Source organism: Schistocerca serialis, chromosome 3 (genome assembly GCF_023864345.2).
Source record: "Schistocerca serialis cubense isolate TAMUIC-IGC-003099 chromosome 3, iqSchSeri2.2, whole genome shotgun sequence".
NCBI classification, from domain to species: domain Eukaryota; kingdom Metazoa; phylum Arthropoda; class Insecta; order Orthoptera; family Acrididae; genus Schistocerca; species Schistocerca serialis.
The window spans coordinates 1,079,302,979-1,079,447,157 of record NC_064640.1 but is presented as its reverse complement, the minus strand read 5'-3'; positions in this window follow the sequence as shown (position 1 = coordinate 1,079,447,157).

Genomic DNA, 144,179 nt, shown 5'->3' with positions numbered 1-144,179 from the left:
TACAGTAATCCGTCGCTGGTGCATCGGAATCTAATACTGGTCTCCCAGGAAACGCTCGAAGCACAAACTCTTAGAAGATTTACTCTTGGTGTACTTAAGTCCGCATTGTTCCCTTCGTACTCAATCCCGATTCGATTTCTGTGTTTCTTGGTCAACATGGAGATCCAAGGGATACAGTAAACCTGCACTGGTGCATCGGAATCTAATAGTGGTCTCCCAGGAGACGCTCAGAGCAGAAACTCTTAGAAGATTCACTCTGGTTGTACTTAAGTCGGCATTTTGCCTTATGTATTCATACCCGATGCAATTTCTGTGTTTCATGCTCAATGTGAATGGCCAAGGGATACAGTAAACCTGCACAGGTGCATCGGAATCTAATACTGGTCTCCCATGAGTTGCTCAAAGCACAAACTCTTAGAAGACTCACTCTTCTTGTCCTTAAGTCGGCATTGTCCCTTTTGTATTCAATACCGTTCCGATTTCTGTATTTCTTGGTCAATGTGAAGGTCAAAGGGATACAGAAAACCTGCACTGATGCATCGGAATTTAATACTGGTCTCCGAGGAGCCGCTCAAAGCACAAACTCTTAGAAAATTCAATTATCTTGCACTTAAGTTGGCATTGTGCATTTTGTATTTAATCCCGATGAAATTTCTGTGTTTCATGGTCAATATGAAGGTCCAAGGGATACAGTATACCTTCACTGGTACATCGGAATCTAATACTGGTCTCGCACAAGCTGCTCAAAGGAAAAACCTTTAGAACATTCACTCTTCTTGTACTTATGTCGTTATTGTCCCTTTTGTATTTAATCCCGATGCAATTTCTGTGTTTCATGGTCCATGTGAAGTTCCAAGGGATACAGTACACCTGCACTGGAGCATTGGAATCTACCACTGGTCTCCCACGAGCCGTTCAAACCACAAACTCATAGAAAATTCACTCTTTTGTACTTATGTCGGCATTTTCCCTTATGTTTTCAATCCTGATGCAATTTCTGTGTTTGATGGTCAATATGAAGGTCCAAGCGATAGAGTACACCTGCACTGGTGCAATGGAATCTAATACTGTTCTCCCAGGGGCCGCTCTAACCACAAACTCTTAGAAGATTCACTCTTCTTGTACTTAAGTCGGCAATGTGCCTTATGTATTAATCCCGATGCAATTTCTGTGTTTCATGGTCAATGTGAAGGGCCAAGGAATAAAGTAAACCTGCACTGGTGCATTGGAATCTAATACTGGTCTCCCATGAGCCGCTCAAAAGCACAAACTCTTAGAAGACTCACTCTTCATGTTCTTAAGTCGGCATTCTCCCATTTGTATTCAATCCCGAAGCGATTTCTGTGTTTCGTGGTCAATGTGAAGGTTAAAGGGATACAGTAAACCTTCACTGGTCCAACGGAATTTAATACTGGCCTCCGAGGAGCCGCTCAAAGCACAAACTCTTAGAAAATGCACTCATCTTGCACTTAAGTTGGCATTGTGCATTTTGTATTCAATCCCGATGCAATATCTGTGTTTCATGGTCAATGTGAAGGTCCTAGGGATACAGTGAACCTGCACCGGTGCATCGGAATCTAATACTGGTCTCCCAGGACCCGCTCAAAGCACAAACTCTTACAAGATTCACTCTTCTTATACTTAAGTGGACTTTGTGCCTTTTGTTTTCAATCCCGATCCAATTTCTGTGTTTTATGGTCCATGTGAAGGTCCAAGGGATACAATAAACCAGCATAGGTGCATCGGAATCTAATACTGGTCTCCCAGGAGCCGCTCAAAGCACAATTTCTTAGAAGATTCACTCTTCTTGTAATTAAGTCGGCAGTGTCCCTTTTTTCTCAATCTCGACGCAATATCTGTGTTTCATGGCCAATGTGAAGGACCAAGGGATACAGTAAACCTGCACTGGTGCATCGGAACCTAATACTGGTCTCCCAAGAGTCGCTGAAAGCACAAATCATTGGAAGATTCACTCTTCTTGTACTTATGTCGTTATTGTCCCTTTTGTATTCAATCCCGATGCAATTTCTGTGTTTCATGAGCAATGTGAAGGTCGAAGGGTTACAATAAACCTGCACCTGTGCATCGGAAACTAATATTGGTCTCCGAGGAAGCGCTCTACGCACAAACTCTTAGATGATTAACTCTTCTTGTACCTAAGTCGGCGGTCCCTTTTGTATTCAATCCCTATGCAATATCTGTGTTTCATGGTCAATGTGAAGGTCCTAGGGATACAGTTAACCTGCACTGGTGCATCGGATTCTAATACTGGTCTCGCAGGAGCCGGTCAAAGCACAAACTCTTAGAAGATTCACTCTTCTTGTACTTAAGTCGACATTGTCTCTTTTGTATTCAATCCGGATGTAAATTCTGTTTTTCATGGTCAATGTGAAGGTCAAAGGGATACAGATAATCAGCACTGGTGCATCGGAATCTAATACTGGTCACCCAGGAACCACTCAAAGCACAAACTCTTAGAAGATTCACTCTTCTTGTACTTAAGTCGGCATTGTGCATCTTGTGGTCAATCCCGATCCAATTTCTGCGTTTCATGGTCAGTGTGAAGGTCAAAGGGATACAGTATGCCTGCACTGGTGCATCGGAATCTAATACTGGTCTCCCATGAGTCGCTAAATGCACAAACTCTTAGAAAATTCACTCTTCTTGTTCTTATGTCGGCATTGTCCTTTTTGTGTTCAATCCTGATGCGATTTCTGTGTTTCTTGGACAATGTGAAGGTCAAAGGGATACAGTAAACCTGCACTGGTGCATCGGAATTTAATCCTGGTCTCCCAGGAGCCGCTCAAAGCACAATCTCTTACCAAATTCACTCTTCTTGTACTTAAGTCGGCATTGTCCCTTTTGTATTCAATCCCGATGCAATTTCTGTGTGTCATGGTCAATGTGAAGGTCCAAGGGATACAGTAAACCTGCACTGGTGCATCGGAATCTGCCACTGGTCTCCCAGGAGCCGCTCAAAGCACAAACTCTTACCAAATTCACTCTTCTTGTACTTAAGTCGGCATTGTCCCTTTTGTATTCAATCCCGATGCAATTTCTGTGTTTGATGGTCAATGTGAAGGTCCAACCGATAGAGTAGACCTGCACTGGTGCAATGGATCTAATACTGGTCTCCCAGGAGCCGCTCTAATTACAGACTATTAGAAGATTCACTCTTCTTGTTCTTAAGTTGGCTAAGTGCCTTATGTAATAATCCTGATGCAATTTCTGTGTTTCATGGTCAATGTGAAGGGCCAAGGAATAAAGTAAACCTGGACTGGTGCATCGGAATGTAATACTGGTCTCCCATTAGCCGCTCAAAAGAACAAACTCTTAGAAGACTAACTCTTCTTGTTCTTAAGTCGGCATTCTCCCATTTGTATTCAATCCCGAAGCGATTTCTGTGGTTGTTGGTCAATGTGAAGGTCAAAGGGATACAGTAAACCTTCACTGGTGAAACGGAATTTAATACTGGTCTCCGAGGAGCCGCTCATAGGACAAACTCTTAGAAAATTCACTCTTCTTGTTCTTATGTCGGCATTGTCCTTTTTGTATTCAATCCTGATGCGATTTCTGCGTTTCATGGTCAGTGTGAAGGGCCAAGAGATACAGTAAACCTGCACTTCTGCATCGGAATCTAATACTGGTCTCCCAAGTGCCGCTCAAAGCACAAACACTTAGATGATTAACTCTTCTTGTACTTAAGTCGGCAGTTTCTTTTGTATTCAATCCCGATGCAATTTCTGTGTTGCATGGTCAATCTGAAGGTCCAAGGGATACAGTAAACCTGCACTGGTGCATCGGAATCTAATACTGGTCTCCCTGGACCCGCTCAAAGCACAAACTCTAACAAGATTCACTCTTCTCATACTTATGTGGATATTATGCCTTTTGTTTTCAATCCCGATGTAATTTCTGTGTTTGATGGTCCATGTGAAGGTCCAAGGGATACAATAAACCAGAACAGCTGCATCGGAATCTAATACTGGTCTCCCAGGAGCCGCTCAAAGCACAATTTCTTAGGAGATTCACTCTTCTTGTAATTAAGTCGGCATTGTCCCTTTTGTACTCAATTTCGATTCGGTATCTGTGTTTCATGGTCAATTTGAGGGTCCAAGGTATAGAATAAACCTGCACTGGTGCATGGGAATCTAATACTGGTCTCCCAGGAGCCGCACAAAGAACAATATCTTAGATGATTGACTCTTCTTGTACTTAAGACGGCATTGTGCATCTTGTGTTCAATCCCGATGCAATTTCTGTGTTTCATGGTCAATGTGAAGGGCCAAGGGATAAAGAAAACCTGCACTGGTGCAACGGAATCTAATACTGGTCTCCCATGAGCCACTCAAATCACAAACTCTTAGAAAACTAACCTTACTTGTCCTTAAGTCGGCATTGTCCGTTTTGTATTCAATCCCGATGCGATTTCTGTGTCACTTGGCGAATGTGAAGGTCAAAGGGATACAGTAAACCTTCACTGGTGCATCGGAATGTAATACTGGTCTCCCAGGAGCCGCTCAAATCACAAATTCTTACAAATTTCACTCTTCTTCTATTTGAGTCGGCATTGTCCCTTATGTATTCCATCCCGATGCAATTTCTGTGTTTCATGGTCAATGTGAAGGTCCAAGGGATACGATAAACCTGCTTTGGTGCATTGGAATCTAATACTGGTCTCGGAGGAGACGCTGAAAGCACAAACTCTTAGAAAATTCACTTTACTTGCACCTAAGATGGCATTGTGCATTTTGTATTCAATCGCGATGCAATTTCTGTGTTTCATGGTCAATGTGAAGGTCCAAGGGGTACAGTTAACCTGCACTGGTACATCGGAATCTATTACTGGTCTCCCTGGAGCCGCTCAAAGCACAAACACTTAGAAGATTCACTCGTCTTGTACTTATGTCGTTATTGTCCCTTTTGTATTCAATCCCGATGCAATTTCTGTGTTTCATGGTCAATGTGAAGGTCCAAGGGATACAGTAAACCTGCACAGGTGCATCGGAATATAATACTGGACACCCAGGAGCCACTCAAATCTCAAACTCTTAGAATATTCACTCTTCTTGTACTTAAGTCGGCATTGTCCCTTTTGTATTCAATCCCGATGCAATTTCTGCGTTTAATGGTAAATGTGAAGGTCCGAGGGATACAGTACACCTTCACTGGAGCATCGGAAACTAACACTGGTCTCCCAGGAGCCGCTCAAAGCACAAACTCTTAGATGATTAACTCTTCTTGAACTTAAGTCGGTACAACCTTTTGTATTCAATCCAGATGCAATTCCTGTGTTTCATGGTCAATGTGAAGGTCCAAGGGATACAGTAAACCCGCACTGGTGCACCGGAATCTAATACTGGTCTCCCAGGACCCGCCCAAAGCACAAACTCTTACAACACTCACTCTTCTTGTACTTAAGTCGGCATTGTGCCTTTTGTTCTCAATCCCGATGCAATTTCTGTATTGATGGCCAATGTGAAGGTCCAAGGGATACAATAAACCAGCACAGGGGCATCGGAATCTAATACAGGTCTCCCAGGAGCCGCTCAAAGCACAATTTCTTAGAAGATTCATTCTTCTTGTAATTAAGTCGGCATTGTCCCTCTTGTATTCAATCCCGATGCAATTTCTGTGTTTCATAGTCAATGTGAAGATCCAAATGATACAATAAACCTGCACTGGTGCATCAGAATCTTATACTGGTCTCCCATGATCCACTCAAAGCACAAACTCTTAGAAGACTCACTCTTCTTGTCTTTAAGTCGGCATTGTCTCTTTTGTATCCAATCCCGATGCTATTTCTGTGTTTCTTGGTCAATGTGAAGGTCAAAGGGATACAGTAAACCTTCACTGGCGCATCGGAATTTGATACTGGTCTCCCAGGAACCGCTCAAAGCACAAACTCTTATAAAATTCACTCTTCTTCTACTTGAGTCGGCATTGTCCCTTATGTATTCCATCCCGAATCAGTTTCTGTGCTTCATGGTCAATGTGAAGGTCCAAGGGGATACAGTAAACTTGCACTGGTACATCGGAATCTAATACTGGTCTCTCAGGAGCCGCTCAAAGCACAAACCCTTAGAAGATTCACACTTCATGTACTTATGTCGTTATTGTCCGTTTTGTGTTCAATCCCGATGCAATTTCTGTGTTTCATGGTCAATGTGAAAGTCCAAGGGATAGAGTAAACCTGCACAGGTGCATCGGAATATGATACTGGACACCCAGGAGGCGCTCAAATCTCAAACTCTTAGAAGATTCACTCTCCTTGTACTTAAGTCGGCATTGTCCCTTTTGTATTCACTCCCGATGCAATTTCTGTGTTTCATGCTCAATGTGAAGGTCGAAGGGATACAGTAAACCTGCACCGGTGCATCGGAATCTAATACTGGTCTCCGAGGAGGCGTTCAAAGCACAAACTCTTAGATGATTAACTCTTCTTGTACTTAAGTCGGCAGTCCCTTTTGTATTCAATCTCGATGCAATTTTTGGGTTTGATGGTCAATGTGAAGGTCCAAGTGATACAGTAAACCTGTACTGGTGCATCGGAATCTACCACTGGCCTCCCACTAGCCGCTCAAACCACAAACGCTTAGAAAATTAACTCTTATTGTACTTAAGTCGGCATTGTTCCTTTTGTATTCAATCCCAATGCAATTTCTGTGTCTCACGGTCACTGTGAAAGTCCAAGGGATACAGTAATCCTGCACTGGTGCATCGGTTTCAAATACTGGTCTGCCAGGAGCCGTTCAAAGCACAATCTCTTATAAGATTCACCCTTCTTGTACTTTAGTCGGCATTGTCCCTTTTGTATTCACTCCCGATGCAATTTCTGTGTTTCATGGTCAATGTGATGGTCCAAGGGATACAGTAAACCTGTACTGGCGCATCGGAATCTACCACTGGTCTCCGAGGAGCCGCTCAAACCACAAACACTTAGAAAACTCACTCTCATTGTACTTATGTCGGCATTGTCCCTTTTGTATTCAAACCCGATGCGATTTCAGTGTTTCTTGGTCAATGTGAAGGTCAAAGGGATGCAGTAAACCTTCACTGGTGCATCGGAACTTAATACTGGTCTCCGAGGAGCCGCTCAGAGCACAAACTCTTAGAAAATTCAATTATCTTGCACTTAAGTTGGCATTGTGCATTTTGTATTTAATCCCGATGAAATTTCGGTGTTTCATGGTCAATATGAAGGTCCAAGCGCAAGAGTAAACCTGCACAGGTGCATCGGAATCTAATACTGGTATCCCAGGAGCCGCTCAAAGCACAAACTCTGAAGAGATTCACTTTTCTTGTACTTAAGTTGGCATTGTCCCTTTTTTCTCAATCTCGACGCAATATCTGTGTTTCATGGCCAATGTGAAGGACCAAGGGATACAGTAAACCTGCACTGGTGCATCGGAACCTAATACTGGTCTCCCAAGAGTCGCTGAAAGCACAAATCCTTGTAAGATTCACTTTTCTTGTACTTAAGTCGGCGGTCCCTTTTGTATTCAATCCCGATGCAATATCTCTGTGTCATGGTCAATGTGAAGGTCCAAGGGATACAGTTAACCTGCACTGGTGCATCGGATTTTAATACTGGTATCGCAGGAGCCGGTCAAATGAGAAACTCTTAGAAGATTCACTCTTCTTGTACTTAAGTCGACATTGTCCCTTTTGTATTCAATCCGGATGTAAATTCTGTTTTTCATGGTCAATGTGAAGGTCAAAGGGATACAGATAATCAGCACTGGTGCATCGGAATCTAATACTGGTCACCCAGGAACCGCTCAAAGCACAAACTCTTAGAAGATTCACTCTTCTTGTACTTAAGTCGGCATTGTGCATTTTGTGGTCAATCCCGATTCAAATTTCTGCGTTTCATGGTCAGTGTGAAGGTCAAAGGGATACAGTAAGCCTGCACTGGTGCATCGGAATCTAATACTGGTCTCCCATGAGTCGCTAAATGTACAAACTCTTAGAAAATTCACTCTTCTTGTTCTTATGTCGGCATTGTCCTTTTTGTGTTCAATCCTGATGCGATTTCTGTGTTTCTTGGACAATGTGAAGGTCAAAGGGATACAGTAAACCTGCACTGGTGCATCGGAATTTAATACTGGTCTCCCAGGAGCCGCTCAAAACACAAACTCTTAGAAAATTCACTCTTTTGTACTTATGTCGGCAATTTTCCTGATGTATTCAATCCCGATGCAATTTCTGTGTTTGATGGTCAATGTGAAGGTCCAAGCGATAGAGTAGACCTGCACTGGTGCAATGGATCTAATACTGGTCTCCCAGGAGCCGCTCTAATTACAGACTATTAGAAGATTCACTCTTCTTGTTCTTAAGTCGGCAAAGTGCCTTATGTAATAATCCTGATGCAATTTCTGTGTTTCATGGTTAATGTGAAGGGCCAAGGAATAAAGTAAACCTGGACTGGCGCATCGGAATGTAATACTGGTCTCCCATGAGCCGCTCAAAAGAACAAACTCTTAGAAGACTCACTCTTCTTGTTCTTAAGGCGGCATTCTCCCATTTGTATTCAATCCCGAAGCGATTTCTGTGTTTCTTGGTCAATGTGAAGGTCAAAGGGATACAGTAAACCTTCACTGGTGCAACGGAATTTAATACTGGTCTCCGAGGAGCCGCTCATAAGACAAACTCTTAGAAAATTCACTCTTCTTGTTCTTATGTCGGCATTGTCCTTTTTGTGTTCAATCCTGATGCGATATCTGTGTTTCTTGGTCAATGTGAAGGTCAAAGGGATACAGTAAACCTGCACTGGTGCATCGGAATTTAATACTGGTCTCCCAGGAGCCGCTCAAATCACAAACTCTTAGAAAATTCACTCTTTTGTACTTATGTCGGCATTTTCCCTTATGTATTCAATCCCGATGCAATTTCTGTGTTTGATGGTCAATGTGAAGGTCCAAGCGATAGAGTAAACCTGCACTGGTGCAATGGATCTAATACTGGTCCCCCAGGAGCCGGTCTAACCACAAACTCTTAGAAGATTCACTCTTCTTGTACTTAAGTCGGCAAAGTGCCTTATGTATTAATCCCGATGCAATTTCTGTCTTTCATGGTCAATGTGAAGGGCCAAGGAATAAAGTAAACCTGCACTGGTGCATCGGAATGTAATACTGGTCTCCCAGGAGCCGCTCAAATCACAAACTCTTAGAAGATTCACTCTTCTTGTACCTAAGTCGACATTGTCTCTTTTGTATTCAATCCCGATGTAATTTCTGTGTTTCATGGTCAACGTGAATGGTGCAAGGGATACAGATAATCAGCATTGGTGCATCGGAATCTAATACTGATCACCCAGGAGCCGCTCAAAGCACAAACTCTTAGAAGATTCACTCTTCTTGTACTTAAGTCGGCACTGTGCATTTTGCGTTCAATCCAGATGCAATTTCTGCGTTTCATGGTCAATTTGAAGGCCAAGGGATACAGTAAACCTGCATTGGTGCATCGGAATCTAATACTGGTCTCCCAAGAGCCGCTCAAAGCACAAACTCTTAGATGATTAACTATTCTTGTACTTAAATGGGCACTCCCTTTTGTATTCAATCCCGATGCAATTTCTGTGTTTCATGGTCAATGTGAGGGGCCAAGGGATACAGTAAACCTGCACTGGTGCATCGGAATCTAATACTGGTCTCCCATGAGTTGTTCAAAGCACAAAGTCTTAGAAGACCCACTCTTCTTGTTCTTAAGTCGGCATTGTCCTTTTTGTATTTAATGCCGATGAAATTTCTGTGTTACATGGTCAATGTGAAGGTCAAAGGGATACAGTAAACCTGCACTGGTGCATCGGAATTAAATACTGGTCTCCCAGGAGCCGCTCAAAGAACAAACTCTTACAAAATTCACTCTACATGTACTTGAGTTGGCATTGTCCCTTATGTATTCCATCCCGATTCAATTTCTGTGATTCATGGTCAATGTAAAGGTCCAAGGGATACGGTAAACCTGCACTGGTGCATCGGAATCTAATAATGGTCTCCGAGGAGACGCTCAAAGCACAAACTGTTAGAGAATTCACTCTTCTTGCACTTAAGTTGTCATTGTGCAATTTGTATTCAATCCCGATGCAATTTCTGTGTTTCGTGGTCAATGTGAAGGTCGAAGGGATACAGTAAACCTGCACTGATACATCGGATTCTAATACTGGTCTCCCAAGAGTCGCACAAAGCACAAATCCTTAGAAGATTCACTCTTCTTGTACTTATGTCGTTATTGTCCCTTTTGTATTCAATCCCGATGCAATTTCTGTGTTTCATGGTCAATGTGAAGGTCGAAAGGTTACAATAAACCTGCACTTGTGCATTGGAATCTAATATTGGTCTCCGAGGATGCGCTCAACGCACAAACTCTTAGATGATTAACTCTTCTTGTACTTAAGTCGGCGGTGCCTTTTGTATTCAATCCCGATGCAATTTCTGTGTTTCGTTGTCAATGTGAGTGGCCAAGGGATACAGTAAACCTGCACTGGTGCATCGGAATCTAATACTGGTCTCCCAAGAGCCGCTCAAAGCACAAACTCTTATATGATTTACTCTTCTTGTACTTAAATGGGCTTTCCCTTTCGTATTCAATCCCGATGCAATTTCTGTGTTTTATGGTCAATGTGAAGGTCCAAGGGATACAGTAAACCTGCACTGGTGCATCGGAATCTAATACTGGCCTCCCAGGAGCCGCTGAAAGCACAAACCCTTCGAAGATTAACTCTTCTTGTACTTAAGTTGGCATTGTGTCTCTTATATTCAATCCCCAGCAATTTCTGTGTTTCATGGTCAATGTGAAGGTCCAAGGGATACAGTAAACCTGCAAAGGTGCATCGGAATCTAATACTGGACACCCAGGAAACGCTCAAAGTTCAGACTCCGGAAGATTCACTCTTCTTGTACTTCAGTTGGCATTGTCTCTTATGTATTCCATCCCGATTCAATTTTTGTGTTTCATGGTCAATGTGAAGGTCCAAGCGATACATTAAACCTGCACTGCTGCATCGGAATCAAACACTGGTCTCCGAGGAGCCGCTCAAAGCACAAACTCTTATAAAATTCACTCCTCTTGTACTTAAGCCCTCATTGTGTATTTTGTATTCAATCCCGATGCTATTTCTGCGTTTCATGGCCAAATTGAATGTCCAAGGGATACAGTAAACCTGCACTGGTGTATCGGAATGTACTACTGGTCTCCCAGGAGCTGCTCAGCCCACAAACTCTTAGAAAATTCATTCTTCTTTTACTTTAGTCGGAATTGTCAGTACTGTATACAGTTTCGATGCAATTTCTGTGTTTCCTGGTTATGTGAAGGTCCAAGGGATTCAGTAAACCCGACTGCTGCATCAGTATCTAACACTGTTCTCCCAGGAGCCGCTGAAAGTACAAACTCTTAGAAGATTCGCTCTTCTGGTACTTAAGTCTGCATTGTCCCTCTTGTATTCAATCCCGATGTAATTTCTGTGTTTCAGGGTCAATGTGAAGGTCCAAGGGATACAGTAAACCTGCACTTTTGCATCGGAATGTAAAACTGGCCTCCCAGGAGCTGCTCAAAACACAAACTCTTAGAAGAATCACTCTTCTTGTACTTAAGTTGGCATTGTTCCTTTTGTATTCAATGCCGATGCAATGTCTGTGTTTCATGGGCAATGTGAAGGTCCAAGGGATACAGTAAACCAGCACTGGTGCATCGGAATCTAAAACTGGTCTCGCTGGAGCTGCTCAACAAACAACCTCTTGGAAAATTCACTCTTCATGTACTTAAGTCGGCATTGTCCCGTTTGTATTCAATCTCGATGCAATTTCTGGCTTTCATGGTCAATGTGAACGTCGAAGGGATACAGTTAACCTGCGCTGGTGCATCGGAATCTGATACTGGTCTCCCAGGAGCCGCTCAAAACACAAACTCTTAGAAGATTCACTGTTCTCTGTACTCAAGCAGCAATGTGCGTTTTTATTCAATCCTGATGCGATTTCTGTGTTTCATGGTCAATGTGAAGGTCCAAGGGATACAATAAACCTGCAGTGGTTTATCGGATTCTAATACTGGTCTCCCAGATGCAGCTCAAACCACAAACCCTTAGAAAATTCCCTCATCTTGTACTTATGTCGGCATTCTCCATTTTGTATTCAATCACGATGTAATATCTGTGTTTCATGGTCAATGTGAAGGTCCAAGGGATATAGTAAACCTGCACTGGTGCATCGGAATCTAATACTGGTCTCCCAGGAGCCGCTCAAATCACAAACACTTAAATGATTAACTCAACTTGTACTTATGTCGGCATTCTCCATTTTGTATTCAATCCCGGTGCAATATCTGTGTTTCATGGTCAATGTGAAGGGCCAAGGGATACTGTAAACCTGTACTGGTGCATCGGAATCTAATACTGGTCTCCCAGGAGTCGCTCAAAGCACAAACTCTTAGAAGATTCACTCTTCTTGTACTCATGCCGGCATTGTGCCTTTTTTATTCAATCCCGATGCGATTTCTGTGTTTCATGGTCAATGTGAAGGTCCAAGGGATGCAATAAGCCTGCACTGCTTCATCGGAATCTAATACTGATCTCCCAGGAGCACCTCAAACCACAAACTCTTAGAAAATTCCCTCATCTTGTACTTACGTCGGCATTGTCCATTTTGTATGCAATCCCGATGAAATTTCTGTGTTTCGTGGTCAATGTGAAGGTCCAAGGGATACAGTAAACCAGCACTGGTGCATTGGAATCTAATACTGGTCTACCAGGAGCCGCTCAACGCTCAAACCCTTAGAGGATTCACTCTTCTTTTACTCAAGCCGGCATTGTTCCTTCAGTATTTAATCCCGATGCGATTTCTGTGTTTCATGGTCAATGTGAAAGTCCAAGGGATACAGTTAACCTGCACTGGTGCATCGGAATCTAATACTGGCCTCCCAGGAGCCGCCGAAAGCACGAACCCTTCGAAGATTCACTCTTCTTGTACTTAAGTTGGCATTGTCCCTCTTGCATTCAATCCCGATATAATTTCTGTGTTTCATGGTCAATGTGAAGGTCCAAGGGATACAGTAAACCTGCACTTTTCCATCGGAATCTAAAACTGGTCTCCCAGGAGCTGCTCAAAACACAAACTCTTAGATGAATCACTCTTCTTGTACTTAAGTCGGCATTGTCCCTTTTGTATTCAATCCCGATGCAATGTCTGTGTTTCATGGGCAATGTGAAGGTCCAAGGGATACAGTAAACCAGCACTGGTGCATCGGAATCTAATACTGGTCTCGCTGGGGCTGCTCAACAAACAACCTCTTAGAAAATTCACTCTTCTTGTACTTAAGTCGGCATTGTCCCGTTTGTATTCAATCTCGATGCAATTTCTGGCTTTCATGGTCAATGTGAAGGTCCAAGGGATACAGTAAACCTCCACTGGTGCATCGTAATCTAATACCGGACTCCCAGGAGCCGCTCAAATCACAAAGACTTAGATGATTAACTCTTCTTGTACTTAAGTTGGCAGTCCCTTTTGTAATCAATCCCGATGCAATATCTGTGTTTCATGGTCAATGTGAAGGGCCAAGGGATACAGTAAACCTGTACTGGTGCATCGGAATCTAATACTGGTCTCCCAGGAACCGCTCAAAGCACAAACTCTTAGAAGATTCACTCTTCTTGTACTCATGCCGGCATTGTGCCTTTTTTATTCAATCCCGATGCGATTTTTGTTTTTCATGGTCAATGTGAAGGTCCAAGGGATGCAATTAACATGCACTGCTTCATCGGAATCTAATACTGATCTTCCAGGAGCAGCTCAAACCACAAACTCTTAGAAAATTCTCTCATCCTGTACTTATGTCGGCATTGTACCATTTGTATTCAATCTTGATGCAATTTCTATGTTTCATGATCAATGTGAAAGTCCAATGGCTACAGTAAACCTGCACTTGTGCATCAGAATCTAATACTGGTATCCCAGGAGCCGCTCAAAGCAAAAACCCTTAGAAGATTAACTCTTCTTGTACTTAAGCCGGCATTGTCCCTTTTGTATTCAGTTCCAATGCAATTTCTGTGTTTCATGGTCAATGTGAAGGTCTAAGGGATACAGTACACCTGCACTGGTGCATCGGCATCGAATACTGGTCTCCCAGGAGCCGCTAGAAGCACAAACTCTTAGAAGATAAACTCTTCTTGTATTTAAGTCGGCAGTCCCTTTTGTATTCAATCCCGATGCAATTTCTGAGTTTCATGGTCAATGTGAAGGTCCAAGGGATACAGTAAACCTGCACTGGTGCATCGGAATCTAATACTGGTTTTCCAGGAGCCGCTTAAAAGACAAACCAGGCGAAGATTCACTCTTCTTGTACTTAAGTCGGCATTGTCCCTGTTGTATCCAATCCCGAGCAATTTCTGTGTTTCATGGTCAATGTGTAGGTCCAAGGGATACAGTAAACCTGCACAGGTTCATCGTAATCTAATACTGGATACCCAGGAGCCGCTCAAATCTCAAACTCTTGAAAGATTCACTCTTCTTGTACTTCAGTCGGCATTGTCCCTTATGTATTCCATCCCGATGCAATTTCTGTGTTTCATGGTCAAATTGAAGTTCCAAGGGATACAGTAAACCTGCACTGGTGCATCGGAATCGAACACTGGTCTCCGAGGAGCCGCTCAAAGCACAAACTCTTAAAAAATTCACTCTTCTTGTACTTTAGTCGGAATTGTCCATTTGTATACAATATCGGTGCAATTTCTGTGTTTCCTGGTCAATATGAAGGTCCAAGCGATAGAGTAAACCTGCACTGGTGCAACGGAATCTAATACTGGTCTCCCATGAGTCGCTCAAAGCACAAACTCTTAGAAGACTCACTCTTCTTGTTCTTAAGTCGACATTGTGCCTTATGCATTAATCACGATGCAATTTCTGTGTTTCATGGTCACTGTGAAGGGCCAAGTGATACAGTAAACCCGCACTGGTGCATCGGAATCTAATACTGGTCTCCCAGGAGCCGCTCAAAGCACCATCCATTAGAAGATTCACTCTTCTTGTACTTATGTCGTTATTGTGTCTTTTGTATTCAATCCCGATGCAATATCTGTGTTTCATGGTCAATGTGAAGGTCCAAGGGATACAGTAAACCAGCACAGGTGCATCGGAAACTAATACATGACACCCAGGAGCATCTGAAAGCTCAAAATCTTAGAAGATTCAAACCTCTTGTACTTAAGTCGGCCTTTTCCGTTTTGTATTCAATCCCGATGCAATTTCTGTGTTTCATGGTCAATGTGAAGGTCGAAGGGATACAGTAAACCTGCACTGGTGCATCGGAATCTAATACTGGTCTCCCAGGAGCAGCTCAAACCGAAAAAAACTCCTAGAAAATTCACTCATCTTGTACTTATGACGGCATTGTCCACTTTTGTTCAATCCCGATGAATTTTCTGTGTTTCATGGTCAATGTGAAGGTACAAGGGATACAGTAAACCTGCACTTGTGCATCAGAATCTAATACTAGTCTCCCTGGAGACGCTAAAAGCACAAACTCTTAGAAGATTAACTCATCTTGTACTTAAGTCTGCATTGTCCCTTTTGTATTCAATCCCGATGCAATTTCTGTGTTTCATGGTCAATGTGAAGGTCGAAGGGATACAGTAAACCTGCACTGGTGCAATGGAATCTAATACTGGTCTCCCAGGAGCCGCTCAAAGCAGAAACTCTTAGAAGATTAACTCTTTTTGTACTTAAGTCGGCAGTCCCTTTTGTATTCAATCCCGTTGCAATTTCTGAGTCTCATGGTCAATGTGAAGGTCCAAGGGATTCAGTTAACCTGCACTGGTGCTTCGGAATCTAATACTGGCCTCCCAGGAGCCGCTGAAAGCACAAACCCTTCGAAGATTCACTCTTCTTGTACTTAAGTTGGCATTGTCCCTCTTGTATTCAATCCCCAGCAATTTCTGTGTTTCATGGTCAATATGAAGGTCCAAGGGATACAGTAAACCTGCAAAGTTGCATCGGAATCTAATACTGAACACCCAGGAAACGCTCAAATTTCAGACTCTGCAAGATTCACTCTTCTTGTACTACAGTTGGCAATGTCACTTATGTATTCCATCCCGATGCAATTTTTGTGTTTCATGGTCAATGTGAAGGTCCAAGCGATACATTAAACCTGCACTGGTGCATCGGACTCAAACACTGGTCTCCGAGGAGCCGCTCAAAGCACAAACTCTTATAAAATTCACTCTTTTTGTTCTTAAGCCCTCATTGTGTATTTTGTATTCAATCCCGATGCTATTTCTGCGTTTCATGGTCAAATTGAAGGGCCAAGGGATACAGTAAACCTGCACTGGTGTATCGGAATGTACTACTGGTCTCCCAGGAGCTGCTCAGCCCACAAACTCGTAGAAAATTCATTCTTTTTGTACTTTAGTCGGAATTGTCAGTACTGTATACAGTTTCGATGCAATCTCTGTGTTTCCTGGTTATGTGAAGGTCCAAGGGATACAGTAAACCCGACTGGTGCATTAGTATCTAACACTGTTCTCCCACGGGCCGCTGAAAACACAAACTCTTAGAAGATTTGCCCATCTGGTACATAAGTCGTCATTGTCGCTCTTGTATTCAATACCGATGTAATTTCTGTGTTTCATGGTCAATGTGAAGGTCCAAGGGATACAGTAAACCTACACTTTTGAATCGCAATCTAAAACTGGTCTCCCAGGAGCTGCTCAAAACACAAACTCTTAGAAGAATCACTCTTCTTGTACTTAAGTCGGCATTGTCCCTTTTGTATTCAATCCCGATGCAATGTCTGTGTTTCATGGGCAATGTGAAGGTGCAAGGGATACAGTAAACCAGCACTGGTGCATCGGAATCTAATACTGGTCTCTCAGGAGCCGCTCATAGCACAAACCCTTAGGAGATTCACTCTTCTTGTACTCAAGCCGGCATTGTTGCTTCAGTATTCAATCCCGATGCGATTTCTGTGTTTCATGGTCAATGTGAATGGCCAAGGGATACAATAAACCTGCACTGGTTCATCGGAATCTAATACTGGTCTCCCAGATGCAGCTGAAACCACAAACCCTTAGAAAATTCCCTCATCTTGTAATTATGTCGGCATTCTCCATTTTGTATTCAATCACGATGTAATATCTGTCTTTCATGGTCAATGTGAAGGTCCAACGAATACAGTAAACCTGCACTGGGGCATTGGAATCAAATACTGGTCTCCCAGGAGACGCTAAAAGCAAAAACTCTTAGAAGATTCACTCTTCTTGTACTTACGTCGGCATTGTACCTTTTGTATTCAATCGTGATGCAATTTCTGTGTTTCATGATCAATGTGAAAGTCCAATGGCTACAGTAAACCTGCACTTGTGCATCAGAATCTAATACTGGTCTCCCAGGAGCCGCTCAAAGCACAAACCTTTAGAAGATTAACTCTTCTTGTATTTAAGTCGGCAGTCCCTTTTGTATTCAATCCCGATGCAATTTCTGTGTTTCATGGTCAAATTGAAGTTCCAAGGGATACAGTAAACCTGCACTGGTGCATCGGAATCGAACACTGGTCTCCGAGGAGCCGCTCAAAGCACAAAGTCTTAGAAAATTCACTCTTCTTGCACTTAAGTTGGCATTGTGCATTTTGTATTAAATCCTGATGCAATTTCTGTGTTTCATGGTCAATGTGAAGGTCCAAGGAATACAGTAAACCTGCACTGGTACATCGGAATCCAATACTGGTCTCCCAGGAGCCACTCAAAGCACAATCCCTTAGAAGATTCACTCTTCTTGTACTTATGCCGTTATTGTGCCTTTTGTATTCAATCCCGATGCAATTTCTGTGTTTCATGGTCAATGTGAAGGTCCAAGGGATACAGTAAACCAGCACAGGTACATCGCAAACTAATACATGACACCCAGGAGCCGCTCAAAGCTCAAAATCTTAGAAGATTCAAACCTCTTGTACTTAAGAGTGGCATTCTTCCTTATGTATTCCATTCCGATGCAATTTCTGTGTTTCATGGTCAATGTGAAGGTCCAAGGGATACAGCAAACCTGCACTAGTGCATCGGAATCGAACACTGGCCTCAGAGGAGCCGCTCAAGGCACAAACTCTTAGAAAGATCCCTCTTCTTGTACTTAAGCTGGCATTGTGTATTTTGCATTCAATTCCGAAGCAATTTCTGTGTTTCATCGTAAAATTGATGGTCTAAGGGTTACAGTAAACCTGCACTGGTGCATCGGAATATAATACTCGTCTCCGAGGAACTGCTCAGCCCACAAACTCTTAGAAAATTCACTGTTCTGGTATTTTAGTCGGAATTGTCAAAATTGTATACAATTTCGATCCAATTTCTGTGTTTCCTGGTTATGTGAAGGTCCAAGGGATACAGTAAACCAGCACTGGTGCATCGGAATCTAACACTGTTCTCCCATGAGCCTCTGAAAACACAAAATCTTAGAAGATTTGCCCATCTGGTGCTTAAGTTGTCATTGTCCCTCTTGTATTCAATCCCGATGCAATTTCTGTGTTTCATGGTCAATGTGTAGGTCCAAGGGATACAGTAAACCAGCACAGGTGCATCGGAATCTAATACTGGTCTCCCAGGAGCCGCTCAAAACACAAACTCTTAGAAAATTCTCTCATCTTGTACTTATGTCGGCATTGTCAATTTTGCATTCAATCCCGATGAAATATCTGCGTTTCATGGTACATGTGAAGGTCCAAGGGATTCAGTAAACCTGAACTGGCGCATCGGAATCTATTACTGGTCTCCCAGGAGCCGCTAAGAGCACAAACTCTTAGAAGATCCACTCTTCTTGTACTTACGTCGGTATTGTGCCTTTTGTATTCAATCCCGATGCAATTTCTGTGTTTCATGATCAATGTGAAGATCCAATGGCTACAGTAAACCTGCACTGGTGCATCAGAATCTAATACTTGTCTCCCAGGAGCCGATCAAAGCACAAATCCTTAAAAGTTAAATTCTTCTTGTACTTAAGTCGGCATTCTCCCTTTTGTATTAAATCCCGATGCAATTTCTGTGTTTCATGGTACATGTGAAGGTCCAAGGGATACAGTAAACCAGCACTGGTGCAGCGGAATCTAATACTGGTCTCCCAGGAGCCGCTCAAAGCACTAACACTTAGAAGATTCACTCTTCTTGCACTTAAGTCGACATTGTATCTTTTGTATTGGTCCCCATGCAATTTCTGTGTTTCCTGGTCAATGTGAAGGTCCAAGGGATACAGATAACCTGCACTGGAGCATCGGAATCTAATACTGGTCTCCCAGGAGACGCTCAAAGCACAAACGCTTAGAAGATAAACTCTTCTTGTACTCAAGTCGGCATTGTGCCCTTTGTATTCGATTCCGATGCGATTTCTGTGTTTCATGGTCAATGTGATGGTCCAAGGGATTCAATAATCCTGCACTGGTGCAACGGAATCTAATACTGGTCTCCCAGGAGCCGCTCAGAGCAGAAACTCTTAGAAGATTCACTCTTCTTGTACTTAAGTCGGCAATTTTGCCTTATGTATTCAATCCCGATGCAATTTCTGTGTTTCATGCTCAATGTGAATGGCCAAGGGGCACAGTAAACCTGCACAGGTGCATCGGAATCTAATACTGGTCTCCCATGAGCCGCTCAAAGCACAAACTCTTAGAAAATTTCCTCATCTTATATTTATGTCGCCATTGTCCATTTTGTATTCAATACCGATGAAATTTCTGTGGTTCATGGTCAATGTGAAGGTCCAAGGGAAACAGAAAACCTGCACTGGAGCATCGGAATATAATGCTGGTCTCCAGGAGCCGCTCAAAGCACAAACCCTTTGAAGATTCACTCTTCTTGAACCTTTGTCGTTTTTGTCCCTTTTGTATTCAATCGCGATGCAATTTCTGTATTTCATGGTCAATGTGAAGGTCCAAGGGATACAGAAAACCTGCACTGGTGCATCGCAATCTGATACTGGACACCCAGGAAACGCTCAAAGTTCAGACTCCGGAAGATTCACTCTTCTTGTACTTCAGTTGGCATTGTCTCTTATGTATTCCATCGCGATTCAGTTTTTGTGTTTCATGGTCAATGTGAAGGTCCAAGCGATACATTAAACCTGCACTGCTGCATCGGAATCAAACACTGGTCTCCGAGGAGCCGCTCAAAGCACAAACTCTTATAAAATTCACTCCTCTTGTACTTAAGCCCTCATTGTGTATTTTGTATTCAATCCCGATGCTATTTCTGCGTTTCATGGTCAAATTGAATGTCCAAGGGATACAGTAAACCTGCACTGGTGTATCGGAATGTACTACTGGTCTCCCAGGAGCTGCTCAGCCCACAAACTCTTAGAAAATTCATTCTTCTTTTACTTTAGTCGGAATTGTCAGTACTGTATACAGTTTCGATCCAATTTCTGTGTTTCCTGGTTATGTGAAGGTCCAAGGGATACAGTAAACCCGACTGCTGCATCAGTATCTAACACTGTTCTCCCAGGAGCCGCTGAAAGTACAAACTCTTAGAAGATTCGCTCTTCTGGTACTTAAGTCTGCATTGTCCCCCTTGTATTCAATCCCGATGTAATTTCTGTGTTTCAGGGTCAATGTGAAGGTCCAAGGGATACAGTAAACCTGCACTTTTGCATCGGAATGTAAAACTGGTCTCCCAGGAGCTGCTCAAAACACAAACTCTTAGAAGAATCACTCTTCTACTACTTAAGTTGGCATTGTTCCTTTTGTATTCAATGCCGATGCAATGTCTGTGTTTCATGGGCAATGTGAAGGTCCAAGGGATACAGTAAACCAGCACTGGTGCATCGGAATCTAAAACTGGTCTCGCTGGAGCTGCTCAACAAACAACCTCTTGGAAAATTCACTCTTCATGTAGTTAAGTCGGCATTGTCCCGTTTGTATTCAATCTCGATGCAATTTCTGGCTTTCATGGTCAATGTGAACGTCGAAGGGATACAGTTAACCTGCGCTGGTGCATCGGAATCTGATACTGGTCTCCCAGGAGCCGCTCAAAACACAAACTCTTAGAAGATTCACTGTTCTCTGTACTCAAGCAGCAATGTTCGTTTATATTCAATCCTGATGCGATTTCTGTGTTTCATGGTCAATGTGAAGGTCCAAGGGATACAATAAACCTGCAGTGGTTTATCGGATTCTAATACTGGTCTCCCAGATGCAGCTCAAACCACAAACCCTTAGAAAATTCCCTCATCTTGTTCTTATGAAGGCATTCTCCATTTTGTATTCAATCACGTTGTAATATCTGTGTTTCATGGTCAATGTGAAGGTCCAAGGGATATAGTAAACCTGCACTGGTGCATCGGAATCTAATACTGGTCTCCCAGGAGCCGCTCAAATCACAAACACTTAAATGATTAACTCAACTTGTACTTATGTCGGCATTCTCCATTTTGTATTCAATCCCGGTGCAATATCTGTGTTTCATGGTCAATGTGAAGGGCCAAGGGATACTGTAAACCTGTACTGGTGCATCGGAATCTAATACTGGTCTCCCAGGAGTCGCTCAAAGCACAAACTCTTAGAAGATTCACTGTTCTTGTACTCATGCCGGCATTGTGCCTTTTTTATTCAATCCCGATGCGATTTCTGTGTTTCATGGTCAATGTGAAGGTCCAAGGGATGCAATAAGCCTGCACTGCTTCATCGGAATCTAATACTGATCTCCCAGGAGCAGCTCAAACCACAAACTCTTAGAAAATTCCCTCATCTTGTACTTACGTCGGCATTGTCCATTTTGTATGCAATCCCGATGAAATTTCTGTGTTTCATGGTCAATGTGAAGGTCCAAGGGATACTGTAAACCTGTACTGGTGCATCGGAATCTAATACTGGTCTCCCAGGAGCCGCTCAAAGCACAAACTCTTAGAAGATTCACTCTTCTTGTACTCATGCCGGCATTGTGCCTTTTTTATTCAATCCCGATGCGATTTCTGTGTTTCATGGTCAATGTGAAAGTCCAAGGGATACAGTTAACCTGCACTGGTGCATCGGAATCTAATACTGGCCTCCCAGGAGCCGCCGAAAGCACAAACCCTTCGAAGAATCACTCTTCTTGTACTTAAGTTGGCATTGTCCCTCTTGCATTCAATCCCGATGTAATTTCTGTGTTTCATGGTCAATGTGAAGGTCCAAGGGATACAGTAAACCTGCACTATTCCATCGGAATCTAAAACTGGTCTCCCAGGAGCTGCTCAAAACATAAACTCTTAGAAGAATCACTCTTCTTGTACTTAAGTCGGCATTGTCCCTTTTGTATTCAATCCCGATGCAATGTCTGTGTTTCATGGGCAATGTGAAGGTCCAAGGGATACAGTAAACCTGCACTTTTCCATCGGAATCTAAAACTGGTCTCCCAGGAGCTGCTCAAAACATAAACTCTTAGAAGAATCACTCTTCTTGTACTTAAGTCGGCATTGTCCCTTTTGTATTCAATCCCGATGCAATGTCTGTGTTTCATGGGCAATGTGAAGGTCCAAGGGTTACAGTAAACCAGCACTGGTGCATCGGAATCTAATACTGGTCTCGCTGGGGCTGCTCAACAAACAACCTCCTAGAAAATTCACTCTTCTTGTACTTAAGTCGGCATTGTCCCGTTTGTATTCAATCTCGATGCAATTTCTGGCTTTCATGGCCAATGTGAAGGTCCAAGGGATACAGTAAACCTCCACTGGTGCATCGTAATCTAATACCGGACTCCCAGGAGCCGCTCAAATCACAAAGACTTAGATGATTAACTCTTCTTGTACTTAAGTTGGCAGTCCCTTTTGTAATCAATCCCGATGCAATATCTGTGTTTCATGGTCAATGTGAAGGGCCAAGGGATACTGTAAGCCTGTACTGGTGCATCGGAATCTAATACTGGTCTCCCAGGAGCCGCTCAAAGCACAAACTCTTAGAAGATTCACTCTTCTTGTACTCATGCCGGCATTGTGCCTTTTTTATTCAATCCCGATGCGATTTTTGTTTTTCATGGTCAATGTGAAGGTCCAAGGGATGCAATTAACATGCACTGCTTCATCGGAATCTAATACTGATCTTCCAGGAGCAGCACAAACCACAAACTCTTAGAAAATTCCCTCATCTTGTACTTACGTCGGCATTGTCCAATTTATATTCAATCCCGATGAATTTTCTCTCTTTCATGGTCAATGTGAAGGTCCAACGAATACACTAAACCTGCAGTGGTGCATTGGAATCTAATATTGGTCTCCCAGGAGACGCTAAAAGCGCAAACTCTTAGAAGATTCACTCTTCTTGTACTTACGTCGGCATTGTACCTTTTGTATTCAATCTTGATGCTATTTCTATGTTTCATGATCAATGTGAAAGTCCAATGGCTACAGTAAACCTGCACTTGTGCATCAGAATCTAATACTGGTCTCCCAGGAGCCGCTCATAGCAAAAACCCTTAGAAGATTAACTCTTCTTGTACTTAAGCCGCCATTGTCCCTTTTGTATTCAGTTCCAATGCAATTTCTGTGTTTCATGGTCAATGTGAAGGTCTAAGGGATACAGTAAACCTGCACTGGTGCATCGGCATCGAATACTGGTCTCCCAGGAGCCGCTAGAAGCACAAACTCTTAGAAGATAAACTCTTCTTGTACTTAAGTCGGCAGTCCCTTTTGTATTCAATTCCGAGCAATTTCTGTGTTTCATGGTCAATGTGAAGGTCCAAGGGATACAGTAAACCTGCACAGGTGCATCGGAATCTAATACTGTACACCCAGGAGCCGCTCAAAGCTCAAACTCTTGGAAGACTAAGTCTTCTTGTACTTCAGTCGGCATTCTTCCTTATGTATTCCATCCCGATGCAATTTCTGTGTTTCATGGTCAATGTGAAGGTTCAAGGGATACAGTAAACCTGCACTGGTGCATTGGAATCGAACACTGGCCTCAGAGGAGCCGCACAAAGCACAAACTCTTAGAAAGTTCACTCTTCTTGTATTTAAGCTGGCATTGTGTATTTTACATTCAATCCCGATGCAATTCCTGTGTTTCATGGTCAATGTCAAGGTCCAAGGGATACAGGAAACCAGCACTGGTGCATGGGAACCTAATACTCGTCTCCCACGAGCTGCTCAGCCCACAAACTCTTAGAAAATTCACTGTTCTGGTATTTTAGTTGGAATTGTCAATATTGTATACAATTTCGATGCAATGTCTGTGTTTCCTGGTCATGTGAAGGTCCAAGGGATACAGTAAACAAGCACTGGTGCATCGGAATCTAACACTGTTCTCCCACGAGCCGCTGAAAGCACAAACTCTTAGAAGATTTGCCCATCTGGTACATAAGTCGTCATTGTCCCTCTTGTATTTTATCCCGATGCAATTTCTGTGTTTCATGGTCAATGTGAAGGACCAAGGGACACAGTAAACCAGCACTGGTGCATCGGAATCTAATACTGGTCTCCCAGGAGCCGCTCAAAACACAAACTCTTAGAAGAATCACTATTCTTGTACTTAAGCCGCATTGTCCCTTTTGTATTCAATCCCGATGCAATTTCTGTATCTCATGGGCAATATGAAGGTCCAAGGGATACAGTAAACCAGCACTGGTGCATCGGAATCTAATACTGGTCTCCCTGGAGCTACTCAACAAACAACCTCTTAGAAAATTCACTCTTTTTGTACTTAAGTCGGCATTGTCCCGTTTGTATCAAATGTCGATGCAATTTCTGTGTTTCATCTTCAATGTGAACAGCGAAGGGATACAGTAAACCTGCGCTGGTGCAGCGGAATCTAATACTGGTCTCCCAGGAGCCACTCAAAACACTAACACTTAGAAGATTCACTCTTCTTGCGCTTAAGTCGTCATTGTATCTTTTGTATTGGGCCCCATGCAATTTCTGTGTTTCATGGTCAATGTGAAGGTCCAAGGGATACAGTAAACCTGTACTGGTGCATCGGAAACTAATACTGGTCTCCCAGGAGGCGCTCAAAGCAAAAACTCTTAGAAGATTCACTCTTCTTGTACTCAAGCCGGCATTGCGCCTTTTTTATTCAATCCCGGTGCGATTTCTGCGTTTCATGGTCAATGCGAAGGCCCAAGGGATACAATAAATCTGCACTGGCTCATCGGAATGTAATACTGGTCTCCCAGGAGCAGCTCAAATTACAAACTCTTAGAAAATTCCCTCATCTTGTACTTATGTCGGCATTGTGCCTTTAGTATTCAATCGCGATGCGATTTCGGTGTTTCATGGTCAATGGGAAAGTCCAAGGGATACAATAAACCTGCACTGGTTCATCGGAATCTGATACTGGTCTCCCAGGAGCAGCTCAAGCCACAAACTCCTAGAAAATTCACTCATCTTGTACTTATGGCGGCATTGTCCACTTTTGTTCAATCCCGATGAATTTTCTGTGTTTCATGGTCAATGTGAAGGTACAAGGGATACAGTAAACCTGCACTGGTGCATCAGAATCTAATACTAGTCTCCCTGGAGACGCAAAAAGCACAAACTCTTAGAAGATTAACTCATCTTGTACTTACGTCGGCATTGTCCATTTTGTATGCAATCCCGATGAATATTCTGTGTTTCATGGTCAATGTGAAGGTCCAAGGGATACAGTAAACCAGCACTGGTGCATTGGAATCTAATACTGGTCTCCCAGGAGCCGCTCAACGCTCAAACCCTTAGAGGATTCACTCTTCTTTTACTCAAGCCGGCATTGTTCCTTCAGTATTTAATCCCGATGCGATTTCTGTGTTTCATGGTCAATGTGAAAGTCCAAGGGATACAGTTAACCTGCACTAATCCATCGGAATCTAATACTGGCCTCCCAGGAGCCGCCGAAAGCACAAACCCTTCGAAGAATCACTCTTCTTGTACTTAAGTTGGCATTGTCCCTCTTGCATTCAATCCCGATGTAATTTCTGTGTTTCATGGTCAATGTGAAGGTCCAAGGGATACAGTAAACCTGCACTTTTCCATCGGAATCTAAAACTGGTCTCCCAGGAGCTGCTCAAAACATAAACTCTTAGAAGAATCACTCTTCTTGTACTTAAGTCGGCATTGTCCCTTTTGTATTCAATCCCGATGCAATGTCTGTGTTTCATGGGCAATGTGAAGGTCCAAGGGATACAGTAAACCAGCACTGGTGCATCGGAATCTAATACTGGTCTCGCTGGGGCTGCTCAACAAACAACCTCTTAGAAAATTCACTCTTCTTGTACTTAAGTCGGCATTGTCCCGTTTGTATTCAATCTCGATGCAATTTCTGGCTTTCATGGCCAATGTGAAGGTCCAAGGGATACAGTAAACCTCCACTGCTGCATCGTAATCTAATACCGGACTACCAGGAGCCGCTCAAATCAAAAAGACTTGGATGATTAACTCTTCTTGTACTTAAGTTGGCAGTCCCTTTTGTAATCAATCCCGATGCAATATCTGTGTTTCATGGTCAATGTGAAGGGCCAAGGGATACTGTAAACCTGTACTGGTGCATCGGAATCTAATACTGGTCTCCCAGGAGCCGCTCAAAGCACAAACTCTTAGAAGATTCACTCTTCTTGTACTCATGCCGGCATTGTGCCTTTTTTATTCAATCCCGATGCGATTTTTGTTTTTCATGGTCAATGTGAAGGTCCAAGGGATGCAATTAACAAGCACTGCTTCATCGGAATCTAATACTGATCTTCCAGGAGCAGCACAAACCACAAACTCTTAGAAAATTCCCTCATCTTGTACTTACGTCGGCATTGTCCAATTTATATTCAATCCCGATGAATTTTCTCTCTTTCATGGTCAATGTGTAGGTCCAACGAATACACTAAACCTGCACTGGTGCATTGGAATCTAATATTGGTCTCCCAGGAGACGCTAAAAGCGCAAACTCTTAGAAGATTCACTCTTCTTGTACTTACGTCGGCATTGTATTTTTTGTATTCAATCTTGATGCAATTTCTATGTTTCATGTTCAATGTGAAAGTCCAATGGCTACAGTAAACCTGCACTTGTGCATCAGAATCTTATTCTGGTCTCCCAGGAGCCGCTCAAAGCAAAAACCCTTAGAAGATTAACTCTTCTTGTACTTAAGCCGCCATTGTCCCTTTTGTATTCAGTTCCAATGCAATTTCTGTGTTTCATGGTCAATGTGAAGGTCTAAGGGATACAGTAAACCTGCACTGGTGCATCGGCATCGAATACTGGTCTCCCAGGAGCCGCTAGAAGCACAAACTCTTAGAAGATAAACTCTTCTTGTATTTAAGTCGGCAGTCCCTTTTGTATTCAATCCCGATGCAATTTCTGAGTTTCATGGTCAATGTGAAGGTCCAAGGGATACAGTAAACCTGCACTGGTGCATCGGAATCGAACACTGGTATCCGAGGAGCCGCTCAAAGCACAAACTCTTAAAAAATTCACTCTTCTTGTACTTTAGTCGGAATTGTCCCTTTTGTATACAATATCGATGCAATTTCTGTGTTTCCTGGTCAATATGAAGGTCCAAGCGATAGAGTAAACCTGCACTGGTGCAACGGAATCTAATACTGGTCTCCCATGAGTCGCTCAAAGCACAAACTCTTAGAAGACTCACTCTTCTTGTTCTTAAGTCGACATTGTGCCTTATGCATTAATCACGATGCAATTTCTGTGTTTCATGGTCACTGTGAAGGGCCAAGTGATACAGTAAACCCGCACTGGTGCATCGGAATCTAATACTGGTCTCCCAGGAGCCGCTCAAAGCACCATCCATTAGAAGATTCACTCTTCTTGTACTTATGTCGTTATTGTGTCTTTTGTATTCAATCCCGATGCAATTTCTGTGTTTCATGGTCAATGTGAAGGTCCAAGGGATACAGTAAACCAGCACAGGTGCATCGGAAACTAATACATGACACCCAGGAGCACCTGAAAGCTCAAAATCTTAGAAGATTCAAACCTCTTGTACTTAAGTCGGCCTTGTCCGTTTTGTGTTCAATCCCGATGCAATTTCTGTGTTTCATGGTCAATGTGAAGGTCGAAGGGATACAGTAAACCTGCACTGGTGCATCGGAATCTAATACTGGTCTCCGAGGAGGCGCTCAAAGCACAAACTCATAGATGATTAACTCCTCTTGTACTTAAGTCGGCAGTCCCTTTTGTATTCAATTCCGAGCAATTTCTGTGTTTCATGGTCAATGTGAAGGTCCAAGGGATACAGTAAACCTGCACAGGTGCATCGGAATCTAAAACTGTACACCCAGGAGCCGCTCAAAGCTCAAACTCTTGGAAGACTAAGTCTTCTTGTACTTCAGTCGGCATTCTTCCTTATGTATTCCATCCCGATGCAATTTCTGTGTTTCATGGTCAATGTGAAGGTTCAAGGGATACAGTAAACCTGCACTGGTGCATTGGAATCGAACACTGGCCTCAGAGGAGCCGCACAAAGCACAAACTCTTAGAAAGTTGACTCTTCTTGTATTTAAGCTGGCATTGTGTATTTTATATTCAATCCCGATGCAATTCCTGTGTTTCATGGTCAATGTCAAGGTCCAAGGGATACAGGAAACCAGCACTGGTGCATGGGAACCTAATACTCGTCTCCCACGAGCTGCTCAGCCCACAAACTCTTAGAAAATTCACTGTTCTGGTATTTTAGTTGGAATTGTCAATATTGTATACAATTTCGATGCAATGTCTGTGTTTCCTGGTTATGTGAAGGTCCAAGGGATACAGTAAACAAGCACTGGTGCATCGGAATCTAACACTGTTCTCCCACGAGCCGCTGAAAGCACAAACTCTTAGAAGATTTGCCCATCTGGTACATAAGTCGTCATTGTCCCTCTTGTATTTTATCCCGATGCAATTTCTGTGTTTCATGGTCAATGTGAAGGAGCAAGGGACACAGTAAACCAGCACTGGTGCATCGGAATCTAATACTGGTCTCCCAGGAGCCGCTCAAAACACAAACTCTTAGAAGAATCACTATTCTTGTACTTAAGCCGGCATTGTCCCTTTTGTATTCAATCCCGATGCAATTTCTGTATCTCATGGGCAATATGAAGGTCCAAGGGATACAGTAAACCAGCACTGGTGCATCGGAATCTAATACTGGTCTCCCTGGAGCTACTCAACAAACAACCTCTTAGAAAATTCACTCTTTTTGTACTTAAGTCGGCATTGTCCCGTTTGTATCAAATGTCGATGCAATTTCTGTGTTTCATCTTCAATGTGAACAGCGAAGGGATACAGTAAACCTGCGCTGGTGCAGCGGAATCTAATACTGGTCTCCCAGGAGCCGCTCAAAACACTAACACTTAGAAGATTCACTCTTCTTGCGCTTAAGTCGTCATTGTATCTTTTGTATTGGGCCCCATGCAATTTCTGTGTTTCATGGTCAATGTGAAGGTCCAAGGGATACAGTAAACCTGTACTGGTGCATCGGAATCTAATACTGGTCTCCCAGGAGGCGCTCAAAGCAAAAACTCTTAGAAGATTCACTCTTCTTGTACTCAAGCCGGCATTGCGCCTTTTTTATTCAATCCCGGTGCGATTTCTGCGTTTCATGGTCAATGCGAAGGCCCAAGGGATACAATAAATCTGCACTGGCTCATCGGAATGTAATACTGGTCTCCCAGGAGCAGCTCAAATTACAAACTCTTAGAAAATTCCCTCATCTTGTACTTATGTCGGCATTGTGCCTTTAGTATTCAATCGCGATGCGATTTCGGTGTTTCATGGTCAATGGGAAAGTCCAAGGGATACAATAAAGCTGCACTGGTTCATCGGAATCTAATACTGGTCTCCCAGGAGCAGCTCAAGCCACAAACTCCTAGAAAATTCACTCATCTTGTACTTATGGCGGCATTGTCCACTTTTGTTCAATCCCGATGAATTTTCTGTGTTTCATGGTCAATGTGAAGGTACAAGGGATACAGTAAACCTGCACTGGTGCATCAGAATCTAATACTAGTCTCCCTGGAGACGCAAAAAGCACAAACTCTTAGAAGATTAACTCATCTTGTACTTAAGTCTGCATTGTCCCTTTTGTATTCAATCCCGATGCAATTTCTGTGTTTCATGGTCAATGTGAAGGTCGAAGGGATACATTAAACCTGCACTGGTGCAATGGAATCTAATACTGGTCTCCCAGGAGCCGCTCAAAGCAGAAACTCTTAGAAGATTAACTCTTTTTGTACTTAAGTCGGCAGTCCCTTTTGTATTCAATCCCGTTGCAATTTCTGAGTCTCATGGTCAATGTGAAGGTCCAAGGGATTCAGTTAACCTGCACTGGTGCTTCGGAATCTAATACTGGCCTCCCAGGAGCCGCTGAAAGCACAAACCCTTTGAAGATTCACTCTTCTTGTACTTAAGTTGGCATTGTCCCTCTTGTATTCAATCCCCAGCAATTTCTGTGTTTCATGGTCAATGTGAAGGTCCAAGGGATACAGTAAACCTGCAAAGGTTCATCGGAATCTAATACAGAACACCCAGGAAACGCTCAAATTTCAGACTCTGGAAGATTCACTCTTCTTGTACTACAGTTGGCATTGTCACTTATGTATTCCATCCCGATGCAATTTTTGTGTTTCATGGTCAATGTGAAGGTCCAAGCGATACATTAAACCTGCACTGGTGCATCGGACTCAAACACTGGTCTCCGAGGAGCCGCTCAAAGCACAAACTCTTATAAAATTCACTCTTCTTGTACTTAAGCCCTCATTGTGTATTTTGTATTCAATCCCGATGCTATTTCTGCGTTTCATGGTCAAATTGAAGGTCCAAGGGATACAGTAAACCTGCACTTTTGAATCGCAATCTAAAACTGGTCTCCCAGGAGCTGCTCAAAACACAAACTCTTAGAAGAATCACTCTTCTTGTACTTAAGTCGGCATTGTCCCTTTTGTATTCAATCCCGATGCAATGTCTGTGTTTCATGGGCAATGTGAAGGTGCAAGGGATACAGTAAACCAGCACTGGTGCATCGGAATCTAATACTGGTCTCCCAGGAGCCGCTCAAACCACAAACCCTTAGGAGATTCACTCTTCTTGTACTCAAGCCGGCATTGTTGCTTCAGTATTCAATCCCGATGCGATTTCTGTGTTTCATGGTCAATGTGAATGTCCAAGGGATACAATAAACCTGCACTGGTTCATCGGAATCTAATACTGGTCTCCCAGACGCAGCTGAAACCACAAACCCTTAGAAAATTCCCTCATCTTGTAATTATGTCGGCATTCTCCATTTTGTATTCAATCACGATGTAATATCTGTCTTTCATGGTCAATGTGAAGGTCCAACGAATACAGTAAACCTGCACTGGGGCATTGGAATCCAATACTGGTCTCCCAGGAGACGCTAAAAGCAAAAACTCTTAGAAGATTCACTCTTCTTGTACTTACGTCGGCATTGTACCTTTTGTATTCAATCGTGATGCAATTTCTGTGTATCATGATCAATGTGAAAGTCCAATGGCTACAGTAAACCTGCACTTGTGCATCAGAATCTAATACTGGTCTCCCAGGAGCCGCTCAAAGCACAAACCCTTAGAAGATTAACTCTTCTTGTATTTAAGTCGGCAGTCCCTTTTGTATTCAATCCCGATGCAATTTCTGTGTTTCATGGTCAATGTGTAGGTCCAAGGGATACAGTAAACCTGCACAGGTTCATCGGAATCTAATACTGGACACCCAGGAGCCGCTCAAATCTCAAACTCTTGAAAGATTCACTCTTCTTGTACTTCAGTCGGCATTGTCCCTTATGTATACCATCCCGATGCAATCTCTGTGTTTCATGGTCAAATTGAAGTTCCAAGGGATACAGTAAACCTGCACTGGTGCATCGGAATCGAACACTGGTCTCCGAGGAGCCGCTCAAAGCACAAAGTCTTAGAAAATTCACTCTTCTTGCACTTAAGTTGGCATTGTGCATTTTGTATTAAATACTGATGCAATTCCTGTGTTTCATGTTCAATGTGAAGGTCCAAGGAATACAGTAAACCTGCACTGCTACATCGGAATCCAATACTGGTCTCCCAGGAGCCGCTCAAAGCACAATCCCTTAGAAGATTCACTCTTCTTGTACTTATGCCGTTATTGTGCCTTTTGTATTCAATCCCGATGCAATTTCTGTGTTTCATGGTCAATGTGAAGGTCCAAGGGATACAGTAAACCAGCACAGGTACATCGCAAACTAATACATGACACCCAGGAGCCGCTCAAAGCTCAAAATCTTAGAAGATTCAAACCTCTTGCACTTAAGTCGGCATTCTTCCTTATGTATTCCATTCCGATGCAATTACTGTGTTTCATGGTCAATGTGAAGGTCCAAGGGATACAGTAAACCTGCACTAGTGCATCGGAATCGAACACTGGCCTCAGAGGAGCCGCTCAAGGCACAAACTCTTAGAAAGATCCCTCTTCTTGTACTTAAGCTGGCATTGTGTATTTTGCATTCAATCCCGAAGCAATTTCTGTGTTTCATCGTAAAATTGAAGGTCTAAGGGTTACAGTAAACCTGCACTGGTGCATCGGAATATAATACTCGTCTCCGAGGAACTGCTCACCCCACAAACTCTTAGAAAATTCACTGTTCTGGTATTTTAGTCGGAATTGTCAATATTGTATACAATTTCGATCCAATTTCTTTGTTTCCTGGTTATGTGAAGGTCCAAGGGATACAGTAAACCAGCACTGGTGCATCGGAATCTAACACTGTTCTCCCACGAGCCTCTGAAAACACAAAATCTTAGAAGATTTGCCCATCTGGTACTTAAGTTGTCATTGTCCCTCTTGTATTCAATCCCGATGCAATTTCTGTGTTTCATGGTCAATGTGAAGGTCCAAGGGATACAGTAAACCAGCACAGGTGCATCGGAATCTAATACTGGTCTCCCAGGAGCCGCTCAAAACACAAACTCTTAGAAAATTCTCTCATCTTGTACTTATGTCGGCATTGTCAATTTTGCATTCAATCCCGATGAAATATCTGCGTTTCATGGTACATGTGAAGGTCCAAGGGATTCAGTAAACCTGAACTGGCGCATCGGAATCTATTACTGGCCTCCCAGGAGCCGCTAAGAGCACAAACTCTTAGAAGATTCACTCTTCTTGTACTTACGTCGGTATTGTGCCTTTTGTATTCAATCCCGATGCAATTTCTGTGTTTCATGATCAATGTGAAGATCCAATGGCTACAGTAAACCTGCACTGGTGCATCAGAATCTAATACTTGTCTCCCAGGAGCCGATCAAAGCACAAATCCTTAAAAGTTAAATTCTTCTTGTACTTAAGTCGGCATTCTCCCTTTTGTATTAAATCCCGATGCAATTTCTGTGTTTCATGGTACATGTGAAGGTCCAAGGGATACAGTAAACCAGCACTGGTGCAGCGGAATCTAATACTGGTCTCCCAGGAGCCGCTCAAAGCACTAACACTTAGAAGATTCACTCTTCTTGCACTTAAGTCGACATTGTATCTTTTGTATTGGTCCCCATGCAATTTCTGTGTTTCCTGGTCAATGTGAAGGTCCAAGGGATACAGATAACCTGCACTGGAGCATCGGAATCTAATACTGGTCTCCCAGGAGACGCTCAAAGCACAAACGCTTAGAAGATAAACTCTTCTTGTACTCAAGTCGGCATTGTGCCCATTGTATTCGATTCCGATGCGATTTCTGTGTTTCTGGTCAATGTGATGGTCCAAGGGATTCAATAATCCTGCACTGGTGCAACGGAATCTAATACTGGTCTCCCAGGAGCCGCTCAGAGCAGAAACTCTTAGAAGATTCACTCTTCTTGTATTTAAGTCGGCAATTTTGCCTTATGTATTCAATCCCGATGCAATTTCTGTGTTTCATGCTCAATGTGAATGGCCAAGGGGCACAGTAAACCTGCACAGGTGCATCGGAATCTAATACTGGTCTCCCATGAGCCGCTCAAAGCACAAACTCTTAGAAAATTTCCTCATCTTATATTTATGTCGCCATTGTCCATTTTGTATTCAATACCGATGAAATTTCTGTGGTTCATGGTCAATGTGAAGGTCCAAGGGATACAGAAAACCAGCACCGGTGCATCGGAATCTAGTACTGGTTTCCCTGGAGCTGCTCAACAAACAACCGCTTAGGAAATTCACTCTTGTTTTACGTAAGTCGGCATTGTCCCGTTTGTCTTCAATCTCGATGCAATTTCTGTGTTTCATGGTCAATGTGAACGTCGAAGAGATACAGCAAACCTGCACTGGTGCATCGGAATCTAATACTGGTCTCCAAGGAGCCGCTCAAAAGACTTACTCTTAGAAGATTCACTCTTCTTGTACTTAAGTCGACATTGTATCTTTTGTATTGGTCCCCATGCGTTTTTGGTGTTTCATGGTCAATGTGAAGGGCAAGGGATACAGTATACCTGCACTGTTGCATCGGAATCTAATACTTGTCTGCCAGTACCCGCTCAAAGCACAAACTCTTAGGAGAACTGACTCTTCTTGTACTCATGCCGGTATTGTGCATTTTTAATTCATTCCCGATGCGATTTCTGTGTTTCATGGTCAATGTGAATGTCCAAGGGATACAAAAAACCTGCAATGGTTCATCGGAATCTAATATTGGTCTCCCATGGGCCGCTGAAAGCACAAGCTCTTAAAAGATTCACTCTTCTTGTACGTAAGTCGGCATTGTGCATTATGTATTCAATTCCGATGCAATTTCTACTTTTCATGGTCAATGTGAAGGTCCAAGAGATACTGTAAACCTGCACTGGTGCATCGGAATCTAATACTGGTCTCCCAGGAGCCGCTCAAAGCACAAACTCTTAGATGATAAACTCTTCTTGTACTAAAGTCGGCAGTCCCTTTTGTATTCAATCCCGATGCAATTTCTGAGTTTCATGGTCAATGTGAAGGTCCAAGTGATACAGTAAACCTGCACTGTTGCATCGGAATCTAATACTTGTCTGCCAGGAGCCGCTCAAAGCACAAACTCTTAGAAGATTCATTCTGGTTGTACTCAAGTCGGCATTGTGCGCTTTGTATTCGATCCCGAAGCGATTTCTGTGTTTCATGTTCAATGTGAAAGTTCAAGGGATACAATAAAAATGCACTGGTTCATCGGAATCTAAAACCGGTCTCCCAGGAGCAGCTCAAACCACATACTCTTAGAAAATTCTCTCATCTTGTACTTATGTCGGCATTGTACATTTTGTATTCAATCTCGATGAATTTTCTGTGTTTCATGCTCAATGTGAAGGTCCATGGAATACAGTAAACCTGCACTGGTGAATCGGAATCTAATACTGGTCTCCCAGGAAACGCTAAAAGCACAAACTCTTAGAAGATTCACTCTTCTTGTTTTTACGTCGGCATTGTACGTTTGTATTCAATCCCGATGCAATTTCTGTGTTTCACGATCAATGTGAAGGTCCAATGGCTACAGAAAACCTGCACTGGTGCATCAGAATCTAATACTGGTCTCCCAGGAGCCGCTAAAAGCACAAACCCTTAGAAAATTAACTCTTCTTGTACTTAAGTCAGCATTGTCCCTTTTGTATTCAATTCCAATGCAATTTCTGTGTTTCATGGTCAATGTGAAGGTTGAAGGGATACAGTAAACCAGCACTGGTGCATCGGAATCTAGTACTGGTCTCCCAGGAGCCGCTCAAACACAAACTCTTAGAAGATTAACTCTTCTTGTAGTTAAGTCGGCAGTCCCTTTTGTATTCAATCCCGATGCAATTTCTGAGTTTCATGGTCAATGCGAAGGACCACGGGATACAGTAAATCTGCACTGGTGCATCGGAATCTAATAATGGTCTCCCAGGAGCCTCTCAAAGCACAAACCCGTCGAACATTCACTCTTCTTGTACTTAAGTCGGCATTGTCTCTCTTGTGTCCAATCCCGAGCAATTTCTGTGTTTCATGGTCAATGTGTAGGTCCAAGGGATACAGTAAACATGCACAGGTGCATCGGAATCTAATACTGGACACCCATGAACCGCTCAAAGCTCAAACTCGTGAAAGATTCACTCTTCTTTTACTTCAGTCGGCATTGTCCCTTATATATTGCATCCCGATGCAATTTCTGTGTTTCATGGTCAATGTGAAGGTCCAAGGGATACAGTAAACTTATACTGGTGCATCGGAATCGAACACTGGCCTCTGAGGAGCTGCTCAAAGCACAAACTCTTAGAAAATTTACTCTTCTTGTACTTAAGTTGGCATTGTGTAATTTGTATAGAATTCCGATACAATTTCTGTGTTTTATGGTCAAGTTGAAGGTCCAAGGGATACACTAATCCTGCACTGGTGCATCGGAATCGAACACTGGTCTCAGAGGAGCCGCTCAAAACACAAACTCTTAAAAAATTCACTCTTCTTGTACTTTAGTCGGAATTGTCCCTAATGTATACAATTTCGATGCAATTTCTGTGTTTCCTGGTCAATGTGAAAGTCCAAACGATAGAGTAAACCTGCACTGGTGCAACGGAATCTAATACTGGTCTCCCAGGAGCCGCTCAAAACACAAAATCTTAGAAGAATCACTCTTCTTGTACTTAAGCCGGCATTGTCCCTTTTGTATTCAATCCTGATGCAATTTCTGTGTCTCATGGGCAATGTGAAGGTCCAAGGGATACAGTAAGCCAGCACTGGTGCATCGGAATCTAATGATGGTCTCCCTGGAGCTGCTCAACAAACAGCCTCTTAGAAAATTCACTCTTCTTGTACTTATGTCGGCATTGTCCCGTTTGTACTCAATCACGATGCAATTTCTGTGTTTCATGGTCAATGTGAACGTCGAAGGGATACAGTAAACCTGCGCTGGTGCAACGGAATCTAATACTGGTCTCCCAGGAGCCGCTCAAAACACTGACTCTCAGAATATTCACTCTTCTTGCATTTAGGTCAACATTGTATCCTTTGTATTGGTGCCCATGCAATTTCTGTGTTTCATGGTCAATGTGAAGGTCCAAGGGATACACCAAACCTGTACTGGTGCATTGGAATCTAACACTGGACCCCCAGGAGCCGCTCAAAGCTCAAACTCTTGAAAGATTCATTCTTCTTGTACTTTAGTCGGCATTGTCCCTTATGTATTCCATCCCGATGCAATTTCTGTGTTTCATGGTCAACGTGAAAGTCCACAGGATACAGTAAACTGGCACTGGTGCATCGGAATCAAACACTGGTCTCTGAGGAGCCGCTCAAAGCACAAACTCTTAGAAAATTCAGTCTTCTTGTACTTAAGTTGGCATTGTGTATTTTATATTCAATCCCGAGGCAATTTCTGTGTTTCATGGTCAAATTGAAGGTCCAAGGGATACAGTAAACCTGCACTGGTGCATCGGAATATAAAACTGGTCTCCCAGGAGCTGCTCAACCCACAAATTCTTAGAAAATTCAGTCTTCTTGTACTTTAGTCGGAATTGTCTCTTTTGTATACAATTTCGATGCAATTTCTGTGTTTCCTGGTCAATGTAAAGGTCCAAGGGATATACTAAACCTGCACTGGTGCATCGGAATCTAATACTGGTCTCCCAGGAGCCGCTCAAAACACAAACTCTTAGAAGATTCACCCTTCTTGTACTTAAGTCGGTATTGTCCCTTTTGTATTCAATCCCGATACAATTTCTGTGTTTCATGGGCAATGTGAAGGTCCAAGGGATACAGTAAACCTGCGCTGGTTCATCGGAATCTAATACTGGTCTCCCAGGAGCCGCTCAAAGCACAAAATCTAAGAAGATTTACTCTTCGTGTACTTAAGTCCGCATTGTTCCCTTCGTACTCAATCCCAATTCGATATCTGTGTTTCATGGTCAATGTGGACGTCCAAGGGATACAGTAAACCTGCACTGGTGCATCGGAATTTAATACTGGTCTCCCATGAGCCGCTTAAAGCACAAACTCTTAGAAGACTCACTCTTCTTGTTCTTAGGTCGGCATTGTCCCGTTTGTATTCAATCTCGATGCAATTTCTGTGTTTCTTGGTCAATGTGAAGGTCGAAGGGATACAGTAAACCTGCGCTGGTGCACCGGAATCTAATACTGGTCTCCCGGGAGCCGCTCAAATCACAATTCATTAGAAGATTCACTCTTCTTGTAGTTAAGTCGACATTGTATCTTTTGTAGTGGACCCCATGCAATTTCTGTGTTTCATGGTCAATGTGAAGGTCCAAGGCATACAGTAAACCTGTACTGGTGCATCTGAATCTTATACTGGCCTCCCAGGAGCCGGTCAAAGCAGAAACTCTTAGAAGATTCACTCTTCTGGTACTCAAATCGGCATTGTGCCTTTTGTATTCAATCCCGATGCGATTTCAGTGTTTCATGGTCAATGTGAAGGTCCAAAGGATACAATAAACCGGCAATGGTTCATCGGAATCTAATACTGGTCTCCCAGGAGCAGCTCAAACCACAAACTCTTAGAAAATTCTCTCAACGTGTACTTATGTCGGCGTTGTCCATTTTGTATTCAATTCCGATGAAATTTCTGTGTTTCATAGTCAATGTGAAGGTCCAAGGGATACAGTAAACCTGTAATGGTGCATCGGAATCTAATACTGGTCTCTCAGGAGTCGCTCAAAGCACAAACTCTTACAAGATTCACTCTTCTTGTACTCAAGTCGGCATTTTGCTTCATGTATTCAATCCCGATGCAATTTCTGTGTTTCATGCTCAATGTGAATGGCCAAGGGATACAGTTAACCTACACAGGTGCATCGGAATCTAATACTGGTCTCCCATGAGTTGCTCAAAGCACAAACTCTTAGAAGACTCACTCTTTTTGTTCTTAAGTCGGCATTGTCCCTTTTGTATTCAATACCGATCCGATTTCTGTATTTCTTGGTCAATGTGAAGGTCAAAGGGATACAGTAAACCTGCACTGGTGCATCGGGATTTGATACTGGTCTCTCTGGAGCCGCTCAAAGCACTACCTCTTACAAATTTCACTCTTCTTGTACTTGAGTCAGCTTTGTACCTTATGTATTCCATCCTGATGCAATTTATGTGTTTCATTGTCGATGTGAAAGTCCGAGGGATACGATAAACCTGCACTGGTGCATCGGAATCTAATACTGGTCTCCAAAGAGCCGCTCAAAGCACAAACTCTGAGAAAATTCATTCTTCTTGCACTTAAGTTGGCATTGTGCAGTTTGTATTTAATCCCGATGCAATTTCTGTGTTTCATGGTCAATGTGAAGGTCCAAGGGATACAGAAAACCTGCACTGTAGCACCGGAATCTAATACTGGTCTACCAGGATACGTTCAAACCACAAACCCTTCGAAGATTCACTCTTCTTGTACCTTTGTCGTTATTGTCCTTTTGTATTCAATCCCGATGCAATTTCAGTGTTTCATGGGCAATGTGAAGGTCCAAGTGATAGAGTAAAGCTGCACTGGTGCATCGGAATCTAATACTGGTCTCCCAGGACTCGCGCAAAGCACAAACTCGTCGAGGATTCACTCTTCGTGTACTTAAGTCGGTATTGTCCCTTTTGTATTCAATCCCGATGCGATTTCAGTGTTTCATGGGCAATGTGAAGGTCGAAGGGATACAGTAATCCTGCGCTGGTGCATCGGAATCTAATACTGGTCTCCCAGGAAACGCTCGAAGCACAAACTCTTAGAAGATTTACTCTTCGTGTACTTAAGTCCGCATTGTTCCCTTCGTATTCAATCCCGATTCGATTTCTGTGTTTCTTGGTCAATATGGAGTTCCAAGGGATACAGTAAACCTGCACTGGTGCATCGGAATCTAATACTGGTCTCCCAGGAGACGCTCAGAGCAGAAACTCTTAGAAGATTCACTCTGGTTGTACTTAAGTCGGCATTTTGCCTTATGTATTCATACCCGATGCAATTTTTGTGTTTCATGCTCAATGTGAATGGCCAAGGGATACAGTAAACCTGCACAGGTGCATCGGAATCTAATACTGGTCTCCCATGAGTTGCTCAAAGCACAAACTCTTAGAAGACTCACTCTTCTTGTCCTTAAGTCGGCATTGTCCCTTTTGTATTCAATACCGTTCCGATTTCTGTATTTCTTGGTCAATGTGAAGGTCAAAGGGATACAGAAAACATGCACTGATGCATCGGAATCTAATACTGGTCTCCCAGAAGCCGCTAAAAGCACAAACTCTTAGATGATTAACTCTTTTTGTACCTTTGTCTTTATTGTCCTTTTGTATTCAATCCCGATGCAATTTCTGTGCTTCATGGTCAATGTGAAGGTCCAAGGGATACAGAAAACCTGCACTGGAGAACCGGAATCTAATACTGGTCTACCAGGATCCGTTCAAAGCACAAACCATTCGAAGATTCACTCTTCTTGTACCATTGTCTTTATTGTCCTTTTGTATTCAATCCCGATGCAATTTCTGTGCTTCATGGTCAATGTGAAGGTCCAAGGGATACAGAAAACCTGCACTGATGCATCGGAATCTAATACTGGTCTCCCAGAAGCCGCTCAAAGCACAAACTCTTAGATGATTAACTCTTCTTGTACTTAAGTCGGCAGTCCCTTTTGTATTCAATCCCGATGCAATTTCTGAGTTTCATGGTCAATGTGAAGGTCCAAGTGATACAGTAAACCTGCACTGGTGCATCGGAATCTAGTACTGGTCCCCCAGGAGCCGCTCAAAGCACAAACCCGTCGAAGATTCACTCTTCTTGTACTTAAATCGGCATTGTCCCTTTTGTATTCAATATCGATGCAATTTCTGTGTTCCATGGGCAATGTGAAGGTCCAAGGGATACAGTAAACCAGCACCGGTGCATCGAGATCTAGTACTGGTTTCCCTGGAGCTGCTCAACAAACAACCGCTTAGGAAATTCACTCTTGTTTTACGTAAGTCGGCATTGTCCCGTTTGTCTTCAATCTCGATGCAATTTCTGTGTTTCATGGTCAATGTGAACGTCGAAGAGATACAGTAAACCTGCACTGGTGCATCGGAATCTAATACTGGTCTCCAAGGAGCCGCTCAAAAGACTTACTCTTAGAAGATTCACTCTTCTTGTACTTAAGTCGACATTGTATCTTTTGTATTGGTCCCCATGCGTTTTTGGTGTTTCATGGTCAATGTGAAGGGCAAGGGATACAGTAAACCTGCACTGTTGCATCGGAATCTAATACTTGTCTGCCAGTACCCGCTCAAAGCACAAACTCTTAGGAGACTCACTCTTCTTGTACTCATGCCGGTATTGTGCATTTTTAATTCAATCCCGATGCGATTTTTGTGTTTCATGGTCAATGTGAATGTCCAAGGGATACAAAAAACCTGCAATGGTTCATCGGAATCTAATATTGGTCTCCCATGGGCCGCTGAAAGTACAAGCTCTTAAAAGATTCACTCTTCTTGTACGTAAGTCGGCATTGTGCATTTTGTATTCAATTCCGATGCAATTTCTACTTTTCATGGTCAATGTGAAGGTCCAAGAGATACTGTAAACCTGCACTGGTGCATCGGAATCTAATACTGGTCTTTTAGGAGCCGCTCAAAGCACAAACTCTTAGATGATAAACTCTTCTTGTACTAAAGTCGGCAGTCCCTTTTGTATTCAATCCCGATGCAATTTCTGAGTTTCATGGTCAATGTGAAGGTCCAAGTGATACAGTAAACCTGCACTGTTGCATCGGAATCTAATACTTGTCTGCCAGGAGCCGCTCAAAGCACAAACTCTTAGAAGATTCATTCTGGTTGTACTCAAGTCGGCATTGTGCGCTTTGTATTCGATCCCGAAGCGATTTCTGTGTTTCATGTTCAATGTGAAAGTTCAAGGGATACAATAAAAATGCACTGGTTCATCGGAATCTAAAACCGGTCTCCCAGGAGCAGCTCAAACCACATACTCTTAGAAAATTCTCTCATCTTGTACTTATGTCGGCATTGTACATTTTGTATTCAATCTCGATGAATTTTCTGTGTTTCATGCTCAATGTGAAGGTCCATGGAATACAGTAAACCTGCACTGGTGAATCGGAATCTAATACTGGTCTCCCAGGAAACGCTAAAAGCACAAACTCTTAGAAGATTCACTCTTCTTGTTTTTACGTCGGCATTGTACGTTTGTATTCAATCCCGATGCAATTTCTGTGTTTCACGATCAATGTGAAGGTCCAATGGCTACAGAAAACCTGCACTGGTGCATCAGAATCTAATACTGGTCTCCCAGGAGCCGCTCAAAGCACAAACCCTTAGAAAATTAACTCTTCTTGTACTTAAGTCAGCATTGTCCCTTTTGTATTCAATCCCAATGCAATTTCTGTGTTTCATGGTCAATGTGAAGGTCGAAGGGATACAGTAAACCAGCACTGGTGCATCGGAATCTAATACTGGTCTCCCAGGAGCCGCTCAAACACAAACTCTTAGAAGATTAACTCTTCTTGTACTTAAGTCGGCAGTCCCTTTTGTATTCAATCCCGATGCAATTTCTGAGTTTCATGGTCAATGCGAAGGACCACGGGATACAGTAAATCTGCACTGGTGCATCGGAATCTAATAATGGTCTCCCAGGAGCCTCTCAAAGCACAAACCCGTCGAAGATTCACTCTTCTTGTACTTAAGTCGGCATTGTCTCTCTTGTGTCCAATCCCGAGCAATTTCTGTGTTTCATGGTCAATGTGTAGGTCCAAGGGATACTGTAAACATGCACAGATGCATCGGAATCTAATACTGGACACCCATGAACCGCTCAAAGCTCAAACTCGTGAAAGATTCACTCTTCTTTTACTTCAGTCGGCATTGTCCCTTATATATTGCATCCCGATGCAATTTCTGTGTTTCATGGTCAATGTGAAGGTCCAAGGGATACAGTAAACTTATACTGGTGCATCGGAATCGAACACTGGCCTCTGAGGAGCCGCTCAAACCACAAACTCTTAGAAAATTTACTCTTCTTGTACTTAAGTTGGCATTGTGTAATTTGTATAGAATTCCGATACAATTTCTGTGTTTTATGGTCAAGTTGAAGGTCCAAGGGATACACTAATCCGGCACTGGTGCATCGGAATCGAACACTGGTCTCAGAGGAGCCGCTCAAAACACAAACTCTTAAAAAATTCACTCTTCTTGTACTTTAGTCGGAATTGTCCCTAATGTATACAATTTCGATGCAATTTCTGTGTTTCCTGGTCAATGTGAAGGTCCAAACGATAGATTAAACCTGCACTGGTGCAACGGAATCTAATACTGGTCTCCCAGGAGCCGCTCAAAACACAAAATCTTAGAAGAATCACTCTTCTTGTACTTAAGCCGGCATTGTCCCTTTTGTATTCAATCCTGATGCAATTTCTGTGTCTCATGGGCAATGTGTAGGTCCAAGTGATACAGTAAGCCAGCACTGGTGCATCGGAATCTAATGATGGTCTCCCTTGAGCTGCTCAACAAACAGCCTCTTAGAAAATTCACTCTTCTTGTACTTATGTCGGCATTGTCCCGTTTGTACTCAATCACGATGCAATTTCTGTGTTTCATGGTCAATGTGAACGTCGAAGGGATACAGTAAACCTGCGCTGGTGCAACGGAATCTAATACTGGTCTCCCAGGAGCCGCTCAAAACACTAACTCTCAGAATATTCACTCTTCTTGCATTTAGGTCGACATTGTATCCTTTGTATTGGTGCCCATGCAATTTCTGTGTTTCATGGTCAATGTGAAGGTCCAAGGGATACACCAAACCTGTACTGGTGCATTGGAATCTAACACTGGACACCCAGGAGCCGCTCAAAGTTCAAACTCTTGAAAGATTCATTCTTCTTGTACTTTAGTCGGCATTGTCCCTTATGTATTCCATCCCGATGCAATTTCTGTGTTTCATGGTCAACGTGAAAGTCCACAGGATACAGTAAACCGGCACTGGTGCATCGGAATCAAACACTGGTCTCTGAGGAGCCGCTCAAAGCACAAACTCTTAGAAAATTCAGTCTTCTTGTACTTAAGTTGGCATTGTGTATTTTATATTCAATCCCGAGGCAATTTCTGTGTTTCATGGTCAAATTGAAGGTCCAAGGGATACAGTAAACCTGCACTGGTGCATCGGAATATAAAACTGGTCTCCCAGGAGCTGCTCAACCCACAAACTCTTAGAAAATTCAGTCTTCTTGTACTTTAGTCGGAATTGTCTCTTTTGTATACAATTTCGATGCAATTTCTGTGTTTCCTGGTCAATGTAAAGGTCCAAGGGATATACTAAACCTGCACTGGTGCATCGGAATCTAATACTGGTCTCCCAGGAGCCGCTCAAAACACAAACTCTTAGAAGATTCACCCTTCTTGTACTTAAGTCGGTATTGTCCCTTTTGTATTCAATCCCGATACAATTTCTGTGTTTCATGGGCAATGTGAAGGTCCAAGGGATACAGTTAACCTGCGCTGGTTCATCGGAATCTAATACTGGTCTCCCAGGAGCCGCTCAAAGCACAAAATCTTAGAAGATTTACTCTTCGTGTACTTAAGTCCGCATTGTTCCCTTCGTACTCAATCCCAATTCGATATCTGTGTTTCATGGTCAATGTGGAGGTCCAAGGGATACAGTAAACCAGCACTGGTGCATCGGAATTTGATACAGGTCTCCCATGAGCCGCACAAAGCACAAACTCTTAGAAGACTCACTCTTCTTGTTCTTAGGTCGGCATTGTCCCGTTTGTATTCAATCTCGATGCAATTTCAGTGTTTCTTGGTCAATGTGAAGGTCGAAGGGATACAGTAAACCTGCGCTGGTGCACCGGAATCTAATACTGGTCTCCCGGGAGCCGCTCAAATCACAATTCATTAGAAGATTCACTCTTCTTGTAGTTAAGTCGACATTGTATCTTTTGTAGTGGACCCCATGCAATTTCTGTGTTTCATGGTCAATGTGAAGGTCCAAGGCATACAGTAAACCTGTACTGGTGCATCTGAATCTTATACTGGCCTCCCAGGAGCCGGTCAAAGCAGAAACTCTTAGAAGATTCACTCTTCTGGTACTCAAATCGGCATTGTGCCTTTTGTATTCAATCCCGATGCGATTTCAGTGTTTCATGGTCAATGTGAAGGTCCAAAGGATACAATAAACCGGCAATGGTTCATCGGAATCTAATACTGGTCTCCCAGGGGCAGCTCAAACCACAAACTCTTAGAAAATTCTCTCAACGTGTACTTATGTCGGCGTTGTCCATTTTGTATTCAATTCCGATGAAATTTCTGTGTTTCATGGTCAATGTGAAGGTCCAAGGGATACAGTAAACCTGTAATGGTGCATCGGAATCTAATACTGGTCTCCCAGGAGTCGCTCAAAGCACAAACTCTTACAAGATTCACTCTTCTTGTACTCAAGTCGGCATTTTGCTTTATGTATTCAATCCCGATGCAATTTCTGTGTTTCATGCTCAATGTGAATGGCCAAGGGATACAGTTAACCTACACAGGTGCATCGGAATCTAATACTGGTCTCCCATGAGTTGCTCAAAGCACAAACTCTTAGAAGACTCACTCTTTTTGTTCTTAAGTCGGCATTGTCCCTTTTGTATTCAATACCGATCCGATTTCTGTATTTCTTGGTCAATGTGAAGGTCAAAGGGATAAAGTAAACCTGCACTGGTGCATCGGGATTTGATACTGGTCTCTCTGGAGCCGCTCAAAGCACTACCTCTTACAAATTTCACTCTTCTTGTACTTGAGTCAGCTTTGTACCTTATGTATTCCATCCTGATGCAATTTATGTGTTTCATTGTCGATGTGAAAGTCCGAGGGATACGGTAAACCTGCACTGGTGCATCGGAATCTAATACTGGTCTCCAAAGAGCCGCTCAAAGCACAAACTCTGAGAAAATTCATTCTTCTTGCACTTAAGTTGGCATTGTGCAGTTTGTATTTAATCCCGATGAAATTTCTGTGTTTCATTGTCAATGTGAAGGTCCAAGGGATACAGAAAACCTGCACTGTAGCACCGGAATCTAATACTGGTCTACCAGGATACGTTCAAACCACAAACCCTTCGAAGATTCACTCTTCTTGTACCTTTGTCGTTATTGTCCTTTTGTATTCAATCCCGATGCAATTTCAGTGTTTCATGGGCAATGTGAAGGACCAAGTGATAGAGTAAAGCTGCACTGGTGCATCGGAATCTAATACTGGTCTCCCAGGACTCGCGCAAAGCACAAACTCGTCGAGGATTCACTCTGCTTGTACTTATGTCGGTGTTGTCCCTTTTGTATTCAATCCCGATGCGATTTCAGTGTTTCATGGGCAATGTGAAGGTCGAAGGGATACAGTAATCCTGCGCTGGTGCATCGGAATCTAATACTGGTCTCCCAGGAAACGCTCGAAGCACAAACTCTTAGAAGATTTACTCTTCGTGTACTTAAGTCCGCATTGTTCCCTTCGTATTCAATCCCGATTCGAATTCTGTGTTTCTTGGTCAATATGGAGTTCCAAGGGATACAGTAAACCTGCACTGGTGCATCGGAATCTAATACTGGTCTCCCAGGAGACGCTCAGAGCAGAAACTCTTAGAAGATTCACTCTGGTTGTACTTAAGTCGGCATTTTGCCTTATGTATTCATACCCGATGCAATTTTTGTGTTTCATGCTCAATGTGAATGGCCAAGGGATACAGTAAACCTGCACAGGTGCATCGGAATCTAATACTGGTCTCCCATGAGTTGCTCAAAGCACAAACTCTTAGAAGACTCACTCTGCTTGTCCTTAAGTCGGCATTGTCCCTTTTGTATTCAATACCGTTCCGATTTCTGTATTTCTTGGTCAATGTAAAGGTCAAAGGGATACAGAAAACCTGCACTGATGCATCGGAATCTAATACTGGTCTCCCAGAAACCGCTAAAAGCACAAACTCTTAGATGATTAACTCTTCTTGTACCTTTGTCTTTATTGTCCTATTGTATTCAATCCCGATGCAATTTCTGTGCTTCATGGTCAATGTGAAGGTCCAAGGGATACAGAAAACCTGCACTGGAGAACCGGAATCTAATACTGGTCTACCAGGATCCGTTCAAAGCACAAACCCTTCGAAGATTCACTCTTCTTGTACCTTTGTCTTTATTGTCCTTTTGTATTCAATCCCGATGCAATTTCTGTGCTTCATGGTCAATGTGAAGGTCCAAGGGATACAGAAAACCTGCACTGATGCATCGGAATCTAATACTGGTCTCCCAGAAGCCGCTCAAAGCACAAACTCTTAGATGATTAACTCTTCTTGTACTTAAGTCGGCAGTCCCTTTTGTATTCAATTCCGATGCAAATTCGGAGTTTCATGGTCAATGTGAAGGTCCAAGTGATACAGTAAACCTGCACTGGTGCATCGGAATGTAATACTGGTCCCCCAAAAGGCGCGCAAAGCACAAACCCATCGAAGATTCACTCTTATTGTACTTAAGTCGATTTTGTCCCTTTTGTATTCAATCCCGATGCAATTTCAGTGTTTCATGGGCAATGTGAAGGTCGAAGGGATACAGTAAACCTGCACTGGTGCATCGGAATCTAATACTGGTATCCCAGGAGACGCTCGAAGCACAAACTCTTAGAAGATTTACTCTTCGTGTACTTAAGTCCGCATTGTTCCCTTCGTATTCAATCCCGATTCGATTTCTGTGTTTCATGGTCAATATGGAGGTCCAAGGGATACAGTAAACCTGCACTGGTGCATCGGAATCTTATACTGGTCTCCCAGGAGCCGCTCAAAGCAGAAACTCTTAGAAGATTCACTCTTCTTGTACACAAGTCGGCATTGTGCCCTTTGTATTCGTTCCCGATGCGATTTCTGTGTTTCATGGTTAATGTGAAGGTCCAAGGGATTAAATAATCCTGCACTGGTACAACGGAATATAATACTGGTCTCCCAGGAGCCGCTCAGAGCAGAAACTCTTTGAAGATTCACTCTTCTTGTACTTAAGTCGGCATTTTGCATTATGTATTCAATCCCGATGCAATTTCTGTGTTTCATGCTCAATGTGAATGGCCAAGGGATACAGTAAACCTGCACAGGTGCATCGGAATCTAATACTGGTCCCCCAAGAGCCGCTCAAAGCACAAACTCTTAGAAAATTTCCTCATCTTATACTTATGTCGCCATTGTCCATTTTGTATTCAAACCCGATATAATTTCTGTGCTTCATGGTCAATGTGAAGGTCCAAGGGATACAGTTAACCTGCACTGGTGCATCGGAATCTAATACTGGTCTCCTAGGAGCCGTTCAAAGCACAAACCCTTTTAAGATTCACTCTCCTTGAACCTTTGTCGTTTTTGTCCCTTTTGTATTCAATCGCCATGCAATTTCTGTGTTTCATGGTCAATGTGAAGGTCCAAGGGATACAGAAAACCTGCACTGGTGCATCGGAAACTGATACTGGTCTCCCAGGAGCCGCTCAGAGCACAATCTCTTAGATGATTAACTCTTCTTGTACTAAAGTCGGCAGTCCCTTTTGTATTCAATCCCGATGCAATTTCTGAGTTTCATGGTCAATGTGAAGGTCGAAGTGATACAGTAAACCTGCACCGGTGCATCGGAATCTAGGACTGGTCCCCCAGGAGCCGCTCAACGGACTAACCCGTCGAAGAATCACTCTTCTTGTACTTAAATCGGTATCGTCCCTTTTGTATTCAATATCGATGCAATTTCTGTGTTCCATGGGCAATGTGAAGGTCCAAGGGATACAGTAAACCAGCACCGGTGCATCGGAATCTAATACTGGTCTCCCTGGAGCTGCTCAACAAACAACCTCTTAGAAAATTCACTCTTGTTGTACTTAAGTCGGCATTGTCCCGTTTGTCTTCAATCTCGATGCAATTTCTGTGTTTCATGGTCAATGTGAACGTCGAAGAGATACAGTAAACCTGCACTGGTGCATCGGAATCTAATACTGGTCTCCAAGGAGCCGATCAAAAGACTTACTTTTAGAAGATTCACTCTTCTTGTACTTAAGTCGACATTGTATCTTTTGTATTGGTCCCCATGCATTTTCGGTGATTCATGGTCAATGTGAAGGGCAAGGGATACAGTAAACCTGCACTGCTGCATCGGAATCTAATACTTGTCTGTTAGGAGCCGCTCAAAGCACAAACTCTTAGGAGACTCACTCTTCTTGTACTCATGCCGGTATTGTGCATTATTTATTCAATCCCGAAGCGATTTCTGTGTTTCATGGTCAATGTGAATGTCCAAGGGATACAAAAAACCTGCACTGGTGCATCGGAATCTAATACTGGTCTCCCAGGAGCCGCTCAAAGCACAAACCCTTAAATGATTCACTCTTCTTGTACTTACGTCGGCATTGTGCCTTTTGTATTCAATCCCGATGCAATGTCAGTGTTTCATGGGCAATGTGAAGGACCAAGGGATACAGTAAGCCTGTGCTGGTGCATCGGAATCTAATACTGGTCTCCCAGGAATCGCTCAAAGCACAAACTCTTAGAAGATTTACTCTTCGTGTACCTAAGTCCGCATTGTTCCCTTCGTATTCAATCCCGATTCGATTTCTGTGTTTCAGGGTCAATATGGATGTCCAAGGGATACAGTAAACCTGCACTGGTGCATCGGAATTTGAAACTGGTCTCCCATGAGCTGCTCAAAGCACAAACTCTTAGAAAAATTCCTCATCTTATACTTATGTCGCCATTGTCCATTTTGTATTCAATCCCGATGAAATTTCTGTGTTTCATGGTCAATGTGAAGGTCCAAGGGATTCAATAATCCTGCACTGGTGCAACGGAATCTAATACTTATCTCCCAGGAGCCGCTCAGAGCAGAAATTCTTTTTAAGATTCACTCTTCTTGTACATGAGTCGGCATTGTCCCTTATGTATTCCGTCCTGATGCAATTTCTGTGTTTCATGGTCAATGTGATGGTGCGAGGGATATGGTAAACCTGCACTGGTGCATCGGAATCTAATACTGGTCACCAAAGAGCCGCTCAAAGCACAGACTCTAAGAAAATTCACACTTCTTGTACTTAAGTTGGCATTGTGCATTTTGTATTCAATCCCGATGCAATTTCTGTGTATCATGGTCAATGTGAAGGTCCAAGGGATACAGAAAACCTGCACTGGTGCATCGGAATCTAATACTGGTCTCCCAGGAGCCGCTCAAAGCACAAACACTTCAAAGATTCACTCTTGTTGTACTTACGTTGCATTGTTCCTTTTATATTCAATCCCGATGCAATTTCTGTGTTTCATGATCAATGTGAAGTTCCAAGGGATAAAGTAAACCTGCACTGGTGCATAGGAATCTAATACTGGTCTCCAATGAGCCGCTGAAAGCACAAGTTCTTAAAAGATTCACTGTTCTTGTACATAAGTCGGCATTGTGCATTTTGTATTCTATCTAAATGCAATTTCTGCTTTTCATGGTCAATGTGAAGGTCCAAGAGATACAGTAAACCTGCACTGGTGCATCGGAATTTAATACTGGTCTCCCAGGAGCCGCTTAGAGCAGAAACTCTTAGAAGATTCACTCTTCTTGTACTTAAGTCGGCATTTTGCCTTATGTATTCAATCCTGATGCAATTTCTGTGTTTCATGCTCAATGTGAATGGCCAAGGGATACAGTAAACCTGCACAGGTGCACCGGAATCTAATACTGGTCTCCCATGACCCGCTCAAAGCACAAACTCTTAGAAAATTTCCTCATCTTATACTTATGTCGCCATTGTCCATTTTGTATTCAATCCCGATGAAATTTCTGTGTTTCATGGTCAATGTGAAGGTTTAAGAGATACAGTTAACCTGCACTGGTGCATCGGAATCTAATACTGGTCTCCTAGGAGCCGCTCAAAGAACAAACCCTTTCAAGATTCACTCTTCTTGTACCTTTGTCGTTTTTGTCCTTCTTGTATTGAATCGGGATGCTATTTCTGTGTTTCATGGTCAATGTGAAGGTCCAAGGGATACTGTAAACCTGCACTGGTGCATCGGAATCTAATACTGGTCTCCCAGGAGCCGCTCAAAGCACAAATTCTTAAAAGATTCACTCTTCTTGTACTTACGTCCTCATTTTGCTTTTGTATTCATTCCCGATGCAATTTCAGTGTTTCATGGGCAATGTGAAGGTCGAGGGGATACAGTAAACCTGCGCTGGTGCATCGGAATCTAATACTGGTCTCCCAGGAATCGCTCAAAGCAGAAACTCTTAGAAGATTTACTCTTCGTGTACTTAAGTCCGCATTGTTCCCTTCGTATTCAATCCCGATTCGATTTCTGTGTTTCATGGTCAATATGGAGGTCCAAGGGATACAGTAAACCTGCACTGGTGCATCGGAATTTGAAACTGGTCTCCCATGAGCAGCTCAAAGCACAAACTTTTAGAAGACTCATCCTTCTTCATCTTAAGTCGGCATTGTCCCGTTTGTATTCAATCTCGATGCAATTTCTGTGTTTCATGGTCAATGTGAAGGTCCAAGGGAAACAGAAAACCTGCACTGGAGCATCGGAATCTAATACTGGACTCCCAGGTGCCGCTCAAAGCACAAACGCTTAGAAGATTGAGTCTTCTTGTACTCAAGTCGGCATTGCGCCCTTTGTATTCGATCCCGATGCGATGTCTGTGTTTCATGGGCAATGTGAAGGTCCAAGGGAATCAATAATCCAGCACTGGTGCAACGGATCCTAATACTTATCTCCCAGGAGCCGCTCAGAGCAGAAACTCTTTGAAGATTCACTATTCTTGTACTTAAGTCGGCATTTTGCCTTATGTATTCAATCCCGTTGCAATTTCTGTGTTTCATGCTAAATGTGAATGGCCAAGGGATAAAGTAAACCTGCACAGGGGCATCGGAATCTAATACTGGTCTCCCATGAGCCGCTCAAAGCATAAAGTCTTAGAAAATTTCCTCATCTTATACTTATGTCGCCATTGTCCATTTTGTATTCAATCCCGATGAAATTTCTGTGTTTCATGGTCAATGTGAAGGTACAAGGGATACAGTTAACCTGCACTGGTGCATCGGTATCTAATACTGGTCTCCTAGGAGCCGCTCAAAGCACAAACCCTTTTAAGATTAGCTCTTCTTGTACCTTTGTCGTTTTTGTCCCTTTTGTATTCAATCGCGATGCAATTTCTGTGTTTCATGGTCAATGTGAAGGTCCAAGGGATACAGAAAACCTGCACTGGTGCATCGGAATCTGATACTGGTCTCCCAGGAGCCGCTCAAAGCACAACCTCTTAGATGATTAACTCTTCTTGTACTAAAGTCGGCAGTCCCTTTTGTATTCAATCCCGATGCAATTTCTGAGATTCATGGTCAATGTGAAGGTCCAAGTGATACAGTAAACCTGCACTGGTGCATCGGAATCTAGGACTCGTCCCCCTGGAGCCGCTCAAAGGACAAACCCGTCGAAGATTCACTCTTCTTGTACTTAAATCGGCATTGTCCCTTTTGTATTCAATATCGATGCAATTTCTGCGTTCCATGGGCAATGTGAAGGTCCAAGGGATACAGTAAACCAGCACCGGTGCATCGGAATCTAATACTGGTCTCCCTGGAGCTGCTCAACAAACAACCTCTTAGAAAATTCACTCTTGTTGTACTTAAGTCAGCATTGTCCCATTTGTCTTCAATCTCGATGCAATTTCTGTGTTTCATGGTCAATGTGAACGTCGAAGAGATACAGTAAACCTGCACTGGTGCATCGGAATCTAATACTGGTCTCCAAGGAGCCGCTCAAAACACTTACTCTTAGAAGATTCACTCTTCTTGTACTTAAGTCGACATTGTATCTTCTGTATTGGTCCCCATGCATTTTCGGTGATTCATGGTCAATGTGAAGGGCAAGGGATACAGTAAACCTGCACTGTTGCATCGGAATCTAATACTTGTCTGCCAGGAGCCGCTCAAAGCACAAACTCTTAGGAGACTCACTCTTCTTGTACTCATGCCGGTATTGTGCATTTTTTATTCAATCCCGATGCGATTTCTGTGTTTCATGGTCAATGTGAATGTCCAAGGGATACAAAAAACCTGCAATGGTTCATCGGAATCTAATACTGGTCTCCCATGGGCCGCTGAAAGCACAAGCTCTTAAAAGATTCACTCTTCTTGTACTTACGTCGGCATTGTGCCTTTTGTATTCAATTCCGATGCAATTTCTGTGTTTCATGATAAATGTGAAGTACCAAGGGATAAAGTAAACCTGCACAGATGGATCGGAATCTAATACTGGACTCCCAGGAGCCGCTCAAAGCACAAACCCTTAGAAGCTTCACTCTTCTTGTACATGAGTCGGCATTGTCCCTTATGTATTCCATCCTGTTGCAATTTCTGTGTTTCATGGTCAATGTGATGGTGCGAGGGATATGGTAAACCTGCACTGGTGCATCGGAATTTAATACTGGTCACCAAAGAGCCGCTCAAAGCACAAACTCTAAGAAAATTCACTCTTCTTGCACTTAAGTTGGCATTGTGCATTTTGTATTCAATCCCAATGCAATTTCTGCTTTTCATGGTCAATGTGAAGGTCCAAGAGATACACTAAACCTGCACTGGTGCATCGGAATTTAATACTGATCTCCCAGGAGCCGCTCAGAGCAGAAACTCTTAGAAGATTCACTCTTCTTGTACTTAAGTCGGCATTTTGCCTTATGTATTCAATCCTGATGCAATTTCTGTGTTTCATGCTCGATGTGAATGGCCAAGGGATACAGTAAACCTGCACAGGTGCACCGGAATCTAATACTGGTCTCCCATGAGCCGCTCAAAGCACAAACTCTTAGAAAATTTCCTCATCTTATACTTATGTCGCCATTGTCAATTTTGTATTCAATCCCGATGAAATTTCTGTGTTTCATGGTCAATGTGAAGGTCCAAGAGATACAGTTAACCTGCACTGGTGCATCGGAATCTAATACTGGTCTCCTAGGAGCCGCTCAAAGCACAAACCATTTCAAGATTCACTCTTCTTGTACCTTTGTCGTTTTTGTCCCTTTTGTATTCAATAGCGATGCAATTTCTGTGTTTCATGGTCAATGTGAAGGACCAAGGGATACAGAAAACCAGCACTGGTGCATCGGAATCTGATACTGGTCTCGTAGGAGCCGCTCAAAGCACAAACTCTTAGATGATTAACTCTTCTTGTACTAAAGTCGGCAGTCCCTTTTGCGTTCGGTCCCGATGCAATTTCTGAGTTTCATGGTCAATGTGAAGGTCAAGTGATACAGTAAACCTGCACTGGTGCATCGGAATCTAGTACTGGTCCCCCAGGAGCCGCTCAAAGGACCAACCCGTCGAAGATTCACTCTTCTTGTTCTTAAATCGGCATTGTCCCCTTTGTATTCAATATCGATGCAATTTCTGTGTTCCATGGGCAATGTGAAGGTCCAAGGGATACAGTTAACCAGCACCGGTGCATCGGAATCTAATAAGGGTCTCCCTGGAGCTGCTCAACAAACAACCTCGTAGAAAATTCACTCTTGTTGTACTTAAGTCGGCATTGTCCCGTTTGTCTTCAATCTCGATGCAGTTTCTGTGTTTCATGGTCAATGTGAACGTCGAAGAGATACAGTAAACCTGCACTGGTGCATCGGAATCTAATACTGGTCTCCAACGAGCCGCTCAAAACACTTACTCTTAGAAGATTCACTCTTCTTGTACTTAAGTCGACATTGTATCTCTTGTATTGGTCCCCATGCATTTTCGGTGTTTCATGGTCAATGTGAAGGGCACGGGATACAACAAACCTGCACCGTTGCATCGGAATCTAATACTTGTCTGCCAGGAGCCGCTCAAAGCACAAACTCTTAGGAGACTCACTCTTCTTGTACTCATGCCGGTATTGTGCATTTTATATTCAATCCCGAAGAAATTTCTGTGGTTCATGGTCAATGTGAAGGTCCAAGGGATACAGTTAACCTGCACTGGTGCATCGGAATCTAATACTGGACTCCCAGGAGCCGCTCAAAGCACAAACCCTTAGAAGACTCACTCTTCTTGTACTCAAGTCGGCATTGTTCCTTCAGTATTCAATCCCGATGTGATTTCTGTGTTTCATGGTCAATGTGAAAGTTCAAGGGATACAATAAAAATGCACTGATTCATCGGAATCTAATACTGGTCTCCCAGCAGCAGCTCAAACCACATACTCTTAGAAAATTCTCTAATCTTGTACTTATGTCGGCATTCTACATTTTGTATTCAATCTCGATGAATTTTCTTTGTTTCATGCTCAATGTGAAGGTCCAAGGAATACAGTAAACCTGTACTGGGGCATCGGAATCTAATACTGGTCTCCCAGGAGACGTTAAAGGCACAAACTCTTAGAAGACTCACTCTTCTTGTACTTACGTCGGCATTATCCCTTTTGTATTCAATCCCAATGCAATTTCTGTGTTTCATGGTCAATGTGAAGGTCGAAGGGATACAGTAAATTGGCACTGGTGAATCGGAATCTAATACTGGACACCCATGAACCGCTCAAAGCTCAAACACTTGAAAGATTCACTCTTCTTTTACTTCAGTCGGCATTGTCCCTAATGTATTGCATCCCGAAGCAATTTCTGTGTTTCATGGTCAATGTGAAGGTCCAAGGGATACAGTAAACCTGCACTGGTGCATCGGAATCGAACACTGGCCTCTGAGGAGCCGCTCAAAGCACAAACTCTTACAAAATTCGCTCTTCTTGTACTTGAGTCGGCATTGTCCATTATGAATTCCATTCCGATGCAATTTCTGTGTTTCATGGTCAAATAGAAGGTCCAAGGGATACAGTAAACCTGCACTGGTGCATCGGAATCGAACACTGGTCTCCGAGGAGCCGCTCAAAGCACAAAGTCTTAGTAAATTCACTCTTCTTGCACTTAAGTTGGCATTGTGCATTCTGTAATCAATCCCGATGAATTTTCTGTATTTCATGGTCAATGTGAAGGTCCGAGGGATACAGTAAACCAGCACAGGTGCATCAGAATCTAATACTGGTCTCCCAGGAGCCGCTCAATGCACAAACCCTTAGAAGATTAACTCTTCTTGTACTGAAGTCGGTATTGTCTTTCTTGTAATCAATCTCGAGCAATTTCTGTGTTTCATGGTCAATGTGAAGGTCCAAGGGATACAGTAAACCAGCACAGGTGCATCGGAATCTAATACTGGTCTCCCAGGAGCCGCTCAAAACACAAATTCTTAGAAGAATCACTCTCCTTGGACTTAAGCCGGCATTGTCCCCTTTGTATTCAATCCCGATTCAATTTCTGTGTCTCATGGGCAATGTGAAGGTCCAAGGGATACAGTAAGCCAGCACTGGTGCATCGGAATCTAATGATGGTCTCCCTGGAGCTGCTCAACAAACAACCTCTTAGTAAATTCACTCTTCTTGTACATAAGTCGGCATTGTCCCGTTTGTACTCAATCTCGATGCAACATCTGTGTTTCATGGTCAATGTGAACGTCGGAGGGATACAGTGAACCTGCGCTGGTGCAGCGGAATCTAATACTAGTCTCCCAGGAGCCGCTCAAAACACTAACTCTTAGAAGATTCACTCTTCTTGCACTTAAGTCAACATTGTATCTTTTGTATTGGTCCCCATGCAATTTCTGTGCTTCATGGTCTAACTGAAGGTCCAAGGGATACAGTAAACCTGCACTGGTGCATAGGAATCGAACACTGGTCTCCCAGGAGCCGCTCAAAGCACAAAGTCTTAGAAAATTCACTCTTCCTGCACTTAAGTTGGCATTGTGCATTTTGTAATCAATCCCGATGAATTTTCTGTGTTTCATGGTCAATGCGAAGGTCGAAGGGATACTGTAAACCTGCACTGGTGCATCGGAATCTAATACTGGTCTCCGAGGAACCGCTCAAAACAAAAACCCTTAGAAGATTCTCACTTCTTGTACTTATGTCGATATTATATCTTTTGTATTCAATCTCGATGGAATTTCTGTGTTTCATGATCAATGTGAAGATCCAATGGTCACAGTAAACCTGCACTGGTATATCAAAATCTAATACTGGTCTCCCAGGAGCCGCTCAAAGCAAAATCCCTTAGAAGATTAACTCTTCCTGTACTTGAGTCTGCATTGTCCCTTTTGTATTCAATCCCAATGCAATTTCTGTGTTTCATGGTCAATGCGAAGGTCGAAGGGATACAGTAAACCTGCAATGGTGCATCGGAATCTAATACTGGTTTCCCAGGAGCCGCTCAAAGCACAAACTTTTGATGATTAACTCTTCTTGTACCTAAGTCCGCAGTACCTTTTGTATTCAATCCCGCTGCACTTTCTGAGTATAATGGTCAATGTGAAGGTCCAAGTGATACAGTAAACCTGCACTGGTGCATCGGAATCAAATACTGGTCTCCCAGGAGCCGCTCAAAGCACAAACCCGTCGAAGATTCACTCTTCTTGTGCTTAAGTCGGCATTGTACCTCTTGTATTCAGTCCCAAGCAATTTCCAGTTTCATGGTCAATGCGAAGGTCCAAGGGATACAGTAAACCTGCACAGGTGCATCGGAATCTAATACTGGTCTCCCAGGAGCCGCTCAAAACACAAACTCTTAGAAGAATCTATCTTCTTGTACTTTAGTGGGCATTGTCCCTTTTGTATTCAATCCCGATGCAATTTCAGAGTCTCATGGTCAATGTGAAGGTCCAAGCGATACAGTAAACCTGCACTGGCGCATCGGAATCTAATACTGGTCTCCCAGGAGTCGCTCAAAGCTCAAACTCTTGAAAGATTCACTCTTCTTGTATTTTAGTCGGCATTGTTCCTTATGTATTCCATCCCGATGCAATTTCTGTGTTTCATGGTCAATGTGATGGTCCACGGGATACAGTAAACCTGCACTGGTGCATCGGTATCGAACACTGGTCTCCGAGGAGCCGCTCAAAGCACAAACTCTTAGAAAATTCACACTTCTTGTACTTGAGTTGGCATTTTGTATTTTGTAATCAATCCCGATGCAATTCCTGTGTTTCATGATCAATGTGAAGATCCAATGGTTGCAGTAAACCTGCACTGGTGCATCAGAATCTAATAGTGGTCTCCCAGGAGCCGCTCAAAGCAAAAACCCTTAGAAGATTAACTCTTCCTGTACTTGAGTCTGCATTGTCCCTTTTGTATTCAATCCCAATGCAATTTCTGTGTTTCATGGTCAATGTGAAGGTCCAAGGGATACAGTAAACCTGCACTGGTGCATCGGAATCTAATACTGGTCTCCCAGGAGCCGCTCAAAACACAAACTTTTAGAAGATTCACTCTTCTTGTACTTAAGTCGGTATTGTCCCTTTTGTATTTAATCCCGATACAATTTTTGTGTTTCATGGGCAATGTGAAGGTCCAAGGGATACTGTAAACCAGCACTGGTGCACCGGAATCTATTACTGGTCTCCCTGGAGCTGCTCAACCCACAACCTCTTAGAAAAATCACTCTTCTTTATCTTAAGTCGGCAGTGTCCCGTTTGTATTCAATCTCGATGCAATTTCTGTGTTTCCCGGTCATTGTGAAGGTCGGAGGGATACAGCAAACCTGCGCTGTTGCATCGGAATCTAATACTGGTCTCGCAGGAGCCGCTCAAAGCACAAACTCTTTTAAGATTTACTCTTCGTGTACTTAAGTCCGCTTTGTTCCTACGTATTAAATCCCGATTCGATTTCTGTGTTTCATGGTCGATGTGGAGGTCCAAGGGATACAGTATACCTGCACTGGTGCATTGGAATTTAATACTGGTCTCCCATGAGCCGTCAAAGCACAAACTCTTAGAAGTCTCACTCTTCTTGTACTTAAGTCGGCATTGTCCCGTTTGTATTCAATCTCGATGCAATTTCTGTGTATCATGGTCAATGTGAAGGTCGAAGGGATAGAGTAAACCTGCGCTGTTGCATCGTAATCTAATACTGGTCTCCCAGGAGCCGCTCAAATCACAAACTTTTAGAAGATTCACTCTTCTTGTACTTAAGTCGTTATTGTCCCTTTTGTATTTAATTCCGATACAATTTTTGTGTTTCATGGGCAATGTGAAGGTCCAAGGGATACTGTAAACCAGCACTGGTGCACCGGAATCTATTACTGGTCTCCCTGGAGCTGCTCAACCCACAACCTCTTAGAAAATTCACTCTTCTTTTACTTAAGTCGGCATTGTCCCGTTTGTATTCTATCCCGATCCATTTTCTGTGTTTCATGCTCAATGTGAAGGTCCAAGGGATACAGAAAACCTGCACTGGAGCATCGGAATCCAATACTGGTCTCCCAGGAGCCGCTCAAAGCACAAACCCTTCAAAGATTCACTCTTCTTGTACCTTTGTCGTTATTGTCCCTTTTGTATTCAATCCCGATGCAATTTCTGTGCTTCATGCTCAATGTGAAGGTCCAAGTTACACAGAAAACCTGCACTGGTGCATCGGAATCTAATACTGGTCTCCCAGGAGCCGCTCATAGCACAAACTCCTAGATGATTAACTCTTCCTGTACATAAGTCGGCAGTCCCTTTTGTATTCAAACCCGATGCAATTTCTGAGTTTCATGGTCAATGTGAAGGTCCAAGTGATACAGTAAACCTGCACTGGTGCATCGGAATCTAATACTGGTCCCCCAGGAGCCGCTCAAAGCACAAATCCGTCGAAAATTCACTCTTCTTGTTCTTAAGTCGGCATTGTCCCTTTTGTATTCAATATCGATGCAATTTCTGTGTTTCATGTGCAATGTGAAGGTCCAAGGGATACAGTAAACCAGCACTGGTGCATCGGAATCTAATACTGGTCTCCCTGGAGCTTCTCAACAAACAACCTCTTAGAAAATTCACTCTTCTTGTACTTAAGTCGGCATTGTCCAGTTTGTCTTCAATCTCGATGCAATTTCTGTGTTTCATGGTCAATGAGAAGGTCCAAGGGATGCAATAAACCTGCACTGGTTCATCACAATCTAATTCTGGTCTCCCAGGAGCAGCTTAAACCACAAACCCTTAGAAAATTCCCTCATCTTGTACTTATGTCGGCATTGTCCATTTTATATTCAATCCCGATGAAATTTCTGTGGTTCATGGTCAATGTGAAGGTCCAAGGGATAAAGTTAACCTGCACTGGTGCATCGGAATCTAATACTGGTCTCCCAGGGGCCGCTCAAAGCGCAAACCCTTAGAAGATTCACTCTTCTTGTACTCAAGTCGGCATTGTTCCTTCAGTATACAATCCCAATGCGATTTCTGTGTTTCATGGTCAATGTGAAAGTCAAAGGGATCCAATAAAAATGAACTGGTTCATCGGAATCTAATATTGGTCTCCCAGGAGCAGATCAAACCACATACTCTAAGAAAATTCTCTCATCTTGTACTTAGGGCCGCATTGTCCATTTTTTATTCAATCTCGATGAATTTTCTGTGTTTCATGCTCAATGTGAAGGTCCAAGGAATGCAGTAAACCTGCACTGGTGCATCGGAATCTAATACTGGTCTCCCAGGAGACGCTAAAAGCACTTACTCTTAGAAGATTCACTCTTCTTGTACTTACGTCGGCATTGTACCTTTTGTATTCAATACCGATGCAATTTCTGTGTATCATGATCAATGTGAAGGTGCAATGGCTACAGAAAACCTGCACTGGTGCATCATAATCTAATTCTGGTCTCCCAGGAGCCGCTCAAAGCACAAACTTTTGATGATTAACTCTTCTTGTACTTAAGTCCGCAGTACCTTTTGTATTCAATCCCGATGCACTTTCTGTTTTTCCTGGTCAATGTGAAGGTCCCAGGGATACAATAAACCTGCACTGGTGCATCCGAATCTAATACTGTTCTCCCAGGAGCCGCTCAAATCACAAACTCTTAGCAGATTCCCCCTTCTGGTACTTAAGTCGGCATTGTCCCTCTTGTATTCTATCGCGATCCATTTTCTGTGTTTCATGGTCAATGTGACGGTCCAAGGAATACAGTTAACCTTCACTGGTGCATAGGAATCTAATAGTGGTCTCCCAGGAGCCGCTCAAAACACAAACTTTTAGAAGATTCACTCTTCTTGTACTTAAGTCGGTATTGTCCCTTTTGTATTTAATCCCGATACAATTTTTGTGTTTCATGGGCAATGTGAAGGTCCAAGGGATACTGTAAACCAGCACTGGTGCACCGGAATCTATTACTGGTCTCCCTGGAGCTGCTCAACCCACAACCTCTTAGAAAAATCACTCTTCTTTATCTTAAGTCGGCAGTGTCCCGTTTGTATTCAATCTCGATGCAATTTCTGTGTTTCCCGGTCATTGTGAAGGTCGGAGGGATACAGCAAACCTGCGCTGTTGCATCGGAATCTAATACTGGTCTCGCAGGAGCCGCTCAAAGCACAAACTCTTTTAAGATTTACTCTTCGTGTACTTAAGTCCGCTTTGTTCCTACGTATTAAATCCCGATTCGATTTCTGTGTTTCATGGTCGATGTGGAGGTCCAAGGGATACAGTATACCTGCACTGGTGCATTGGAATTTAATACTGGTCTCCCATGAGCCGTCAAAGCACAAACTCTTAGAAGTCTCACTCTTCTTGTACTTAAGTCGGCATTGTCCCGTTTGTATTCAATCTCGATGCAATTTCTGTGTATCATGGTCAATGTGAAGGTCGAAGGGATAGAGTAAACCTGCGCTGTTGCATCGTAATCTAATACTGGTCTCCCAGGAGCCGCTCAAATCACAAACTTTTAGAAGATTCACTCTTCTTGTACTTAAGTCGTTATTGTCCCTTTTGTATTTAATTCCGATACAATTTTTGTGTTTCATGGGCAATGTGAAGGTCCAAGGGATACTGTAAACCAGCACTGGTGCACCGGAATCTATTACTGGTCTCCCTGGAGCTGCTCAACCCACAACCTCTTAGAAAATTCACTCTTCTTTTACTTAAGTCGGCATTGTCCCGTTTGTATTCTATCCCGATCCATTTTCTGTGTTTCATGCTCAATGTGAAGGTCCAAGGGATACAGAAAACCTGCACTGGAGCATCGGAATCCAATACTGGTCTCCCAGGAGCCGCTCAAAGCACAAACCCTTCAAAGATTCACTCTTCTTGTACCTTTGTCGTTATTGTCCCTTTTGTATTCAATCCCGATGCAATTTCTGTGCTTCATGCTCAATGTGAAGGTCCAAGTTACACAGAAAACCTGCACTGGTGCATCGGAATCTAATACTGGTCTCCCAGGAGCCGCTCATAGCACAAACTCCTAGATGATTAACTCTTCCTGTACATAAGTCGGCAGTCCCTTTTGTATTCAAACCCGATGCAATTTCTGAGTTTCATGGTCAATGTGAAGGTCCAAGTGATACAGTAAACCTGCACTGGTGCATCGGAATCTAATACTGGTCCCCCAGGAGCCGCTCAAAGCACAAATCCGTCGAAAATTCACTCTTCTTGTTCTTAAGTCGGCATTGTCCCTTTTGTATTCAATATCGATGCAATTTCTGTGTTTCATGTGCAATGTGAAGGTCCAAGGGATACAGTAAACCAGCACTGGTGCATCGGAATCTAATACTGGTCTCCCTGGAGCTTCTCAACAAACAACCTCTTAGAAAATTCACTCTTCTTGTACTTAAGTCGGCATTGTCCAGTTTGTCTTCAATCTCGATGCAATTTCTGTGTTTCATGGTCAATGAGAAGGTCCAAGGGATGCAATAAACCTGCACTGGTTCATCACAATCTAATTCTGGTCTCCCAGGAGCAGCTTAAACCACAAACCCTTAGAAAATTCCCTCATCTTGTACTTATGTCGGCATTGTCCATTTTATATTCAATCCCGATGAAATTTCTGTGGTTCATGGTCAATGTGAAGGTCCAAGGGATAAAGTTAACCTGCACTGGTGCATCGGAATCTAATACTGGTCTCCCAGGGGCCGCTCAAAGCTTAAAACCCTTAGAAGATTCACTCTTCTTGTACTCAAGTCGGCATTGTTCCTTCAGTATACAATCCCAATGCGATATCTGTGTTTCATGGTCAATGTGAAAGTCAAAGGGATCCAATAAAAATGAACTGGTTCATCGGAATCTAATATTGGTCTCCCAGGAGCAGATCAAACCACATACTCTAAGAAAATTCTCTCATCTTGTACTTAGGGCCGCATTGTCCATTTTTTATTCAATCTCGATGAATTTTCTGTGTTTCATGCTCAATGTGAAGGTCCAAGGAATGCAGTAAACCTGCACTGGTGCATCGGAATCTAATACTGGTCTCCCAGGAGACGCTAAAAGCACTTACTCTTAGAAGATTCACTCATCTTGTACTTACGTCGGCATTGTACCTTTTGTATTCAATACCGATGCAATTTCTGTGTATCATGATCAATGTGAAGGTGCAATGGCTACAGAAAACCTGCACTGGTGCATCATAATCTAATTCTGGTCTCCCAGGAGCCGCTCAAAACACAAACTCTTAGAAAATTCACTCTTGTTGTACTTTAGTGCGAATTGTCCATTTTGTATACAATTTCGATGCAATTTCTGTGTTTCCTGGTCAATGTGAAGGTCCAAGCGATAGAGTAAACCTGCACTGGTGCAACGGAATCTAATACAGGTCTCCCATGAGTCGCTCAAAGCACAAACTCTCAGGAGACTCACTCTTCTTGTTCTTAAGTCAGCATTGTGCCTTATGCATTATTCCTGATGCAATTTTGGTGTTTCATGGTCAATGTGAAGGGCCAAAGGATACAGTAAACCAGCACTGGTGCATCAGAATCTAATACTGGTCTCCCATGAGTCGCTCAAAGCACAAACTCTTAGAAGACTCACTCTTCTTGTTCTACAGTCGGCATTGTCCATTTGGTAATCAATCCCGATGCGATTTCTGTGTTTCTTGGTCAATGTGAAGGTCAAAGGGATACAGTAAACCTGCACTGGTGCATCGGAATTTAATACTGGTCTCCCAGGAGTCGCTAAAACACAAACTCTTAGAAGATTAATTCTGCTTGTACTTAAGTCGGCAGTACCTTTTGTAATGAATCCCGATGCAATCTCAGAGTTTCATGGTCAATGTGAAGGTCTAAGGGATACAGTAAACCTGCACTGGTGCATTGAAAACTAATACTGGTCTCCCAGGAGCCACTCAAACACAAACCCTTAGAAGATTCACTCTTCTTGTACCTAAATCGGCATTGTCCCCTTTGTATCCAATCCCGACGTAATTTGTGTGTTTCATTGTCAATATGAAGGTCCAAGGTATAAAGTAAACCTGCACTGGTGCATCAAAATCGAACACTGGTCTCCGAGGAGCCGCTCAAAGCACAAAGTCTTAGAAGATTCACTCTTCTTGTACTTATGTCGTTATTGGATCTTTTGTATTCAATCCCGATGCTATTTCTGTGTTTCATGGTCAATGTGAAGGTCCAAGGGATACAGTAAACCTGCACAGGTGCATCGGAAAATAATACTGGACAGCCAGAAGCTGCCCAAAGATCAAAATCTTAGAAGATTCACTCCTCTTGTACTTAAGTCGGCATTGTCCCGTTTGTATTCAATCTCGATGCAATATCTGTGTTTCATGGGCAATGTTAAGGTCCAAGGGATACAGTAAACCAGCACTGGTGCATCGGCATCTAATACTGGTCACCCTGGAGCTACTCAACCCACAAGCTCTTAGAAAATTCACTCTTCTTGTACTTAAGTCGGCATTGTCCCGTTTGTATTCAATCTCTATGCAATTTCTGTGTTTCATGGTCAATGTGAAGGTCGAAGGGATACAGTAACCCTGCGCTGGTGCATCGGAATCTAATACTGGTCTCCCAGGAGCCGCTCAAAGCACAAACTGTTAGAAGATACACTCTTCTGGTACTGAAGTCGGCACTGTGCATCTTGTATTCAATCCCGATGCGATTTCTGTGTTTCTTGGTCAATGTGAAGGACCAAAGGATACAATAAACCTGCAATGGTTCATCGGAATCTAATACTGGTCTCCCAGGAACCGCTCAAAGCACACACTCTTAGAAAATTCTCTCGACTTGTACTTATGTCGGCATTGTCCATTTTGTATTAAATCCCGATGAAATTTCTGTGTTTCATGGTCAATGTGAAGGTCCAAGGGATACTTTAAACCTGCACTGGTACATCGGAATGTAATACTGGTCTCCCAGGAGCCGCTCAAAGCACAAACTCTTACAAGATTAACTCTTCTTGTACTTAAGCCGGCAGTAGCTTTTCTATTCAATCCCGATGCTATTTCTGAGTTTCATGGTCAATATGAAGGTCCAAGCGATACAGTAAACCTGCACTGGTGCATCGGAATCTAATACTGGTGTCCCTAGAAATGCTCAAACCACAACCACTTGGAAAATTCACTCTTCTTGTTCTTAAGTCGGTTTTGTCCCGTTTGTATTTAATCTCGATGCAATTTCTGTGTTTCATGTTCAATGTGAAGGTCGAAGGGATACAGTAAACCTTCGCTGGTGCATCGTAATCTAATACTGGTCTCCCAGGAGTCGCTCAAAGCACAAACTCTTAGAAGATTTACTCTTTGTGTACTTAAGTCCGCATTGTTCCCTTCGTATTCAATCCCGATTCGATTTCTGTGTTTCATGGTCAATGTGGAGGTCCAAGGGATACAGTAAACCTGCGCTGGTGCATCGGAATCTAATACTGGTCTCCCAGGAGCCGTTCTAATCACAAACTATTAGAAGATTCACTCTTCATGTACTTAAGTCGACATTGTATCTTTTGCAGTGGTTCCCATGCAATTTCTGTGTTTCATGGTCAATGTGAAGGTCCAAGCGATACAGTAAACCCTCACTGGTGCATCGGAATCTAATACTGGTCTTTCAGGAGCCGCTCAAAGCACAAACCCTTAGAAGATTAACTCTTTTTTTTACCTAAGTCGGCTTTGTCCCTTTTGTAATTAATCCCGATGCAATTTCTTTGTTTCGTGGTCAATGTGAAGGTCAAGGGATACAGTAAACCTTATCTGGTGCATCGGAATCTAAAACAGGTCTCCCAGGAGCCGCTCAAAACACAAACACTCCGAAGATTCACCCTTCTTGTACTTCAGCAGGCAATGTCCCTTATGTATTCCATTCCGATGTAAGTTCTGTGTTTCATGGTCAATGTGAAGGTCCAAGGGATACAGTAAACATGCACTGGTTCATCGGAATCGAACACTGGTCTCCGAGGAGCCGCTCAAAGCACAAACTCTTAGATGATTCACTCTGCTTGTACTTAAGTCGGCATTGTTCAGTTTGTATTCAATCCCGATTCGAGTTCTGTGTTTCATGGTCAGTGTGGATGTCCAAGGGAAACAGTAAACCTGCACTAGTGCATCGGAATGGAATACTGGTCTCATGGAGCCGCTCAAAGCACAAAAGCCTCGAAGATTCACTGTTCTTGTACCTTAGTCGGCATTTAATACCGAGTATTTTCTGTGTTTCATGGTCAATTTGAAGCCCAAGGGATACAGTAAACCTGCACAGGTGCATCGGAATCTAATACTGGACACCCAGGAGCCGCTCAAAGCTCAAACTCTTAGAAGATTCACACTTCTCGTACTTCAGTCGGCATTGTCCCTTATGTATTCCATCCCGATGCAATTGCTGTGTTTCATGGTCAATGTGAAGATCCAAGGGATACAGTAAACCTGCACTGGTGAATCGGAATCGAACACTGGTCTCCAAGGAGTCACTCAAAGCACAAATTCTTAGAAAATTCACTCTTCTTGTACTTAAGTTGGCATTGTGTATTTTGTATTCAATCCCGATGATAATTCTGTGTTTCATGGTGAAATTTAATATCCAAGGGATACAGTGAACCTGCACTGGTGCATCGGAATCTAATACTGATCTCCCAGGAGCCGCTCAAACACAAACTCTTAGAAGATTCGCTCTTCTGGTACTTAAGTCGGCATAGTCCTGTTTGTATTCAATCCCGATTCGATTTCTGTGTTTCATGGTCAATGTGGTGGTCCAAGGGATACAGTAAACCAACACTGGGGCATCGGTATCTAATACTGGTCTGCCAGGAGCCCCTAAAAGCACAAACTCTTAGATGATTTACTCTTCATGTACTTAAGTCGGCATTGTGCATTTTGTATTCAATCCCGATGCAATTTCTGCGTTTCATGGTCAATGCGAAGGTCCAAGTGATACAATAAACCTGCACTGGTGCATCGGAATGTAATACTGGTCTCCCAGGAGCCGCTCAAATCACAAACTATTAGAAGATTCTCCCTTCTTGTACTTAAGTCAACATTGTATCTTTTGTATTGGTCCGCATGCAATTTCTGTGTTTCATGGTCAATGGTTAGCTTCAAGGGATACAGTAAACCTGTACTGGTGCATCGGAATCTAATACCGGTCACCCAGGAGCCGTTCAAAGCACAAACTCTTAGAAGATACACTCTTCTTGTACTTAAGTCGGCATTGTCCCTCTTGTATTCAATCCCGAGCAATTTCTGTATTACATGGGCAATGTGAAGGTCCAAGGGATACAGTAAACCGGCACAGGTGCATCGGAATCTAATACTGGACACCCAGGAGCCACTCAAAGCTCAAACTCTTAGATGATTCACTCTTCTTGTACTTCAGACGGCATTGTCCCTTATGTATTCCATCCCAATGCAATTTCTGTGTTTCATGGTCAATGCGAAGGTCCAAGGGATACAGTAAACCTGCACTGGTGCATCGGAATCTAATAGTAGTCTCCTAGGAGCCGCTGAGAGCCCAAACCCTCCGAAGATTCACTCTTTTGTACTTAAGTCGGCATTGTCGCTCTTGTATTGAATCCCGAGCAATTTCTGTGTTTCTTGGACAATGTGAAGGTCCAAGGGATACTGTAAACCTGCACTGGTGCATCGGAATCGAACACTGATCTCCGAGGAGCCGCTGAAAGCACAAATTCTTAGCAAACTCACTCTTCTTGTAGTTAAGTTGGCATTGTGTATTTTGTAATCAATCCCGATTTAATTTCTGTGTTTAATGGTCAATGTGAAGGTCTAAGGGATACAGTAAACCTGCACTGGTGCATCGGAATCTAATTGTGGTCTCCCAGGAGACGCTCAAACCACAAACCCTTCGAAGATTCACTCTTCTTGTACTTAAGTCGGCATTGTCCCTCTTGTATTCAATCCCGAGCAATTTCTGTGTTTCGTGGTCAATGTGAAGGTCCAAGGGATACGGTAAACCTGCACAGGTGCTTCAGAATCTAATACTGGACACCCAGGAGCCGCTCAAAGCTCAAACTCTTAGAAGATTCACTCTTCTTGTGTTGGTGGTGGTTAGTGTTTAACGTCCCGTCGACAACGAGGTCATTAGAGGCGGAGCGGAAGCTCGGGTTAGGGAAGAATTGGGAAGGAAATCGGCCGTGTCCTTTCAAGGGAACCATCCCGGCATTTGCCTGAAACGATTTAGGGAAATCACGGAAAACCTAAATCAGGATGGCCGGAGACGGATTTGAACCGTCGTCCTCCCGAATGCGACACTCTTCTTGTACTTCAGTCGGCATTGTCCCTTATGTATTCAATCCCGATGCAATTTCTGTGTTTCATGGTCAATGTGAAGGTCCAGGTGATACAGTAAACCTGCATTTGTGCATCGGAATCGAACACTGGTCTCCGAGGAGCCGCTCAATGCACAAACTCTTAGAAAATTCACTCTTCTTGTACTTAAGTTGGCATTGTGTATTTTGTATTCAATACCGATGCAAATTCTGTGTTTCATGGTCAAATTGAAGGTCCAAGGTATACAGTAAACCTGCACAGGTGCATTGGAATCTGATACTGGTCTCCCAGGAGCTGCTCAACCCACAAACACTTAGAAAATTCACTCTTTTTGTACTTCAGTCGGAATTGTCCCTTTTGTATAAATTTCGATGCAATTTCTGTGTCTCCTGGTCAATAACATGGTCCAAGGTATACAGTAAACCTGCACTGGTGTATCGGAATCTAATACTGTTCTCCCAGGAGCCACTCAAAGCACAAACTCTCAGAAGATTCGCTCTTCTGTTACTTAAGTCGGCATTGTCCCTCTTGTATTCAATCCCGATGCAATTTCTGTGTTTCAAGGTCAATGTGAAGGTCCAAGGGATACAGTAAACCTGCACTGGTGCATCGGAATTTCATACTGGTCTCCCAGGAGCCGTTCAAAACACAACTCTTAGAAGATTCACTCTTCTCGTACTTAAGTCGCCATTGTCCCTTTAGTATTCAATCCCGATGCAATTTCTGTGTTTCATGGGCAATGTGAAAGTCCAAGGGATACGTTAAACCAGCACTGGTGCATCAGAATCAAATACTGGTCTCCCTGGAGCTGCTCAACCCACAACCTCGTAGAAAATTCACTCTTCTTGTACTTAAGTCGACATTGTCCCGTTTGTGTTCAATCCCGATTCGATTTCTCTGTTTCATGGTCAATGTGGAGGTCCAAGGGATACAGTTAACCTGCACTGGTGCATCGGAATTTAATACTGGTCTCCCAGGAGCCGCTAAAGGCACAAACTATTAGAAGAATCAATCTTCTTTTACTCAAGTCAACATTGTATCTTTTGTATTGGTCCACATTCATTTTCTATGTTTCATGGTCAATGTGACGGTCCAATGGGAACAGTACACCTGCACTGGTGCATCGAAAACTAATACTGGTCAAACAGGAGACGCTCAAAGCACAAACCCTTAGAAGATTAACTCTCTTTGTACTTAAGTCGGCATTGTCCCTTTTGTATTCAATCCCGATGCAATTTCTGTGTTTGATGGTCAATGTGAAGGACGAAGTGATACAGTAAACCTGCACTGGTGCATCGGAATCTAATACTGGTCTCCCAGGAGCCGCTCAAAGCACAAACTCTTAGATGATTAACTCTTAGTGTACTTAAGTCGGCAGTCCGTTTTGTATTCAATCCCAATGCAATTTCTGTGTTTCATGGTCAATGTGATGGTCCAAGGGATACAGTAAACCTGCAATGGTGCATCGGAATGTAATAGTGGTCTCCCAGGAGTCGCTCAAAGCAAAAAAACCCTTCGAAGATTCACTCTTCTTGTACTTAAGTCGGCATTGTCCCTCTTGTTCTCAATCCCGAGCAATTTCTGTATTTCATGGTCTATGTGAAGGTCCAAGGGATACAGTAAACCGGCACAGGTGCATCGCAATGTAATACTGGGCACCAAGGAGCCACTCAAAGCTCAAACTCTTAGAAGATTCACTCTTCTTGTACTTAAGTCGACATTGACCCTTGTGTATTACATCCCGATGAAATTTCTGTGTTTTATGGTCAATGTGAAGGTCCAAGGGATACAGTAAACCTGCACTGGTGCATCGGAATCGAACACTGGTCTCAGAGGAGACGCTCAAAGCACAAACTCTTAGAAAGTTCACTCTTCGTGTACTTAAGTTGGCATTGTGTATTTTGTATTCAATCCGAATGCAAATTCTGTGTTTCATGGTCAAATTGAAGGTCCAAGGAATACAGTAAACCGGCACTGGTGCATCGGAATGTAATACTGGTCTCCAAGGAGCTGCTCAACCCACAAACACTTAGAAAATTCACTCTTCTTGTACTTCAGTCGGAATTGTCCCTTTTGTATAAATTTCGATGCATATTCTGTGTTTCATGGTCAATGTGAAGGTCCAAGGGACACAGTAAACCAGCACTGGTGCATCGGAATGTAATAGTATTCTCCCTCGAGCTGCTCAACCCACAACATCTTAGAAAATTCACTCTTGTTGTACTTTAGTCGGAATTGTCCCTTTTGTATATAATTTCACTGTATTTTCTGAGTTTCCTGGTCAATAAAAAGGTCCAAGGAATACAGTAAACCTGCACTGGTGCATCGGAATCTAATACTGTTCTCCCAGGAGCCGCTCAAAGCACAAACTCTCAGAAGATTCGCTCTTCTGATACTTAAGTCGGCATTGTCCTCTAGTATTCAATCCCGATGCAATTTCTGTGTTTCATGGTCAATGTGAAGATCCAAGGAATACAGTAGACCTGCACTGGTGCATCGGAATTTAATAGTGGTCTCCCAGGGGCCGTTCAAAATACAAACTCTTATAAAATTAACTCTTCTTGTACTTCAGTCGGCATTGACCCTCTTGTATTCAATCCCGATGCAAAATCTGTGTTTCATGGACAAATTGAAGGTCCGAGGGATTCAGTAAACCTGCACTGGTGCATCGGAATCTAATACAGGTCTCCCAAGAGAAGCTCAACCCACAAACTCTTAGAAAATTCACTCTTCATGTACTTTAGTAGTAATTGTCCATTTTGTATACAATTTCGATGCAATTTCTGTGTTTTCTCGTCAATAAGAATGCCCAAGGTATACAGTAAACCTGCACTGGTGCATCGGAATCTAATACTGGTCTCCCTGGAGCTGCTCAACCCACAACCTCGTAGAAAATTCACTCTTCTTGTACTTAAGTCGGCATTGTCCCGTTTGTGTTCAATCCCGATTCGATTTCTCTGTTTCATGGTCAATGTGGAGATCCAAGGGATACAGTTAACCTGCACTGGTGCATCGGAATTTAATACTGGTCTCCCAGGAGACGCTAAAGGCACAAACTATTAGAAGAATCACTCTTCTTTTACTTAAGTCAACATTCTATCTTTTGTATTGGTCCGCATTCAATTTCTATGTTTCATGGTCAATGTGAAGGTCCAATAGGAACATTAAACCTGCACTGGTGCATCGAAAACAAATACTGGTCTAACAGGAGACGCTCAAAGCACAAACCCTTAGAAGATTAACTCTTTTTGTACTTAAGTCAGCATTGTACCTTTTGTATTCAATCCCGATGCAATATCTGTGTTTGATGGTCAATGTGAAGGACGAAGGGATACAGTAAACCTGCACTGATGCATCGGAATCTAATACTGGTCTCCCAGGAGCCGCTCAAAGCAAAAAAACCCTTCGAAGATTCACTCTTCTTGTACTTAAGTCGGCATTGTCCCTCTTGTATTCAATCCCGAGCAATTTCTGTATTTCATGGTCAATGTGAAGATCCAAGGGATACAGTAAACCGTCACAGGTGCATCGGAATCTAATACTGGACACCAAGGAGCCATTCAAAGCTCAAACTCTTAGATGATTCACTCTTCTTGTACTTCAGTCGGCATTGTCCCTTATGTATTCCTACCCGATGAAATTTCTGTGTTTCATGGTCAATGTGAAGGTCCAAGGGATACAGTAAACCTGCACTGGTGCATCGGAATCGAACACTGGTCTCAGAGGAGCCGCTCAAAGCACAAACTCTTAGAAAATTCACTCTTCGTGTACTTAAGTTGGCATTGTGTATTTTGTATTCAATCCGGATGCAAATTCTGTGTTTCATGGTGAAATTGAAGGTGCAAGGGATACAGTAAACCTGCACTGGTGCATCGGAATGTAATACTGGTCTCCCTCGAGCTGCTCAACCCACAAACACTTAGAAAATTCACTCTACTTGAACTTCAGTCGGAATTGTCCCTTTTGTATAAATTTCGATGCAATTTCTGTGTTTCCTGGTCAATAAAAAGGTCCAAGGAACACAGTAAACTTGCACTTGTGCATCAGAATCTAATACTGTACTCCCAGGAGACGCTCAAAACAAACTATTAGAAAATTCGCTCTTCTGGTACTTAAGTCGGCATTGTCCCTCTTGTATTCAATTTCGATGCAATTTCTGTGTTTCATGGTCAATGTGAAGGTCCAAGGGATACAGTAAACCAGCACTGGTGCATCGGAATCTAATACTGGTCTCCCTCGAGCTGCTCAACCCACAACATCTTAGAAAAGTCACTCTTCTTGTACTTAAGTCGGCTTTGTCCCGTTTGTATTCAATCTCCATGCAATTTCTGTGTTTCATGGTCAATGTGAAGGTCGAGGGGATACAGTAAACCTGCGCTGGTGCATCGGAATCTAATACTTGTCTCCCAGGAGCCGCTCAAAGCACAAAACCTTCGAAGATTCACTGTTCTTGTACTTAAGTCGGCATTGTCCATCTTGTATTCAATCCTGAGCAATTTCTGTGTTTCATGGTCAATGTGAAGGTCCAAGGGATACAGTAAACCTGCACAGGTGCATCGGAATCTAATACTGAACACCCAGGAGCCGGCCAAAGTTCAAACTCTTAGAAGATTCACTCTTCTTGTACTTCAGTTGGCATTGTCCCTTATGTATTCCATCCCGATGCAATTTCTCTGTTTCATGGTCAATGTGAAGTTCCAAGGGATAGAGTTAACCTGCACTGGTGCATCGGAATTGAATACTGGTCTCCAAGGAGTCGTTCAAAGCACAAATTCTTAGAAAAATTACTCTTCTTGTACTTAAGTTGGCATTGCGTATTTTGTATTCAATCCCCACGAAAATTCAGTGTTTCAAGGTCAAGTTGAAGGTCCGAGTTATACAGTAAACCTGCACTGGTGCATCGGAATCTAATACGGATCTCCCAGGAGCCGCTCAAACACAAACTCCTAGAAGATTCGCTCTTCTGGTACTTAAGTCGGCATTGTCCCGTTTGTATTCAATCTCGATGCAATTTCTGTGTTTCATGGTCAATGTGATGGTCGAAGGGATATAGTAAACCTGCGCTGCTGCATCGGAATCTAATACTGGTCTCCTAGGAGCCGCTCAAAGCACAAACTCTTAGAAGCTTCACTCTTCTTGTACTTAAGTCTGCATTGTGCCTTATGTATTCAATCCCGATGCAATTGCTGCGTTTCATGGTCAATGTGAAGGGCCAAGGGATACAGTAAACCTGCACTGGTGCATCGGAATCTAATACTGGTCTCCCATGAGCCGCTCAAAGCACAAACTCATAGAAGACTCACTCTTCTTGTTCTTAAGTCGGCATTGTCCCCTTTGTATTCAATCCCGATGCACGTTCTGTGTTTCATGGTCATTGTGAAGGTCCAAGGGATACAGTAAACCTGCACTGGTGCAACGGAATCTAATACTGGTCTCCCAGGAGCCGCTCAAAGCACAAACCGTTAGAAGATTCACTCTTCTTGTACTTATGTCTTTATTGTCTCTTTTTTATTCAATCCCGATGCAATTTCTGTGTTTCATGGTCAATGTGAAGGTCCAAGGGATACAGTAAACCTGCACAAGTGCATCGGAATCTAATACTGGACACCCAGGAGTTGCTCAAACCTCAAACTCTTAGAAGATTCACTCTTCTTGAACATAAGTCGGCATTGTCCCTTAAGGATTCCATCCCGATGCAATTTCTGTGTTTCATGGTCAATGTGAAGGTCCAAGTGATACAGTAAACCTGCGCAGGTGCATCGGAGTCGAACACTGGTCACCGAGGAGCCGCTCAAAGCACAAACTGTTAGAAAATTCAATCTTCTTGTACTTAAGTTGGCATTGTGTATTTTGTATTCAATCCCGATGAAATTTCTGTGTTTCATGGTCAAGTTGAAGGTCCAAGGGATACAGTAAAACCTGCACTGGTGCATCGGAATGTAATGCTGCTCTCCCAGGAGCTGCTCAACCCACAAAGACTTAGAAAATTCACTCTTCTTGTACTTTATTCGGAATTGTCCCATTTGTATACAATTTCGATGCAATTTCTGTGTTTCCTGGTCAATAAAAAGGTCCAAGGAACACAGTAAACCTGCACTTGTGCATCCGAATCTAATACTCTTCTCCCAGGAGCCGCTCAAAACACAAACTCTTAGATCATTTACTCCTCTTGTACTTAAGTCGGCATTGTCCCTTTTGTATTCAATCCCGATGCAATTTCTGTGTTTCATGGGCAATGTGAAAGTCCAAGGGATACAGTAAACCAGCACTGGTGCATCGGAATCTAATACTGGTCTCCCTGGAGCTGCTCGACCCACAACCTCTTAGAAAATTCACTCCTCTTGTACTTAAGTCGGCATTGTCCCATTTCTATTTAATCTCGATGCAATTTCTGTGTTTCATGGTCAATGTGAAGGTCGAAGGGATACAGTTAACCTGCGCTGCTGCATCGGAATGTAATACTGTTCTCCCAGGAGCCGCTCAAAGCACAAACCCTTAGAAGATTCACTCTTCTTGTACTTAAGTCGGCATTGTTCCCTTTGATTTCAATCCCGATTCGATTTCTGTGTTTCATGGTCAATGTGGAGGTCCAAGGGATACAATAAACCTGCACTGGTGCATCGGAATCTAATACTGGTCAATCAGGAGCCGCTCAAAGCACAAACCCTTCGAAGAATCACTGTTCTTGTACTTAAGTCGGCATTGTCCATCTTGTATTCAATCCCGAGCAATTTCTGTGTTTCATGGTCAATGTGAAGGTCCAAGGGCTACTGTAAACCTGCACAGGTGCATCGGAATCTAATACTGAACACCTAGGAACCGCACAAAGCTCAAACTCTTAGAAGATTCACTCTTCTTGTACCTCAGTTGGCATTGTCCCTTAATTATTCCATCCCGATGCAATATCTGTGTTTCATGGTCAATGTGAAGGTCCAACGGAGACAGTAAACCTGCACTGGTGCATCGGAATCATATACTGGACACCCAGGATCCGCTCAAAGCTCAAACTCTTAGAAGATTCACTCTTCTTGTACTTCAGTCGGTATTGTCCCTTATGTATTCCATCCCATTGCAATTTCTGTGTTTCATGGTCAATGTGAAAGTCCAAGGGATATAGTAAACCTGCCCAGGTGCATCGGAATCTAATAGTAGTCTCCCAGGAGCCGCTCAAAGCACAAACTATTAGAAGAATCACTCTTCTTGTACTTAAGTCAACATTGTATTTTTTGTATTGGTCCCCATGCAATTTCTGTGTTTCATGCTCAATGTGAAGGTCCAAGGGATACAGTAAACCGGTACTGGTGCATCGGAATCTAATACTGGTCTCCCAGGAGCCGCTCAAAGTACAAACTCTTAGATGATTAACTCTTCTTGTACTTAAATCGGCAGTCCCTTTTGTATTCAATCCCCATGGAGTTTCTGTGTTTCATGGTCAATGTGATGGTCCAACGGATACAGTAAACCTGCACTGGTGCATTGGAGTCTAATACTGGTCTCCCAGGAGCCGCTCAAAGCACAAACCCTTCGAAGAATCACTGTTCTTGTACTTAAGTCGGCATTGTCCGTCTTGTATTCAATCCCGAGCAATTTCTGTGTTTCATGGTCAATGTGAAGGTCCGAGGGATACAGTAAACCTGCACAGTTGCATTGGAATGTAATACTGAACACCCAGGAACCGCTCAAAGCTCAAACTCTTAGAAGATTCACTCTTCTTGTACTTAAGTTGGCATTGTGTATTTTGTATTCAATCCCGTTGAAATTTCTGTGTTTCATGGTCAAATTGAAGGTCCAAGGGATACAGTAAACCTGCACTGGTGCATCGGAATTTAATACTGGTCTCCCAGGAGCCGCTCAAAACAAAAACCCTTACTAAATTCACTCTTCTTGTATTTGAGCCGGCATTGTCCCTTATGTATTCCATCCTGATGCAATTGCTGTGTTTCATGGTCAATGTGAAGGTGCAAGGGATACAGTAAACCTGCACTGGTGCATCGGAATCTAATACTGGACACCCAGGAGCCTCTCAAAGCTCAAACTCTTAGAAGATTCACACTTCTTGTACTTCAGTCGGCATTGTCCCTTATGTATTCCATCCCGATGCAATTGCTGTGTTTCATGGTCAATGTGAAGGTGCAAGGGATACAGTAAACCTGCACTGGTGCATCGGAATCGAACACTGGTCTCCAAGGAGTCGCTCAAAGGACAAATTCTCAGAAAATTTACTCTTCTTGTACTTGAGTTGGCATTGTCACTCTTGTATTCAATCCCGAGCAATTTCTGTATTTCATGGTCAATGTGAAGGTCCAAGGGGTTACAGTAAACCTGCATAGGTGCATCGGAATCTAATACTGATCTCCCAGGAGCCGCTCAAATACAAACTCTTAGAAGATTCGCTCCTCTGGTACTTAAGTCGGCATAGTCCTGTTTGTATTCAATCCCGATTCGATTTCTGTGTTTCATGGGCAATGTGGTGGTCCAAGGTATACAGTAAACCTACACTGGGGCATCGGCATGTAATAGTGGTCTGCCAGGAGCCCCTAAAAGCACAAGCTCTTAGAAGATTTACTCTTCATGTACTTAAGTCGGCATAGTGCATTTTGTATTCAATTCCGATGCAATTTCTGCGTTTCATGGTCAATGCGAAGGTCCAAGTGATACAATAAACCTGCACTGGTGCATCGGAATGTAAAACTGGTCTCCCAGGAGCCGCTCAAATCACAAACTATTAGAAGATTCTCCCTCTTGTACTTAAGTCAACATTGTATCTTTTGTATTGGTCCGCATGCAATTTCTGTGTTTCATGGTCAATGTTTAGCTCCAAGGGATACAGTAAACCTGTACTGGTGCATCGGAATCTAATACCGGTCTCCCAGGAGCCGCTCAAGGCACAAACTCTTAGAAGATACACTCTTCTTGTACTCAAGTCGGTATTGTGCCTTTTGTATTCGATCCCGATGCAATTTCTGTGTTTCGTGGTCAATGTGAAGGTCCAAGGGATACAGTAAACCTGCACTGGTGCATCGGAATGTAATTGTGGTCTCCCAGGAGCAGCTCAAAGCACGAACCCTAACAAGATTCACTCTTCTTGTACTTAAGTCGGCATTGTCCCTCTTGTATTCAATCGCTAGCAATTTCTGTGTTTCATGGTCAGTGTGAAGGTCCAAGGGATACAGTAAACCTGCACAGGTGTATCGGAATCTAATACTGGACACCCAGGAGGCGCTCAAAGCTCAAACTCTTAGAAGATTCAATTTTCTTGTACTTCAGTCGACATTGTCCCTTCTGTATTCCATCCCGATGCAATTTCTGTGTTTCATGGTCAATGTGAAGGTCCAGGGGATACAGTAAACCTGCACTGGTGCATCGGAATCGAACACTTCTCTACGAGGAGCCGCTCAAAACACAAATTCTTAGCAAATTCACTCTTCTTGTACTTAAGTTTGCATTGTGTATTTTGTATTCAAGCCTGATGCAATTTCTGTGTTTCTTGGTCAACGTGAAGGTCCAAGGGATACAGTAAACCTGCACTGGTGCATCGGAACCTAATAAGGTCTCCCAGGAGCCGCTCTAAGAGCAAACCATTCGAAGATTCACTCTTCTTGTACTTAAGTCGGCATTGTCACTCTTGTATTCAATCCCGAGCAATTTCTGTATTTCATGGTCAATGTGAAGGTCCAAGGGATACAGTAAACCTGCATAGGTGCATCGGAATCTAATACTGGACACCCAGGAGCCGCTCAAATCTCAAACTCTTAGAAGATTAAATCTTATTGTACTTCAGTCGTGATTGTCTCTTATGTATTCCATCCCAATGCAATTTCTGTGTTTCATGGACAATGTGAAGGTCCAAGGGATACAGTAGACCTGCAATAGTGCATCGGAAACTAATACTGGTCTCACAGGAGCTGCTCAACCGACAAACTCTTAGAAAATTCACTCTTCTTGTACTTTAGTCGGAATTGTCCCTTTTGTATATAATTTCACTGTATTTTCTGAGTTTCCTGGTCAATAAAAAGGTCCAAGGAATACAGTAAACCTGCACTGGTGCATCGGAATCTAATACTGTTCTCCCAGGAGCCGCTCAAAGCACAAACTCTCAGAAGATTCGCTCTTCTGATACTTAAGTCGGCATTGTCCTCTAGTATTCAATCCCGATGCAATTTCTGTGTTTCATGGTCAATGTGAAGATCCAAGGAATACAGTAGACCTGCACTGGTGCATCGGAATTTAATAGTGGTCTCCCAGGGGCCGTTCAAAATACAAACTCTTATAAAATTAACTCTTCTTGTACTTCAGTCGGCATTGACCCTCTTGTATTCAATCCCGATGCAAAATCTGTGTTTCATGGACAAATTGAAGGTCCGAGGGATACAGTAAACCTGCACTGGTGCATCGGAATCTAATACAGGTCTCCCAAGAGAAGCTCAACCCACAAACTCTTAGAAAATTCACTCTTCATGTACTTTAGTAGTAATTGTCCATTTTGTATACAATTTCGATGCAATTTCTGTGTTTTCTCGTCAATAAGAAGGCCCAAGGTATACAGTAAACCTGCACTGGTGCATCGGAATCTAATACTGGTCTCCCTGGAGCTGCTCAACCCACAACCTCGTAGAAAATTCACTCTTCTTGTACTTAAGTCGGCATTGTCCCGTTTGTGTTCAATCCCGATTCGATTTCTCTGTTTCATGGTCAATGTGGAGATCCAAGGGATACAGTTAACCTGCACTGGTGCATCGGAATTTAATACTGGTCTCCCAGGAGACGCTAAAGGCACAAACTATTAGAAGAATCACTCTTCTTTTACTTAAGTCAACATTCTATCTTTTGTATTGGTCCGCATTCAATTTCTATGTTTCATGGTCAATGTGAAGGTCCAATAGGAACATTAAACCTGCACTGGTGCATCGAAAACAAATACTGGTCTAACAGGAGACGCTCAAAGCACAAACCCTTAGAAGATTAACTCTTTTTGTACTTAAGTCAGCATTGTCCCTTTTGTATTCATTCCCGATGCAATATCTGTGTTTGATGGTCAATGTGAAGGACGAAGGGATACAGTAAACCTGCACTGATGCATCGGAATCTAATACTGGTCTCCCAGGAGCCGCTCAAAGCAAAAACTCTTAGATGATTAACTCTTAGTGTACTTAAGTCGGCAGTCCGTTTTGGATTCAATCCCAATGCAATTTCTGTGTTTCATGGTCTATGTGATGGTCCAAGGGATACAGTAAACCTGCAATGGTGCATCGGAATCTAATAGTGGTCTCCCAGGAGCCGCTCAAAGCAAAAAAACCCTTCGAAGATTCACTCTTCTTGTACTTAAGTCGGCATTGTCCCTCTTGTATTCAATCCCGAGCAATTTCTGTATTTCATGGTCAATGTGAAGATCCAAGGGATACAGTAAACCGTCACAGGTGCATCGGAATCTAATACTGGACACCAAGGAGCCATTCAAAGCTCAAACTCTTAGATGATTCACTCTTCTTGTACTTCAGTCGGCATTGTCCCTTATGTATTCCTACCCGATGAAATTTCTGTGTTTCATGGTCAATGTGAAGGTCCAAGGATACAGTAAACCTGCACTGGTGCATCGGAATCGAACACTGGTTTCAGAGGAGCCGCTCAAAGCACAAACTCTTAGAAAATTCACTCTTCGTGTACTTAAGTTGGCATTGTGTATTTTGTATTCAATCCGGATGCAAATTCTGTGTTTCATGGTGAAATTGAAGGTCCAAGGGATACAGTAAACCTGCACTGGTGCATCGGAATGTAATACTGGTCTCCCTCGAGCTGCTCAACCCACTAACACTTAGAAAACTCACTCTTCTTGAACTTCAGTCGGAATTGTCCCTTTTGTATAAATTTCGATGCAATTTCTGTGTTTCCTGGTCAATAAAAAGGTCCAAGGAACACAGTAAACCTGCACTTGTGCATCGGATTCTAATACTGTACTCCCAGGAGACGCTCAAAACAAACTATTAGAAGATTCGCTCTTCTGGTACTTAAGTCGGCATTGTCCCTCTTGTATTCAATTTCGATGCAATTTCTGTGTTTCATGGTCAATGTGAAGGTCCAAGGGATACAGTAAACCAGCACTGGTGCATCGGAATCTAATACTGGTCTTCCTCGAGCTGCTCAACCCACAACATCTTAGAAAATTCACTCTTCTTGTACTTAAGTCGGCTTTGTCCCGTTTGTATTCAATCTCCATGCAATTTCTGTGTTTCATGGTCAATGTGAAGGTCGAGGGGATACAGTAAACCTGCGCTGGTGCATCGGAATCTAATACTTGTCTCCCAGGAGCCGCTCAAAGCACAAAACCTTCGAAGATTCTTGTACTGAAGTCGGCATTGTCCATCTTGTATTCAATCCTGAGCAATTTCTGTGTTTCATGGTCAATGTGAAGGTCCAAGGGATACAGTAAACCTGCACAGGTGCATCGGAATCTAATACTGAACACCCAGGAGCCGGCCAAAGTTCAAACTCTTAGAAGATTCACGCTTCTTGTACTTCAGTTGGCATTGTCCCTTATGTATTCCATCCCGATGCAATTTCTGTGTTTCATGGTCAATGTGAAGTTCCAAGGGATACAGTTAACCTGCACTGGTGCATCGGAATTGAATACTGGTCTCCAAGGAGTCGTTCAAAGCACAAATTCTTAGAAAAATTACTCTTCTTGTACTTAAGTTGGCATTGCGTATTTTGTATTCAATCCCCACGAAAATTTAGTGTTTCAAGGTCACGTTGAAGGTCCGAGTTATACAGCAAACCTGCACTGGTGCATCGGAATCTAATACGGATCTCCCAGGAGCTGCTCAAACACAAACTCCTAGAAGATTCGCTCTTCTGGTACTTAAGTCGGCATTGTCCCGTTTGTATTCAATCTCGATGCAATTTCTGTGTTTCATGGTCAATGTGAAGGTCCAAGTGATACAGTAAACCTGCGCAGGTGCATCGGAATCGAACACTGGTCACCGAGGAGCCGCTCAAAGCACAAACTGTTAGAAAATTCAATCTTCTTGTACTTAAGTTGGCATTGTGTAATTTGTATTCAATCCCGATGCAATTTCTGTGTTTCATGGTCAAGTTGAAGGTCCAAGGGATACAGTAAAACCTGCACTGGTGCATCGGAATGTAATGCAGCTCTCCCAGGAGCTGCTCAACCCACAAAGACTTAGAAAATTCACTCTTCTTGTACTTTATTCGGAATTGTCCCATTTGTATACAATTTCGATGCAATTTCTGTGTTTCCTGGTCAATAAAAAGGTCCAAGGAACACAGTAAACCTGCACTTGTGCATCCGAATCTAATACTCTTCTCCCAGGAGCCGCTCAAAACACAAACTCTTAGATCATTTACTCTTCTTGTACGTAAGTCGGCATTGTCCCTTTTGTATTCAATCCCGATGCAATTTCTGTGTTTCATGGGCAATGTGAAAGTCCAAGGGATACAGTAAACCAGCACTGGTGCATCGGAATCTAATACTGGTCTCCCTGGAGCTGCTCGACCCACAACCTCTTAGAAAATTCACTCCTCTTGTACTTAAGTCGGCATTGTCCCATTTCTATTTAATCTCGATGCAATTTCTGTGTTTCATGGTCAATGTGAAGGTCGAAGGGATACAGTAAACCTGCGCTGCTGCATCGGAATGTAATACTGTTCTCCCAGGAGCCGCTCAAAGCACAAACCCTTCGAAGATTCACTCTTCTTGTACTTAAGTCGGCATTGTTCCCTTTGATTTCAATCCCGATTCGATTTCTGTGTTTCATGGTCAATGTGGAGGTCCAAGGGATACAATAAACCTGCACTGGTGCATCGGAATCTAATACTGGTCAATCAGGAGCCGCTCAAAGCACAAACCCTTCGAAGAATCACTGTTCTTGTACTTAAGTCGGCATTGTCCATCTTGTATTCAATCCCGAGCAATTTCTGTGTTTCATGGTCAATGTGAAGGTCCAAGGGCTACTGTAAACCTGCACAGGTGCATCGGAATCTAATACTGAACACCTAGGAGCCGCACAAAGCTCAAACTCTTAGAAGATTCACTCTTCTTGTACCTCAGTCGGCATTGTCCCTTATGTATTCCATCACGAGGCAATATCTGTGTTTCATGGTCAATGTGAAGGTCCAAGGGATACAGTTAACTTGCACTGGTGCATCGGAATCGAACACTGGTCTCCAAGGAGTCATTGAAAGCACAAATTCTTAGAAAATCAACTCTTCTTGTACTTAAGTTGGCATTGCGTATTTTGTATTCAATACCCATGAAAATTCTGTGTCTCAAGGTCTAATTTAAGGTCCAAGGGATACAGTAAACCTGCACTGGTGCATCGGAATCTAATACTGATCTCCCAGGAGCCGCTCAAACACAAACTCTTAGAAGACTCGCTCTTCCGGTGCTTAAGTCGGCATTGTCCCGTTTGTATTCAATCTCGATGCAATTTCTGTGTTTCATGGTAATGTGATGGTCGAAGGGATACAGTAAACCTGCGCTGGTGCATCGGAATCTATTACTGGTCTCCCAGGAGCCGCTCAAAGCACAAACTCTTAGAAGATTCCCTCTACTTGTACTTAATTCGGCATTGTGCCTTATGTATTCAATCCCGATGCAGTTTCTGGGTTTCAAGTCAATGTGAAGGTCCAAGGGATACAGTAAACCTGCACTGGTGCAACGGAATCTAATACTGGTCTCCCAGGAGCCGCTCAAAGCACAAACCGTTAGAAGATTCACTCTTCTTGTACTTATGTCATTATTGTCCCTTTTGTATTCAATCTCGATGCAATTTCTGTGTTTCATAATCAATGTGAAGGTCCAAGGGATACGGTAAACCTGCACTGGTGCATCGGAATCTAATACTGGTCTCCGAGGAGCCGCTCAAAGCACAAACTCTTAGAAAATTCACTCTTCTTGCACTTAAGTTGGCATTTTGCATTTTGTATTCAATCCTGATGCAACCTCTGTGTTACATGGTCAATGTGAAGGTCCTGGGGATACAGTACACCTGCACTGGTGCATCGGAATCTAATACTGGTCTCCTAGGAGCCGCTCAAACACAAACCCTTAGAAGATTCACTCTTCTTGTACATATGTCGTTATTGTCCCATTTGCATTCATTCGCGATGCATTTTCTGTGTTTCATGGTCAATGTGAAGGTCCAACGGAGACAGTAAACCTGCACTGGTGCATCAGAATCATATACTGGACACCCAGGATCCGCTCAAAGCTCAAATTCTTAGAAGATTCACTCTTCTTGTACTTCAGTCGGTATTGTCCCTTATGTATTCCATCCCATTGCAATATCTGTGTTTCATGGTCAATGTGAAGGTCCAAGGGATACAGTAAACCTGCACTGGTGCAACGGAATCTAATACTGGTCTCCCAGGAGCCGCTCAAAGCACAAACTATTAGAAGAATCACTCTTCTCGTACTTAAGTCAACATTGTATTTTTTGTATTGGTCCCCATGCAATTTCTGTGTTTCATGGTCAATGTGAAGGTCCAAGGGATACAGTAAACCGGTACTGGTGCATCGGAATCTAATACTGGTCTCCCAGGAGCCGCTCAAAGTACAAACTCTTAGATGATTAACTCTTCTTGTAGTTAAGTCGGCAGTCCCTTTTGTATTCAATCCCGATGGGATTTCTGTGTTTCATGGTCAATGTGATGGTCCAACGGATACAGTAAACCTGCACTGGTGCATTGGAGTCTAATACCGGTCTCCCAGGAGCCGCTCAAAGCACAAACCCTTCGAAGATTCACTGTTCTTGTACTTAAGTCGGCATTGTCCGTCTTGTATTCAATCCCGAGCAATTTCTGTGTTTCATGGTCAATGTGAAGGTCCGAGGGATACAGTAAACCTGCACAGTTGCATTGGAATGTAATACTGAACACCCAGGAACCGCTCAAAGCTCAAACTCTTAGAAGATTCACTCTTCTTGTACTTAAGTTGGCATTGTGTATTTTGTATTCAATCCCGATGAAATTTCTGTGTTTCATGGTCAAATTGAAGGTCCAAGGGATACAGTAAACCCGCACTGGTGCATCGGAATTTAATACTGGTCTCCCAGGAGCCGCTCAAAACAAAACCCCTTACTAAATTCACTCGTCTTGTATTTGAGCCGGCATTGTCCCTTATGTATTCCATCCTGATGCAATTTCTGTGTTTCATGGTCAACGTGAAGGTCCAACGGATACAGTGAACCTGCACAGGTGCATCGGAATCAAATACTGGACACCCAATAGCCGCTCCAAGCCCAAACTCATAGATGATTAACTCTTCTTGTACTTAAGTCGGCAGTCCCTTTTGTATTCAATCCCGATGCAATTTCTGTGTTTCATGGTCAATGTGAAGGTGCAAGGGATACAGTAATCCTGCACAGGTGCATCGGAATCAAATACTGGACACCCAGGAGCCGCTCAATGCACAAACTCTTAGATGATTAACTCTTCTCGTACTGAAGTCGGCAGTCCCTTTTGTATTCAATACCGATGAAATTTCTGTGTTTCATGGTCAATGTGATGGTCCAACGGATACAGTGAACCTGCTCTGGTGCATCGGAGTCTAATACTGGTCTCCCAGGAGCCGCTCAAAGCAGAAACCCTTCGAAGATTCACTGTTCCTGTACTTAAGTCGGCATTGTCCATCTTGTATTCAATCCCGAGCAATTTCTGTGTTTCATGGTCAATGTGAAGGTCCAAGGGATTCAGTAAACCTGCACAGGTGCATCGGAATCTAATACTGAACACCTAGGAGCCGCACAAAGATCAAACTCTTAGAACATTAACTCTTCTTGTACCTGAGTCTGCATTGCGCCTTATGTATTCAATCCCGATGCAATTGCTGTGTTTCATAGTCAGGGTGAAGGGCCAAGGGATACAGTAAACCTGCACTGGTGCATCGGAATCTAATACTGGTCTCCCATGAGCCGCTCAAAGCACAAACTCATAGAAGACTCACTCTTCTTGTTCTTAAGTCGGCATTGTCCCCTTTGTATTCAATCCCGATGCGATTTCTGTGTTTCTTGATCAATGTGAAGGTTATAGGGATACAGTAAACCTGCACTGGTGCAACGGAATCTAATACTGGTCTCCCTGGAGCCGCTCAAAGCACAAACCGTTAGAAGATTCACTCTTCTTGTACTTATGTCGTTATTGTCCCTTTTGTATTCAATCCCGATGCAATTTCTGTGTTTCATGGTCAATGTGGAGGTCCAAGTGATACAGTAAACCTGCGCAGGTGCATCGGAATCTAATTGTGGTCTCCCAGGAGCCGCTCAAAGCAAAAACTCTTAGAAAATTCACTCTTCTTGTACTAATGTTGGGATTGTGTATTTTGTATTCAATCCCGATGCAACTCCTTTGTTTCATGGTCAATGTGAAGGTCCAAGGGATACAGTAAACCTGCACTGGTGCATCGGAATCGAGCACTGGTCACCGAGGAGACGCTCAAAGCACAAACTCTTAGAAAATTTAATCATCTTGTACTTAAGTTGGCATTGTGTATTTTGTATTCAATCCCGATGCAATTTCTGTGTTTCATGGTCAAGTTGAAGGTCCACGGGATACAGTAAACCTGCACTGGTGCATCGGAATAAAGTACTGCTCTCCCAGGAGCTGCTCAACCCACAAACAATCAGAAAATTCACTCTTCTTGTACTTTAGTCGGAATTGTCCCATTTGTATACAATTTCGATGCAATTTCTGTGTTTCCTGGTCAATAAAAAGGTCCAAGGAACACAGTAAACCTGCACTTGTGGATCGGAATGTAATACTGTTCTCCCAGGAGCCGCTCAAAACACAAACTCTTAGATCATTCACTCTTCTTGTACCTATGTCGGCATTGTCCGATTTCTATTCAGTCTCGATGCAATTTCTGTGTTTCATGGTCAATGTGGAGGTCCAAGGGATACAGTTAACCTGCACTGGTGCATTGGAATTTAATACTGGTCTCCCAGGAGTCGCTCAAAGCACAAACCCTTAGAAGATTCACTGTTCTTGTACTTAAGTCGGCATTGTCCATCTTGTATTCAATCCCGAGCAATTTCTGTGTTTTATGGCCAATGTGAAGGTCCCAGGAATACAGTAGACCTGCACAGGTGCATCGGAATGTAATACTGGACACCCAGGTGCCGCTCAAAGCTCAAACTCTTAGAAGACTCACCCTTCTTGTACTTCAGTCGTCATTGTCCCTTATGTATTCCATCCCGATGCAAGTTCTGTGTTTCATGGTCAATGTGAAGGTCCAAGGGATACAGTAAAACTGCACTGGTGCATCAGAATCTAATAGTGGTCTCCCAGGAGCCGCTGAAAGCACAAACCCTTCGAAGATTCACTCTTCTTGTACTTAAGTCGGCATTGTCCCACTTGTATTCAATCCCGAGCCATTTCTGTGTTTCATGGTCAATGTGAAGGACCAAGGGATTCAGTAAACCTGCACTGGTGTATCGGAATCTAATACTGGTCTCCCAGCAGCTGCTCAACCCACAAACTCTTAGAAAATTCACTCTTCTTGTACTGTAGTCGGAATTGTCCCTTTTTTATACAATTTCGATGCAATTTTTGTGTTTCCTGGTCAATAAAAAGGTCCGAGGTATACAGTAAACCTGCACTGGTGCATCGGAATCTATTACTCTTCTTCCAGGAGCCACTCCTAGCACAAACACTTACAAGATTCGCCCTTCTGGTACTTAACTCGGCATTGTCCCTCTTGTATTCAATCCCGATGCAATTTCTGTGTATCATGGTCAATGTGAAGGCCCAAGGGATACACTAAACCTGCACTGGTGCATCGGAATCTAATACTGGTCTCCTAGGAGCCGCTCAAAGCACAAACCCTTAGCAGAAGCATTCTTCTTGTACATATGTCGTTATTGTCCCTGTTGCATTCAATCCCGATTCAATTTCTGCGTTTCATGGTCATTGTGAAGGTCCAACGGATACAGTAAACCTGCACAGGTGCATCGGAATTAAATACTGGACACCCAGGAGCTGCTCAAAGCTCAAACTCTTAGAAGATAGACTCTTCTTGTACCTAAGTCGGCATTGTCCCTTATGTATTCCATCCCATTGCAAGTACTGTGTTTCATGGTCAATGTGAGGGTCCAAGGGATACGGTAAACCTCCGCAGGTGCATCGGAATCTAATACTGGTCTTCAAGGAGCCGTTCAATGAACAAACCCTTTGAAGATTTACTATTTTTGTACTTAAGTCGGCATTGTTTGTTTTGTTTTCAATCCCGATGCAATATCTGTGTTTCATGGTCAATGTTAAAGTCGAAGGGATGCAGTAAACCTGCACTGATGCATCGGAATCTAATAGTGGTCTCCCAGGAGCCGCTCAAAGCACAAACTCTTAGATGATTAACTCTTCTTGTACTTAAGTTGCCAGTCCTTTTTGTATTCAATCCCGATGCAATTTCTGTGTTTCATGGTCAATGTGAAGGTCGAAGGGATACAGTAAACCTGCACTGGTGCATCGCATTCGAACACTGGTCTCCAAGGAGCCGCTCAAATCACAAATCCTTCGAAGATTCACTCTTCTTGTCCTTAAGTTGGCATTGTCCCTCTTGTATTCAATCCCGAGCAATTTCTGTGTTTCTTGGTCAATGTGAAGGTCCAAGGGATACAGTAAAGCTGCACTGGTGCATCGGAATCGAACACTGGTCTCTGAGGAGCCGCTGAAAACATAAACTCTTAGAAAATTCACGCTTCTTGTACTTAAGTTGGCATTGTGTAATTTGTATTCAATCCCGATGCAAATTCTTTGTTTCATGGTCAAATTGAAGGTCCAAGGTATACAGAAAACCTGCGCTGGTGCATCGGAATGTAATACTGGTCTCCCTGGAGCTGCTCAACCCACATACTCTTTGAAAATTCACTCTTCTTGTACTGTAGTCGGAATTGTTCCTATTGTATACAATTTCGATGAAATTTTTGTGTTTCCTGGTCAATAATAAGGTCCAAGGTATACAGTAAATCTTTACTGGTGCATCGGAATCTTTTACTCTTCTTCCAGGAGCTGCTCAAAGCACAAACTCTTTGAAGATTCGCTCTTCTGGTACTTAAGTCGCCATTGTCCCTCTTGTATTCCATCCCGATGCAATTTCTGTGTTTCATGGCCAATGTGAAGGTCCAAGGGATTCAGTAAACCTGCATTGGTGCATCGCATTCGAACACTGGTCTCCAAGGAGTCGCTCAAAGCACAAATTCTTAGAAAACTCACTCTTCTTGTACATAAGTTGGCATTGTGTATTTTTTTTCAATCCCGATGAAAATTCTGTGTTTCATGGTCAAACTGAAGGTTCAAGGGATACAGTAAACCTGCACTGGTGCATCGGAATTTAATACTGGCCTTCGACGAGCCGCTCAAAGCACAAACCCTTACTAAATTCACTCTTCTTGTACTTGAGTCATCATTGTCCCTTATATATTCCATACTGATGCAATTTCTGTGTTTCATGGTCAATGTGGAGGTTCAAGGGATACGGTAAACCTGCACTGGTGCATCGGAATCTAATACTGGTCTCCGAGGAGCCGCTCAAAGCACAAAATCTTAGAAAATTCACTGTTCGTACACTTAAGTTGACATTGTGCATCTTGTATTCAATCCCGATGCAATTTCTGTATATCATGGTTAATGTGAAGGCCCAAGGTATACACTAAACCTGCACTGGTGCATCGGAATCTAATACTGGTCTCCTAGGAGCCGCTCAAAGCACAAACCCTTAGAAGATTCACTCTTCTTGTACATATGTCGTTATTGTCCCTGTTGCATTCAATCCCGATGCAATTTCTGCGTTTCATGGTCAATGTGAAGGTCCAACGGATACTGTAAACCTGCACAGGTGCATCGGAATTAAATACTGGACACCCAGGAGCTGCTCAAAGCTCAAACTCTTAGAAGATTCATTCTTCTTGTACCTAAGTCGGCATTGTCCCTTATGTATTCCATCCCATTGCAATATCATTGTTTCATGGTCAATGTGAAGGCCCAAGGGATTTAGTAAACCTCCACAGGTGCATCGGAACCTAATACTGGTCTCCTAGGAGCCGCTCAAAGCACAAACCATTTGAAGATTTACTCTTTTTGTACTTAAGTCGGCATTGTCCGTTTTGTATTCAATCCCGATGCAATTTCTGTGTTTCATGGTCAATGTGAAGGTCGAAGGGATACAGTAAACCTGCACTGGTGCATCGGAATCTAATACTGGTCTCCCAGGCGCCGCTCAAAGCACAAACTCTTAGATGATTAACTCTTCTTGTACTTAAGGTGGCAGTCCCTTTTGTATTCAATCCCGATGCCATTTCTGTGTTTCATGGTCAATGTGAAGGTCCAAGGGATACAGTAAACCTACACTGGTGCATCGGAATGTAATAGTGGTCTCCAAGGAGCCGCTCAAATCACAAACCCTTCGATGATTCACTCTTCTTGAACTTAAGTCGGCATTGTCCCTCTTGTATTCAATCCCGAGCAATTTCTGTGTTTCATGGTCAATGTGAAGGTCCAAGGGATACAGTAAAGCTGCACTGGTGCATCGGAATCTAATACTGGTCTCCCAGCAGCTGCTCTACCCACATAGTCTTAGAAATTTCACTCTTCTTTTACTTTAGTCGGAATTGTTCCTTTTGTATACATTTTCGATGCAATTTCTGTGTTTCCTGGTCAATAAAAAGGTCCAAGGTATACAGTAAACCTGCACTGGTGCATCGTAATCTAATACTGTTCTTCCAGGAGCCGCTCAACGCACAAACTCTTAGAAGATTCGCCCTTGTGGTACTTAAGTTGGCATAGTCCCTCTTGTAGTCAATCCCGATGCAATTTCTTTGTTTCATGGCCAATGTGAAGGTCCAAGGGATACAGTTAACCTGCACTGGTGCATCGGAATCTAATACTGGTCTCCCAGGAATCGCTCAAAGCACAAACTCTTAGAAGATTCTCTCTTCTTGTACTTAAGTTGGCATTGTCCCTTTTGTAATCAATCCCGATGCAATTTCTGTGTTTTATGGTCAATCTGAAGGTCCAAGAAATGCAGTTACCCTGCACTGGTGCATCGGATTCAAATACTGGTCTCCCAGGAGCCTCTCGAAGCACAAACTCTTAGATGATTAACTCTTCTTGTTCTTAAGACGGCAGTCCCTTTTGTATTCAATCCCGATGCAATTACTGTGTTTCCTGGTCTATGTGAAGGTCGAAGGGATACAGAAAACCTGCACTGGTGCATCGTAATCTAATAGTGGTCTCCCAGTAGCCGCTGAAAGCACATACCCTTCGATGATTCACTCTTCTTGTACTTAAGCCGTTATTGTCCCTCTTGTATTCAATCCCGAGCAATTTCTGTGTTTCATGGTCAATGTGAAGGTCCAAGGGATACAGTAAACCTGCACAGGTGCATCGGAATGTAATACTGGACACCCAGGTGCCGCTCAAAACTCAAACTCTTAGAAGATTCACTCTTCTTGTACTTAAGTTGGCATTGTGTATTTTGTATTCAATACCGAAGCAAATTCTGTGTTTCATGGACAAATTGAAGGTCGAAGGGATACAGAAAACCTGCACTTGTGCATCGGAATCTAATACTGGTCTCCTAGCAGCTGCTCTACCCACATAATCTTAGAAATTTCACTCTTTTTTTTTTTTTAGTCGGAATTGTGTCTTTTGTATACAATTTCGATGCAATTTCTGTGTATCATGGTCAATAAAAGGGTCAAAGGTATAGAGTAAACCTGCACTGGTGCATTGTAATCCTATACTGTTCTTCCAGGAGCCGCTCAAACCACAAACTCTTAGAAGTTTCGCCCTTCTGGTACTTAAGTCGGCATTGTCCCTCTTGATTTCTATCCCGATGCAATTTCTGTGTTTGATGGCCAATGTGAAGGTCCAAGGGATACAGTTAACCAGCACTGGTGCATCGGAATCTAATACTGGTCTCCTAGGAGCCGCTCAAAGCACAAACCCTTAGAAGAATCACTCTTCTTGTACATATGTCGTTATTGTCCCTGTTGCATTCAATCCCGATGCAATTCCTGCGTTTCATGGTTAATGTGAAGGTCCAACGCATACAGTAAACCTGCACAGGTGCATCGGAATTAAATGCTGGACACCCAGGAGCTGCTCAAAGCTCAAACTCTTAGAAGATTCACTCTTCTTGTACCTAAGTCGGCATTGTCCCTTATGCATTCCATCCCATTGCAAGTTCTGTGTTTCATGGTCAATGTGAAGGTCCAAGGGATACAGTAAACCTCCGCAGGTGCATCGGAATTTAATACTGGCAACCGAGGAGCCGCTCAACGCACAAACCTTTACTAAATTCACTCTTCTTGTACTTGAGTCATCATTGTCCCTTATATATTCCATCCTGATGCAATTTCTGTGTTTCATGGTCAATGTGGAGGTTCAAGGGATACGGTAAACCTGCACTGGTGCATCGGAATCTAATACTGGTCTCCGAGAAGCCGCTCAAAGCACAAATTCTTAGAAAATTCACTGTTCCTACACTTAAGTTGACATTGTGCATCTTGTATTCAATCCCGATGCAATTTCTGTATGTCATGGTCAATGTGAAGGCCCTAGGGATACAATAAACCTGCACTGGTGCATCGGAATCTAATACTGGTCTCCTAGGAGCCGCTCAAAGCACAAACCCTTAGAAGATTCACTCTTCTTGTACATATGTCGTTATTGTCCCAGTTGCATTCAATCCCGATGCAATTTCTGCGTTTCATGGTCAATGTGAAGGTCCAACGGATACAGTAAACGTGCACAGGTGCATCGGAATTAAATACTGGACACCCAGGAGCTGCTCAAAGCTCAAACTCTTAGAAGATTCACTCATCTTGTACCTATGTCGGCATTGTCCCTTATGTATTCCATCCCATTGCAATTTCTATGTTTCATGGTCAATGTGAAGGTCCAAGGGATACAGTAAACCTCCACAGGTGCAACGGAATCTAATACTGGTCTCCTAGGAGCCGCTCAAAGCACAAACCCTTTGAAGATTTACTCTTTTTGTACTTAAGTCGGCATTGTCCTTTTTGTATTCAATCCCGATGCAATTTCTGTGTTTCATGGTCAATGTGAAGGTCGAAGGGATACAGTAAACCTGCACAGGTGCATCGGAATTAAATACTGGACACCTAGGAGCTGCTCAAAGCTCAAACTCTTAGAAGATTGACTCTTTTTGTACCTAAGTCGGCATTGTCCCTTATGTATTCCATCCCATTGCAATTTCTATGTTTCATGGTCAATGTGAAGGCCCAAGGGATACAGTAAACCTCCACAGGTGCATCGGAATCTAATACTGGTCTCCTAGGAGCCGCTCAAAGCACAAACCCTTTGAAGATTTACTCATTTTGTACTTAAGTCGGCATTGTCCGTTTTGTATTCAATCCCGATGCAATTTCTGTGTTTCATGGTCAATGTGAAGGTCGAAGGGATACAGTAAACCTGCACTGGTGCATCGGAATCTAATACTGGTCTCCCAGGAGCCGCTCAAAGCACAAACTCTTAGATGATTAACGCTTCTTGTACTTAAGGTGGCAGTCCCTTTTGTATTCAATCCCGATGCCATTTCTGTGTTTCATGGTCAATGTGAAGGTCGAAGGGATACAGTAAACCTACACTGGTGCATCGGAATGTAATAGTGGTCTCCCAGGAGCCGCTCAATTCACAAACCCTTCGAAGATTCACTCTTCTTGTACTTAAGTCGGCATTGTCCCTCTTGTATTCAATCCCGAGCAATTTCTGTGTTTCATGGTCAATGTGAAGGTCCAAGGGATACAGTAAAGCTGCACTGGTGCATCGGAATCTAATACTGGTCTCCCAGCAGCTGCTCTACCCACATAGTCTTAGAAATTTCACTCTTCTTTTACTTTAGTCGGAATTGTTCCTTTTGTATACATTTTCGATGCAATTTCTGTGTTTCCAGGTCAATAAAAAGGTCCAAGGTATACAGTAAACCTGCACTGGTGCATCGTAATCTAATACTGTTCTTCCAGGAGCCGCTCAACGCACAAACTCTTAGAAGATTCGCCCTTGTGGTACTTAAGTTGGCATTGTCCCTGTTGTAGTCAATCCCGATGTAATTTCTTTGTTTCATGGCCAATGTGAAGGTCCAAGGGATACAGTTAACCTGCACTGGTGCATCGGAATCTAATACTGGTCTCCCAGGAATCGCTCAAAGCACAAACTCTTAGAAGATTCTCTCTTCTTGTACTTAAGTTGTCATTGTCCCTTTTGTATTCAATCCCGATGCAATTTCTGTGTTTTATGGTCAATGTGAAGGTCCAAGAGATGCAGTTACCCTGCACTGGTGCATCGGAATCAAATACTGGTCTCCCAGGAGCCTCTCGAAGCACAAACTCTTAGATGATTAACTCTTCTTGTTCTTAAGACGGCAGTCCCTTTTGTATTCAATCCTGATGCAATTACTGTGTTTCCTGGTCTATGTGAAGGTCGAAGGGATACAGAAAACCTGCACTGGTGCATCGTAATCTAATAGTGGTCTCCCAGTAGCCGCTGAAAGCACAAACCCTTCGATGATTCACTCTTCTTGTACTTAAGCCGGCATTGTCCCTCTTGTATTCAATCCCGAGCAATTTCTGTGTTTCATGGTCAATGTGAAGGTCCAAGGGATACAGTAAACCTGCACAGGTGCATCGGAATGTAATACTGGACACCCAGGTGCCGCTCAAAACTCAAACTCTTAGAAGATTCAATCTTCTTGTACTTAAGTTGGCATTGTGTATTTTGTATTCAATACCGAAGCAAATTCTGTGTTTCATGGACAAATTGAAGGTCCAAGGGATACAGAAAACCTGCACTTGTGCATCGGAATCTAATACTGGTCTCCTAGCAGCTGCTCTACCCACATAATCTTAGAAATTTCACTCTTCTTTTACTTTAGTCGGAATTGTCCCTTTTGTATACAATTTCGATGCAATTTCTGTGTTTCATGGTCAATAAAAGGGTCAAAGGTATAGAGTAAACCTGCACTGGTGCATTGTAATCTTATACTGTTCTTCCAGGAGCCGCTCAAACCACAAACTCTTAGAAGTTTCGCCCTTCTGGTACTTAAGTCGGCATTGTCCCTCTTGATTTCAATCCCGATGCAATTTCTGTGTTTGATGGCCAATGTGAAGGTCCAAGGGATACAGTTAACCTGCACTGGTGCATCGGAATCTAATTCTTGTCTCCTAGGAGCCGCTCAAAGCACAAACCCTTAGAAGAATCACTCTTCTTGTACATATGTCGTTATTGTCCCTGTTGCATTCAATCCCGATGCAATTCCTGCGTTTCATGGTCAATGTGAAGGTCCAACGGATACAGTAAACCTGCACAGGTGCATCGGAATTAAATGCTGGACACCCAGGAGCTGCTCAAAGCTCAAACTCTTAGAAGATTCACTCTTCTTGTACCTAAGTCGGCATTGTCCCTTATGCATTCCATCCCATTGCAAGTTCTGTGTTTCATGGTCAATGTGAAGGTCCAAGGGATACAGTAAACCTCCGCAGGTGCATCGGAATTTAATACTGGCATCCGAGGAGCCGCTCAACGCACAAACCCTTACTAAATTCACTCTTCTTGTACTTGAGTCATCATTGTCCCTTATATATTCCATCCTGATGCAATTTCTGTGTTTCATGGTCAATGTGGAGGTTCAAGGGATACGGTAAACCTGCACTGGTGCATCGGAATCTAATACTGGTCTCCGAGAAGCCGCTCAAAGCACAAATTCGTAGAAAATTCACTGTTCCTACACTTAAGTTGACATTGTGCATCTTGTATTCAATCCCGATGCAATTTCTGTATGTCATGGTCAATGTGAAGGCCCAAGGGATACACTAAATCTGCACTGGTGCATCGGAATCTAATACTGGTCTCCTAGGAGCCGCTCAAAGCACAAACCCTTAGAAGATTCATTCTTCTTGTACATATGTCGTTATTGTCCCGGTTGCATTCAATCCCGATGCAATTTCTGCGTCTCATGGTCAATGTGAAGGTCCAACGGATACAGTAAACCTGCACAGGTGCATCGGAATTAAATACTGGACACCCAGGAGCTGCTCAAAGCTCAAACTCTTAGAAGATTCACTCATCTTGTACCTAAGTCGGCATTGTCCCTTATGTATTCCATCCCATTGCAATTTCTATGTTTCATGGTCAATGTGAAGGTCCAAGGGATACAGTAAACCTCCACAGGTGCATCGGAATCTAATACTGGTCTGCTAGGAGCAGCACAAAGCACAAACCCTTTGAAGATTTACTCTTTTTGTACTTAAGTCGGCATTGTCCGTTTTGTATTTAATCCCGATGCAATATCTGTGTTTCATGGTCAATGTGAAGGTCGAAGGGATGCAGTAAACCTGCACTGATGCATCGGAATCTAATACTGGTCTGCCAGGAGCCGCTCAAAGCACAAACTCTTAGATGATTAACTCTTCTTGTACTTAAGTCGGCAGTCCCTTTTGTATTCAATCCCGATGCAATTTCTGTGTTTTATGGTCAATGTGAAGGTCGAAGGGATACAGTAAACCTGCACTGGTGCATCGGGATGTAATAGTGGTCTCCCAGGAGCCGCTCAAATCACAAACCCTTCGAAGATTCACTCTTCTTGTACTTAAGTCGGCATTGTCCCTCTTGTATTCAATCCCGAGCAATTTCTGTGTTTCTTGGTCAATGTGAAGGTCCAAGGGATACAGTAAAGCTGCACTGGTGCATCGGAATCGAACACTGGTCTCTGAGGAGCCGCTGAAAACATAAACTCTTAGAAAATTCACGCTTCTTGTACTTAAGTTGGCATTGTGTAATTTGTATTCAATCCCGATGCAAATTCTGTGTTTCATGGTCAAATTGAAGGTCCAAGGTATACAGAAAACCTGCGCTGGTGCATCGGAATCTAATACTGGTCTCCCTGGAGCTGCTCAACCCACATACTCTTAGAAAATTCACTCTTCTTGTACTGTAGTCGGAATTGTTCCTTTTGTATACAATTTCGATGCAATTTATGTGTTTCATGGTGAATAAAAAGGTCAAAGGAAAAGAGTAAACCTGCACTGGTGCATTGTAATCCTATACTGTTCTTCCAGGTGCCGCTCAAACCACAAACTCTTAGAGGATTCGCCCTTCTGGTACTTAAGTCGGCATTGTCCCTCTTGTATTCAATCCCGATGCAATTTCTGTGTTTGATGGCCAACGTTAAGGTCCAAGGGATACAGTTAACCTGCACTGGTGCATCGGAATCTAATACTGGTCTCCTAGGAGCCGCTCAAAGCACAAACCCTTAGAAGAATCACTCTTCTTGTACATATGTCGTTATTGCCCCTGTTGCATTCAATCCCGATGCAATTTCTGCGTTTCATGGTCAATGTGAAGGTCCAAGGGATACAGTAAACCTCCGCAGGTGCATCGGAATCTAATACTGGTGTCCAAGGAGCCGTTCAATGCACAAATCCTAAGAAGATTTACTATTTTCTACTTAAGTCGGCATTGTCCGTTTTGTATTCAATCCCGATGCAATATCTGTGTTTCATGGTCAATGTGAAGGTCGAAGGGATGCAGTAAACCTGCACTGATGCATCGGAATCTAATACTGGTCTCCCAGGAGCCGCTCAAAGCACAAACTCTTAGATGATTAACTCTTCTTGTACTTAAGTTGCCAGTCCTTTTTGTATTCAATCCCGATGCAATTTCTGTGTTTCATGGTCAATGTGAAGGTCGAAGGGATACAGTAAACCTGCACTGGTGCATCGGGATATAATAGTGGTCTCCCAGGAGCCGCTCAAATCACAAATCCTTCGAAGATTCACTCTTCTTGTCCTTAAGTCAGCATAGTCCCTCTTGTATTCAATCCCGAGCAATTTCTGTGTCTCTTGGTCAATGTGAAGGTCCAAGGGATACAGTAAAGCTGCACTGGTGCATCGGAATCGAACACTGGTCTCTGAGGAGCCGCTGAAAACATAAACTCTTAGAAAATTCACGCTTCTTGTACTTAAGTTGGCATTGTGTAATTTGTATTCAATCCCGATGCAAATTCTGTGTTTCATGGTCAAATTGAAGGTCCAAGGTATACAGAAAACCTGCGCTGGTGCATCGGAATGTAATACTGGTCTCCCTGGAGCTGCTCAACCCACATACTCTTAGAAAATTCACTCTTCTTGTACTGTAGTCGGAATTGTTCCTTTTGTATACAATTTCGATGCAATTTTTGTGTTTCCTGGTCAATAATAAGGTCCAAGGTATACAGTAAACCTTTACTGGTGCATCGGAATCTATTACTCTACTTCCAGGAGCCGCTCAAAGCACAAACTCTTTGAAGATTCGCTCTTCTGGTACTTAAGTCGCCATTGTCCCTCTTGTATTCCATCCCGATGCAATTTCTGTGTTTCATGGCCAATGTGAAGGTCCAAGGGATTCAGTAAACCTGCATTGGTGCATCGCAATCGAACACTGGTCTCCAAGGAGTCGCTCAAAACACAAATTCTTAGAAAACTCACTCTTCTTGTACATAAGTTGGCATTGTGTATTTTTTTATCAATCCCGATGAAAATTCTGTGTTTCATGTTCAAACTGAAGGTTCAAGGGATACAGTAAACCTGCACTGGTGCATCGGAATTTAATACTGGCCTTCCAGGAGCCGCTCAAAGCACAAACCCTTACTAAATTCACTCTTCTTGTACTTGAGCCATCATTGTCCCTTTTATATTCCATACTGATGCAATTTCTGTGTTTCATGGTCAATGTGGAGGTTCAAGGGATACGGTAAACCTGCACTGGTGCATCGGAATCTAATACTGGTCTCCGAGGAGCCGCTCAAAGCACAAATTCTTAGAAAATTCACTGTTCGTACACTTAAGTTGACATTGTGCATCTTGTATTCAATCCCGATGCAATTTCTGTATATCATGGTTAATGTGAAGGCCCAAGGTATACACTAAACCTGCACTGGTGCATCGGAATCTAATACTGGTCTCCTAGGAGACGCTCAAAGCACAAACCCTTAGAAGATTCACTCTTCTTGTACATATGTCGTTATTGTCCCTGTTGCATTCAATCCCGATGCAATTTCTGCGTTTCATGGTCAATGTGAAGGTCCAACGGATACAGTAAACCTGCACAGGTGCATCGGAATTAAATACTGGACACCCAGGAGCTGCTCAAAGCTCAAACTCTTAGAAGATTCATTCTTCTTGTACCTAAGTCGGCATTGTCCCTTATGTATTCCATCCCATTGCAATTTCTATGTTTCATGGTCAATGTGAAGGCCCAAGGGATACAGTAAACCTCCACAGGTGCATCGGAACCTAATACTGGTCTCCTAGGAGCCGCTCAAAGCACAAACCCTTTGAAGATTTACTCTTTTTGTACTTAAGTCGGCATTGTCCGTTTTGTATTCAATCCCGATGCAATTTCTGTGTTTCATGGTCAATGTGAAGGTCGAAGGGATACAGTAAACCTGCACTGGTGCATCGGAATCTAATAGTGGTCTCCCAGGAGCCGCTCAAAGCACAAACTCTTAGATGATTAACTCTTCTTGTACTTAAGGTGGCAGTCCCTTTTGTATTCAATCCCGATGTCATTTCTGTGTTTCATGGTCAATGTGAAGGTCCAAGGGATACAGTAAACCTACACTGGTGCATCGGAATGTAATAGTGGTCTCCCAGGAGCCGCTCAAATCACAAACCCTTCGAAGATTCACTCTTCTTGTACTTAAGTCGGCATTGTCCCTCTTGTATTCAATCCCGAGCAATTTCTGTGTTTCATGGTCAATGTGAAGGTCCAAGGGATACAGTAAACCTACACTGGTGCATCGGAATCTAATACTGTTCTCCCAGGAATCGCTCAAAGCACAAACTCTTAGAAGATTCTCTCTTCTTGTACTTAAGTTGGCATTGTCCCTTTTGTATTCAATCCCGATGCAATTTCTGTGTTTTATGGTCAATGTGAAGGTCCAAGAAATGCAGTTACCCTACACTGGTGCATCGGATTCAAATACTGGTCTCCCAGGAGCCTCTCGAAGCACAAACTCTTAGATGATTAACTCTTCTTGTACTTAAGACGGCAGTCCCTTTTGTATTCAATCCCGATGCAATTACTGTGTTTCCTGGTCTATGTGAAGGTCGAAGGGATACAGAAAACCTGCACTGGTGCATCGTAATCTAATAGTGGTCTCCCAGTAGCCGCTGAAAGCACGTACCCTTCGATGATTCACTCTTCTTGTACTTAAGCCGGCATTGTCCCTCTTGTATTCAATCCCGAGCAATTTCTGTGTTTCATTTTTCAATGTGAAGGTCCAAGGGATACAGTAAACCTGCACAGGTGCATCGGAATGTAATACTGGACACCCAGGTGCCGCTCAAAACTCAAACTCTTGGAAGATTCACTCTTCTTGTACTTAAGTTGGCATTGTGTGTTTTGTATTCAATACCGAAGCAAATTCTGTGTTTCATGGACAAATTGAAGGTCGAAGGGATACAGAAAACCTGCACTTGTGCATCGGAATCTAATACTGGTCTCCTAGCAGCTGCTCTACCCACATAATCTTAGAAATTTCACTCTTCTTTTACTTTAGTCGGAATTGTCTCTTTTGTATACAATTTCGATGCAATTTCTGTGTTTCATGGTCAATAAAAGGGTCAAAGGTGTAGAGTAAACCTGCACTGGTGCATTGTAATCTTATGCTGTTCTTCCAGGAGCCGCTCAAACCACAAACTCTTAGAAGTTTCGCCCTTCTGGTACTTAAGTCGGCATTGTCCCTCTTGATTTCAATCCCGATGCAATTTCTCTGTTTGATGGCCAATGTGAAGGTCCAAGGGATACAGTTAACCTGCACTGGTGCATCGGAATCTAATACTGGTCTCCTAGGAGCCGCTCAAAGCACAAACCCTTAGAAGAATCACTCTTCTTGTACATATGTCGTTATTGTCCCTGTTGCATTCAATCCCGATGCAATTCCTGCGTTTCATGGTCAATGTGAAGGTCCAACGGATGCAGTAAACCTGCACAGGTGCATCGGAATTAAATGCTGGACACCCAGGAGCTGCTCAAAGCTCAAACTCTTAGAAGATTCACTCTTCTTGTACCTATGTCGGCATTGTCCCTTATGCATTCCATCCCATTGCAAGTTCTGTGTTTCATGGTCAATGTGAAGGTCCAAGGGATACAGTAAACCTCCGCAGGTGCATCGGAATTTAATACTAGCAACCGAGGAGCCGCTCAACGCACAAACCCTTACTAAATTCACTCTTCTTGTACTTGAGTCATCATTGTCCCTTATATATTCCATCCTGATGCAATTTCAGTGTTTCATGGTCAATGTGGAGGTTCAAGGGATACGGTAAACCTGCACTGGTGCATCGGAATCTAATACTGGTCTCCGAGAAGCCGCTCAAAGCACAAATTCTTAGAAAATTCACTGTTCCTACACTTAAGTTGACATTGTGCATCCTGTATTCAATCCCGATGCAATTTCTGTATGTCATGGTCAATGTGAAGGCCCAAGGGATACAATAAACCTGCTCTGGTGCATCGGAATCTAATACTGGTCTCCTAGGAGCCGCTCAAAGCACAAACCCTTTGAAGATTTACTCTTTTTGTACTTAAGTCGGCATTGTCCTTTTTGTATTCAATCCCGATGCAATTTCTGTGTTTCATGGTCAATGTGAAGGTCGAAGGGATACAGTAAACCTGCACAGGTGCATCGGAATTAAATACTGGACACCTAGGAGCTGCTCAAAGCTCAAACTCTTAGAAGATTGACTCTTTTTGTACCTAAGTCGGCATTGTCCCTTATGTATTCCATCCCATTGCCATTTCTATGTTTCATGGACATTGTGAAGGCCCAAGGGATACAGTAAACCTCCACAGGTGCATCGGAATCTAATACTGGTCTCCTAGGAGCCGCTCAAAGCACAAACCCTTTGAAGATTTACTCATTTTGTACTTAAGTCGGCATTGTCCGTTTTGTATTCAATCCCGATGCAATTTCTGTGTTTCATGGTCAATGTGAAGGTCGAAGGGATATAGTAAACCTGCACTGGTGCATCGGAATCTAATACTGGTCTCCCAGGAGCCGCTCAAAGCACAAACTCTTAGATGATTAACGCTTCTTGTACTTAAGGTGGCAGTCCCTTTTGTATTCAATCTCGATGCCATTTCTGAGTTTCATGGTCAATGTGAAGGTCGAAGGGATACAGTAAACCTACACTGGTGCATCGGAATGTAATAGTGGTCTCCCAGGAGCCGCTCAAATCACAAACCCTTCGAAGATTCACTCTTCTTGTACTTAAGTTGGCATTGTCCCTTTTGTATTCAATCCCGATGCAATTTCTGTGTTTTATGGTCAATGTGAAGGTCCAAGAGATGCAGTTACCCTGCACTGGTGCATCGGAATCTAATACTGGTCTCCCAGGAGCCGCTCAAAGCACAAACTCTTAGATGATTAACGCTTCTTGTACTTAAGGTGGCAGTCCCTTTTGTATTCAATCTCGATGCCATTTCTGAGTTTCATGGTCAATGTGAAGGTCCAAGGGATACAGTAAAGCTGCACTGGTGCATCGGAATCTATTACTGGTCTCCCAGCAGCTGCTCTACCCACATAGTCTTAGAAATTTCACTCTTCTTTTACTTTAGTCGGAATTGTTCCTTTTGTATACATTTTCGATGCAATTTCTGTGTTTCCTGGTCACTAAAAAGGTCCAAGGTATACAGTAAACCTGCACTGGTGCATCGTAATCTAATACTGTTCTTCCAGGAGCCGCTCAACGCACAAACTCTTAGAAGATTCGCCCTTGTGGTACTTAAGTTGGCATTGTCCCTGTTGTAGTCAATCCCGATGTAATTTCTTTGTTTCATGGCCAATGTGAAGGTCCAAGGGATACAGTTAACCTGCACTGGTGCATCGGAATCTAATACTGGTCTCCCAGGAATCGCTCAAAGCACAAACTCTTAGAAGATTCTCTCTTCTTGTACTTAAGTTGGCATTGTCCCTTTTGTATTCAATCCCGATGCAATTTCTGTGTTTTATGGTCAATGTGAAGGTCCAAGAGATGCAGTTACCCTGCACTGGTGCATCGGAATCAAATACTGGTCTCCCAGGAGCCTCTCGAAGCACAAACTCTTAGATGATTAACTCTTCTTGTACTTAAGACGGCATTGTCCCTCTTGTATTCAATCCCGAGCTATTTCTGTGTTTCATGGTCAATGTGAAGGTCCAAGGGATACAGTAAACCTGCACAGGTGCATCGGAATGTAATACTGGACACCCAGGTGCCGCTCAAAACTCAAACTCTTAGAAGATTCACTCTTCTTGTACTTAAGTTGGCATTGTGTATTTTGTATTCAATACCGAAGCAAATTCTGTGTTTCATGGACAAATTGAAGGTCGAAGGGATACAGAAAACCTGCACTTGTGCATCGGAATCTAATACTGGTCTCCTAGCAGCTGCTCTACCCACATAATCTTAGAAATTTCACTCTTCTTTTACTTTAGTCGGAATTGTCCCTTTTGTATACAATTTCGATGCAATTTCTGTGTTTCATGGTCAATAAAAGGGTCAAAGGTATAGAGTATACCTGCACTGGTGCATTGTAATCTTATACTGTTCTTCCAGGAGCCGCTCAAACCACAAACTCTTAGAAGTTTCGCCCTTCTGGAACTTAAGTCGGCATTGTCCCTCTTGATTTCAATCCCGATGCAATTTCTGTGTTTGATGGCCAATGTGAAGGTCCAAGGGATACAGTTAACCTGCACTGGTGCATCGGAATCTAATACTGGTCTCCTAGGAGCCGCTCAAAGCACAAACCCTTAGAAGAATCACTCTTCTTGTACATATGTCGTTATTGTCCCTGTTGCATTCAATCCCGATGCAATTCCTGCGTTTCATGGTCAATGTGAAGGTCCAACGGATACAGTAAACCTGCACAGGTGCATCGGAATTAAATGCTGGACACCCAGGAGCTGCTCAAAGCTCAAACTCTTAGAAGATTCACTCTTCTTGTACCTAAGTCGGCATTGTCCCTTATGCATTCCATCCCATTGCAAGTTCTGTGTTTCATGGTCAATGTGAAGGTCCAAGGGATACAGTAAACCTCCGCAGGTGCATCGCAATTTAATACTGGCATCCGAGGAGCCGCTCAACGCACAAACCCTTACTAAATTCACTCTTCTTGTACTTGAGTCATCATTGTCCCTTATATATTCCATCCTGATGCAATTTCTGTGTTTCATGGTCAATGTCGAGGTTCAAGGGATACGGTAAACCTGCACTGGTGCATCGGAATCTAATACTGGTCTCCGAGAAGCCGCTCAAAGCACAAATTCGTAGAAAATTCACTGTTCCTACACTTAAGTTGACATTGTGCATCTTGTATTCAATCCCGATGCAATTTCTGTATGTCATGGTCAATGTGAAGGCCCAAGGGTTACACTAAATCTGCACTGGTGCATCGGAATCTAATACTGGTCTCCTAGGAGCCGCTCAAAGCACAAACCCTTAGAAGATTCATTCTTCTTGTACATATGTCGTTATTGTCCCGGTTGCATTCAATCCCGATGCAATTTCTGCGTTTCATGGTCAATGTGAAGGTCCAACGGATACAGTAAACCTGCACAGGTGCATCGGAATTAAATACTGGACACCCAGGAGCTGCTCAAAGCTCAAACTCTTAGAAGATTCACTCATCTTGTACCTAAGTCGGCATTGTCCCTTATGTATTCCATCCCATTGCATTTTCTATGTTTCATGGTCAATGTGAAGGTCCAAGGGATACAGTAAACCTCCACAGGTGCATCGGAATCTAATACTGGTCTGCTAGGAGCAGCACAAAGCACAAACCCTTTGAAGATTTACTCTTTTTGTACTTAAGTCGGCATTGTCCGTTTTGTATTTAATCCCGATGCAATATCTGTGTTTCATGGTCAATGTGAAGGTCGAAGGGATGCAGTAAACCTGCACTGATGCATCGGAATCTAATACTGGTCTCCCAGGAGCCGCTCAAAGCACAAACTCTTAGATGATTAACTCTTCTTGTACTTATGTCGGCAGTCCCTTTTGTATTCAATCCCGATGCAATTTCTGTGTTTTATGGTCAATGTGAAGGTCGAAGGGATACAGTAAACCTGCACTGGTGCATCGGGATGTAATAGTGGTCTCCCAGGAGCCGCTCAAATCACAAACCCTTCGAAGATTCACTCTTCTTGTACTTAAGTCGGCATTGTCCCTCTTGTATTGAATCCCGAGCAATTTCTGTGTTTCTTGGTCAGTGTGAAGGTCCAAGGTATACAGAAAACCTGCGCTGGTGCATCGGAATCTAATACTGGTCTCCCTGGAGCTGCTCAACCCACATACTCTTAGAAAATTCACTCTTCTTGAACTGTAGTCGGAATTGTTCCTTTTGTATACAATTTCGATGCAATTTCTGTGTTTCATGATCAATAAAAAGTTCAAAGGAATAGAGTAAACCTGCACTGGTGCATTGTAATCCTATACTGTTCTTCCAGGTGCCGCTCAAACCACAAACTCTTAGAGGATTCGCCCTTCTGGTACTTAAGTCGGCATTGTCCCTCTTGTATCCAATCCCGATGCAATTTCTGTGTTTGATGGCCAACGTGAAGGTCCAAGGGATACAGTTAACCTGCACTGGTGCATCGGAATCTAATACTGGTCTCCTAGGAGCCGCTCAAAGCACAAACCCTTAGAAGAATCACTCTTCTTGTACATATGTCGTTATTGCCCCTGTTGCATTCAATCCCGATGCAATTTCTGCGTTTCATGGTCAATGTGAAGGTCGAAGGGATGCAGTAAACCTGCACTGATGCATCGGAATCTAATACTGGTCTCCCAGGAGCCGCTCAAAGCACAAACTCTTAGATGATTAACTCTTCTTGTGCTTAAGTCGGCAGTCCCTTTTGTATTCAATCCCGATGCAATTTCTGTGTTTCATGGTCAATGTGAAGCCGAAGGGATGCAGTAAACCTGCACTGGTGCATTGGGATGTAATAGTGGTCTCCCAGCACCCGCTCAAATCACAAACCCTTCGAAGATTCACTCTTCTTGTACTTAAGTCGGCATTGTCCCTCTTGCATTCAATCCCGAGCAATTTCTGTGTTTCTTGGTCAATGTGAAGGTCCGAGGGATACAGTAAAGCTGCACTGGTGCATCGGAATCGAACACTGGTCTCTGAGGAGCCGCTGTAAACATAAACTCCTAGAAAATTCACGCTTCTTGTACTTGTTGGCATTGTGTAATTTGTATTCAATCCCGATGCAAATTCTGTGTTTCATGGTCAAATTGAAGGTCCAAGGTATACAGAAAACCTGCGCTGGTGCATCGGAATCTAATACTGGTCTCCCTGGAGCTGCTCAACCCACATACTCTTAGAAAATTCACTCTTCTTGTACTGTAGTCGGAATTATTCCTTTTGTATACAATTTCGATGCAATTTTTGTGTTTCCTGGTCAATGAAAATGTCCAAGGTATACAGTAAACCTGCACTGGTGCATCGGAATCTATTACTCTTCATCCAGGAGCCGCTCAAAGCACAAACTCTTTGAAGATTCGCTCTTCTGGTACTTAAGTCGCCTTTGTCCCTCTTGTAATCCATCCCGATGCAATTTCTGTGTTTTATGGCCAATGTAAAGGTCCAAGGGATTCAGTAAACCTGCACTGGTGCATCGGAATTTAATACTGGCTTCCGAGGAGCCGCTCAAAGCACAAACCCTTACTAAATTCACTCCTCTTGTACTTGAGTCATCATTGTCCCTTATATATTTCATCCTGATGCAATTTCTGTGTTTCATGGTCAATGTGGAGGTTCAAGGGATACGGTAAACCTGCACTGGTGCATGGGAATCTAATACTGGTCTCCGAGGAGCCGCTCAAAGCACAAATTCTTAGAAAATTCACTGTTCCTACACTTAAGTCGGCATTGTCCCTCTTGTATTCAATCCCGAGCAATTGCTGTGTTTCATGGTCAATGTGAAGGTCCAAGGGATACAGTAAAGCTGCACTGGTGCATCGGAATCTAATACTGGTCTCCCAGCAGCTGCTCTACCCACATAGTCTTAGAAATTTCACTCTTCTTTTACTTTAGTCGGAATTGTTCCTTTTGTATACATTTTCGATGCAATTTCTGTGTTTCCTGGTCAATAAAAAGGTCCAAGGTATACAGTAAACCTGCACTGGTGCATCGTAATCTAATACTGTTCTTCCAGGAGCCGCTCAACGCACAAACTCTAAGAAGATTCTTCCTTGTGGTACTTAAGTTGGCATTGTCCCTCTTGTAGTCAATCCCGATGCAATTTCTTTGTTTCATGGCCAATGTGAAGGTCCAAGGGATACAGTTAACCTGCACTTGTGCATCGGAATCTAATACTGGTCTCCCAGGAATCGCTCAAAGCACAAACTCTTAGAAGATACTCTCTTCTTGTACTTAAGTTGGCATTGTCCCTTTTGTATTCAATCCCGATACAATTTCTGTGTTTTATGGTCAATGTGAAGGTCCAAGAGATGCAGTTACCCTGCACTGGTGCATCGGAATCAAATACTGGTCTCCCAGGAGCCTCTCGAAGCACAAACTCTTAGATGATTAACTCTTCTTGTACTTAAGACGGCAGTCCCTTTTGTATTCAATCCCGATGCAATTACTGTGTTTCCTGGTCTATGTGAAGGTCGAAGGGATACAAAAAACCTGCACTGGTGCATCGGAATCTAATAGTGGTCTCCCAGTAGCCGCTCAAAGCACAAACCCTTCGATGATTCACTCTTCTTGTACTTAAGCCGGCATTGTCCCTCTTGTATTCAATCCCGAGCAATTTCTGTGTTTCATGGTCAATGTGAAGGTCCAAGGGATACAGTAAACCTGCACAGGTGCATCGGAATGTAATACTGGACACCCAGGTGCCGCTCAAAACTCAAACTCTTAGAAGTATCACTCTTCTTGTACTTAAGTTGGCATTGTGTATTTTGTATTCAATACCGAAGCAAATTCTGTGTTTCATGGACAAATTGAAGGTCGAAGGGATACAGAAAACCTGCACTTGTGCATCGGAATCTAATACTGGTCTCCTAGCAGCTGCTCTACCCACATAATCTTTGAAATTTCACTCTTCTTTTACTTTAGTCGGAATTGTCCGTTTTGTATACAATTTCGATGCAATTTCTGTGTTTCATGGTCAATAAAAGGGTCAAAGGTATAGAGTAAACCTGCACTGGTGCATTGTAATCTTATACTGTTCTTCCAGGAGCCGCTCAAACCACAAACTCTTAGAAGTTTCGCCCTTCTGGTACTTAAGTCGGCATTGTCCCTCTTGATTTCAATCCCGATGCAATTTCTGTGTTTGATGGCCAATGTGAAGGTCCAAGGGATACAGTTTACCTGCACTGGTGCATCGGAATCTAATACTGGTCTCCTAGGAGCCGCTCATAGCACAAACCCTTAGAAGAATCACTCTTCTTGTACCTAAGTCGGCATTGTCCCTTATGCATTCCATCCCATTGCAAGTTCTGTGTTTCATGGTCAATGTGAAGGTCCAAGGGATACAGTAAACCTCCGCAGGTGCATCGGAATTTAATACTGGCATCCGAGGAGCCGCTCAACGCACAAACCCTTACTAAATTCACTCTTCTTGTACTTGAGTCACCATTGTCCCTTATATATTCCATCCTGATGCATTTTCTGTGTTTCATGGTCAATGTGGAGGTTCAAGGGATACGGTAAACCAGCACTGGTGCATCGGAATCCAATACTGGTCTCCGAGAAACCGCTCAAAGCACAAATTCTTAGAAAATTCACTGTTCCTACACTTAAGTTGACATTGTGCATCTTGTATTCAATCCCGATGCAATTTCTGTATGTCATGGTCAATGTGAAGGCCCAAGGGATACACTAAACCTGCACTGGTGCATCGGAATCTAATACTGGTCTCCTAGGAGCCGCCCAAAGCACAAACCCTTAGAAGATTCACTCTTCTTGTACATATGTCGTTATTGTCCCTGTTGCATTCAATCCCGATGCAATTTCTGCGTTTCATGGTCAATGTGAAGGTCCAACGGATACAGTAAACCTGCACAGGTGCATCGGAATTAAATACTGGACACCCAGGAGCTGCTCAAAGCTCAAACTCTTAGAAGATTCACTCATCTTGTACCTAAGTCGGCATTGTCCCTTATGTATTCCATCCCATTGCAATTTCTATGTTTCATGGTCAATGTGAAGGTCCAAGGGATACAGTAAACCTCCACAGGTGCATCGGAATCTAATACTGGTCTGCTAGGAGCAGCACAAAGCACAAACCCCTTGAAGATTTACTCTTTTTGTACTTAAGTCGGCATTGTCCGTTTTGTATTCAATCCCGATGAAATTTCTGTGTTTCATGGTCAATGTGAAGGTCGAAGGGATACAGTAAACCTGCACAGGTGCATCGGAATTAAATACTGGACACCTAGGAGCTGCTCAAAGCTCAAACTCTTAGAAGATTGACTCTTTTTGTACCTAAGTCGGCATTGTAACTTATGTATTCCATCCCATTGCAAGTTCTGTGTTTAATGGTCAATGTGAAGGTCCAAGGGATACAGTAAACTTACGCAGGTGCATCGGAATCTAATACTGGTGTCCAAGGAGCCGTTCAATGCACAAACCCTTAGAAGATTTACTATTTTTGTACTTAAGTCAGCATTGTCCGTTTTGTATTTAATCCCGATGCAATATCTGTGTTTCATGGTCAATGTGAAGGTCGAAGGGATGCAGTAAACCTGCACTGATGCATCGGAATCTAATACTGGTCTCCCAGGAGCCGCTCAAAGCACAAACTCTTAGATGATTAACTCTTCTTGTACTTATGTCGGCAGTCCCTTTTGTATTCAATCCCGATGCAATTTCTGTGTTTTATGGTCAATGTGAAGGTCGAAGGGATACAGTAAACCTGCACTGGTGCATCGGGATGTAATAGTGGTCTCCCAGGAGCCGCTCAAATCACAAACCCTTCGAAGATTCACTCTTCTTGTACTTAAGTCGGCATTGTCCCTCTTGTATTGAATCCCGAGCAATTTCTGTGTTTCTTGGTCAGTGTGAAGGTCCAAGGGATACAGTAAAGCTGCACTGGTGCATCGGAATCGTACACTGGTCTCTGAGGAGCCACTGAAAACATAAACTCTTAGAAAATTCACGCTTCTTGTACTTAAGTTGGCATTGTGTAATTTGTATTCAATCCCGATGCAAATTCTGTGTTTCATGGTCAAATTGAAGGTCCAAGGTATACAGAAAACCTGCGCTGGTGCATCGGAATCTAATACTGGTCTCCCTGGAGCTGCTCAACCCACATACTCTTAGAAAATTCACTCTTCTTGTACTGTAGTCGGAATTGTTCCTTTTGTATACAATTTCGATGCAATTTCTGTGTTTCATGGTGAATAAAAAGGTCAAAGGAATAGAGTAAACCTGCACTGGTGCATTGTAATCCTATACTGTTCTTCCAGGTGCCGCTCAAACCACAAACTCTTAGAGGATTCGCCCTTCTGGTACTTAAGTCGGCATTGTCCCTCTTGTATTCAATCCCGATGCAATTTCTGTGTTTGATGGCCAACGTGAAGGTCCAAGGGATACAGTTAACCTGCACTGGTGCATCGGAATCTAATACTGGTCTCCTAGGAGCCGCTCAAAGCACAAACCCTTAGAAGAATCACTCTTCTTGTACATATGTCGTTATTGCCCCTGTTGCATTCAATCCCGATGCAATTTCTGCGTTTCATGGTCAATGTGAAGGTCCAAGGGATACAGTAAACCTCCGGAGGTGCATCGGAATCTAATACTGGTGTCCAAGGAGCCGTTCAATGCACAAACCCTTAGAAGATTTACTATTTTTGTACTTAAGTCGGCATTGTCCGTTTTGTATTCAATCCCGATGCAATATCTGTGTTTCATGGTCAATGTGAAGGTCGAAGGGATGCAGTAAACCTGCACTGATGAATCGGAATCTAATACTGGTCTTCCAGGAGCCGCTCAAAGCACAAACTCTTAGATGATTAACTCTTCTTGTGCTTAAGTCGGCAGTCCCTTTTGTATTCAATCCCGATGCAATTTCTGTGTTTCATGGTCAATGTGAAGCCGAAGGGATGCAGTAAACCTGCACTGGTGCATCGGGATGTAATAGTGGTCTCCCAGGAGCCGCTCAAATCACAAACCCTTCGAAGATTCACTCTTCTTGTACTTAAGTCGGCATTGTCCCTCTTGCATTCAATCCCGAGCAGTTTCTGTGTTTCTTGGTCAATGTGAAGGTCCGAGGGATACAGTAAAGCTGCACTGGTGCATCGGAATCGAACACTGGTCTCTGAGGAGCCGCTGAAAACATAAACTCTTAGAAAATTCACGCTTCTTGTACTTAAGTTGGCATTGTGTAATTTGTATTCAATCCCGATGCAAATTCTGTGTTTCATGGTCAAATTGAAGGTCCAAGGTATACAGAAAACCTGCGCTGGTGCATCGGAATCTAATACTGGTCTCCCTGGAGCTGCTCAACCCACATACTCTTAGAAAATTCACTCTTCTTGTACTGTAGTCGGAATTGTTCCTTTTGTATACAATTTAGATGCAATTTTTGTGTTTCCTGGTCAATAAAAATGTCCAAGGGAAGCAGTAAACCTGCGCTGGTGCATCGAAATCTATTACTCTTCTTCCAGGAGTCGCTCAAAGCACAAACTCTTTGAAGATTCGCTCTTCTGGTACTTAAGTCGCCATTGTCCATCTTGTATTCCATCCCGATGCAATTTCTGTGTTTGATGGCCAATGTGAAGGTCCAAGGGATACAGTTAACCTGCACTGGTGCATCGCAATCTAATACTATTCTCCCAGGAGCCGCTCAAAGCACAAACTCTCGGAAGATTCACTCTTCTTGTACTTATGTCGGCATTGTACCTTTTGTATTCAATCCCAATGCAATATCTGTGTTTCATGGGCAATGTGAAAGTCCAAGGGATACAGTAAACCAGCACTGGTGCATCGGAATCTAATACTGGTCTCCCTGGAGCTGCTCAACCCACAACCTCTTAGAAAATTAACACTTCTTGTACTTCAGTCGGCAATGGCCTTTATGTATTCCATCCCGATGCAATTTCTGTGTTTCATGGTCACTGTGAAGGTCCAACGGATACAGTAAACCTGCACTGCTGCATCGGTATGTATACTGGTCTCCAAGGAGCCGCTCAAAGCACAAACGCTTCGAAGATTCACTGTTCTTGTACTTAAGTCGGCATTGTGCCTTATGTACTCAATCCCGAGCAATTTCTGTGTTTCATGGTCAATGTGACGGTCCAAGGGATACAGTAAACCTCCACAGGTGCATCACCATCTAATACTGGACACCCAGGAGCCGCTCGAAGATCAAACTCTTAGAAGATTCACTCTTCTTGTACTTCAGTCGGCAATGGCCCTTATGTATTCCATCCCGATGCAATTTCTGTGTTTCATGGTCAATGTGAAGGTCCAAGGGATACAATAAACCAGCAATGGTGCATCGGATTCGAACACTGGTCTCCAAGGAGGCGCTCAAAGCACTAAATATTACAAAATTCACTCTTCTTGTACTTAAGTTTAACATTGTGTATTTTGTATTCAATCCCGATGCAATTTCTGTGTTTCATGGTCAATGTGAAGGTGCAAGGGATACAGTAATCCTGCATTGGCGCATCGGAATCTAATACTGGTCTCCCATGAGCCGCTCAAATCACAAAGTCTTAGAAGATTCACTCTTCTTGTATTTAAGTTGTCATTGTCCCTTTTGTATTCATTACCGATGCGATTTCTGTGTTTCATGGTCAATGTGAAGGTCCAACGGATACAGTAAATCTGCACTGGTGCATCGGAATCTAATACTGGTCTCCCAGGAGCCGCTCAAAACACAAACTCTTAGAATATTAAGTCTTCTCGTATTTAAGTCGGCATTGTTCCTTTTGTATTCAATCCCGATGCAATTTCTGTGATTTATGGTCAATGTGAAGGTCCAAGCGATACAGTAAACCTGCAGCGTTGTATCGGAATCTAACACTGGTCTCCCAGGAGCCGTTCAAAGCACAAACTCTTAGAAAATTCACTCTTCTTGTACTTAAGTCGGCATTGTCCCTTTTGTATTCAATCCCGATGCAATTTCTGTGTTTCATGGTCAATGTGAAGGTCCAAGGGATACAGTAAACCAGCACTGGTGCATCGGATTCGAACACTGGTCTCCAAGGAGGCGCTCAAAGCACTAAATCTAAGAAAATTCACTCTTCTTGTACTTAAGTTTAAAATTGTGTATTTTGTATTCAATCCCGATGCAATATCTGTGTTTCATGGTCAATGTGAAGGTCCAAGGGATACAGTAATCCTGCATTGGCGCATCGGAATCTAATACTGGTCTCCCATGAGCCGCTCGAATCACAAAGTCTTAGAAGATTCACTCTTCTTGTATTTAAGTTGTCATTTTCCCTTTTGTATTCATTACCGATGCGATTTCTGTGTGTCATGGTCAATGTGAAGGTCCAAGGGATACAGTAAATCTGCACTGGTGCATTGGAATCTAATACTGGTCTCCCAGGAACCGCTCAAAACACAAACTCTTAGAATATTAAGTCTTCTCGTATTTAAGTCGGCATTGTCCCTGTTGTTTTCAATCCCGATGGAATTTCTGTGATTTATGGTCAATGTGAAGGTCCAAGCGATACAGTAAACCTGCAGCGTTGTATCGGAATCTAACACTGGTCTCCCAGGAGCCGTTCAAAGCACAAACTCTTAGAAAATTCACTCTTCTTGTACTTAAGTCGGCATTGTGCATTTTGTAATCAATCCCGATGCAATTTCTGTGCTTCATGGTCAATGTGAAGGTCCAAGGGATACAGTAAACGTGCACTGGTACAACGGAATCTAGTACTGGTCCCCCAGGAGCCGCTCAGAGCAGAAAATCTTAGAAGATTCACTCTACTTGTACTTAAGTCGGCATTGTGCCTTTTGTATTCAATCCCGATGCAATTTCTGTGTTTCATGGTCAATGTGAAGGTCCAACGGATACAGTAAACCTGCACTGGTGCATCGGAATCTAATACTGGTCTCCCAGGAGCCGCACAAAGCACAAACCCTTCGAAAATTCACTGTTCTTGTACTTAAGTCGGCATTGTGCCTTACGTATTCAATCCCGAGCAATTTCTGTGCTTCATGGTAAATGTGAAGGTCCAAGGGATACAGTAAACCTCCACAGGTGCATCGGAATCTAATACTGGACACCCAGGAGCCGCTCAAAGCTCAAACTCTTAGAAGATTCACCCTTTTTGTACTTCAGTCGGCAATGTCCGTTATGTATTCCATCCCGATGCAACTTCCGTGTTTCATGGTCTATGTGAAGTTCCATGGGATACAGTAAACCTGCACTGGTGCATCGGATTCGAACACTGGTCTCCAAGGAGGCTCTCAAAGCACTAACTCTTAGAAAATTCACTCTTCTTGTACTTAAGTTTAACATTGTGTATTTTGTATTCAATCCCGATGCAATTTCTGTGTTTCATGGTCAATGTGAAGGTCCAAGAGATACAGTAATCCAGCATTGGTGCATTGGAATCTAATACTGCTCTCCCATGAGCCGCTCAAATCACAAAATCTTAGAAGATTCACTCTTCTTGTATTTAAGTTATCATTGTCCCTTTTGTATTCATTGCCGATGCGATTTCTGTGTTTCATGGTCAATGTGAAGGTCCAAGGGATACAGTAAACCTGCACTGGTGCATCGGAATCTAATACTGGTCTCCCAGGAGCCGCTCAAAACCCAAACTCTTAGAATATTAACTCTTCTTGTACTGAAGTCGGCATTGTCCCTTTGTATTCAATCCCGATGCAATTTCTGTTATTTATGGTCAATTTCTGTGTTTCATGGTCAATGTGAAGGTCCGAGGGATACAGTAAACCTGCACTGGTGCATCGGATTATAATTCTGGTCTCCCATTAGCCGCTCAATGCACAAGCTCTTAGAAAATTCACTCTTCTTGTACTTAAGTCGTCATTGTCCCTATTGTATTCAATCCCAATGCTATTTCTGTGCTTCATGGTCAAATTGAAGGTCCAAGGGAAACAGCAAACCTACACAGGTGTCATGGAATATAACTCTGGACACTCAGGGACCGCCCAAATCTCAAACTCTTAGACGATTCACTCTTCTTGTACTTAAGACGGCATTGTCCCATATGTATTTCATCCTGATGCAATTAATGTGGTTCATGGTCAATGTGAAGGTCCAAGGGATACAGTAAGCCTGCACTGGTGCATCGGAATGTAATACTGGTCTGCGAGGAGCCGCTCAAAGCACAAACTCTTAGAATATTCACTCTTCTTGTACATAAGTTGGCATTGTGCACTTTGTATTCTATCCCGATGCAATTTCTGGTTTTCACGGTCAATGTGAAGGTCCAAGGGATACAAGTAACTAGCGCTGGTGCATCGAAATCTATTCCTGGTCTCCCAGGAGCCGCTCAAACCACAAACTCTTAGAAAATTCACTCTTCTTGTACTTAAGTCGGCTTTGTCCATTTGTATTCAATCCCGATGCAATTTCTGTATTTCATGGTCAATGTGAAGGTCCAAGGGTTTCAGTAAACCAACATTGGTTCATCTGAATCTAATACTGGTCTCCCATTGGCCGCACAAACCACAAACCCTTAGAAGATTCACTCTTCCTGCACTTAAATCGGCATTGGCATTTTGTATTCAATCCCGATGTGATTTCTGTGTTTCATGGTCAATGTGAAGGTCCAAGGGGTACAGTAAACCTGCACTGGTGCATCGGAATCTAACACTGGTCTCTCAGGAGCTGCTCAAACCACAAACTCTTAGGAGATTCACTCCTCATGTACTTAAGTCGGCATTGTACATTTTATATACAATCCCGATGCAATTTATGAGTTTGATGGACAAGTTGAAGGTCCAAGGGAAACAGTAAACCTGCACTGGTGCATCGGAATCTAATACTGGTCTCCCAGGAGCCGCTCAAAACACAAACTCATAGAAGAATCAATCTTCATTTACTTAAGGCGGCATTGTGCCAGTTGTATTCAATCACGATGCAATTTCTGTGTTTCATGGTCAATGTGAAGGTCTGAGGGATACAGTAAACCTGCACTGGTGCATCGGATTCTAATTCTGGTCTCCAGTTAGCCGCTCAAAGCACAAACTCTTAGAAAATTCACTCTTCTTGTACTTAGGCCGGTTTGACCCTTTTGTATTCAAGCCCGATGCAATTTCTCTGTTTTATGGTCAATGTGAAGGTCCAAGGGATACAGTAAAACCACACTGGTGCATTGGATGCTAATACTGGTCTCCCAGGAGCCGCTCAAAGCACAAACTCTTAGAAGATTCATTCTTCTTGTACTTAAGTCGGCATTGTCCCTTTTGTATTCCTTGCCGATGCAATTTCTGTGTTTCATGGTCAATGTGAAGGTCCAAGGGAAACAGAGAACCTTCATTGATGCAACGGAATCTAATACTGGTATCTCAGGAGCCGCTCAAATTACAAACTATGAAGACATTCACTCTTCTTGTACTTAAGTCGTCATTGTGCATTTTGTATTCAATCCCGATGCGATTTCTTTGTTTCAAGGTCAATATGAAGGTCCAAGGGATACAGTAACCCTGCACCGGTGCATCGGAATCTAATATTGGACTCCCAGGCGCCGCTCAAAGCACAAACCCTTAGAAGATTCACTCTTCTTGTACTTCAGTCGGCATTGTCCCTTTTGTATTCAATCCCGATGCAATTTCTGAGGTTTCATTGTCAGTGTGAAGGTCCAAGGGATACAGTAAACCTGCACAGGTGACACGGAATATAATTCTGTACACTCAGGAGCCGCTCAAAGCTCAAACTCTTAGAAGATTCACTCTTCCTGTACTTAAATCGGCATTGGCATTTTGTATTCAATCCCGATGCGATTTCTGTGTTTCATGGTCAATGTGAAGGTAGAAGGGGTACAGTAAACCTGCACTTGTGCATCGCAATCTACTACTGGTCTCCCAGGAGGCGCTCAAAGCACAAATTTTTTTAAAATTCACTCTTCTTGCACTTAAGTTGGCATTGTGCATTTTGTGTTCAATCCCGATGCAGTTTCTGAGGTTTCATGGTCAATATGAAGGACCTAGGGGTACAGTAAACCTGCACTTGTGCATCGGAATCTAATACTGATATCCCAGGAGCCGCTCAAATCACAAACTATTAGAAGAATTACTCTTCATGTACTTAAGTCAACATTGTATTTTTTGTATTGGTCCCCATGAAATTTCTGTGTTTCATGGTCAATGTGAAGGTTCAAGGGATACAGTAAAGCTGTACTGGTGAATCGGAATCTAATACTGGTCTCCCAGGAGCCGCTCAAATCACAACATCTTAGATGATTAACCCTTCTTGTACTTAAGCCGGCTTTGTCCCTTTTGTATTCAATCCCGATGCAATTTCAGTGTTTCATGGTCAATGTGAGGGTCCAGCGTATACAGTAAACCTGCACTGGTGCATCGGAATCTAATATTGGTCTCCCACGAGGCGCTCAAAGCACAAACCCTGCGAAGATTCACTGTTCTTGTACTTAAGCCGGCATTGTCCCTTTTGTATTCAATCCCGATGCAATTTCAGTGTTTCATGGTCAATGTGAGGGTCCAGCGTATACAGTAAACCTGCACTGGTGCATCGGAATCTAATATTGGTCTCCCACGAGCCGCTCAAAGGACAAACTCTTAGAATATTCACTCTTCTTGTACTTATTTCGGCATTGTCCCTTTTGTATTCAATCCCGATGCAATTTCTGTGTTTCATGGTCAATGTGAACGTCCAAGGGATACAGTAAATCTGCACTGGTGCAACGGATTCTAAAACTGGTCTCCCAGGAGCCGCTCGGAGCAGAAACTGTTAGAAGAATCACTCTTCTTGTCTTAAGTCGGCATTGTGCCTCTTGTATTCAATCCCGATGCAATTTCTATGCTTCATGGTCGATGTGAAGGTCCATGGGTTGCAGTAAACCTGCACTTATGCATAGGAATCTAATACTGGTCTCCCATGAGCCGCTCAAAGCACAAACTCTTAGAAGCCTCACTCTTCTTGCACTTAAGTGGGTATTGTCCCTTTTGTATTGAATCCAGAAGCAATTTCTGTGTTTCATGGTCGATGTGAAGGTCCAAGGGATACAGTAAACCTGCACAGGTGCATCGGAATCTAATAGTGGACACTCAGGAGCCACTCAAAATTCTAACTCTTAGAAGATTCCCTCTTCTTTTACTGAAGTCGGCCTTGTTCCTTTTGTATTCAATGCCGATGCAATTTCTATGTTTCATGGTCAATGTGAAGGTCCAAGGGATACAGTAAACCTGCACTGGTGCATCGGAATCTAATACTGGTCTCCGATTAGCCGCTCAAAGCACAAACTCTTAGAAAATTCACTCTTCTTGTACTTAGGCCGGCTTGACCCTTTTGTATTCAATCCCGATGCAATTTCTCTGTTTCTAGGTCAAGTTGAAGGTCCAAGAGAAACAGTAAACCTGCACAGGTGACACGGAATACAATTCTGGACACTCAGGAGCCGCTCAAAGCTCAAACTCTTAGAAGATTCACTCTTCTTGTACTTAAGACGGCATTGTCCCATATGTATTCCATCCCGATGCAATTAATGCGCTTCATGGTCAATGTGAAGGTCCAAGGGATACAGTAAGCCTGCACTGGTGCATCGGAATCTAATACTGGTCTGCGAGGAGCCGCTCAAAGCACAAACTCTTAGAATATTCACCCTTCTTGTACATAAGTTGGCATTGTGCATTTTAAATTCTATCCCGATGCAATTTCTGTGTTTCATGGTCAATGTGAAGGACCAAGGGATACAGTAAACCAGCATTGGTTCATCTGAATCTAATACTGGTCTCCCATGGGCCGCACAAACCACAAACTCTTAGAAGATTCACTCTTCCTGTATTTAAATCGGCATTGGCATTTTGTATTCAATCCCGATGCGATTTCTGTGTTTCATGGTCAATGTGAAGGTAGAAGGGATACAGTAAACCTGCACTGGTGCATGGGAGTCTAATACTGGTCTCCCAGAAGCCGCCCAAAACACAAATTCTTTGAAAATCCACTCTTCTTGCACTTAAGTTGGCATTGTGCACTTTGTGTACAATCCCGATGCAATTTCTGTGTTTCATGGTCAATGTGAAGGTCCAAGGGGTACAGTAAACCTGCACTTGTGCATCGCAATCTATTACTGGTCTCCCAGGAGGCGCTCAAAGCACAAACCCTTAGAAGATTCTCTCACCTTGCACTTATGTCGGCTTTGTCCCTTTTGTATTCAATCCTGGTGCAATTAATGTGTTTCATGGTCAGTGTGAACGTCCAAGGGATACAGTAAACCTGCATGGGTGCATCGGAATCCAATACAGGACACCCAGTAGCCGCTCAAAGCTCAAACTCTTAGAACATTAACTCTTCTTGCACTTAATTCGGCACTGTCCCTTATGTGTTCCATCCCGATGCAATTTCTGTGTTTCATGGTCGATGTGAAGGTCCAAGGGATACAGTAAACCTGCAGTTTTGCATCGGGATCCAATACTGGTCTCCCAGGAATCGCTCAAAGCACAAACTCTTAGGAGATTCACTCTTCTTGTACTTAAGTCGGAATTGTCCATCTTGTATTCAACTCCGAATGCAATTTCTGTGTTTCATGGTTGGTGTGAAGGTCCAAGGGATACAGTAAACCTGCACAGGTGCATCGGAATCTAATACTGGTATCCCAGGAGCCGCTCAAATCACAAATTATTAGAAGAATTACTCATCTTGTACTTAAGTAAACATTGTATTTTTTGTATTGGTCCCCATGACATTTCTGTGTTTCATGGTCAATGTGAAGGTCCAAGGGATACAGTAAACCTGTACTGGTGAATCGGAATCTAATACTGGTTTCCCAGGAGCCGCTCAAATCACAACATGTTAGATGATTAACCCTTCTTGTACTTAAGCCGGCATTGTCTCTTTTGTATTCAATCCCGATGCAATTTCTGTGCTTCATGGTCAATGTGAAGGTTCAAGGGATACAGTAAACCTTAACTGGTGCATCGGAATCTAATACTGGTCTCCCATGAGCCGCTCAAAGCACAAACTCTTAGAATCCTCACTCTTCTTGTACTTAAGTGGGCATTGTCCCTTTTGTATTGAATCCCGTAGCAATTTCTGTGTCTCATGGTCGATGTGAAGGTCCAAGGGATACAGTAAACCTGCACTGGTGCATCGGAATCTAATACTGGTCTCCCAGGAGCCGCTCAAGGCATAAACTCTGCGATGATTAACTCTTCCTGTACTGAAGTCGGCAGACCCTTTTGTATTCAATCCCGATGCAATTTCTGTGTTTCATGGTCAATGTGAAGGTCCAAGAGATACAGTAATCCAGCATTGGTGCATCGGAATCTAATACTGCTCTCCCATGAGCCGCTCAAATCACAAAATCTTAGAAGATTCACTTTTCCTGTATTTAAGTTGTCATTGTCCCTTTTGTAATCATTACCGATGCGATTTCTGTGTTTCATGGTCAATGTGAAGGTCCAAGGGATACAGTAAACCTGCACTGGTGCATCGGAATCTAACACTGCTCTCCCAGGAGCCGCTCAAACCACAAACTCTTAGAAGATTCACTCCTCATGTACTTAAGTCGGCATTGTACATTTTATATTCAATCCCGATGGAATTAATGACTTTCATGGTCAAGTTGAAGGTCCAAGGGATACAGTAAACCTTAACTGGTGCATCGGAATCTAATACTGGTCTCCCAGGAGCCGCTCAAAACACAGACTCATAGAAGATTCACTCTTCATTTACTTAAGGCGGCATTGTGCCTGTTGTATTCAATCACGATGCAATTTCTGTGTTTCATGGTCAATGTGAAGGTCCGAGGGATACAGTAAACCTGCACTGGTGCATCGGATTCTAATTCTGGTCTCCCATTATCCGCTCAAAGCACAAACTCTTAGAAAATTCACTCTTCTTGTACTTAGGCCGGTTTGACCCTTTTGTATTCAATCCCGATGCAATTTCTCTGTTTTATGGTCAATGTGAAGGTCCAAGGGATACAGTAAAACCACACTGGTGCATTGGAATATAATACTGGTCTCCCAGGAGCCGCTCAAAGCACAAACTCTTAGAAGATTCTTTCTTCTTGTACTTAAGTCGCCATTGTCCCTTTTGTATTCATTTTCGATGCAATTCCTGTGTTTCATGGTCAATGTGAAGGTTCAAGGGAAACAGAGAAGCTTCACTGTTGCAACGGAATCTAATACTGGTATCTCAGGAGCCGCTCAAATTACAAACTCTGAAGACATTCACTATTCTTGTACTTAAGACGTCATTGTCCTTTTTGTATTCAATCTCGATGCAATGTCTGTGTTTCATGGTCAATGTGAGGGTTCAAGCGATACAGTAAAGCTGCACTTGTGCATCCGTATCATACACTGGTCTCCCAGGAGCTGCTCAAACCACAAACTCCTAGAAAATTCACTGTTCTAGTACATAAGTCGGCATTGTGCATTTTGTATTCAATCCCGATGCAATTTCTCTGTTTTATGGTCAATGTGAAGGTCCAAGGGATACAGTAAAACCACACTGGTGCATTGGATGCTAATACTGGTCTCCCAGGAGCCGCTCAAAGCACAAACTCTTAGAAGATTCATTCTTCTTGTACTTAAGTCGGCATTGTCCCTTTTGTATTCATTGCCGATGAAATTTCTGTGTTTCATGGTCAATGTGGAGGTCCAAGGGAAACAGAGAACCTTCATTGTTGCAACGGAATCTAATACTGGTATCTCAGGAGCCGCTCAAATTACAAACTATGAAGACATTCACTCTTCTTGTACTTAAGTCGTCATTGTGCATTTTGTATTCAATCGCGAAGCGATTTCTTTGTTTCAAGGTCAATATGAAGGTCCAAGGGATACAGTAAACCTGCACCGGTGCATCGGAATCTAATATTGGACTCCCAGGAGCCGCTCAAAGGACAAACCCTTAGAAGATTCACTCTTCTTGTACTTCAGTCGGCATTGTCCCTTTGTATTCAATCCCGATGCAATTTCTGAGGATTCATTGTCAGTGTGAAGGTCCAAGGGATACAGTAAACCTGCACCGGTGCATCGGAATCTAATATTGGACTCCCAGGAGCCGCTCAAAGCACAAACCCTTAGAAGATTCACTCTTCTTGTACTTCAGTCGGCATTGTCCCTTTTGTATTCAATCCCGATGCAATTTCTGGGGTTTCATTGTCAGTGTGAAGGTCCAAGGGATACAGTAAACCTGCACAGGTGACACGGAATATAATTCTGTACACTCAGGAGCCGCTCAAAGCTCAAACTCTTAGAAGATTCACTCTTCCTGTACTTAAATCGGCATTGGCATTTTGTATTCAATCCCGATGCGATTTCTGTGTTTCATGGTCAATGTGAAGGTAGAAGGGGTACAGTAAACCCGCACTTGTGCATCGCAATCTACTACTGGTCTCCCAGGAGGCGCTCAAAGCACAAATTCTTTTAAAATTCACTCTTCTTGCACTTAAGTTGGCATTGTGCATTTTGTGTTCAATACCGATGCAGTTTCTGGGTTTCATGGTCAATATGAAGGACCAAGGGGTACAGTAAACCTGCACTTGTGCATCGGAATCTAATACTGATATCCCAGGAGCCGCTCAAATCACAAACTATTAGAAGAATTACTCTTCTTGTACTTAAGTCAACATTGTATTTTTTGTATTGGTCCCCATGAAATTTCTGTGTTTCATGGTCAATGTGAAGGTTTAAGGGATACAGTAAACCTGTACTGGTGAATCGGAATCTAATACTGGTCTCCCAGGAGCCGCTCAAATCACAACATCTTAGATGATTAACCCTTCTTGTACTTAAGCCGGCATTGTCCCTTTTGTATTCAATCCCGATGCAATTTCAGTGTTTCATGGTCAATGTGAGGGTCCAGTGTATACAGTAAACCTGCACTGGTGCATCGGAATCTAATATTGGTCTCCCACGAGGCGCTCAAAGCACAAACCCTCCGAAGATTCACTGTTCTTGTACTTAAGCCGGCATTGTCCCTCTTGTATTCAATCCCGATGCAATTTCAGTGTTTCATGGTGAATGTGAGGGTCCAGCGTATACAGTAAACCTGCACTGGTGCATCGGAATCTAATATTGGTCTCCCACGAGCCGCTCAAAGCACAAACCCTCCGAAGATTCACTGTTCTTGTACTTAAGTCGGCATTGTGCCTTATGTATTCAATCCTGAGCAGTTTCTGTGTTTCTTGGTCAATGTGAAGGTCCAAGGGATACAGTTAACCTGCACTGGTGCATCGGAATCTAATACTGGTCTCCCAGGAGCCGCTGAAAGCACAAACTCTTAGATGATTAACTCTTCTTGTACTGAAGTCGGCAGTCCCTTTTGTATTCAATCCCGATGCAATTTCTGTATATCATGGTCAATGTGAAGGTCCAAGGGATACAGTAATCCTGCATTGGTGCATCGGAATCTAATACTGCTCTCCCATGAGCCGCTCAAATCACAAACTCTTAGTAGATTCACTCTTCTTGTATTTAAGTTGTCATCGTCCCTTTTGTATTCATTACCGTTGCGATTTCTGTGTTTCATGGTCAATGTGAAGGCCCAAGGGATATAGTAAACCTGCACTAGTGCATCGGAATCTAATACTGGTCTCCCAGGAGCCGCTCAAATCACAAACTCTTAGAATATTCACTCTTCTTGTACTTATGTCGGCATTGTCCCTTTTGTATTCAATCCCGATGCAATTTCTGTGTTTCATGGTCAATGTGAACGTCCAAGGGATACAGTAAATCTGCACTGGTACAACGGAATCTAAAACTGGTCTCCCAGGAGCCGCTCAGAGCAGAAACTGTTAGAAGAATCACTCTTCTTGTCTTAAGTCGGCATTGTGCCTCTTGTATTCAATCCCGATGCAATTTCTGTGCTTCATGGTCGATGTGAAGGTCCATGGGTTGCAGTAAACCTGCACTGGTGCATAGGAATCTAATACTGGTCTCCCATGAGCCGCTCAAAGCACAAACTCTTAGAAGCCTCACTCTTCTTGCACTTAAGTGGGCATTGTCCCTTTAGTATTGAATCCCGAAGCAATTTCTGTGTTTCATGGTCGATGTGAAGGTCCAAGGGATACAGTAAACCTTCACAGGTGCATCGGAATCTAATAGTGGACACTCAGGAGCCGCTCAAATCTCTAACTCTTAGAAGATTCACTCTTCTTTTACTGAAGTCGGCCTTGTTCCTTTTGTATTCAATGCCGATGCAATTTCTATGTTTCATGGTCAATGTGAAGGTCCAAGGGATACGGTAAACCTGCACTGGTGCATCGGAATCTAATACTGGTCCCCGATTAGCCGCTCAAAGCACAAACTCTTAGAATATTCACCCTTCTTGTACATAAGTTGGCATTGTGCATTTTTAATTCTATCCCGATGCAATTTCAGTGTTTCAAGGTCAATGTGAAGGACCAAGGGATACAGTAAACCAGCATTGGTTCATCTGAATCTAATACTGGTCTCCCATGGGCCGCACAAACCACAAACCCTTAGAAGATTCACTCTTCCTGTACTTAAATCGGCATTGGCATTTTGTATTCAATCCCGATGCGATTTCTGTGTTTCATGGTCAATGTGAAGGTAGAAGGGATACAGTAAACCTGCACTGGTGCATGGGAGTCTAATACTGGTCTCCCAGAAGCCGCTCAAAACACAAATTCTTTGAAAATTCACTCTTCTTGCACTTAAGTTGGCATTGTGCACTTTGTGTTCAATCCCGATGCAATTTCTGTGCTTCATGGTCAATGTGAAGGTCCAAGTGGTACAGTAAACCTGCACTTGTGCATCGCAATCTATTACTGGTCTCCCAGGAGGCGCTCAAAGCACAAACCCTTAGAAGATTCTCTCACCTTGCACTTATGTCGGCTTTGTCCCTTTTGTATTCAATCCTGGTGCAATTAATGTGTTTCATGGTCAGTGTGAACGTCCAAGGGATACAGTAAACCTGCATGGGTGCATCGGAATCCAATACAGGACACCCAGTAGCCGCTCAAAGCTCAAACTCTTAGAACATTAACTCTTCTTGCACTTAATTCGGCACTGTCCCCAATGTGTTCCATCCCGATGCAATTTCTGTGTTTCATGGTCGATGTGAAGGTCCAAGGGATACAGTAAACCTGTACTGGTGAATCGGAATCTAATACTGGTTTCCCAGGAGCCGCTCAAATCACAACATGTTAGATGATTAACCCTTCTTGTACTTAAGCCGGCATTGTCTCTTTTGTATTGAATCCCGATCAATTTCAGTGTTTCATGGTCAATGTGAGGGTCCAGCGTATACAGTAAACCTGCACTGGTGCATCGGAATCTAATACTGGTCTCCCACGAGCCGCTCAAAGCACAAACCCTCCGAAGATTCACTGTTCTAGTACTTGAGGCAGCATTGTGCCTTTTGTATTCAATCCCGATGCAATTTCTGTGCTTCATGGTCAATGTGAAGGTCCAAGGGTTGCAGTAAACCTGTACTGGTGCATCGGAATCTAATACTGGTCTCCCATGAGCCGCTCAAAGCACAAACTCTTAGAATCCTCACTCTTCTTGTACTTAAGTGGGCATTGTCCCTTTTGTATTGAATCCCGTAGCAATTTCTGTGTCTCATGTTCGATGTGAAGGTCCAAGGGATACAGTAAACCTGCACTGGTGCATCGGAATCTAATACTGGTCTCCCAGGAGCCGCTCAAAGCATAAACTCTTCGATGATTAACTCTTCCTGTACTGAAGTCGGCAGACCCTTTTGTATTCAATCCCGATGCAATTTCTGTGTTTCATGGTCAATGTGAAGGTCCAAGAGATACAGTAATCCAGCATTGGTGCATCGGAATCTAATACTGCTCTCCCATGAGCCGCTCAAATCACAAACTCTTAGAAGATTCACTCCTCATGTACTTAAGTCGGCATTGTACATTTTATATTCAATCCCGATGGAATTTATGAGTTCCATGGTCAAGTTGAAGGTCCAAGGGAAACAGTAAACCTGCACTGGTGCATCGGAATCTAATACTGGTCTCCCAGGAGCCGCTCAAAACACAGACTCATAGAAGATTCACTCTTCATTTACTTAAGGCGGCATTGTGCCTGTTGTATTCAATCACGATGCAATTTCTGTGTTTCATGGTCAATGTAAAGGTCCGAGGGATACAGTAAACCTGCACTGGTGCATCGGATTCTAATTCTGGTCTCCCATTAGCCGCTCAAAGCACAAACTCTTAGAAAATTCACTCTTCTTGTACTTAGGCCGGTTTGACCCTTTTGTATTCAATCCCGATGCAATTTCTCTGTTTTATGGTCAATGTGAAGGTCCAAGGGATACAGTAAAACCACACTGGTGCATTCGAATATAATACTGGTCTCCCAGGAGCCGCTCAAAGCACAAACTCTTAGAAGATTCTTTCTTCTTGTACTTAAGTCGGCATTGTCCCTTTTGTATTCATTCCCGATGCAATTCCTGTGTTTCATGGTCAATGTGAAGGTCCAAGGGAAACAGAGAACCTTCACTGTTGTAACGGAATCTAATACTGGTATCTCAGGAGCCGCTCTAATTACAAACTCTGAAGACATTCACTATTCTTGTACTTAAGTCGTCATTGTCCTTTTTGTATTCAATCTCGATGCAATGGCTGTGTTTCATGGTCAATGTGAGGGTTCAAGCGATACAGTAAAGCTGGACTTGTGCATCCGTATCATACACTGGTCTCCCAGGAGCTGCTCAAACCACAAACTCCTAGAAAATTCACTGTTCTAGTACATAAGTCGGCATTGTGCATTTTGTATTGAATCCCGATGCGATTTCTTTGTTTCAAGGTCAATACGAAGGTCCAAGGGATATAGTAAACCTGCACCGGTTCATAGGAATCTAATATTGGACTCCCAGGAGCCGTTCAAAGCACAAACCCTTAGAACATTCACTCTTGTTGTACTTCAGTCGGCATTGTCCCTTTTGTATTCAATCCCGATGCAATTTCTGTGTTTCATTGTCAGTGTGAAGGTCCAAGGGATACAGTAAACCTGCACAGGTGACACGGAATATAATTCTGGACACTCAGGAGCCGCTCAAAGCTCAAACTCTTAGAAGATTCACTCTTTTTGTACTTAAGACGGCATTGTCCCATATGTATTCCATTCCGATGCAATTAATGTGTTTCATGGTCAATGTGAAGGTCCAAGGGATACAGGTAACTAGCGCTGGTGCATCGAAATCTAATCCTGGTCTCCCAGGAGCCGCTCAAACCACAAACTCTTAGAAAATTCACTCTTCTTGTACTTAAGTCGGCATTGTCCATTTGTATTCAATCCAGATGCAATTTCTGTGTTTCATGGTCAATGTGAAGGTCCAAGGGATACAGTAAACCAGCATTGGTTCATCTGAATCTAATACTGGTCTCCCATTGGCCGCACAAACCACAAACCCTTAGAAGATTTACTCTTTCTGTACTTAAATCGGCGTTAGCATTTTGTATTCAATCCCGATGCGATTTCTTTGTTTCGTGGTCAATGTGAAGGTGCACTGGTGCATGGGAATCTAATACTGGTCTCCTAGGAGCCGCTCAAAACACAAATTCCTTGAAAATTCACCCTCCTTGCACTTAAGTTGGCATTGTGCATTTTGTGTTCAATCCCGATGCAATTTCTGGGTTTCATGGTCAATGTGAAGGTCCAAGGGGTACAGTTAACCGGCACTTGTGCATCGCAATCTACTACTGGTCTCCCAGGTGGCGCTCAAAGCACAAACCCTTAGAAGATTCACTCTCCTTGCACTTATGTCGGCTAGGTCCCTTTTGTATTCAATCTTGATGCAATTAATGTATTTCATGGTCAGTGTGAACGTCCAAGGGATATTGTAAACCTGCACTTTTGCATCGGAATCCAATACTGGTCTCCCAGGAGCCGCTGAAAACACAAACTCGTGCAAGATTAACTCTTCTTGTACTTAAGGCGACATTGTCCCATTTGTATTCAATCCCGATGCATTTTCTGTGTTTCATGGTCAATGTGAAAGTCCAAAGGATACATTAAACCAGCACTGGTGCATCGAAATCTAATACTGGTCTCCCATTAGCCGCTCAAAACACAAACTCTTAGAATATTAACTCTTCTTGTACTTAAGTCGGCATTGTCCCTTTGTATTCAATCCCGATGCAATTTCTGTGATTATTGGTCAACGTGAAGGTCGAAGCGATACACTAAACCTGCACCGGTGTATCGGAATCTAACACTGGTCTCCCAGGAGCCGCTCAAAGCACAGACTCTTAGAGGATTCACTCTTCTTGTATTTAAGTTGTCACTGTCCCATTTGTATTCATTACCGATGCGATTTCTGTGTTTCATGGTCAATGTGAAGGTCCAAGGGATACAGAAAACCTGCACTGGTGCATCGGAATCTAATACTGGTCTCCTAGGAGCCGCTCAAGCCACAAACTCGTAGAAGATTCACTCCTCATGTACTTAAGTCGGCATTGTATATTTTATATTCAATCCCGATGCAATTTATGAGTTTCATGGTCAAGTTGAAGGTCCAAGGGAATCAGTAAACCTGCACTGGTGCATCGGAATCTAATACTGGTCTCCCAGGAGCCGCTCAAAACACAGACTCATAGAAGATTCACTCTTCATTTACTTAAGGCGGCATTGTGCCTGTTGTATTCAATCACGATGCAATTTCTGTGTTTCATGGTCAATGTAAAGGTCCGAGGGATACAGTAAACCTGCACTGGTGCATCGGATTCTAATTCTGGTCTCCCATTATCCGCTCAAAGCACAAACTCTTAGAAAATTCACTCTTCTTGTACTTAGGCCGGTTTGACCCTTTTGTATTCAATCCCGATGCAATTTCTCTGTTTTATGGTCAATGTGAAGGTCCAAGGGATACAGTAAAACCACACTGGTGCATTGGATGCTAATACTGGTCTCCCAGGAGCCGCTCAAAGCACAAACTCTTAGAAGATTCATTCTTCTTGCACTTAAGTCGGCATTGTCCCTTTTGTATTCAATCCCGATGCGATTTCTGTGTTTCATGGTCAATGTGAAGGTAGAAGGGGTACAGTAAACCCGCACTTGTGCATCGCAATCTACCACTGGTCACCCAGGAGGCGCTCAAAGCACAAATTTTTTTAAAATTCACTCTTCTTGCACTTAAGTTGGCATTGTGCATTTTGTGTTCAATCCCGATGCAGTTTCTGGGTTTCATGGTCAATATGAAGGACCAAGGGGTACAGTTAACCTGCACTTGTGCATCGGAATCTAATACTGATATCCCAGGAGCCGCTCAAATCACAAACTATTAGAAGAATTACTCTTCTTGTACTTAAGTCAACATTGTATTTTTTGTATTGGTCCCCATGAAATTTCTGTGTTTCATGGTCAATGTGAAGGTTCAAGGGATACAGTAAACCTGTACTGGTGAATCGGAATCTAATACTGGTCTCCCAGGAGCCGCTCAAATCACAACATCTTAGATGATTAACCCTTCTTGTACTTAAGCCGGCATTGTCCCTTTTGTATTCAATCCCGATGCAATTTCAGTGTTTCATGGTCAATGTGAGGGTCCAGTGTATACAGTAAACCTGCATTGGTGCATCGGAATCTAATATTGGTCTCCCACGAGGCGCTCAAAGCACAAACCCTCCGAAGATTCACTGTTCTTGTACTTAAGCCGGCATTGTCCCTTTTGTATTCAATCCCGATGCAATTTCAGTGTTTCATGGTCAATGTGAGGGTCCAGCGTATACAGTAAACCTGCACTGGTGCATCGGAATCTAATATTGGTCTCCCACGAGCCGCTCAAAGCACAAACCCTCCGAAGATTCACTGTTCTTGTACTTAAGTCGGCATTGTGCCTTATGTATTCAATCCTGAGCAGTTTCGGTGTTTCATGATCAATGTGAAGGTCCAAGGGATACAGTTAACCTGCACTGGTGCATCGGAATCTAATACTGGTCTCCCAGGAGCCGCTGAAAGCACAAACTCTTAGATGATTAACTCTTCTTGTACTGAAGTCGGCAGTCCCTTTTGTATTCAATCCCGATGCAATTTCTGTATATCATGGTCAATGTGAAGGTCCAAGGGATACAGTAATCCTGCATTGGTGCATCGGAATCTAATACTGCTCTCCCATGAGCCGCTCAAATCACAAACTTTTAGTAGATTCACTCTTCTTGTATTTAAGTTGTCATCGTCCCTTTTGTATTCATTACCGTTGCGATTTCTGTGTTTCATGGTCAATGTGAAGGCCCAAGGGATATAGTAAACCTGCACTAGTGCATCGGAATCTAATACTGGTCTCCCAGGAGCCGCTCAAATCACAAACTCTTAGAATATTCACTCTTCTTGTACTTATGTCGGCATTGTCCCTTTTGTATTCAATCCCGATGCAATTTCTGTGTTTCATGGTCAATGTGAACGTCCAAGGGATACAGTAAATCTGCACTGGTACAACGGAATCTAAAACTGGTCTCCCAGGAGCCGCTCAGAGCAGAAACTGTTAGAAGAATCACTCTTCTTGTCTTAAGTCGGCATTGTGCCTCTTGTATTCAATCCCGATGCAATTTCTGTGCTTCATGGTCGATGTGAAGGTCCATGGGTTGCAGTAAACCTGCACTGGTGCATAGGAATCTAATACTGGTCTCCCATGAGCCGCTCAAAGCACAAACTCTTAGAAGCCTCACTCTTCTTGCACTTAAGTGTCCCTTTTGTATTGAATCCCGAAGCAATTTCTGTGTTTCATGGTCGATGTGAAGGTCCAAGGGATACAGTAAACCTTCACAGGTGCATCGGAATCTAATAGTGGACACTCAGGAGCCGCTCAAAACTCTAACTCTTAGAAGATTCACTCTTCTTTTACTGAAGTCGGCCTTGTTCCTTTTGTATTCAATGCCGATGCAATTTCTATGTTTCATGGTCAATGTGAAGGTCCAAGGGATACAGTAAACCAGCATTGGTTCATCTGAATCTAATACTGGTCTCCCATGGGCCGCACAAACCACAAACCCTTAGAAGATTCACTCTTCCTGTACTTAAATCGGCATTGGCATTTTGTATTCAATCCCGATGCGATTTCTGTGTTTCATGGTCAATGTGAAGGTAGAAGGGATACAGTAAACCTGCACTGGTGCATGGGAGTCTAATACTGGTCTCCCAGAAGCCGCTCAAAACACAAATTCTTTGAAAATTCACTCTTCTTGCACTTAAGTTGGCATTGTGCACTTTGTGTTCAATCCCGATGCAATTTCTGTGTTTCATGGTCAATGTGAAGGTCCAAGGGGTACAGTAAACCTGCACTTGTGCATCGCAATCTATTACTGGTCTCCCAGGAGGCGCTCAAAGCACAAACACTTAGAAGATACTCTCACCTTGCACTTAAGTCGGCTTTGTCCCTTTTGTATTCAATCCTGGTGCAATTAATGTGTTTCATGGTCAGTGTGAACGTCCAAGGGATACAGTAAACCTGCATGGGTGCATCGGAATCCAATACAGGACACCCAGTAGCCGCTCAAAGCTCAAACTCTTAGAACATTAACTCTTCTTGCACTTAATTCGGCACTGTCCCTTATGTGTTCCATCCCGATGCAATTTCTGTGTTTCATGGTCGATGTGAAGGTCCAAGGGATACAGTAAACCTGTACTGGTGAATCGGAATCTAATACTGGTTCCCCAGGAGCCGCTCAAATCACAACATGTTAGATGATTAACCCTTCTTGTACTTAAGCCGGCATTGTCTCTTTTGTATTGAATCCCGATGCAATTTCTGTGTTTCATGGTCAATGTGAGGGTCCAGCGTATACAGTAAACCTGCACTGGTGCATCGGAATCTAATACTGGTCTCCCACGAGCCGCTCAAAGCACAAACCCTCCGAAGATTCACTGTTCTAGTACTTAAGGAAGCATTGTGCCTTTTGTATTCAATCCCGATGCAATTTCTGTGCTTCATGGTCAATGTGAAGGTCCAAGGGTTGCAGTAAACCTGTACTGGTGCATCGGAATCTAATACTGGTCTCCCATGAGCCGCTCAAAGCACAAACTCTTAGAATCCTCACTCTTCTTGTACTTAAGTGGGCATTGTCCATATTGTATTGAATCCCGTAGCAATTTCTGTGTCTCATGGTCGATGTGAAGGTCCAAGGGATACAGTAAACCTGCACTGGTGCATCGGAATCTAATAGTGGACACTCAGGAGCCGCTCAAAACTCTAACTCTTAGAAGATTCACTCTTCTTTTACTGAAGTCGGCCTTGTTCCTTTTGTATTCAATGCCGATGCAGTTTCTATGTTTCATGGGCAATGTGAAGGCCCAAGGGATACAGTAAACCTGCACTGGTGCATCGGAATCTAACACTGCTCTTCCAGGAGCCGCTCAAACCACAAACTCTTAGAAGATTCACTCCTCATGTACTTAAGTCGTTATTGTACATTTTATATTCAATCCCGATGGAATTAATGAGTTTCATGGTCAAGTTGAAGGTCCAAGGGAAACAGTAAACCTGCACTGGTGCATCGGAATCTAATACTGGTCTCCCAGGAGCCGCTCAAAACACAGACTCATAGAAGATTCACTCTTCATTTACTTAAGGCGGCATTGTGCCTGTTGTATTCAATCACGATGCAATTTCTGTGTTTCATGGTCAATGTAAAGGTCCGAGGGATACAGTAAACCTGCACTGGTGCATCGGATTCTAATTCTGGTCTACCATTAGCCGCTCAAAGCACAAACTCTTAGAAAATTCACTCTTCTTGTACTTAGGCCGGTTTGACCCTTTTGTATTCAATCCCGATGCAATTTCTCTGTTTTATGGTCAATGTGAAGGTCCAAGGGATACAGTAAAACCACACTGGTGCATTGGAATATAATACTGGTCTCCCAGGAGCCGCTCAAAGCACAAACTCTTAGAAGATTCTTTCTTCTTGTACTTAAGTCGGCATTGTCCCTTTTGTATTCATTCCCGATGCATTTCCTGTGTTTCATGGTCAATGTGAAGGTCCAAGGGAAACAGAGAACCTTCACTGTTGCAACGGAATCTAATACTGGTATCTCAGGAGCCGCTCAAATTACAAACTCTGAAGACATTCACTATTCTTGTACTTAAGTCGTCATTGTCCTTTTTGTATTCAATCTCGATGCAATGTCTGTGTTTCATGGTCAATGTGAGGGTTCAAGCGATACAGTAATGCTGGACTTGTGCATCCGTATCATACACTGGTCTCCCAGGAGCTGCTCAAACCACAAACTCCTAGAAAATTCACTGTTCTAGTACATAAGTCGGCATTGTGCATTTTGTAATCAATCCAGATGCGATTTCTTTGTTTCATGGTCAATGTGAAGGTCCAAGGGATACAGTAAACCAGCATTGGTTCATCTGAATCTAATACTGGTCTCCCATTGGCCGCACAAACCACAAACCCTTAGAAGATTTACTCTTTCTGTACTTAAATTGGCGTTGGCATTTTGTATTCAATCCCGATGCGATTTCTTTGTTTCGTGGTCAATGTGAAGGTGCACTGGTGCATGGGAATCTAATACTGGTCTCCTAGGAGCCGCTCAAAACACAAATTCCTTGAAAATTCACCCTCCTTGCACTTAAGTTGGCATTGTGCATTTTGTGTTCAAACCCGAAGCAATTTCTGGGTTTCATGGTCAATGTGAAGGTCCAAGGGGTACAGTTAACCTGCACTTGTGCATCGCAATCTACTACTGGTCTCCCAGGTGGCGCTCAAAGCACAAACCCTTAGAAGATTCACTCTCCTTGCACTTATGTCGGCTTTGTCCCTTTTGTATTCAATCTTGATGCAATTAATGTATTTCATGGTCAGTGTGAACGTCCAAGGGATATTGTAAACCTGCACGGGTGCATCCGGAATCCAATACAGGACACCCAGTAGCCGTTCAAAGCTCAAACTCTTAGAACATTAACTCTTCTTGCACTTAATTCGGCACTGTCCCTTATGTGTTCCGTCCCGATGCAATTTCTTTGTTTCATGGTCGATGTGAAGGTCCAAGGGATACAGTAAACCTGCACTTTTGCATCGGAATCCAATACTGGTCTCCCAGGAGCCGCTGAAAACACAAACTCGTGCAAGATTAACTCTTCTTGTACTTAAGGCGACATTGTCCCATTTGTATTCAATCCCGATGCATTTTCTGTGTTTCATGGTCAATGTGAAAGTCCAAAGGATACATTAAACCAGCACTGGTGCATCGAAATCTAATACTGGTCTCTCAGGAGCCGCTCAAAGCATAAACTCTTAGGAGATTCACTCTACTTGTACTTAAGTCGGCATTGTCCATCTTGTATTCAATCCCGAATGTAATTTCTGTGTTTCATGGTTAGTGTGAAGGTCCAAGGGATACAGTAAACCTGCACAGGAGCTTCGGAATCTAATACTGGTATCCTAGGAGCCGCTCAAATCACAAACTATTAGAAGAATTACTCTTCTTGTACTTAAGTCAACATTGTATTTTTTGTATTGGTCCCCATGAAATTTCTGTGTTTCATGGTCAATGTGAAGGTCCAAGGGATACAGTAAACCTGTACTGGTGAATCGTAATCTAATACTGGTCTCCCAGGAGCCGCTCAAAACACAAACTCTTAGAATATTAACTCTTCTTGTACTTAAGTCGGCATTGTCCCTTTGTATTCAATCCCGATGCAATTTCTGTGATTATTGGTCAACGTGAAGGTCGAAGCGATACACTAAACCTGCACCGGTGTATCGGAATCTAACACTGGTCTCCCAGGAGCCGCTCAAAGCACAGACTCTTAGAGGATTCACTCTTCTTGTATTTAAGTTGTCATTGTCCCATTTGTATTCATTACCGATGCGATTCCTGTGTTTCATGGTCAATGTGAAGGTCCAAGGGATACAGTAAACCTGCACTGGTGCATCGGAATCTAATACTGGTCTCCTAGGAGCCGCTCAAGCCACAAACTCGTAGAAGATTCACTCCTCATGTACTTAAGTCGGCATTGTATATTTTATATTCAATCCCGATGCAATTTATGAGTTTCATGGTCAAGTTGAAGGTCCAAGGGATACAATAAACCTGCACTGGTCCATCGGAATGTAATACTGGTCTCCCAGGAGCAGCTCAAACCACAAACTCTTAGAAAATTCTCTCATCCTGTACCTATGTCGGCATTGTCCATTTTGTATTCAATCCCAATGAAGTTTCTGTGTTTCATGGTCAATGTGAAGGTCCAAGGGATACAGTAAACCTGCACTGGTGCATCGGAATCTAATACTGGTCACCCTGGAGCCGCTCAAAGCACAAACTCATAGAAGATTCAATCTTCTTGTACTTACTTAGGCATTGTGCCTTTTTTATTCAATCCCGATGCAATTTTTGTGTTTCATGATCACTGTGAAGTTGCAAGGGATACAGTAAACCTGCACTGGTGCATCGGAATCTAATACTGGTCACCCATGGGCCGCACAAACCACAAACCCTTAGAAGATTCTCTCTTCCTGTACTTAAATCGGCATTGGCATTTTGTATTCAATCCCGATGCGATTTCTGTGTTTCATGGTCAATGTCAAGGTCCGAGGGATACAGTAAACCTGCACTGGTGCATCGGATTCTAATTCTGGTCTCCCATTAGCCGGTTAATGCACAAACTTCTAGAAAATTCACTCTTCTTGTACTCATAGAAGATTCACTATTCATTTACTTAAGGCGGCATTGTGCCTGTTGTATTCAATCACGATGCAATTTCTGTGTTTCATGGTCAATGTGAAGGTCCGAGGGATACAGTAAACCTGCACCAGTGTATCGGAATCTAACATTGGTCTCCCAGGAGCCGCTCAAAGCACACACTCTTGGAAAATTCACTCTTCTTGTACTTAAGTCGGCATTGTCCCTTTTGTATTCAATCCCGATGCAATTTCTGTGCTTCATGGTCAAATTGAAAGTCCAAGGGAAACAATAAACCTGCACAGGTGTCACGGAATATAATTCTGGACACTCAGGGACCGCTCAAAGCACAAACTCTTAGAAGATTCACTCTTCTTGTACTTAAGACGGCATTGTCTCATATGTATTTCATCCCGATGCAATTAATGTGGTTCATGGTCAATGTGAAGGTCCAAGGGATACAGTAAGCCTGCACTGGTGCATCGGAATGTAATACTGGTCTGCGAGGAGCCGCCCAAAGCACAAACTCTTAGAATATTCACTCTTCTTGTACATTAGTTGGCATTGTGCATTTTGTATTCTATCCCGATGCAATTTCTGGTATTTCATGGACAATGTGAAGGTCCAAGGGATACAAGTAACTAGCGCTGGTGCATCGAAATCTAATCCTGGTCTCCCAGGAGCCGCTCAAACCACAAACTCTTAGAAAATTCACTCTTCTTGTACTTAAGTCGGCATTGTCCATTTGTATTCAATCCCGATGCAATTTCTGTCTTTCATGGTCAATGTGAAGGTCCAAGGGGTACAGTTAACCTGCACTTGTGCATCGCAATCTACTACTGGTCTCCCAGGTGGCGCTCAAAGCACAAACCCTTAGAAGATTCACTCTCCTTGCACTTATGTCGGCTTTGTCCCTTTTGTATTCAATCTTGATGCAATTAATGTATTTCATGGTCAGTGTGGACGTCCAAGGGATATTGTAAACCTGCACGGGTGCATCCGGAATCCAATACAGGACACCCAGTAGCCGTTCAAAGCTCAAACTCTTAGAACATTAACTCTTCTTGCACTTAATTCGGCACTGTCCCTTATGTGTTCCGTCCCGATGCAATTTCTTTGTTTCATGGTCGATGTGAAGCTCCAAGGGATACAGTAAACCTGCACTTTTGCATCGGAATCCAATACTGGCCACCCAGGAGCCGCTGTAAAACACAAACTCGTGCAAGATTAACTCTTCTTGTACTTAAGGCGACATTGTCCCATTTGTATTCAATCCCGATGCATTTTCTGTGTTTCATGGTCAATGTGAAAGTCCAAAGGATACATTAAACCAGCACTGGTGCATCGAAATCTAATACTGGTCTCCCAGGAGCCGCTCAAAGCATAAACTCTTAGGAGATTCACTCTTCTTGTACATAAGTCGGCATTGTCCATCTTGTATTCAATCCCGAATGCAATTTCTGTGTTTCATGGTTAATGTGAAGGTCCAAGGGATACAGTAAACCTGCACAGGTGCATCGGAATCTAATACTGGTATCCCAGGAGCCGCTCAAATCACAAACTATTAGAAGAATTACTCTTCTTGTACTTAAGTCAACATTGTATTTTTTGTATTGGTCCCCATGAAGTTTCTGTGTTTCATGGCCAATGTGAAGGTCCAAGGGATACAGTAAACCTGTACTGGTGAATCGTAATCTAATACTGGTCTCCCAGGAGCCGCTCAAAACACAAACTCTTAGAAGATTCACTCTTTTTGTAGTTCAGTCGGCAATGGCCCTTATGTATTCCATCCCGATGCAACTTCTGTGTTTCATGGTCTCTGTGAAGTTCCATGGGATACAGTAAACCTGCACTGGTGCATCGGATTCGAACACTGGTCTCCAAGGAGGCTCTCAAAGCACTAACTCTTAGAAAATTCACTCTTCTTGTACTTAAGTTTAACATTGTGTATTTTGTATTCAATCCCGATGCAATTTCTGTGTTTCATGGTCAATGTGAAGGTCCAAGGGATACAGTAAACCAGCACTGGTGTATCGGAATCTAATACTGGTCTCCCAGGAGCCGCTCAAAGCACAAACTCTACGATGATTAACTCTTCTTGTACTGAAGTCGGCAGTCCCTTTTGTATTCAATCCCGATGCAATTTCTGTGTTTCATGGTCAATGTGAAGGTCCAAGAGATACAGTAATCCTGCATTGGTGCATCGGAATCTAATACTGCTCTCCCATGAGCCGCTCAAATCACAAAATCTTAGAAGATTCACTCTTCTTGTACTTAAGTCGGCATTGTCCATTTGTATTCAATCCCGATGCAATTTCTGTGTTTCATGGTCAATGTGAAGGTCCAAGGGATTCAGTAAACCAGCACTGGTGCATCGGATTCTAATTCTGGTCTCCCATTAGCCGCTCAATGCACAAACTCTTAGAAAATTCACTCTTCTTGTACTCATAGAAGATTCACTCTTCATTTACTTAAGGCGGCATTGTGCCTGTTGTATTCAATCACGATGCAATTTCTGTGTTTCATGGTCAATGTGAAGGTCCGAGGGATACAGTAAACCTGCACCAGTGTATCGGAATCTAACATTGGTCTCCCAGGAGCATCTCAAAGCACAAACTCTTGGAAAATTCACTCTTCTAGTACTTAAGTCGGCATTGTCCCTTTTGTATTCAATCCCGATGCAATTTCTGTGCTTCATGGTCAAATTGAAAGTCCAAGGGAAACAATTATCCTGCACAGGTGTCACGGAATATAATTCTGGACACTCAGGGACCGCTCAAACCACAAACTCTTAGAAGATTCAATCTTCTTGTACTTAAGACGGCATTGTCCCATATGTATTTCATCCCGATGCAATTAATGTAGTTCATGGTCAATGTGAAGGTCCAAGGGATACAGTAAGCCTGCACTGGTGCATCGGAATGTAATACTGGTCTGCGAGGAGCCGCTCAAAGCACAAACTCTTAGAATATTCACTCTTCTTGTACATAAGTTGGCATTGTGCATTTTGTATTCTATCCCGATGCAATGTCTGTGTTTCATGGACAATGTGAAGGTCCAAGGGATACAGTAAACCTGCACTGGTGCATCGGAATCTAACACTGGTCTCTCAGGAGCCGCTCCAACCACAAACACTTAGAAGATTCACTCCTCATGTACTTAAGTCGGCATTGTACAATTTATATTCAATCCCGATGCAATTTATGAGTTTGATGGTCAAGTTGAAGGTCCAGGGGAAACAGCAAACCTGCACTGGTGCATCGGAATCTAATACTGGTCTCCCAGGAGCCGCTCAAAACACAAACTCATAGAAGAAACACTCTTCATTTACTTAAGTCGACATTGTCCCACTTGTATTCAATTCCGATGCATTTTCTGTGTTTCATGGTCAATGTGAAGGTCCAAGGGATAGAGTAAACCTGCACTGGTGCATCGGATTCAAACACTGGTCTCCAAGGAGGCGCTCAAAGCACTAAGTCTTAGTAAATTCACTCTTCTTGTACTTAAGTTTAACATTGTGAATTTTGTATTCAATCCCCATGCAAATTCTGTGTTTCATGGGCAATGTGAAGGTCCAATGGATACAGTAAATCTGCGCTGGTGTAACGGAATCTAATACTGGTCTCCCATGAGACGCTCAAAGCACAAACCCTTAGAAGATTCACTCTTCTTGTATTTAAGTCGGCATTTTCACATTTGTATTCAATTCCGATGCAATTTCTGTATATCATGGTCAATGTGAAGGTCCAAGGGATACAGTAATCCTGCATTGGTGCATCGCAATCTAATACTGCTCTCCCATGAGCCGCTCAAATCACAAACTCTTAGTAGATTCACTCTTCTTGTATTCAAGTTGTCATCGTCCCTTTTGTATTCATTACCGATGCGATTTCTGTGTTTCATGGTCAATGTGAAGATCCAAGGGATACAGTAAACCAGCACTGGTGCATCGGAATCTAATACTGGTCTCCCAGGAGCCGCTCAAAACACAAACTCTTAGAATATTAACTCTTCTTGTACTTAAGTCGGCATTGCCCCTTTGTATTCAATCCCGATGCAATTTCTGTGATTTATGGTCAATGTGAAGGTACAAGCGATACAGTAAACCTGCACCGGTGTATTGGAATCTAAGACTGGTCTCCCAGGAGCCGCTTAAAGCACAAACGCTTAGAAGATTCACTCTTCTTGTATTTAAGTTGTCATTGTCCCTTTTGTATTTATTACCGATGCGATTTCTGTGTTTCATGGTCAATGTGAAGGTCCAAGGGATACAGTAAACCTTCACTGGTGCATCGGAATCTAATACTGGTCTCCCAGGAGCCGCTCAAATCACAAACTCTTAGAATATTCACTCTTCTTGTACTTATGTCGGCATTGTGCATTTTGTATTGAATCCCGAAGCAATTTCGGTGTTTCATGGTCAATGTGAACGTCCAAGGGATACAGTAAATCTGCACTGGTACAACGGAATCTAAAACTGGTCTCCCAGGAGCCGCTCAGAGCAGAAACTGTTAGAAGATTGACTCTTCTTGTACTTTAGGCAGCATTGTGCCTTTTGTATTCAATCCCGATGCAATTTCTGTGGTTCATGGTCAATGTTAAGGTCCAAGGGTTGCAGTAAACCTGTACTGGTGCATCGGAATCTAATACTGGTCTCCCATTAGCCGCTCAAAGCACAAACTCTTAGAAGCCTCACTCTTTTTGTACTTAAGTGGGCATTGTCCCTTTTATATTGAATCCCGAAGCAATTTCTGTATTTCATGGTCGATGTGACGGTCCAAGGGATACAGTAAACCTGCACTGGTGCATCGGAATCTAATACTGGTCTCCCAGGAGCCGCTCAAAACACAAACTCCTCGATGATTAACTCTTCTTGTACTGAAGTCGGCAGTCCCTTTTGTATTCAATCCCGACGCAATTTCTGTGTTTCATAGTCAATGTGAAGGTCCAAGAGATACAGTAATCCTGCATTGGTGCATCGGAATCTAATACTGCTCTCCCATGAGCCGCTCAAATCAGAAAATCTTAGAAGATTCACTCTTCTTGTATTTAAGTTGTCATTGTCCCTTTTGTATTCATTACCGATGCGATTTCTGTGTTTCATGCTCAATGTGAAGGTCCAAGGGATGAAGTAAACCTGCACTGGTGCATCAGAATCTAATGCTGGTTTCCCAGGAGCCGCTCAGAGCAGAAACTGTTAGAAGATTCACTCTTCTTGTACTTAAGGCGGCATTGTGCCGTTTGTATTCAATCCCGATGCAATTTCTGTGTTTCATGGTCAATGTGAAAGTCCCTGGGATACAGTAAACCTGCACAGGAGCATTGGAATCTAATACTGGACTTTCAGGAGCCGGTCAAAACTCAAACTCTTAGAAGATTCAGTCTTCTTGTCTTAAGTCGGCATTGTGCCTCTTGTATTCAATCCCGATGCAATTTCTGTGCTTAGTGGTCGATGTGAAGGTCCATGGGTTGCAGTAAAACTGCACTTTTGCATCGGAATCTAATACTGGTCTCCCATGAGCCGCTCAAAGCACAAACTCTTAGAAGCCTCACTCTTCTTGCACTTAAGTGGGCATTGTCCCTTTTGTATTGAATCCCGAAGCAATTTCTGTGTATCATGGTCGATGTGAAGGTCCAAGGGATACAGTAAACCTGCACAGGTGCATCGGAATCTATTAGTGGACACTCAGGAGCCGCTCAAAGCTCTAACTCTTAGAAGATTCACCCTTCTTTTACTGATGTCGGCCTTGTTCCTTTTGTATTCAATGCCGATGCAATATCTATGTTTCATGGTCAATGTAAAGGTCCAAGGGATACAGTAAACCTGCACTGGTGCATCGGAATCTAACACTGGTCTCCCAGGAGGCGCTCAAACCACAAACTCTTAGAAGATTCACTCCTCATGTACTTAAGTCGGCATTGTTCATTTTATATTCAATCCAGATGAAAATTATGAGTTTCTAGGTCAAGTTGAAGGTCCAAGGGAAACAGTAAACCTGCACAGGTGACACGGAATACAATTCTGGACACTCAGGAGCCGCTCAAAGCTCAAACTCTTAGAAGATTCACTCTTCTTGTACTTAAGACGGCAATGTCCCATATGTATTCCATCCCGATGCAATTAATGTGCTTCATGGTCAATGTGAAGGTCCAAGGGATACAGTAAGCCTGCACTGGTGCATCGGAATCTAATACTGGTCTGCGAGGAGCCGCTCAAAGCACAAACTCTTAGAATATTCACTCTTCTTGTACATAAGTTGGCATTGTGCATTTTTAATTCTATCCTGATGCAATTTCTGTGTTTCATGGTCAATGTGAAGGTCCAAGGGATACAGTAAACCAGCAATGGTTCATCTGAATCTAATACTGGTCTCTCATGGGCCGCACAAACCACAAACCCTTAGAAGATTCACTCTTCCTGTACTTAAATCGGCATTGGCATTTTTTATTCAATCCCGATGCGATTTCTGTGTTTCATGGTTAATGTGAAGGTCCAATGGATGCAGTAAACCTGCACTGGTGCATCTGAATATAACACTGGTCTCCCAGGAGCCGCTCAAACCACAAACTCTTAGAAGATTCACTCCTCATGTACTTAAGTTGGCATTGTACATTTTATATTCAAACCCGATACAATTTATGAGTTTCATGGTCAAGTTGAAGGTCCAAGGGAAACAGTAAACCTGCACTGATGCATCGGAATCTAATACTGGTCTCCCAGGAGCCGCTCAAAACACAAACTCATAGAAGAATCACTCTTCATTAACTTAAGGCGGCGTGGTGCCTGTTGTATTCAATCACGATGCAATTTCTGTGTTTCATGGTCAATGTGAAGGTCCGAGCGATACAGTAAACCTGCACTGGTGCATCGGATTCTAATTCTGGTCTCCGATTAGCCGCTCAAAGCACAAACTCTTAGAAAATTCACTCTTCTTGTACTTAGGCCGGTTTGACCCTTTTGTATTCAATCCCGATGCAATTTCTCTGTTTTATGGTCAATGTGAAGGTCCAAGGGATACAGTAAAACCACACTGGTGCATTGGAATCTAGTACTGGTCTCCCAGGAGCCGCTCAAAGCACAAACTCTTAGAAGATTCTTTCTTCTTGTACTTCAGTCGGCATTGACCCTTTTGTATTCATTCCCGATGCAATTACTGTGTTTCATGGTCAATTTGAAGGTCCAAGGGAAACAGAGAACCTTCACTGTTGCAACGGAATCTAATACTGGTATCTGAGGAGCCGCTCAAATTACAAACTCTGAAGACATTCACTCTTCTTGTACTTAAGTCGTCATTGTCCTTTTGTATTCAATCCCGATGCAATGTCTATGTTTCTTGGTCAAAGTGAAGGTTCAAGCGATACAGTAAAGCTGCACTGTGCATCCGTATCATACACTGGTCTCCCAGGAGCTGCTCAAACCACAAACTCCTAGATAATTCACTGTTCTAGTACATAAGTCGGCATTGTGCATTTTGTATTCAATTCCGATGCGATTTCTTTGTTTGAAGGTCAATATGAAGGTCCAAGGGATACAGTAAACCTGCACCGGTGCATCGGAATCTAATATTGGACTCCCAGGAGCCGCTCAAAGCACAAACCCTTAGAAGATTCACTCTTCTTGTACTTCAGTCGGCATTGTCCCTTTTGTAAACAATCCCGATGCAATTTCTGTGTTTCATTGTCAGTGTGAAGGTCCAAGGGATACGGTAAACCTGCACAGGTGACACGGAATATAATTCTGGACACTTAGGAGCCGCTCAAATCTCAAACTCATAGAAGATTCACTCTTCTTGTACTTAAGACGGCATTGTCCCATATGTATTCCATTCCGATGCAATTAATGTGTTTCATGGTCAATGTGAAGGTCCAAGGGATACAGTAAGCCTGCACTGGTGCATGGGAATCTAATACTGGTCTGCGAGGAGCCGCTCAAAGTGTAAACTCTTAGAATATTCACTCTTCTTGTACATATGTTGGCATTGTGCATTTTGTATTCTATCCTGATGCAATTTCTGTTTTTCATGGTCAATGTGAAGGTCCAAGGGATACAGGTAACTAGCGCTGGTGCATCAAAATCTAATCCTGGTCTCCCAGGAGCCGCTCAAACCACATACTCTTTGGAAACTCACACTTCTTGTACTTAAGTCGGCATTGTCCATTTGTATTCGATCCCGATGCAATTTCTGTGTTTCATGGTCAATGTGAAGGTCCAAGGGATACAGTAAACCAGCATTGGTTCATCTGAATCTAATACTGGTCTCCCATGGGCCGCACAAACCACAAACCCTTAGAAGATTCACTCTTCCTGTACTTAAATCGTCATTGGCATTTTGTATTCAGTCCCGATGCGATTTCAGTGTGTCATGGTCAATGTGAAGGTAGAAGGGATACAGTAAACCTGCACTGGTGCATGGGAATCTAATACTGGTCTCCCAGAAGCCGCTCAAAACACAAATTCTTTGAAAATTCACTCTTCTTGCACTTAAGTTGGCATTGTGCATTTTGTGTTCAATCCCGATGCAATTTCTGGGTTTCATGGTCAATGTGAAGGTCCAAGGGGTACAGTAAACCTGCACTTGTGCATCGCAATCTACTACTGGTCTCCCAGGAGGCGCTCACAGCACAAACCCTTAGAAGATTATCTCACCATACACTTATGTCGGCTTTGTCCCTTTTGTATTCTATCCTGGTGCAATTAATGTGTTTCATGGTCAAAGTGAACGTCCAAGGGATACAGTAAACCTGCATGGGTGCATCGGAATCCAATACAGGACACCCAGTAGCCGCTCAAAGCTCAAACTCTTAGAACACTAACTCTTCTTGCACTTAATTCGGCGCTGTCCCTTATGTGTTCCATCCCGATGCAATTTCTGTGTTTCATGGTCGATGTGAAGTTCCAAGGGATACAGTAAACCTGCACTTTTGCATCGGGATCCAATACTGGTCTCCCAGGAGCCGCTCAAAGCACAAACTCTTAGGAGATTCACTCTTGTTGTATTTAAGTCGGCATTGTCCATCTTGTATTCAATCCCGAATGAAATTTCTGTGTTTCATGGTTAGTGTGAAGGTCCAAGGGATACAGTAAACCTGCACAGGTGCATCGGAAACTAATACTGGTATCCCAGGAGCCGCTCAAATCACAAACTATTAGAAGAATTACTCTTCTTGTACTTAAGTAAACATT